The sequence below is a fragment of the Thamnophis sirtalis genome, unplaced genomic scaffold (genome assembly GCF_051295495.1).
Source record: "Thamnophis sirtalis isolate CommonGarterSnake01/CBP01778 unplaced genomic scaffold, rThaSir2_p1.2 scaffold_7, whole genome shotgun sequence".
Taxonomy (NCBI): Eukaryota; Metazoa; Chordata; class Lepidosauria; order Squamata; family Natricidae; genus Thamnophis; species Thamnophis sirtalis.
Window position 1 is genome coordinate 63,428,210 of NW_028261387.1, and position 103,242 is coordinate 63,531,451.

The window sequence follows — 103,242 nt, forward strand, 5'->3', positions numbered from 1 at the left end:
ACATTGCACATTAGATTTATAGAAAATTCAGAAACAACATGATTGTTTTACTTTAAAAACTATCAAAAGCAATTCCTAAGACATTGTCCCAAAGGTGCTTTTTCAAAAGGCAACAGGACTTCGTTTTTTCTCGAAGACATTTCACTTCTCAAATGTCTTCAAGGAAAAGCAAGGTCCAGTTGCCTTTTGACAAAGCACCTTTGGGGACAACCATGACCTGGATGACTGAAAATCTCCATAGACATCCTAAAGAATTATTTCTGAGAATGTTTTCCCTCATGTTTCATTAATACAGGGAAGAGAAGTATAAAGAAACACTATACATTTGCATTTTTTTCTTATGTGTTTCTGACATTTAGAAATAAGCAATAGCCACAGGCATTATCTTCTTATGACATGTTTGATTCATTTCTTCTCTTTCTTTATCTCTTATTATTGTGAATTATATTAATATGTACACTGGTAAATTTTGGACAGTGAAATATTTTTGCTTAAATCATTCTTTAGCTTAACAGCTGGATGATAGTGGCGTTTGAAAGGTACCCACGTACTGCTTGCATTCATGCACAAACAGTGACAGCAAGAAATTGCACCATTAACACATGTACGTTTGATGAACATCATCAAACATCTCTTGCAGTTCCGGCATCATTTTTTTAAAAATTCAATGGAATTCTTGCCAATGACTTGAGGAGGAGATGTTAGTTCTCTATATCAGTGGTCTCCAAGCTTGGCAACTTTAAGACTTGTGGACTTCAACTCCAAGAATTCCTCAGCCAGCTCTGGGAGTTGAAGTCCACAGGTCTTAAAGTTGCCAAGGTTGGAGACCACTGCTCTATATGACATTTCAATACCAATGATTTTAACTCCAGTAAGTGTTTCTTTACAACTATTGATTGTGCTTTGAGAGGGCAGGAGGCCCTATTACAGTAGAGTGAATTGTACTTTGAATGAATTAGATGTATTCTTATTCAGGTAGTATATAAACAAATGACACTGGGAAGACACCTTTTCTGTGAGGGCATCCTTCGATCGTGCCATGCTGAAAAAATAAAACAAAAGGAAAGACTTTTAACAGAGAGGATGAACAGTGCACAATAATTAGAAACTCCTTAAGAAGATGTACATGCTTATCAGTATTTCTGATCCCATCATTTCCCATATATTGGAAGATGGGTGCATTAGGTGGGATGAGTCTGTACATAACCTTTAAGAACACTTTTAATGCTTATCTTGAACTCCATTGTATCTTTTCTTTTGTAGCAGGCCAAGAATTCTGAATAATGACAGGCAACTAAATCTATTTACCATTTTTATTTTCCCACAATGGTCCCAATATATCATTATTCTAAGGCATAACTGAGAAGTAATACAAAGCTTGGGAGACTTTTTGAAAAGTTAGATGCCATCTAAAAATAGATGCTAAATACTCAGAATATTTCAGTGCCTGCTGGTGCCTGATATACACCTGCCATGCTATCCATTGCCAAAAACAGACCCAATGACTTAGTAGGAAAACTCTTATAGGTTCCTTCATAGAATCTTTGCCACAAACCTGAAGTTGGTCTTATGGGCTGTGTTCTGTGCCCAGTAAGGAATTCCCGGTAATAATCATAGAGAATCAAATGACAACTTACCCACCAGTTGGAGTCCTCTTTTCCTTCTACTATAATGATTTCTCCAGCTGTGAAAGTGAGTTCATCTTCATGATCAGCCTCACAATCATAGAGGGCTCTGACACGATGAAGACAGGATGTATTCTGCCATAAGCAAACAGTATTAAGCTTAAGGGTAGGGATACAGAACTGCAAATCATACAAATCTAAGGCAAATAAAAAGAAGAAATGTTCAGAACAGGAGGTATCTCTGGAGTTTTAAAGATAATTTATATATTTGTGCACGTCTCCCGTGCATCCATATAGCCAAGCTGACTGGAGTCAGTTTATGAAATGAAATCTCAATCATATTGTGAAGAAGACCTAAATATGTAAGATGAGACTGTCACACAATGAATTTCCTAATTGCTAAATGTTTCAGTGCGCATAATAATCTTACACTGTGGCATTTCTATTTTTTTATTGAAATATTGAATAACCAGCAGTTATTTGCCCCCAAAATCTGAATATGGATTCACATATATTTAGACAGTATCTAGGAGGTTTTATTTCAAAAGAAGAAAGTTACCTTAGCCCATAAATGGGTACTCTACACAAAAATAACCTCAGGATATTAAGTTTAAGAACCTACCACGTATCCCCTTTTGGGTAGTGGTGGAGGGATGTCATCTGATGATTCAGAAGACCGAGAAGAAGCCCAGTGATTCTCTCTTGAGTTTTGGTTTAGCTCAGAAGGAATATTCATTCCTTCTGAGGCAGCTGCAATGTAAAAATATATGTTATTTTCATATCATTTTTGGATGATCTGAGTGATTATGCAGGAATGCATGTTGGTGTGTTTAATGGTGTGTAACTATTTGTATCCTATATGCTTCCAATATAAGACACATAGTGAATCACTTCTGAAATAGTGGATTTTTCTGAAAGGAGAAATGAAAACATTATCCACTTCTGAGTTATAGAACCAGTATTGCTGATTGAACACCTTGATGCTCTTAACAGTTACCATATCATTGCTGAGTATAAAGAAGTATAAAGATATTTTTTCCTAACCACAAAAATAATAACTTTCATTCTTCATTGGTCAGATTCCTGCTTGTGTTCAGTTCTAGGCATATTTAAATAAAGATTGAGAGAAACTGGAGCAAGTTCAAAGAAAGGGAGAGGGGGGAGAAGAGAGGGGGGGAGAGTGAGTGAGTGAGTGAATAAGTGTGTGTGTGTGTGAGAGAGAGAATGAATGTCAGGATGAGTTTGAATGAGGCCCAGAAATGGACACTTGAAGCCTGACAGAGTGCAAGATTGATTTTTTAGTTATCTAAAATCTACCATTTTATGGTAGGCTTATTTGTCACAATGTGATGAACCTAATGCCAGTATCTTCAGGATAATGTATACTGTAATATAAAGCTATAATTTTACATTTTCTGGAAGGGTCAGATCCCAAAGTCTCCAAAGTTTACTATTTGTACCCCCACCCCTAAAAAAACCTTGATATGTTTTATGAAGAGATGACATTATTCTAGAAAAGTTTGAGACCATAAATCAATCCTAGTTGAAAATCAGTTTTGATGGCCTAAAATTGGGGAACTGGCAGGAGAACTAATCCTGAAGAAGATGGGATGGAAACCAGTCTCACGAACCTCAAATAACTACAAGCTATTTAGGATCCTGGCACAGATGGAATGTAACAAAATTCGACTGGAGAAAGCAAGGACCTCAAGAGATATTAGTGATAGTTTTGATTTTATTGTTTCTAAAATTATTAGTTTTAAAGGTGAGAATGACATCACACAAGAAAGCAAAAGTGTTGATTATGACTAAAGAGAAGTCAGATTTGAAGTGCAAAATGTGTTTTGGAAGGAATATGTAGCATCTGTCAAAATACTTAAAAGTTGGGAATAACTTAATATGGCAGTAACCACTTTATCCCATGAAAAAAAAGTTCTTTGATCTGTTCCACCTGTAACTACCAGTACTCAATTTCCAAATCAGAGATTTTGATCATAATTAGCTATCAAAAATACTTTATAACATTATTATTATTTTAGGATACACTGTGAAGTAGATGACTTTCTGGGTTTAAATAATGTGATGAATATTTCTGAAGTTGGGTGGGCAAACTTTTCCCTATTAATTTCTACATGCTATACATGCAAAGTTTATAGCACTCATATAATTGCACTTTCTGTAGTACTACTTTTCATAATGATAAATTTTGATAAAGTATTTTTTGCAATCTTCTTCCCCCGCCCAACTATTGAAGGCAGTTATGTAGGGTGACTTTCTTCACACCTGAAGAAAGAGATACCAATTCTCAGTTACAAATAAATAGTATATTTAAAATAAATCATCTTACCTTGCTGCCAGGAATCTTCAGAGAGTTCAGATGGCTGAGAACTGAGGGAAATAATGCAGGTGGAGAGGAAAATTATATGCATGCATATATATATGCATACATACACACACACACACATACATATTGTATATGTGTGTGTGTCTGTGTGCATGTAATGTATATGTATATATAGATTACTAATCCTCCACTTGCTACTTGCTATTGAACATGTCTGAATGATAGCCTCTGTGTAGATAATCCCAGTCTAGTGCAAAGTAGTTTAAATTTGCATTCACAAAATACCCTTAAGAGATTTCCACAGTGCCAGCTATTCCCAATTGCTGGCTGATAAGGAAAAGAAAAACAGTGCTAATGATTATTTTGGCCAGAGTAGCTTTTATATTCCCATTACCAATCACCTCACACCAGTGGTGAAATTCAATTTTTTTTACTACTGCTTCTGTAGCTTGGTGGGTGTGGCAGGGGAAGGATAGCGCAGTGGTTAAAAGCAGCACTGCAGGCTACTGCTAGATCAGCAGGTCAGCGGTTCAAATCTCACCGGCTCAGGGTTGACTCAGCCTTCCATCCTTCCGAGGTGGGTAAAATGAGGACCCAGATTGTTGGGGGCAATATGCTGACTCTCTGTAAACCGCTTAGAGAGACCTGAAAGGCCTATGAAGCGGTATATAAGTCTACTGCTATTGCTATTGCTATTACTGCAAAATCTGCATTCCTACCCTACTCCAGGGGAAGATTATTGCAAAATCTCCATTCCCACCCCACTCTGGGGCCAGCTAGAGGTGGTATTTTCCGGTGCTCCGAACTAGTCAAAATTTTCCCTACTGGTTCTCCAGAACCTGTCAGAACCTGTTGAATATCACCCCTGCCTCACACGCAATCAATGTAAGAATCTCTTAGATGCTATTCAAAACCAGGATGTACCCTTAGAGTAAACCCAGCTTCAGACAGGTAGCACTTTTAATTCAGTTCTGCATATTATGTGTACACAATTACCTGAAACTCCTAGGAGAAGCTCCTTCTGGAGAGCAGCGCCTTGGAAGTGAGAAAGATCTAGAATCTGACAAAAAAAACAACAGAATCAAAGCTATTTTTCCTCAGTTATGAAGCGAACCTTGTCTAATGATTTAGAAACATAGTATAACCAGTGTCAAAAGCATAATGGATCAGTTAACTGAATCAGTATAAAGCCACTTCATATACTGTATTTTTTGGAGTATAAGATGCATCTTTTTCCCTCAAAAAAGAGAGTGAAAATCTGGGTGTGTCTTATGCACTGAATACAGCATTTTTGGCCTCCCGAAACCCCGTCCCCTTCACCAAAATGGCTGTGCATAGCCTTTAGGAGACTTCCAGAGTGCTCCTGGGGGCTGGGGAGGGCAGAAATGAGCGAAAAACGGGGCGTTTTTCACTCATTCCCCCCCAGCCCCCAGGAGCACTCTATAAGTCTCCTGAAGGCTATGCATGCTCTTTGGTTTGCTAAAAATGGGCCAATTTTTGCCAAAAACAGGCCATTTTGGGGAGGTCTGCAGAGTGCAAAAACTTTTTTTTTATTTTGCCTCTTCAAAATCTTGGTGCGTCTTATACTCCCAAAAATATGGTATCTCTTTATTTTAGGCTTTCCCTGTTGAACAACAGTAAATTTTCCAGTTGTAAGGTTCAGTAGGCTCGCTTACCATCAGAAGGACTGTGATTCAGTGGTGTTGAGGGGACAGGCTCTGAAGAGGTCCGCTTATGCCTAATGGTCAGAGGTGGAGGCACAGCTCTTTCAGTTGCTGTATTTACAAGATAGGCAGGTTTGCTGGTTGAGGGTAATGGCGGAGGGAAGCTGGGGGCTGAGAAAGACATTCAATTACAGAAATCTTAATAAACTGTAAGAAGCAAATAAGGAAAATAGATTCAACTACTGTATTTATATTAAAGCATAAATATTGTTTTACACAGATTGCATTAAACATTAAAATAGATTAGTAAAGGTAAAGGTTCCCCTTGTACATATGTGCTAGTGGTTTCTGACTCTAGGGGGCAGTGCTCATCCCTGTTTCAAAGCCAAAAAGCCAGCGCTGTCCGATGACGTCTCCGTGGTCATGTGGCCAGCATGACTAAATACTGAAGTGCATGGAACGCTGTTACCTTCCCACCAAAGGTGGTTCCTATTTTTCTACTTGCACTTTTTACGTGCTTTTGAACTGCTAGACTGGTAGAAGCTGGGACAAGTAACGGGAGCTCACTCCATTACGCGGGGCTAGGAATTCGAACCGCTGAGTTGCCAACCTTTTTGATCAACAAGCTCACCGTGTTAGCCACTGAGCCACCGTGTCCCTAAAATAGATTAGCATACTTTTACTAAAATTAAGATGAAAAAAATTGATAACAATTCTAAGACTAATATACAAAGGTATACCAAAAGTACCGTCATACCTCTGGGTGCATTGCGTGGTGGCAGTGGAGGGCCTGAACAGGCATAAGTGGGAGGAGATGCTATTTCAGCAGATCTAGAGGCATGTGGTGTAGCATATAAATCATGGCATTTGTCCTGGGATGCTGGATTGGTCCCTCTGAAAAAGTCGGCTGGATTCTTCCATGACTGAGAGGCTGTCCCAAGAACATTGTAGCAGCTTTGTGGGCGATGAAAGCGATCTTTTTTCACCAGACAGAGCTGAAAGATACAAGTAAACCTACATTACTGGAAAAATGAAGTTAAAGATTTCAAGATATAAAGTTTTATTTATATTCATATATTTGTATCAGCCAAGGTGGCACAGTGGTTGGAATGCAGTACTACAGGCTACGTCTGCTGACTGCTGCCTGCCAGCAGTTTGGCAGTTCGAATCTCACCAGGCTCCAGGTTGACTCAGCCTTCCATACTTCCGAGGTGGGTATAAGGAGCACCCAGGTTTCTGGGGGCAATGTAAACTTTGTAAACCACTTAGAGAGGACTGTAAAGCACTGTGAAATGGTATGTAAGTTTAAGTGCTATTGCTATCCTATTTGGGAACATTATATTAGGAAAAACATCCTCTTTAAATTGGTGATCTTAAATATATAGTAACAGGTAGTCTATCTGGAGCACAACTTTTGGATGAAAATCTGTGAAAATCTGTGAGTAGCCACTTAACCACCAAATGAAATATGCTCAAATGAAATATTCTCTCTCTCTCTCTCTCTACATGTATACATACATACATACACGGCTTTTACACGAAGCCGAGCAAACAAGCCTGAAGATGACAAATGAGACTTCGTCGAAACGTCGCCAAGACACTTCCAATTTTACACGGGAGAAAACCTGAATAATCAAAGACCTACATACTAAAACCCGCGAAAATCTCAGAAAACAAATACACACACACACACACACACAGATATCTAATAAAAACCCATTAATAGAGTGCCAAATCTGTACCATTACCAATAAAATAATAAAATAATAAAATAATAATTAATACTTACACATTTCAGCCAGAACCAGAAGTGATGAGATCTTACCTTTTCATCCAATTCATCATCACTTTCAAACATCTCCTCTTGGCCTGGCTGCCATTCATATTCAACATGGGCCCGCATATTGAACTGATTATTTTCAGCCTGCAATAGCTGGAAGATACAGAACATTCCACCTCTGCTCACGATCATTTTGTGTGGGGAAAGTTCCTAGCATTTCTAACCCCATTGGACTAATAGCTGTTTTCTTTGGTTTTTGGGATTTTCAATGGAAATTAGGCAGTCGCAGAGAAAATAAAGGAAGGAATCAGGGATGAAATGCTACCAGTTCGGACCAGTAGCAGACTTCAGAGCATGTCACACTAGTATGTAATCACACTACTATAAAATACTGTGCTATGAACTCAGAGTAATCTTACGTAGAACAATTGCTCTGCTTTTAATTCAGTTCTAATTTTTGTTTGCAAGTGAGTAGAATCTGTTACTCTATCCTCTTTAGGCAATGATCATGCACATAAATCATATAAAAATAGAAACACTTTAATATATTGAGTCACAACCACAGTTGTGATTATGATTCAATATATTTCAGTGTTTCTTTTTACTTAACATGGTTCTGCTCTTACAATTTATGATTAAGTGCTATGCTAAATAAAACTAAATACCTATTAGAGAAGAGATTATGATGAAAGCTGAAAAAAAAGGCACATATACAGCAGAGCTATAATAGTTTCAACATACTTTGTATTTTGAAAACATGCTGCCTATTGCTACAGCAGTGGTTCTCAACCTGTTGGTCGCGACCCCTTTGGAGGTTGAACGACCCTTTCACAGGGGTCGCCTAAGACCATTGAAAAACACATATTTTCAAAAAAATATGGAAAACATAAAATAATTTTATGGTTGAGGGTTACCACAACATGAGGAACTGTATTAAAGGGTCGCGGCATTAGGAAGTTTGAGACCCACTGTGCTACAGTATGTCTGGAGCACATTATCCAGACACCTATCAAGGCCTTAGGACAATGTTAGATATTTGTGTTGAACCTGTTGTTGCTTACCAGATCTTCACATGTAGTGTGATTCAGTAGCTTAGCAATATCAAGGGCTGTCTCTCCAGCTTCATTAGCTGTGGAAAAATATCAGATGTCATTTGAAGATTGTGGCTATATGGATGTATTAATATTTCCAGTTTGAAACTTTTTTTTTTCCTAACAAAGGGTTTTTTCTAACAAAGGGTTTTTTTCTAACAAAGGGTTGTTAGAAACTATGATTGCTCAAATACTACTTTTTTACCATCATCTATAAAGCAAGAACAGCAGCCTAACTCTGCAGGTAGGTCAATATGGCAGCCATAACCATGCAATCAAAGCCCTGCCAATTTTTCCATACATTCTGCTCACAAAAAGGGTGGGGCTTCAATCACATGGATGTGGCTGCCATATTAACTTTTTGACACCCCCCCCCCCCTTCCTGGAGAGATCCCTGAGAGAGATTGCAAAAGACAGGAAAACAATATATAAAACATTGATGCAATGCTCTGACAATTGCCTCATCTGGAGCCTCTGTGAAAAGTATTTTGAAAAAGATTTTCTACTGGATTAAGCAGGTAATGTGGAGGAAATCAGGAAGTATGAGCAAAGTTCTCCTAACAGGAAAATATGTGGTGTAGGAAAATTCCTGTTTGAGCATCCCTCATCTTGGAGGCTAAGCCACACTGAAACACTACACTACAGTATGGTTTTGATGATTCAGGTGAAATGAAGAACAGTATACAAAATGTCAATATTAGGCATTATGTTAACTCAGAGTATTGTGATGGAAATAATTTTTACTTTTTTTGTTTTTAATTAACCTTTGCTATGTTAGAATAAGACCTCTGGTGCCTAAAGGTTGTTGGAAATAAACCAATCAGACTGCAATATATAAAGTTGCTCTGTTTTAAACACAAATTTTAAAACATTAATTCTTAAGTGATTCTCCAAGTTACATATTGAAACAATTAACATAAGAGCTAATGCTATGTAAATTTAAATATTGTGTACAATAAGATACAAAATATGCAATGAAAGTTGCTCTATTGTATTCACAACTACAAGCATTAAATTAGAGAAGGATCTGTGTCATTTGAGAAAAAAATATCTCCAAAATGACTGGCTGGGGTTGATACTACGATGTTAAAAATGTCCTAATATTTTTCTTAAGTAGAAGAACAACCAAAATCTAATTGCTACATCTACAGTTACATGATTCCTTGCCAGCTCATGGAAGCCATAATTAGAAGGTCAGCTGGACTTTAGCTTATGAAGATACTGCTAAACTATGGTTAATCAATATTAGACATGAAACCTTCTAATTTCTTTTTACAGTTGCATCGAAAAAGGAAAGGGGAACGTGAATTGCTCATGACTGTAGAGAAGATAGATTTGTTTTATCACAATAAATTGCAAAATGTAATGAAACTGTAAGCTTCTGATAAATGAATGTATTAAGAGCAAAATATTAAAGTGCTATTCTCCAGCAATAAAGTATGCCAAGCCAGCATAAAATTTGCTGCACTCATTGCCAATTTCTATTTTGCCACAGAAGGATGCTGCAACTGGTCCTGTCACTACTGATTTAATGTGGCCTGTTAAGGCATGTGATTGGTGAATTTCCCTGGCTTTGTTTACCATCTCACTAACCATTGCCTCTGGAGAGAGAGAAGAAAAAACACCAGTTAAATCTGCCTGCAAGGACTGTAGTTGTCAGGGCTGTAAACAAAAGGGCCTGAAGCCAGAAAGGAGTATCATCAAACTCCTACGCAGGTGCCTTCTACATCTGAGGTCATAAAATGAATGGCACATTGTCTAAAACCAGTAAAGGCAGGATAAAAAGATGCAGGACTTCAACCCCCATATCTGATGTGTATTAGCTACTACATATAAATATCTAGTAGCTGATTTTCTTTGTTAATCAGGACTATTTTCTTATCAATTATATAAGCAATTTGCCTATTCAAGCTTTGTCCTTGGCTCTTGTCCTTATGCTCCTGGTATATGTAGGTTTTTTATTACTAGAGTGAGATTTGTTGCTTTGCCCTGGGTAAATAGCTGGCACCTATTGGCTTAGACGAGTGTAGGCAGATGCCTGGAATGGCATGTTTAGCCACCAATCAAATTACTAACTGTTGGGTTTGACAGATATGAACTTAAACCTAAAAAAACAGGCCCAGTCACTGCAGAATGTTGTTCTCTTCCATGGTTCTATGGAATTTAGTAATTATCTTAATTTAGAGCACTTGCCTATAATGTTGCCAAGAGTTGGACACAACTGAATGGGTAAAACAAACTATTCTTAAATGGCTTGAGATTAAATAGTGTCAGAGGTCGGTTCCTACCAGTTCGCACCTATTCGGTAGAACCGGTTCATCAAATCTACCGGACCGGTTAGAAGAGGTTCCACCAGTGGACCCGGAAAGCAGGCCACACCTACAGAAGAGGTTCCAAAAATTTTTGAAACCCACCACTGCTAAAGGGTTAGGGGTGCAAGGATCTTGTAACTTGACAGCTTTAAGACTTGCATGCTTCAATGCCAGAGTTCCTGAGCCAACGTGACTGGAGGAGGAATTCTGGGAGTTGAAGTCCACAAGTCTTAAAGCTGTCAGGTTTGAAGACCCCTAGTTTTTTTTCTAAAGGCTTAGGGGTGCAAGGGTCTTGTAACTTGACAGCTTTAAGACTTGCATGCTTCAATGCCAGAGTTTCTGAATAGCTACTTGGATCGACCTAAATACTAATTCATAATTTCATATCCGGTCACATGGGCGGCAAGCCACTCCCATCCGGTCACATGGGTGGCAAGCCACTCCCACAAAGGAAGCCACACCCACAGAGTAGGTTCAAATGATTTTTGAAACCCACCACTGAATAGTGTCCTGAAAAAGGCTGCCAGTGCAGTAACATTAATGGGAATGGGTTAAATAATCAGGTATGCAGTATTAAAATAAAATTTACAGTGATAAAATATTCATGTATGTTTTCTTAAACTGAACTTTCATCCATTATTTCTAGGTAAACCTAAAATAAAAAAAATACAGAAGATATAGAGAAAGGAAAAAGAAAAGAAAGGTCAACATTTGTGACCGTCTGACAAGCAAAGTCAATAGGGAATCCAGATTCACTTAACAACCATGTTACCAACTTAACAAATGCAATGATTCACTTAATAACCATTGACAGAAAGGTCATAAAATGGGACAAACTCACTTAACAAATGTTGCACTTAGCAAAATAAATTTGGGGCTCAGTTGTGGTTGTAACTCAAGGATTACCTGTGTTCACTATACATATTGCAGCACTATAGTGAAACAGACTAATATTGTGCACCCTAATTTTATTTCATGATCACTTACTGATTTTGATGTTGGCTTTTGCTCGCAGAAGGAGTTTTAGGCATTCAGGTTTATTATGAAGGCTACAATAATGAAGGGGAGTATTTCCCTTGGATGTCTGTTTCAGCAGGCTCCCACTAGAAGAGAAATATTATTCATCAAACAAAAATTCTCCACTTATGGAACCATGATTATTTATTAATTAATTGACCAAATTTATTTGGGATCTCACTGATCGAGGTGACTCTGAGTGGCTTATAACAAGGTAAAACACACAAACACTCAACGATTATAAATATGAAAATGGATTAAAGTTAGAAAAATTAAAAAAAACAAAAACAAGGATTTGGCGGAGAGAGAGGTAAGGGTCTCTATTAGTGCACCAGCCACCTCCAGCCAACAGATTCTCCTTCAGGTTCTCATGCCACTGGCAGAGGAATGTTTTAAAGCTTTTCCTGAAAGCTAAAAGAGAGGGGTAGATCTTACCTCCTGTGGCAAGATGTTCTAAAGGGCAGGAGCAGGGGCAGAAAAGACTCTTCTCCTGGATCCCACCAGCCAAAATTCCTTGATTGATGGGATCTGCCCCTTCTGCTAGCACGAGTGGAGTGGCCCATTCCCATTGGGGAAAGATGGTTCTGCAGTTATCTTAGACCCATGCAATAAAGAGTTTTAAAGGTAGCAACCACCTTGAATTGTGCCCAGAAGCATACTGGCAGACAATGCAACTAGCATAACAGTGGTGTTATCTATGCCAATGCCACCATAGGGGCCTCCAAAACTGTCTGCGCTGGTCCATTCTGGACCAATTGTGGTTTCTCTTCAAGCATAGTCCAATGTAGAGTGTGTTGCAATAATCCAAACAGGAGATGACTGATTGCAGGTCCTCACAGTCCAGAAAAGGGTGCAATTGATGTACCACACAATGTTGTGTGAAGACTCTCCTAGTCATGACTACCACCTGTTTTTTGAGTCTAGGAGCCGTGAGTCTTAGAAATACCCCAAGTTGTGCATCGAGTCTATCTGTGATAGTAACCATCCTATCCAGAACTAAAGATGATAAGTGTCTGGATACTAAGGCTCCATATACCCAGAGCCATTAAATCTTATAAGGGTTCAGTTGAAACGTCTCCCATCCTGGCCCCCACAGCCTCAAGGCACCCCAAAAGGGTAGCCACAGCATCATTTGGGTCACCAGAGGTGCAGATGTAAAGCTGCGTATCATCAGTATGTTGATGATATCTCACTCCATGGTGTCTGATGATCTCTCCTAGATGCGGTATATAAACTTTTTGTTCTGCCAGAATGAAGAAACCTCGGAGCTAATAGCTCAGAATCTATTAGTACTCTCACTTTATTTGGTATGCGTGTGAAAAAACACGAGAACATTTGTTACTTGCTAAATCTGTTAGGCCTATCAAATCAACTCACCTGTTCTGCACCAGAAAATCTACAATATGTAAAGAAGTTCGGTCACTACCTAGGACTGCCAGATGAAGAAGTGTCTCTCTAGGTTCCTTTGAAACAAGAAAGAAAAACAAGCTGATTATTTAGAAAAATAGATTGCCATATTTCATGGGGAACTAGCATCATAGGAATGATTTTTTCAATTTCTGCTAATTTACAATAGAAAAAAACATCAGAAGAAACTTTATGGAATTACTTGCCTAAATTTAGATTACAAATTGGTTTCTGATCCTAATGCAACTGAACAACTACGGATGGCTAATAGTTTACTGGAGAATCGGGAAGGGCTGCTTAATCCTATCTATGAAATTAATTCCTCCCAATTGTTCTCACTGTCAGTATCTATTTTAAAAAATGACTTTTTGGTGTTACTATTAAAAAGTCTCCTCAGGTGAAAACAGAATCACAGAACTTCCTGCAGCAGTTGTGAAAACTTATTATTTAGGCTAGAGTGCCGGGATGGCGAACCTACGACATGTGTGCCCAAAGTGGCATGCAAAGCTATGCCGCCCTGCACATGTGGCCTTGCCTGTTTGCCTTCTGGGTTTCTGGTGTGCATGCCCATGTGATGATCAGCTGTCTTTTGTGTGTGTAGCAGTGCCAAAAACCATCCTGTACATGAATGCCGGCCAGTTGATTGTCGGGCATGCGTCCGCGCTAGAGCCCGGAAGTTTGGCTTTTCCAGAGCGAGGCCCTGATGAACATGTGTGTGCACATGCAATGTTTCCGCACAATCACTGCTATAGCGGAAGAGTGTTCAAACGTTGACATAATATTATTAGTAAAAAAAGAGTTATTTGTTTATTTTATTAATTACATTTAAGAGAAAATGTAGGACAAAATGAGCGGACAACAGAGGGAATGGTGGAAAGAAATATGTCAGCATCATCCTTCATGGTGGCCTCTGAATGAGTGGGAAAACAGACTCTATCAGCACTACTGACAACAGAAATAACAATCCATTAAGTTTTTTCCATTCAGTGGGTTTTGACTCAGAAGAAGGAAAGGGAAGTTAATGAGTTTTTTATTGAGCAAGCTACAGCTCTGAAGAAAAAGACCAGAATATGAATGCTGAGTCACTTTAAGCCAATTATCTTTTCTAACGTAGTTCAAAAACCAATGTTTTCTTTTAAGTGTGAATAAAAAGAGTGTATTTGCATGTTCCACATTTTGGTATTAATGTATCATTTCTCATAAAGTGTCCTTATCCTTCAGCTTTTAACAGGAGGAAGTCTCACCTGGCTAAATTCCAAAACAGGCTCACTTAACTCCATTTTTTCTGCATATGCTTGAAGCAAAATAAAAATATCCTTCTCTTTGACAGCATTCTCCAAATTCTTGAGCTTGGCAACTGGACTCCTCATGATCCTTGGAACAACATACTTCCTATCAACATACTTCGAAATTATGAACAGTTTCCGATGAGCCCTATAATGGTACACGGGAAGACAAAAATTACAGATTTAAAAGGTGCACGATAATGATCCTCTAGCAGAAACAATGAACTCCTTCCAACAAGCAGAGAAGTGCAAATCATAAGGCTCCAAAAGAAGGAAAAACAGGAAAAACAGGAAGAAAGACAGCGAAAGATTTTACAGCGAAAGATTAATGCCTACAAGCCCTCTTGTATTCCCAGCAGCAAATAAAAGTCACTAGAAGATACCGGATTTCATGGCCTTTTAATCTGATCCAACTTCTTATAACAAGAAAAGTAACCACACTTGCTGCAATCTCAGTTGCTTTTATTTTTATTTTCAATTTTACTTTTAAATTGCCAAAATTTACACTGACTGTAGCCATTTGCTCAACTGATATTCTGAGTGTTTTAAACTTTGTTTTATGGAATTGTGATAATTCTGTCCCTTCTCTCCCAATCCCCTACTCATGATAATAAAATAATGAATGTTCCTTACATTGCACTTTCCTTAGTTGGCTTTGAAGATGAATTGGGAAGGTTGGCTTCCACTATGTCATTAAATCGTAAGTTTCCAATATTTTTAGCCAACTGCAAAAAGAAATAAGAATATAACACAGATTTTATAACATAGTGAAACATCAAATCTTTTCCGAAGCTAAACTTGTAAAAGAATGGTGATGGTGCAGAATGAAATTGGTTCTTACCAGAAGCTCTGAGGTGGCCAATTTGTCCAAGGCTAATGATTGGATGCGGGAGTGATGAACACCCAACTCTCGATGAATCCCAGAACATTCAATGCAAATTAAGATCCCCAAATTAATGGAGAGCCATGCTGGATCTATGCAGGGAGGGAGCACAGGGATATAGTGTTATCTTGCTGGAAATAATGAATGATACTGGAAATGTTCCCAATTTTTGACGTTGTGAAGGTACAGTATTTCCTAAAATATTAATAGCTTACTACTGTTTACTACAGAATAAAAAATAAAACAAAATAAGGGGAAACAAAGACAATAGTCACATTTAACAGTCTGTGTGTAAGGAAGTGGGCAGATGTTTTATTTAACAAAGGGGGAAGGCAATTGTTTTGCAACATCAAAGCCTCTTTAGAGAATTACAATTTAAATGTGTTTGTGTTTCCTTTGAACTCTTGTGAAACAAGTGGTCCAACCTCCTTTCTTCAGGGGAAATCTCATTCTCACTTGTTTCTATGTTTTGGCAACAGTGAGATCTACTGCCAAAACATAGTTGTTTTTCATGGGCTGTGTCAGAACCAACTCTCATGTTGGAAAATGATGCAATCCCATTTTTAAATTTTTCAAATTGGTCTGCTGGATGCAGGGGTGGATTCCGGCTGCCATTATTATCAGTTTCTTAGTAAAAAAGTTTGCACGCACGCTCTCGCTTTGCTCGTGCGCACTCCAGAAGCATTTTCATTTAAAACGATCTGCGCATACACACATTAAAAAATGAATAAAAATTACATTTTTAAAATGAAGATTGTTCTGCACATGTGCAGAACAGAAAATCAAGATCCCCCCCCCCCGATCATAGAACCAGTACAGTCATGTGTACATCAGAGTTACTACCTATTCGGCCAAACCGGACCGAACATAGACCTCCTAGGAAGCCCTAGGCATCCACAGCTAGTGCAATGAAAGAAAATGATGGAATGTGTTCAGTGAAGCTTTGATGCAATTTTTTTTCATATTCTGCCTCCATGCCAGCATCTTTTGTTATTCTGCCCATGTTGCTGAGCTTATAAATATATCTAGCCTGTTGCAAAGTACCTCAAAAAGCCCACTTTATATTTAGAATTTGAAATCAAATAGAAACAATGAACAAACTAGGAAAAACTATTAACCAGATGAGTGAGAAGACTGCTTTCAAATCACCCATCACTCAAGCCTTCCCCAGTTTGGCGCCCTTCAGGTATGTTGGATTCCTTCTCTGAAATTCCCTGCTGGCACAACCAGCAGCTATGTGATTGGAAATAGTAAGAATTGTTGATTAGATTGATATGGGCTGGTTAAAAAGACAGCCTTTTCCATTCCTGGAGAAGAAATAAGACTCCAACACACTCCACACATCCTATCTATTGTATAACAAGGTCTATATCACTCCTTTCTACAATTTAACATAATCATTTGCTGAGATCCTAAATTGTTTCTCAGAGATATGGTGAAAAGTAGCAACAATCTCTTTTTGCACCTGGTGTTGAGCAATCACAGCAAATGTTGTTTCCTGGCATGTGCTTTATTTCCTCAATGATTGCTCCAGTTAGATTCTCCGTGTTGTATTCGTCCTTGTTGTGGGCCTGTTTGAAGGCAACGTTCAAAGCTTCTTCTTTACTGTTACTCAAAACAGAGATCCATCTGTAATATAGAAAATGTCATTAGATAAATGGATGCCTTCATCCTGTTAGATAGAGCGCCACAGATTAAGGGAATGTATAAAATCTCACTGTGTACATCACTTCCTTCACATTAAAAATGGAGAAAGATAAAAATGGATCTGTCTGCACGATGACTGAAATTGATGGGCGAAACACTTCCCTGACCTGGGAAAAAGATATATATATATAGTCTTATGCCCCCCACTTATTAATTTCATGCATCTGTGAAGGGCAGTTTTCAAAAGCTAAATTAAATATGTTGCCATAAAATAACTAAAAGGTACATTTCAAAAACTCACCATCTTTTAAAGATTTTGTCCTTGTAAATGATATTGATCTTGAAACAGTTTATCACATTTTATGGTATTGTGAATTTTATAGGAGTCTTTGGCAGGAAGTTATCTGGCTTATTTTAAAATCAAAAACAGGAAAAAATATTTCTGAATATGTTAAAATTTTACTTGCAGATGAAAATATTACAGAGGCCGCTGCCAAATTTTTAACTATGATTATAAAACCAGGATTTTTAGTAACACCTCAGTGAGTTGGGTTTTTTAGTGTATTATGTAATATTTTAAAAATATTATAAATGTTAAACTGTTTTATCAAATGAAAAAAATTAGATTATATTTGAAACCTGCTATTGGGACCTTTTGTAGCTATTTGGTGGCTGGACACCACCAAAGCCAACACCAACTACAGCATAAAATCACTGGAAGAAGCTGTTTAGATGAGAAAACATGGAGAGAGCCAATCCATAGAACAGAGGTGGGTTCCTACCAGTTCGCACCTATTCGGTAGAACCGGTTTGTCAAATCTACCAAACCAGTTAGAAGAGGTTCCACCAGTGGCCCCAGAAAGCAGGCCACACCTACAGAAGAGGTTCCAAATTTTTTTGAAACCCACCACTTGGATATGATTATTCTACACTATCATGCTCATATTTATAAAATTCAGTGCCTTTGTGAAAGGTAAGGATGACTACTGCATTTGTGGTGCAATTAGAACATTGCGTGTGTTGAAGTTGTTTTAACGTAAACCAAAGATGCCTTTTAAAAAACAAGTTTACATCATATTCTTATGCATGCCAGTGCTGCGTGTGAGGTAATTTAAGGTGGTTCTGACAAGTGTCATCGGCATCTTCATATCCGGTCAAATGGGCGGCAAGCCACTCCCACAAAGGAGGCCACACCCATAGAGTAGGTTCGAACAATTTTTGAAACCCACCACTGCCATAGAATAACTGATAATTGGACACAATTGAACAGAGAGTATCATTTGGGCCTTATTGCCATAAATAAATTAAAATTGAAAGAACAAAAATAAGATTTCAATTAGTAGGAAAAGAATAATAACATCTTAGACTTAAAAGGGACCAGCCAGGCCCTTGACATAAACATTTTCTCAGCACAGAAGTCAAAAATCTATTCAGACTCTCTTTGGAGAAATCCAGTGAAAAAGCCCTCATTTTTCCTCCCTGGTACTTACATATTACATTCTTGTTCATCCTCTGCCAGGAAATGATAGGTCCGATTATCTGAAAAAAAAAAAAAAAACCCCACACAAACAGAATAGGGTTGTATTTACAAACCAGAAAATAACAGTGATAAAGCTACCTTTTATATGCAAACATGGAAAGGACTGAATATTAGTAAAGAAATGTAATAAAAAAAACAAGTGGAGTTATTAACAAAAATTATTATAGGATGACAGCCATATTAGCCATGGTAGCCAAAAATCAGGAAGGATCTGGTAGCACTTTTTCACAATTAAAATATACTGTATATATTAAAAGACACAAGCTTTCATGAACTTTGGCTCATTTTGTCAGATGCATGGCACAGCTAAAAATATGTATGATTTCGGTTGGAATGGGGAGAGGGAAGAGAAGACAGGGTGAGTTACCCAGATACAGAATACTTGTGAGATAAATTACAAGTACCTAACATTTCATCATTTCATCAGCAATAAGCAACCAAGTAAATTTTAGATACTTTGAGCAGCAATTCCCACAATCCCTTGTCATTGGCATGTTTACAGAGACTGGTGAGAAATAAAGTCAAATATCTGGATGACACTTAGTTAACGACTCCAGTCTGAGATGAACTTAACAGAACTCACGTGCAATAAGATCAAAACATTTCTTGTCATCCGCATTTGGTTTAACTTGACAAGTGAGCAAATTCAGCTTCACCGGAAGACGATTTAACTAAATAATCATAGAAAAAGGAAATGTGCATCAGTTTCAATAGCATTTAACTAGTATCCTCAGCAGCATTATTTGACAGAGTTTTATTATATATTTCATAAAGAGGGTCAGATGAAATGTGTTGGAATATAACAAGAAGAGGAGAGAAAATATCTGTGCATGAAGAGAACAAAGTGTCTGGAAAGAAACATTGGGGAGAGAAGTTGAGTACTCAGAGCAATTGTCACTTCCTAGTTGAAAAAGGAGAAGAAAGGCCCACAGGTGGCAGCCCTGAAAGGGGGAAATAAAGACCCAAAGGATGAGAAATCTCAAGATCTAAGAATGGGAAGGAGAGATCCAACTGGCAGCAATTCATGCAAGATTCAAGAGGGAATGGAAGGGTTTCTGAGGAAAGACTGGGCAGAAGACCAATGGAGAAGCAATAGATGTTAGGTTGAGCATTTCCAGGAGGAAGTCAACACTGTAATCAGGTCTCAGGTAAGGCTGCAAATGACATATTAGCTAAAACCGGGCAAAGCCCTGACTGGCCACATCCTCGATCTGCTGATCCACGAATCCAGGCAGACCCGTTGTGGACCTGCTCTTTCAGGGCCTCCAGAAAAGAAAAAAAGACATAGAGGAACTCCAATGTATAAACAGTAGCTCCATTTTGTTGAGAGTTTTGTTTTAAGAGAAACACCCCAATACTGGAAGTAAAATGCATACTGTACTGTGTGAAATGGTAAGATAGCCATTCCTGACTGTGCACTTTCTCTTCTGCCAGACTTTCCTTAAGCTGAAATACAAAAATAGTGTATTTTTATTTAAGAGTTAACAGATAACATTTTAAGTTATTGGAGGACTAACCAGTTACATAAACAATATTAATTCCAACAACCATGGCATAAGATTACCGTCATATGGTCAGATCAAACAAAAGGCATTCATGCTTGGAACATAACTATAATTTAAATGAACTTAAAAGTATTCATGGAAATAATGTTTCCTATTATTTCCTTTCTTCCTAATGAAGCCACCTGCATCCCTACAGGAGCTGTCTGGAAAGATGCCTTTTCCAAATCTGCAGAGCATGGAATCGCTTGTGGAGAAGGGTGAATCTTCTACAATTGGGCTGAGATAAGTGGTGAAATTCATTTTTTTTTTACTACCGGTTCTGTGAGTATTGCTTGGTGGGCATGGCAGGGGAAGGATACTGCAAAATCTCCATTCTCACCCCACTCCAGGGGAAGGATACCGCAAAATCTCCATTCCCATTCTATTCTGGGACCAGCCAGAGGTGGCATTTGCCAGTTCTCTGAACTACTCAAAATTTCTGCTACCGGTTCTCCAGAACCTGTCAGAAACTGCTGGATTTCACCCCTGGCTGACATAGTATAATAAATAGATTTATTTATTTTCTATTCAGGCAAAGTAGAAAAGGCAGCCAGTCCATTTTAAAAACCAAACAATATATAATTTACGGTCAATAAATATATTCTGGGTGCTGAAAAAGCCCAACTAAGCTTCCAAAATCTGTGAGAAAAAAGGAGGCCCTCCCTCCTATGCCAGAAAGATGGCAGCTACAAAAAAGACCCATCTTACAAATCTATGAGTCAGACAGGTTCATTGTAGAAGAGGCAGATTTAAGTTAAGTTTTAAGATAGTTAGGCCTTGAAATGTACTGTGGGCCATCAGATATCTGAACAGGCAAGGGAGGACATGGAGAATTAGAAAGGAGAGCACACTAACTATTTAATTTTCTTGGCATCTACACTCAAAATTACAATGAAAAAGTGCAAAAAAAAATTCTTAGGTCTAGTTCAGGGATGTCAACCTTGCTGCTCATGGGCCGGATGTGTCATATGACCCCCACCCCTAGTTTAACAAAAGGGAGGGGAGTCATGATATGTCACATGATGACGTGATGTTGTGAGTTTGACACTCGTAGTCCTAGATGTATATGAAATCATATTTTCATTGCATTTTTACAAAAAATGTAATTTCAAGAACACATGCTAACAATACATAGAATCTGCTGTGATGTGACGTCCCATTCAAATTTCACACAGAAATATATGATGAGTCGTGGGATCTACAGTCTATAATGATCATATATTTGAAAGGGCTCGATTGAAGTCAATTGCTAAAATCGGGAAATAAATATTGTAAATCTAGACTCTTGGATCTATCAATAAACGAGGTAAAGAAAGAAGCAAACAATTTACAAAGTGGCAATGTATGACAATTTGAATGACTATGGCTGTGAAACACTACAAAATAATAATAAAAAATCAACAGACTCAAAAAAGGTGGACAATGTTTGATTTTAAGGCTATGCTTGCTAGAAGAAAAACATGAGGCCAAAAAGAACATCCTCTTTTTTGCCAGACATCTGGTAACCCCAAATATACCCTGGAAACAACTTTAATAAGATTAATATGAATAAAATTGTTTTATTTAAGGATATATCTGTAAGGAAGCTTTGGCATACATAACATATTGATCTGCATTTTATTAGACGAAAATCAAATTATAATTATTCTTTGTAATTAAATGTTATGATGTACTCCAAGACTTAAGTGGGCCTGAAGGTATGTAAAATTCACATGGACCTCTTCTTTAAATTCCAACAGTTGAAATTTAGCAAAAAGCATATTTTTCAAGCATAGAATTACATGACAAAAACAGTTTTAGACACCAACATTTTGCCTAGAAAACAACTGATGGTTACCTTTTAGTAATTCATACTCTGCTTTCAAAATGCAATATTTCCAAGGCAACGTACAAGAGAAATAGTCACAACCCAGGGATTTAGTAGAGAAAGTCAGGCAACAATTAAATAGTTATATTGCTTTAAGTTTTATTGTTTTAAACATATATTTGCAGTTGTGAAGGATGAAATCATTGCATTACTTACCCATCACTTTTCTTAAAGAGGTTCCCAGATCTCTCTGTGCCATACTGCTTATTTCCCTGGAGCTGATGCATGCTATACCTCACTGGCTTGCTTACAGAATTCTGCTAGAAAACAAATATACATATTTAAAATGTAATTATATACAGCAATAAGCAAGAATGCAGAAACAAAAATCCAAGTTCGTTGGACTACGATCTCAAAATTAGAAATGTTGAGTTGGAAATAGTTAGATGCACATTGATTCCACCTTTCTGCTCAGTCCAATATGGAGCCATAGAAATTCCTGGCAATCATCCAGCCATTGAGTGAAGAGACTCCACCATATTGCAAAATCCTCTTACCATCAGATCCTCTTAAAATATGGCCATTGCTTCCTTGCCATTTTCACCCATTGATTCTTGGTCTGCTCTCTACATTAACAGATAATGTAATCCATTTGCTGCACAAAACCTTTCAACTATTTAATCATATGATATATTTTCTCTTTTCCCACTGATTCATATTTATTAAAAAATTGCTTTGGGCACAAGTTCAGCACATTTACCCAGAAAATACTAAGCCTGCAATAGCAATGAATTATCTGCAGCAATACTTGTTGAAGCATAGAAAGATCAATCTAGTATAGTGTTTCTCAACCTTAGCAACTTTAAGATCGGTAGAATTGGATTTCTGGAAGCTGAAATCCATTCATCTTAAAGTTACCAAGGTTAAGAAACACTGATGTAATATAATGGCCTGATTTTGCTGGCCCCATCTTTTCTTTTAATCAGAACTCCTCCAAAGTTAGCAGATGAAATTGAAAGCTGAGCGTTTATTATCCTTAGCCAAATATTTTTTGTCCCTGTGATAGGCTAACTTGGTACCTTTTCTTACTATGAACTTTTCTCTTAAAACAATGTGATCGGCAGTCTATTTCACATCAAAGCACAAAATACCATTGGGCACAGAGGACTTTGTGAAATTCTGCACTAAATTTTGGGACAGACATAGTGGGCTTTTTTGAATTTCCCCATGGAAAGAAAAACATTTTCTCCAACATTTTCTCATGAGCACAACTTTCCCTTAGGTGGGACAGCACTACTGCTGCTACTACTATTTTAAAAAAGGCTTCTGGGAGTAAGTCCTTCATTCTGTTTTCCTTTGAGATTTAATTGAAGGGAGGATATACGGAACATGGGACAGAAAAATGTACAATGAATGCAAGAGACATGAGCACATCCACCCATCTATATCTATGCAACTCTCTTGTAATTAAATAAATACAGGAACACTTCACCTGTGAGTATTTTCTGAAGCTCTCTTTTCCTTTGAAGGAATTTTGAAACCAAATTACCTTCCATAAAATTGAAGAATTGACAGAAGCAAAGGCAGATTGGCAGAAACTGTGCTCATACACATGGTAAATTGTCTGTCCCCCAATTAATTCTTCCTTTTAAGTCCTCAAAAACCAATTTCTAAGAATGTTTCATCAGGTACCTACTGGTCTTTCTCTATAGCAAAACTGGATGTACCATCCTCAGTTTTACCTCTCTGGGTTCCAACTGCAATGCTGATTTGAGCTGATCCCGAAGGGAACATAACTGTTTCTTCTCCTCGTCTTGCTTTGACTTCATCTAAAATGCATCACAAAAACATTCCACCAAACACGTAAGTTGTTTTTGTGTTTGCTGCAAAATACCTTTAGTTGGCATTTTTTTCTGTGCAGCCCAAGTCTCCAGGAAGTCTCCAGCCCACATTATTAACAGCAATTTTAACCCCAGTTAAGCTAACAAAATTAATGCTAACACCATTTGTTCCAAGTCTGACTGATGTGTGTTCAGATGCTTGCAATTTCAAATTATGCCTATTCAATCCTTCTTCACTGTTTCACATACTTGAAAGGGATTAAGTTAAGATTAAAATGAAATGTTCAGACTACATAAAACAGCATATAAAATCTGTCCAGAAGGAAAAGGAAGTTTATTTATTATTTATTAAATCTATATGCCACCCACCTCCCCGATAAATTGACTGTGGGCAGCTTACAGATTATAAAAAGATGACTAGAAAAACAATTAAAATGTTAAAATAACTCAAAAAACTAAAACCAAGACAATGGACACCATAGAGATGACGTCTTCTTACCCCATCAACTAACCCCTGCAGTGAGCGCTCCCCTCAGGGACCCAAGCCAATTGGCAAAACCAAGCTTTAATACCCTTCTGGAAAGTCAAAAGGCCAAGTTATATTTCTTTCCATGGAACCAGTTTACCTTTTATTTTGAACTTAATTATTAAGTTGAAAGTATTTGTTATGGATGTGACCTGCAAACAATTAGTACTTGAGCACATCTGCACTTCCTTAAAGATATATTCAAGAAACTGGTTGAATGTGATTTTAGGGTGGAGGACTTTTTGGAACTTTCAACCTGTTGCTGAAAGTTTGCCTCATCAGTTGTCGGGCCCAAACAATCATGTCCACACATATAGTGTTTCAAGCTAACTATTCCACTTATACTATAGGAGTCTTCCAGTCTGTTTGCCTTCTCTTGGGAACAAATTGATATGGTCCTGAAATTTAGAGTGGAGGTTAGGGATAGGTATCTTGCAGCTGACCAATTTCATTGTATTTAAGTACAATGACAATAAAGATTATACTTATACTTATGTCCACTCCAGTTGAGAGACATACTAGAGGCTGCACAAAATCGATGCATTAGGACGGAAGTTAAATTTTATTCCATTTTATATTAAAAATAAACATAATATTCTCAAATTGTAATTGTTCAATAATTCCTTTCTTCTCAGTGGCTTCTGCAAGTTCTTGAAACTTTTAAGTTACAACCTCCAATCCCTTTACACATGTGAACTTCCAAGTTTTTAATGGGAGACTGCATGCCCAAGACTTCAGGTTTTGTGAAACTGTTGCAATGCAGCATGCATGAAAATGAAAAGCCAGAATGAGAATGAAATTCCACATTACGCTAAGTTGATAGGCTCTTTCCTACATTATTTACAAGAGTAAAAGGATTTTGGAAATGTAAGCTTTTGTTCAGTGTTTCTCAACCTCCGCAGCTTTAAGATGTGTGGACTTCAGCTGCCAAAATTCTCCATCCAGAGAAACTGCTATTAATATTAGTTGTATTACGTTCAAACAAACTAGCTTCAAAATGTGTTTTCTGGAGATAGCTTGCTAATAATACAATACAATAGCAGAGTTGGAAGGGACCTTGGAGGTCTTCTAGTCCAACCCCCTGCCTAGGCAGGAAACCCTATACCGTTCCAGACAAATGGCTATCCAATTTGTTTGGATATAATACAAACCTTAGTCATGCTAAATACAATTAAGAATCTGATTAACTAAAAGTAAAGTGAAAACTTTGAACTTCTCTTTGGAAAGCATTTGTTTCTGTGAGTGTAAGCTTAAGACTTGCCAGAACTTGTGTCTGTTTATGCATTTCACACTGTGTTTTAACCTGATATGAAATTTTGGCCTATCAATTTCATATTATATACTCACACTCTGAATCTCAGGAGTTAATTTCTCTATAAATTGCTTGTGCTTCTCTGTTGCCTTTAAACATTTCTGGAAGAAACTGATAGAAAAATACCATGAAACCAAAGTAAAAAATTGCATGTTCAGTTCATACCATTGGACTCTTTCTCATCAACACTACTATTTTCAGTGAAGTCTTTCCGCAATTACCATCACAACTGCTGACCTCAATATGTTGGAAATGATGCTTGATCAGCAGAAAGAAGATGGGAAGTGGGAAGAGATGACTTCCCATCAGTGGGCAAGTCATTAGCGGGACAGTAAAGCAAGAGCGGATAACTGATTGTCCAGAAGATCTCTAATGCTCAAGTGAAACTATTTAATGTGTTGTGATATTGCATGCATTATAGAGCTAGTAAGAAATAAATTCAGTGCTAGATGCAAATGTGAGAACGATGAGATCCAGGATTTGAACTGCTGTAAGTTCAAATTTACATTTGGAAGAGCCCTTTTGCAAGGATAAGATTGCTTACTCATAACTGAGTAAAATGTACAATATAGAATAAAATATATTTATGCCATAGATTCACATTTTCAAAAGCTTTTGCAACAAGAAATTTGGATTTAAACTGCCCTAATATCTTTGGTACCAAGAGAATTGTGAAGTATGAAAATGGATGGCACTTACTTGAACTGGGAGTTGCAGTGCTTGATGTTATTCTGCAGCAAGTCAACTCCTTTCTTGGTTTTAAGCTCGTTCACTTTAATTAGGTACTGGAGAGAAAGGTTACATAGCTGACTTTTTGAGCTACATTCTCATTTGTTTGCTTAGTCCTCCTCTGTTCCTTGAGTGCTAAGTTGCACTTTGCAGTTATCTCATGCACAAAGTATATGATAATCTTCGGTTTACATAAACTCAAAAACAATTGTACTTGTGTTGAAGTAATTTAAATTTATTTTTATGGTTTATTTTTTAAATTCTATGAAAGGCAGCGCTTACATAAGTGTTTACACTAACTAAACCAAATGCTACATTTATAATTCCCAAGCAGTAGGATACACTCATTTCCACTAGCTATCAGGAAAAAAAACCTAATTGCTATATAGTGGTGTTTATGGTACTATAATAGAATTAAGATCTGAAGAACTATAATTGAATTTTACCAAATAATGAAAGTATTATATATTCTCAGAGATGGAATGATGCTTTAAAAATGAAGGTACCAAAATTAAAGGAATTATCTTGAAGGATATGTATTGACAAAATAAAAACAAACTTAATTTATTGGAAAAAAAATTAAAAGAGTTGGATCCAGATTCTCCTATATCAACTGAAGAGGTTTCTTCAATTTGAAGAGGAAATTGGGCACAAAACAGGAAGTGATTTTTGCCACTTTACCTCTTCATTGCAGCTGTATATTACATCTCCTGGTTTTTTTTTTGAAACCCACTACAGATAGTCCTCAACTTATGACTACAATTGAGCCCAGAAATATGGTTGTACGTTGCGGAGGTAATTCAGTGAGGTGCCCACATGATTGACTTCCTTAACGACCACAACCCTGGCTCTCCCCATGGTGGTCATTAAGTGACTATGCAGTTCATTAAGTGGATACCAGGTGCCTCAGGCAGTGAGGAAAGCCTGGCACAGGCCAAGACCCACAGTATATACTTCCCCAGCTTATCTGCCTGCCCCTGACTGCCAGTCTCCTGAGGCTCCCCTTGCAAGCTTCCCACATCCTTGGACCTCTTTCCCCCAATCAGGCCACTTAACTTTTCTAAGAACATCTTTTGGAAAAAGAACCATCCAAATTGCTATGCGGCCTTCCTATAATATACAGAGGCCAAATGGTGCTGTCCTAGAAGTGGGCACCAGTTTGGAAGCAGGCACAATTCTCACAATCCAAGAATTGTTCTGCTCCCAAATGATGCCCCCTACTGAAACAGCACCATGAGGACTCTGTATAGTAAGGCAAGGCCACATGGCAGATCGGCCATTTCTCTTTCCTACGGGGAATCTTCAGAAAATATAAATGAAGTAAGTTATGACAGGGAGCAAGAAAATCCAAGGATGTGGGGCTTAGTGAAGCGGGAATCAGTCCGAGGCCTGTGGAAACCAAGCCAGGAGGGAGATATAAGCCCATCCCCTTCTAGCACTGAAGATATTACCCAATTGTGTATTGAACGTCCAAAACAACCAAGCTCAGAGAGCACTAAGGATTCCACAAGATGCAGTTAATGGATTCTCAATCATTTCAGAGGCATCATGTTAGGGTCCTGCCTAAGCTCAAAGAAAGACAGGCTCAGGATCTCCTTCTTGAGAAGAAACTTCACCATCTGTCTGCCTCACCTCACACATATGTAACTGGAACATCCTTCGCTCTTTTTCCATCTCCTCCGCAATCTCTCCTCCAGCAACCTCTGTCCTCACCATTCCATATTGTTTTGCCAGCTCGCGCTTTTCTTTCTCTATCTTTGCACTCAAGTAGATAAAAGGCAAAGTTAGGTATTTTAATAAAATCAGCTCAAAATAAAGTAGTGTTACTTTGGTAAAGAAGATAATATCAAACCAACTTACAGTTTGCTTTCATAGTCCTTCCAAGCCTTTTCAACAGGTTTTTTAAAATCCTATTGAGAGATGAAGCAACATGCTGCATTTGATCTTTTGTTCTATTTTTCTACTCCCAAATAATTTTACATTGCTAAGTTTTTCTGTTAACATGTATGAGTTTGTGTGTCAAGCATTCCAATTGCTCTGATTCCCTTTATCTTCAGTTATTATCAGATCAATTGGATTCTATTTTTCTGAATATTGCTAAAACCGTTGAAATCATGTAATTTTTTCCTATCACTTCCTCACAAATGAAATCAATAAAACCATGGCTTTGGAACAAATTGTATTGCTCAGAAAATAAGGATATTATCCACAACTGCCCACAATAATGATCAGAAAAATAGTCTGTGTAAAAGGGGGCTTTGCAAGAAAATAACTTCAGGATCAGGAATTTGAGCATGCATGATTGACAGTGCCATATTGTCATGAGTGAGTTAGAAGGAAGAGAGCTGCCCCCAATAAAGAGTGTGAGCTGGATCCTGCAACATAGGAAAGCAATTATTGAAACTACATGGAATCACATTTTGAAAATCCACAAGCAGATGACTTGCTTTAAGACACATTCTACCATCTGTTTCCAGCATCAACTCACCCCTTTGAAATCTCCCTTGATCAGTGAATCCAGAGAAAACCGAATATTGTGATAGAGGCTCAGCAACTGAAAAACAAAGTTTATTATGTAGTTGGCCCGTAATGTGCTCTATCCTAATTAAAGAAGAGGATATGGAAAACAGTTGTAATAATTTACATTAAAGTATGCAGTATAACATGGGCTATTCTGTGGAATGCTTTCAGGCAGCCGATGTTTATAGACATTAAGAAGAGACAAGATTAGCAAGCAGCTGTTCTCTTCTAATGGCTGGTCCCCATAATTGTATTTATGAGGCAGGGCAGGTGATATAAGAACCTCCCCTAAAAGCAATCAGATTCAGCAGTACTGCAGAGATTCAAAAACAAGGATAGAAGCAGGCAATGCCAGTCCCAGAGCAGCGTACAGGTAGTTCTTGACTTACAACAATTCATTTAGTGACTGTTCAAAGTTACAATGACACTGAAAAAAATGAGTTAGGACAATTATTCATACATATGATATTTGTAGCACACACACCGCCATGATCATGTGATCAAAATTCAGATGCTTGGCAACTTATGATTGTTGCTGTGTCCCAAGGTCATGACAATCTTTTGATAGCAAAATCAATGGGGAAGCCAGATTCACTTAACAACCATATTACTGACTTATCAGCTGCAGTGATTCACTTAACAACTGTGGCAAGGAAGGTCATAAAATGGGGCAAAACTCACTTAACAACATAAATTTTGGACTCAATTGTGATCGTAAGTCAAGGACTACCTGTAATGGATAATATTCAGAAATCTCATCTATAGCAGGCCTAAACTTGCTGTTTTGCAAAAGAAGAAGAAGAAGAAGAAGAAGAAGAAGAAGAAGAAGAAGAAGAAGAAGAAGAAGAAGAAGAAGAAGAAGAAGAAGAAGAAGAAGAAGTAGTCCTACTACTCTTCCAAGAGAGCAGGAATTCTGAATCCAAAAGTAGCCAGCTGACTTTTTCACAGGTATGGAGAAAGGAACATGGTATGAAATGGGAAGGAGCAACTGATAATAATTGAACTCCATCCTTGCTTAGTGCTGCAAAGGGAGGACTCATGACAAGCAGCATCTAGAAGAACTCTGTGGAATGGGATGTGCCTGCTATCCCCAGTATTAAAATCAATGGCTACATGAAACCCCTACTCAGCAGAAACACCAGAAAACTTTTAAAGCCCTCTTTAGGCACAGAACTAGCAGTGCACAGCTGGCAAACTCCATTATCTTTCCTGATTCAAATGTTCTATGCAGTGTAAATTAGTTTTCTTTAAGGACAGATCCATGCTCTTTCAAAAGTGTGCTAAATCAGTGCATATAAAGAGCCTGTGTAGGATGAACCAGGCATTTGAAGGCAAATGTCTCTGCAGTAGCCAAGTGTCTTGTCTCTTCTGTCAGATTTAAAGGACCAATAGGAAGTCTGCTGATCCTCAACCCAGATCACATCAGCAGCCAAATGATTGGTGTAGTATGCCACATTTTGTTTTTCTTCCATTCAATCATGGCCAATTCTTGGAGACTGCCTGGACAAGACCCTGCAGTTCTCTTGGCAAAGTTTTCAGAAGTAATTTGTCACTGCTTCCTTCCTAGGACTGAGAAAAAAATGACTGGCCCAAAGTCACCCAGTTGGAACAAGAACCCAAGGTGGCACTAGAACCTACAGTCTCCTGGTTCTAGAGTAACTGCTACACCAAATTATACTCATGGCAAAAATTGTATCATGAAAACATTAATTCAAAACTGGAACAGCTAAAGATGACTTCATGCAGTGTATCCTTTGGGCTGGAATTAAGGTGAAGGGAAAGTCTCGACGACATACCTTTAAAACCAGGACTGAGTGGGACTCCTAATGGTAATTTTGGCATAATTTAAAAATATGCACATTGCAGTTAAACTTCTCAAACATTTGTCCCCAACCTTATTCCTGTCCCAGGTTCCCCAAATGCTGAGCATTGGCTTTGGTCCACAAAAAATTGACTGCCCACATGTGGAAAGCATAAACATGTTCTGCTGTCCCCTATGATTAATAAATGGATTAAGCACATTTTCCATTTTTATATCTAGGATATTATTTAACCATGTAAATTTCTTGATACCTGTGGTCAGATTTTGCACAGGTCGGGGAGATATTTGATCCTCTGAATGGATTTCCTAAAATGCAATTAATGCCAACTATCATGACAAAGAACAGGAAAGACCTGTCCATGGCCCTCCAGATGCTGTTGGAAAACAATGCCCAGTAAACCCAACAGTAGAACATAGGAACACTTTCCCCAGAAAATGGGAGGTCAGATGGATGGGGCAGTACCAGGCTCTTGATGGCTTCTAGCAGCTCTTGTGAAAATGAAGCAAAGGTGGTAAATGCTTCAGACAGCTTTTCATCTCCACTGTGGTGATAGTTTCCTGAAAATTTCTCCAGGGCAGCAATATGAGCTTCTAAATGGCTAATGAGATCTGCAGAAATTAAAAAAAAAATGGTATTTGAATGTTCTTGCACATCTTTTTCTGAGGCAAACAATGCTGTATTACAAAAGGAAATCTGGAAACATTGGCAGGAACCCATTTCATTTATTTTAATGGCCCTAAAACCCACATGAATATAGTATAGCAATAGTCTGGAATTTAGCAAATGAAAATGTACTTTGGGAAGGACGTGGAATGCAGCATGAAGATAAGGATGTACTACTGATCTGAAGTTTGTTAAGAAGCACAGCAGGAGAGAATATATGGTCTCCCAGTTCTTGAACTGCTGCTCAGTTCCATTAATGGTCCTCCTGACCATGCTGGTAAGGGCAGATAAGAGCTGGAATTCCCTGCCAAATGTGGAATTATAGATTGCCAAATGGTAATCCTTTACAATGAAGATTGCGTTCTAATAAAAAATAATTTTCTTATCTGGAACTAATGACTTGCAAGTGTAACCTGAATGGGAAATTTATCTACAAGAGGAATCCAAAGACACCTCTAGGAGGTGTAATGTCAAAGGGGTCACAGAGAGATAGCTGGTCAGGAGTGAAGGAAGCACTTTTGGAATATAGTTTCCCTTTAGAAATGGATGATACCATGGTAATGTCCATGATTGTGTTGTTTGTTTTTGGAATCAATTTGTTTACAAAAGCACTGGTCTGATCTAATTTCTTTGAAAGAATATTACAGACAGTTTGGCTGGATTCACACTGTGGGAATGTGTCTACAGGGGAGCAGGACGGCAAGTGATACCACAATGCAAATTGTATGATTTGTGTCAATGTGGACATGTGATGCCTATGATTGTATAAGTTTGATTCTGACTTATTGTAGTGTATGAATCTAGCCATTCTGACTCCTGTCATGGTTTATGGTTAATGTGCAAAGCAGGCTATAGGGCTTATTCAACAATCCATAGTTAAAACAAACTGTGGCACATTTTATTTTGTGAATCCAGCCTTTTTCTTGCATGCACAGATGTGTTTGTAAGCAGAGTGTATATATTTAGTCTGCAGCACCCAAAAGAGTTTATTCACATGTAACAAAGATGTACACAGTATCAGTGAAGAGCCAATTTCCATGGAGTTCAGCAAGATTGTCTGCAGTGGGTAGCATTTGCATCTACAGCTTGACACAGAATTCTAGAATGTCTCCTTTTCAGGGAAACCAGCTTTTCATGGACTAAATGAAAAGGGTTTAATATAAGGGAGCTGCTTAGTGTTAAGTATGTACTGAGTTGGAATTTCTTTGTCGAGCCTCAACAAGTATATTTGTCAGGTAGCAGTCCTATGCATCCTACCTGAAATGGCAGTTTGTGCAATACATTTACCCAGTGGCAACATAAAATCAACTTTTCTTTCTTTGCATGACATGGACTGGGTTTATGTTGTCTACAAAATATTTGCCCAATTTATAGTTCAGTATCAGCTGCCTCCCACTTCCCCTTTGGTTCCTTTGAGGACATATTTACTCCTGGCAACAGCCTGGGCAAGTCCCTGTAGTTTTCTTGGCAAAGTCTTTCAGAAATGATTTGCCATTGCCTGCTTCTTAGAGCTGAGAGGGAGTGACCGGCCCAAGGTCACCCAGCTGGTTTCGTCCCTAAGCTGGGACTAGAACTCAGAGTCTCCCAGTTTCTAGCCTGATGCCTTTACCACTACACCAAACTAGCTCTCTAAACAGCCTTACTAAATCCAACATTCCTATTAAAGCTTAGTAGGATCTATTGCTGGATACCTGTATTTATAAGAATTGAGAGAAAGAACTAAAGGAATTAGACTTAAAAAAAACTCATTAGGCATACAGAAATATCATTCTGGCCTGCCAGATTTGTCTGCCTTGGCTACATCCCATTCTTGTTGCATTCTAACCTTGTCCAGTCGTGTGCTCTGCTTTGACTGCTTTCCTCATTTTTTGCAGGACATTTCGATCTGAATCCAAGTCCTAAAGACATTAGAAAAAGAAAGACTAAGCATATATTCTCTTCTGACCACAACCATAGTCACCGCAATTGGGAAAAGTGTATAATTGCAGAGTTATCAACATGCTAATGCTTTAATTTTGCAGTTCATTAGGAGTAGCTTTTATAGCAAACCATAAGGACGCTAAAACGGTAACAGGCTTGGAGCGACCTCATTATACAAAGGTTGTGGTTATATCCTACATCAGACAGAACTTTATAAGTGGTGGCATTTGCATGATGACATCATAATGCATATATTGTCATTTCCTGCCCCCCAAAACCTATGTTCACAGAAGCTTTTAAGACAACAATGTTGCCAACACAACTGAGAAGTTACTGAAAGATTTCAGTGGTTTTGTTCAGATTTATTAAAATCAATTATATAAACTTACCTTTGTAACTAAACAACCTGTTTGGATTACTGCAATACAGAGTACATGAGTTTGCCCTTGAAGACTACCCAGAAGTTACAACTGGTCCAGAATGCAGCGACATGAACTGTGTTGGGCGTCCTGCATTAGCTCCGAGTTTTCTTCCAGGTGCCATTCAAGGTGCTAATATCTTTAAAGCCCTATATAGCACGGGACAAAGTTATCTGCAGGACTGCCTTGCTTGCAGCAGATAAAGTAGGCATGTTGCAAATCCTTTCCCTTAAACGTTGCCATCTTGTGGGTCCTTGGAAACTTGCCTTTTCTGTTGCAGGCCTTGCCCTATGATACTCCCTCCTCTAATTTCAAGGTGCACCTACCCTTTTTCTGGAGAGAATGCAAGCTCTGACTCCAAAACCCCAAGCAGTGGGATAGGTGAGGTGAGGTGAGAATGTGGGTTGCACCTGAGATATAGGGTTATAGTGCCAGGTTTCTCTGTTTTATTGTTTTCAGTTTTAGGACTGTATATGTTTATGGGATGAAAGCTACCCAGATTTGGTTTTAAAATGGGCAGCTATACAAATGCTATAAATAAATAAATTCTGCAATTTTCTCCCCTGCACCTCAAGATAAGAATAACCTCATCAGTTCTCAGCTTCTGAAGGTCCTTCAAGATCTGGTTTTACCAGCAGGCCTGGGATGCCAGGGGACAAATGAACTATTGAGGTGGCTCCATTGCCATGGATGTCCCTTCGTCTAAAAAAACTATACAAACTACTAAAACAAGTATAATGTTTTAAACCGTCATGGGATTAAAAAAAATTACTACTGGTTCTGTGGGTGTGGCTTGGTGGGCGTGGCTTGGTGAGCTTGCAGGGGAAGGTTACTGCAAAATCCCCATTCCCTCCCTACCCTACTAACCTGCTTTCCAGCTCCGTTCTCCTGTTCAGGGCAACAAAAGAAGATCAGCTGGGAGGCAGCGAGGGTGCGGCCAGCCTATTTGCCAGTTCTCCTAACTACTCAAAATTTCCACTACCGGTTCTCCAGAACCTGTCAGAACTGGCTGAATGCCACCTCTGGTTTTAAATACTTGTTAATGAAAATGATTTTGGATATTTATTATTTTAGTTTGTTGTATACTTCCAAGAATCACTTGTTTGTGAGATGGCTGATAATATATAAATATATATAATTATATAAATAAATACACTTATACATATACTGGAAAGCATGGGTGAGAATTGCTAGCAATTTATTATGCTTTTTGTGTGGAATGAAGATAATTAGGTTTGTCACTGTATAGTTGGTGGAAATTCAAGGTGTGAACTAACTAGACAAGATTTTCTTATTTTATTTTTCTGTTGATCAGATGGGCAGCACTGAAATCATTAATCATATGATCTACAGGCAGATAAATGCTATTCAATAAGCACAAATAGGACCTACTACTTCTTGTGGCTTAGATTGCACATAATTTACCAAATTAAACCTTAAACTAAAGAAAATAAATAAAATAGTCAGACCAAAATAAAACCTCAGCAATGTTCCATATGTGACAAATGTGAAAAATACCTTTAATGTAATAGTTATTGTAAACAGAGTGGCTCTCAGAACTCAACACTGAAAATGGAGACATAAATAAAAATGAAGGAAACAAAACATTTAGAAATGAAAAAAAGTAAAAGAAAAATGGCAGTCAGTTGACATGCCGAATGGCAACAGAGACAGGAAAATTTGTGCAGCTAAACTCTGAATTCTAGATAAAAATACAGAGAGACAAAGAGTTATGTCTGAATAACCAATTCAAAGAAATTAAGGACAACAGAAAAATAGGATAAAAAATAGGTTGTTGTTTTTTTTAAAGTAAGAAAATTGCAGAATTCAAAGGAGGCAAGCACATACTATAGAAAGGGAAATATAAAGTGGTGGCACAACTCTTGAGAAAAACAGAACAAAAGATTGTGAAAGCATAAATGCATGAAAAGATTTTATCACAGAACTACAATCAGACATTCTGGAAAATAAAGCTAACCTAGGCCCTACAAAATATTGCTAATAACAAACCAACAGGAGTTGATTAAATTCTAGAAGAAATATTTAAAATCTGACAACATAATGAAATTGAAGTTCTACATGCAGGTATGGAATGCAGTGTCTAAAGGATTGGGAATATTAATTTATTTCCCAGTAACAAAAATTAACAGTGCTAAAGCATACTCAGTCACGCATTCTTACACACCACAGTAGTAAAATAATGTCTGAGGAAATAATGTCAGAGTGCTAATTATGAGAACTAATAATGAAGATAAAGCTTTGGATATATAATGTGAACTCCACCAACGTTTCCTTTTCCTGATGCTACAAGTTTTTCCCCTCCAAACTATTAATATTATTTTCTGGTTTCCTGATATCAATTTTAAATTAAATGTTACATCCTGTCCTAACTTTTAACAAACTTTTGATAGCTTTTGGGATCTGCTCAGCTCTTTACAAACCTTAACTAGCTGTCCCTTTCTAGAACCTTCTTCACAATAAGTGTGGCTATTGGGAAACTAAAATGAAAGATGTGCAACACATTTTAAAAGAGGAAATGAAAAAGTAAGAGAGGCAGAAATGGTTTTAAAAATCATAAGCAACAAATATTTACTGCATCTCTTCCATAGCTGTATAAAAGATACCCTACCTCTTATCCTTTTAAATATGTCAATTATACATGTCATATGGTGCTTTCTCAGAATGAAGTCTCATTTATTTTCATGTGATTCATTCTCAAGTAATATTGTGAGAAGAGGAGCATAATCAGCCCTGAGAAATTGTATAACAACTCATGAAACATGCTGAAGTCACTATGCCAAAGCGGTGTATCAACCTCTCTCAGGTTGTGCCCATGGGAATTCTGCAGTCATTAAATAAGACTCCAATTCATGGTATCTTCACTAATGCGATGAAACCTGTTAAGGCTCAGAGAAACTCTGTGCAGCTGTCCTGTGATGGTCTGGCTCTAAAGAGGGTAGCTGTACTGGACTGCATTTTAGAGAGTGACCATTTATTATGGTCAAACTCTTGTACATCATAACCCTTTTGTCAGCTTGGTTGGAAAGTTTTAAATGGACTGTCAATCTCTGTGAACATCTGGAGATACCGATAGACATTCATACTTTTAAAATAGAAATTTAATATTAGATTTGTTTCAGTTTTCAGGAACGTAATTTTTAATTGCATTTTTATTACGTAAACTGCTTTTAGCCTCTGTTTTTGAAAGGGTAATGTGCATATTATTTCACAAATAATAATTGGTTACATGTTGATAGGATGCAATGAAATTTCCTGTTTACCCCACATACACCCAAAAAGCAACCCAATAAATCATCAGCAACTGATTCAATCTAGTTGTGTTGTTAGCAATAGCAATAGCAGTTAGACTTATATACCGCTTCATAGGGCTTTCAGCCCTCTCTAAGCGGTTTACAGAGTCAGCATATCGCCCCCAACAATCTGGATCCTCATTTGGTGCCTTAAAGCCTCTTTCCCTGCTCCTCCCTTACCTCCTCTAAGCTGCAAACTGTGTTCCTGCATTTGCCCATGTGGCTAGTGAAGGAAGAGGTTGTTGGAGAGCTCAGATCCTCCTGGGTTTGAGAAATGAAGTCTTGGACAGAAATCAGATCCGTCATTCTTGCGTCTGAGGTGGGTGGACGTAGCAAAGGAGCGCACAGCCTTGGGCTATCCAGCAAAGTCACAGAGGTGGAATATCAGGCCACAGAAAAAAAGGGGAACAGGATTGAGAGGAAGCAGCTAAGGGTAGCTGAGAAGACCACAAACCTCTGAAAAGCAGAGCAGCCGCTTGCTCACTCTCCCTCTGTAATTCTGCTTTCCTGTCCACACAGAGAGAACAGCACTTAAAGAAGTCTTCAGACTCATGCATTTTTTTACCACCCGATAATTGCCTGTCTTGTGACTTTCCAAGGCCATAGAGTGACTTGGAGAGGAGTGTTTGGCTACCAATTCTCTTTAGGAAAATAGCAACAACACCTTTCTTCTGCCAAGCTTTTAAATTTTATTTTTTAATATATATTTAAAATATTCAACAGTCTCAAGTATTTTCATAACAGAAAGGCAGAGTATACATTCCATAATAAATAAAAAATAAATAAAGTTAGGCTAAAATGTTTTTTGTGTGTGTTTAAAGTTAACTTTTTAAAAAATTCCTGGATGCTGATTACTATTTGTACAGAGATATACATATGGCAGACACCAAAGGTACCAAGGATCATGTAATTTCGGTTCAGCACTGGACTTTCCAAATATTCAAAACCAAATCAAAGATATGTCCCACTGAACTCCAAATAGATATCTAGTACTGTTTGCAGTGTGATCATTGAAATGAGGTTGGTGTTCATATCTGTTCAAATCACTTCATTTAGTGCAGTACTACCGGTAGATGCATACATATTGCTTACAACACACTTTACAATAGCTGAAAGTATTTTGACACATATTTAGGGGCCAGTTGGTCCTTTGGAAATTAAAGATTAATCAATAACATGATTTGCAGAGCAAGCTGAGTTCCTAAAAGTTTGATGTTGACGGCTATAAACTGATTTTTGATACCTTTTTTTGTGCAGTCTTGCATTGTAGATTTCCCATCCCCGCTATTTCACTATTTCAAATAGTATTTCACAACACTATTTGTTGTCTCATGCAACAAAAATCTGCGGCAGAATACAGTGCACTCATTTCATCTCATTGTTTATCAAACTGCACTGATTCCCTATAAGATTTTGGGTACAATTCAGGCTGCCAACTATCTCCCATAAGACCCTTCATGGCACAGCTCCTGAGACAGCCTGATTTCTTCAATTATCTCTGCTCAGCCCAGAGGCTCCAGCTGAATGGACACATTTGGAGTCTAGGCTAGTTGTTTGGTAGTAGATGGATTATCCAAAAAAAGAACCAGAGAGACCTAGGCTTCCTGATACAGTAAAAAACACACAGTCCCCAAAACCCTCTTTTTATTTCAAAGCCTGTGAATTATGTTCATTCACAGCCCATAATGAGTCCCAACTAGTTGTAAAGAGTCCTACAGTAGGCTGCCAAAGTCTTTCGATAAGGCTGATAAGGACCCCCCTTTATCTTCCTTGAAACACTGCCAAAGAAACCTTTGCTCCTCCTTTATGTCCTATGGGAGGGGCCAATCACCTCCAAGCCTTACTCCCGAGTCATCCCTTCTGTCTTAACAGTTCTTGCCTTCTGGCAGTTCTGCACATGCGCGCACTGGGAACAGGGGGAGCCTGTTTTTCTGCCTTGCTGATGTCCGACTTTGGAAGCTCTGGAAGCAGCACATAATTCCCAGATGGCCCTGGCCCCCTCTCTGCCTCCGATGCAGAGCCCTCATCTGAGCCTTCCCCAGACTCCAGGACTGGCCCATGTTCTTCCCCAACCTCCTTGCTGTCCGACTCTGCTGCCAGCGGACCACAACACAAAGTAAGAGTAGAGAACTTCCTGGAGCCTAGAACAAATGATGGGGGTCAATTTCTCAAGTCTTTTGGTTATAAAATGAATGTTTATGTTTGGTCATGTCCACCAGAGAAGCCATTTCATCAATAGACGACCCACAGACTCCATATTATGAAAGCACTTACAATATGCTCTCATAATTGCCCAAATATCCAAAGCTCATAAAAGTTTGCATGCTCTTTTGATTAATAGAACATAAGGTACTGAATAACTACATAACCCTACTAACCCTACTATCTTTCCGTTTGTGAGTATTTCTTATGTAGACGAATGTGGTTTGGTATTCTAGCAGTCCAAGTGCTCTGATCCACAAACAGAAGCACATCTCTACCTCTCTCAAATTGGATATTGTGTTATTAGCTATTTGGTAGGCATGGTTGGAGAGAGAAAATAACTGTGCTTGGTTATCTACAAAGGTTGGTATAGACCGGACCTGCACAACTTTTATGCACTTCCATGGCAAAACTCACAAAGGATTTGATACACTTAATACATCTAAAGATTCAACTAGAGCTTCATAGCTTTTTGTGTCCTCAGTGTATCACTATAGCATTCTATTCACCGTGGTACAACATAACCCATTATATAGCAAGTATATGAGAAAACAGAAGTATAAATATAATCATTGATCAAATCATTTTCTAAAGCCCCCCCAATTAAAAGTGGTTTACTTGCATGGTACAGTACATAGTCTGTTTTCCTATGTATTGTTATATAAACACAAAATACTAACAGTGAGAAGTGATAATTTTTCCATAAATAAAGTGCATCCTACTACTGCCTTATCACCTTGTGCTGTATAACATTGTGAATTTTTTTTTTCATAGCATGTGCTTTGACTAATTGAAATTCATTTTCCCACAGACATTTGATCTGGGAACACAAACAACACCAGCATAAAACTGTTAGCCTTCTTTGTATGACTAATTTTTAGTGCTTCTATACCACCTCTGCTTTATTTTACTTTGTCCATAAATCCACAGAGTCTATTTTTCAGTGAAATGTTATCTTCAGAACTATTGACAGGTAAAAATGTATTTCAGAGACTGTTATGAATCCTATATGTGAGCAGCTTGTCTGGTCAGATAGAGGCAGTATTTCTTTCCAGTGGCAGATTCCTTTTCAAAATGCTGTACACACAATTAGGCAGCTATATTCTATGTTCTTTAAGATCTTTGATAGAAAGTCATTGTTGTCTTCCTTCTGTTCCTTTTATTAAATCCCAATACAGTATGCTGGGGAGGAAAGGTAATTCTTTAGCCATTTATTATCTTCTCACTGATGTATCCAGGCATTGTGTAAAGAATAAGAACCAAGAATATGGTCAGAATTGCAATGAGCAGCAATGCAATGATGTACTTCTTGTACCGTTTCCAAATGAAGAAGACAAATGTTTTCATGGGGTTCACAAACCAGTTGAAGGATGTTTTGGGACGACTGGAGGAGACAAAAAAGGGGCAGGAACAAAAAGTATGTTTTAGATTGGGGGGAGATAAGGAAGGAATCAAATGCTAAAATTTAAAATATACAAACCATATGCTCTGTTTTTGTTGTATGATGGGTGGCTACATACATGTTTCAAAGAAATAAATTTGACTCCCACTGACTATACAGATTCTTGGGTTCATAAAAGGGCCCTTCTCAAGCAGAGAATTGTCTGGATTCATCATCCTACATTCTTTAATGTAGGGAATTCTAGGAGTTGAAGTCCACAAAGTCTTAAAGTTCCCAAGTTTGGACACCCCTCCTTTAAAGAATGTAGGATGATAAACACAAGGACAACCACTGTATCATTCTGTTGGCCAACAGCAAGTGATATTTAGAGAAAAATTGCTTCTCATTCTAGAGACAAGATATAGTCATCACAAGTATACAATATTCTTTGCTTCAGTCCCACAATCTGAAAAGCTAATGATCTTCCAAACCTTGTAGCCAGTTTTTAAGCTGAATATGTTCCAATCCAATTACTGTATTCTATTTAATTAGCAACATAAAGAGGCAATTTCAGCGTATGATAATTTGGGATATAAATTTATTCTTGGTAGATTTATGTTCTCTCTCTCTTACTACTTTCCCGCTATCTGGATCTGGAAATGATACTATTAAAATATTAAAAAATAAAGTAGAAAGGAGAGTTTCCGGACATCTGATTGGAAGTGGGCCACATTCATATAAAATTATCTTAACATTACATTCAGCCAACTCCTCACACACCTTAGCAGGAGGATTCTAGAGAAGCCTCCACTATGTATTAATGGTACATTTTAAGTGGGAGAGCAAAATTGGGACATTTGTATGATCATCTGCAAACATTTATCAGCACTTACTTGGGTTTTTCCAAGGGTTCTGGTTCCTTTCTCCCCAGACCAACTGGGTTTTTTTCAGCTTCCTCTATAGTCAACAACTGAAATTCAGCTTCTACTTTTCCCTGGGGAAAAAGCGTACTGTGAAATAGCAGCTGACATTTTCAAGTGTTTGCTTATTAAAAGAAATACAATGCAATGAACTAAAATGTTTCTCCAAGAAGCAAAATTTCCATCACAGTTGAAAGCCAATTAAACCTAAAATTAATCCATCAAATTTACTGCGAAGAGTAAAAATCCATGTCTCCATCAATCATCAGAGAAATGGGAGAAGTCAGTTGAGAGTCTTTAAGAAACAACTGCTCTGATACCTACTGTGTTTCCCCAAAAATAAGACAGGGTCTTATTTTGTTTTTACACACAAAATATGGCTTGGGCCTTATTATGAGGGGATAGTTTATTGTTTTGGGGTTGCCAGGTGGCTGCTCTCTTGCGAGTGGGCTCCCAAAGAGCCGGGCACAGCCTCATGGGTGAATGGCTGTGTTGCGCTGTCGCAGCAGTGCAACACAGCAGCCAAGAAGTGACCACACTCATGAGCAGCCACGTGGCAAACCCCCTTTCCAGCCGGGCGCAGCGCCATTCACTGACCTAGGGGTATCGCCAAGCCGCATGAGCGCCTGTTCGCCGCATGGCTTTTTCTGCGGCTTCCAAACCGAGTCTTGCGGCAGTGGCCGCTTTGGGCATACATTCTATGGTTGTGGGCCAGCTGCCGGCAGAGTATACAACCATAGAGCATACACCCAGAGCCGCACTGCTGGAAGACTCGAAGGCACAAGGAACACTGTTACTTTCCCACCAAAGGTATCCCTATTTTTCTACTTGCATTTTTACAGGCTTTCAAACTGCTAGGTTGGCAGAAGCTGGGACAAGTAACGGGCGCTCAGTCCATTACGCGGTGCTAGGGATTTGAATCACTAAGCTGCCAACCTTTTTGATTGACAAGCTCAGCGTCTTAGCCACTCAGCCACCGCATTCCTCATTTTTAAGGAATGGGAACCCTAAAATAAAAGCTGGGTTTGAGCCCATGTAATTTACTCCTTAATCTTTCAGGCACCACTTCAATATTGCTGCATGTTTTCTTACAGTTAAGATGAAGATATTCCCACTAGGATCTGAAAACTCCACATCTTCTGGCTTAACGGATCTCCTCCATTTCTTCTTCTTCTTTTTCTTCTGCTTAGCCTCCCTCTCTTCCCTTTCAATATCTTCCTGACTTTTCAATTTAATGAAGGGCCACCATCCTTTCATTCGTTTGTTTCGGAAGATAGAAAACCGTGGCATGGCCTTTTCCTTGGCCATCTTGATAGTGCACTGCTCTGAACTCTTGGCAGCTCTCACCATATCATTCAGCTTTAACTCAATGGACCCTAGAAAGGTTCAAACAACAGAGAATCTCAGGCACTCGCCCACTTACATAATATAAAATATACTGTATATATAATATGTGCAATAATTTCCAAACCAGTAAGAATTTACTGGGAATTATATTAATTTTGGTCATAGTTAGCATGGCATCAAATCTTGATAGCCAACATAATTGAAAAAATCACAACTAGATTTTAATGTCATCTTGTTGAATCCTGGTCAAATTGTGTTCATAAACCCAGGAGCACCTGCAAATAAGAGCCGAGGTGGTGCAGTGGTTAGAGTGCAGCACTGCAGGCTACTTCAGCTGACTGTTAGCTGCAGTTCGGTGGTTCAAATCTCACCGGCCCAGGGTTGACTTAGCCTTCCATCCTTCCGAGGTGTGTAAAATGAGGACCCAGATTGTTGGGGGTGATATGCTGACCCTGTAAACCGCTTAGAGAGGGCTGAAAGCCCTATGAAGCGGTATATAAGTCTAACTGCTATTGCTATTGCTATAAATGTAACTGATAGCCAAATAGGCTCGATCAAAGCTTCTGAACGCATAAGATCACCCTGGCGTTCTAGACCTCATATTGTAATATCTTGGTAACCACTGGGTGGTGCTGTATATTTATTTTTCTCCTTTACTGCTTCACCAAGGATACAGATTTTGTATCTATAAATAGGTAAGGTGACTTTCGCTGCATATAGCTACATAAAACATCCAAAACTGAACAAGGAGAAGAGGCGCTTGCCAAATTGTCCCTGGCATTCTGGGACCTGTCCTGTGAATAATAGCCTGGGAATTCAAGTATTTCTTTTTCCTGTTTCTGGCTCCCTCTTTATTTCATATTAACTACCTTCATAGAAGAACAGAACACCTTTATGTAGCAAATCAAGGTCAGATAATTGGTATCAAAATTATAGATGATCTTTTTCTCCTAAATTTTCTCCTATTTCTGCCATGCATTCACGCACTAAAACAAGCTAACATTCCGATTCTGTGCATTGAAAAGAATACCTAGGAAATCATTTGCCGAAATCCTGTCGTAATCCCAGACTTGAAAGACTAAGACGGCTGGTTCACGGAATTCCGACTCCTCCAGAGAAAAAATAGAATCCTTCTTTTTGTACGTTATCTCTTTCTCGGTTGGAAGGTAATCGAAGCGGAAGACAAACCGCCAGTTGAAGTTGCCTTCCCCAGTCAAAGAATTAAAATGAACGTCTGTTTCTTGCTTGTCTTTCTCCAGTCCTTTGATCCAGCTGCAGGAGAATTTTTCATTAGCCTCTGGCAACATTTTAACATAAGGACGTTTCAGAATACAGATAGTCCTCGACTTACAACAGTTCATTTAGTGACTCTTCAAAGTTACAATGGCATGGGAAAAAATGACTTGTGACCATTTTTCATGCATGACCTTTGTAGCATCCACACGATCATGGGATCAAAATTCAGATGCTTGGCAACTGGTTCATACCTGTGACTGTTGCTGTGTCCAAAGGTCATGTGATCATCTTTTGCAATCTTTTGATAGCAAAATCAATGGGGAAGCCAGATTCACTTAACAACGGTGGCAAGAAAGGACGTAAAAGGGGGCCAAATTCACTTAAGAAATGTTTCACTTTAAAATGTGATTTCTAAACTTCCCAGCTGGATCCCAACAAGCAGAGTCATGGAGGAAGCTGGATTTACTGAATAAATGCATGATTTATTTAACAACTGCGGTAATCGTCTTAACAACTGTGGCAAAAATTGTCAGAAAATCGGGCACAATTCACGTAACAACTGTCTTGCTTAACAATGGAAATGTGGGGCTCCATTGTGATTGTGAGGACTACCTACATAGGATAGACAGTGTATTTTTATATGCAAGCTTGAAAAAATAAGCAGCATTATTTAGGTGCCCCAAGCCAAAGTTTGTATCAGTAGAGTAATATTTGCTATAAAAATGAAAAAAATGTTTTATTTACTTATTTATCTACTTACTTACTTATTTTATATATATTCGCACATGGCAACTCAAGGCAGCTTATACAAATATAAAAATAACATATATAAAAAATAAAACTAATAGAAGAAAATAATCAAATAATAGCTCCCCACTCCCCCATCCTGGTGACAACATACATATCTCACAAGCCTTTTAATGGGCTCCATCCCTCTCTGGGTTCCCCAGGCCCACTGGCAGAACCAGGTCTTCAGTGCCTTCCTGACGAGTGTTAGAGTGGGAGCCATTCTAATCACTGGGGGAATGATGTTCCAGAGATAGGGAGCTACCACGAAGAAGACCCTTCTTCTGGGTCCCACCAGATGTATCTCCCTAGGGGATGAGACCCATAACATTCCTTGTCTCCCTGCTCTAGTGGGTCAGGTAAATGTGACTGGCAAGAGACGGTCCCTCAGATAAACTGTTAAGTTGATTAAGTCCCAAATAGCAAGGAAAAATCCACAAATTGAGAGTGGGCTAAAATTCACATCATACAAAGTGCTGTTTCTTTAAAAACCCAACAAAAGAAACCATGTGGCAAGAGGAATTTGTTTCAAGATAATTAGGAATTAACCTTCCACATACAAATGCAATCTATTAAAGTCCAATTTGCACATTTAATAAAACAGAAAGGATGGCCCAGGGACAGATTCCTGGTTGTTTTAACCTATCCCAGCAAATGCACCTTTTGACATATATGTCACTGGAAATTTCTCCTGTTATTGGATTGACGTCATCAAGAATCACGTCATCTGTATTCCAGATAATGACACGTAGTTCATAACTGGGAAAGAAGAAGAAAAACCAAAGACAATAATGATTTTCTTGCAAATCCTGAGTAATTTGTTGGTTGATCTGTTAATTAATTGCAAAGATACATACAAGATGGGGGGCAGTGAAGCACCTTGTCAAGGTTCTTGGCCCAAAAAGGCCTCTTTGACAAACAAATCCTTACAGTAATTGCAGATTCTCTGCATTTGGTTTAATGCTAAAATAACATACATTCAATGTGATTTCCATGGTTTCCATATTAGAATTACAGATTCTTTTCATATATTGAGTGAATCTAAATTTGGCTCTAGCCTGTTAGTCACTCCATTAATTTTGAGGCAAGATACAGCTGCATATTTCTCTTGCTTTATTATACATATATTACCTTCTATTCTTAACAGCATATTACCCACAAGCGTGCATTTTTCCACTTGAAAAGGCATCCAGATGAAATTACTGTTTTCCAGAATATTAAATGCACTTTTTACTCATATACAACCAGATGCAATTTGCAGTTGGAAAGTAGATAAAAGGTTAGATGTTTGCAGCATCAGAGAATTTCAAGTCACAAATCTTTACCCAGTGCACAATATACAAAACAAATTCTATAATGGTAAAATAAATATTGATTCAGATTCCTGTTCACAGAGATTCCTCTCTACCTGATTGGAAGTCGTGGTTTGATGTTGACAGGTGGTGGTGCAGGGACATCATTTGGAAACATGTCAATCCACATGTGGAGAGAACCCTGGAGAAACAAGAACAACAAAAAGTCACTTGGCAATGTTCTCTTCTTTGTTGGTCAATAGACTAAGTTGCTTGGTATTACTCCATGCATCTGTTTTTTTTACACTGCAACTTGGGAATTTTGGTGTGAAGAGAGATTAAGACAATGAGCTGTCCGATAGATAGCAAAATTGGGGGTGGGGTGGGGGAACCACCCAGGAAGAAGATAATGGCAAACCATATTTATAATTATGCGTATACTGCCATATCTATAAAGACACCAGGAACTGAGCTTGACTTGGCCAGAGCAACCGTATCAACCCATATTGCTATGATTGTACTAGAGCAGCCTTCGGTCCTCAGAGGGTTATTATGGAAGTTGAAATCTCATAACACAAGGCATATGTTAGAGAGGACCTCATTCAACAGCAGCAGACCATGCATGTGTTCCTACAAATATTTGCAGGGAGCAGCTGCTATGTTACAGATACAAATGTTGAACACAAAATATAACAGTATGTATAAATCAACTTTCTGCTTTACCTGGAGAATACCGGGGTTATCTGGATTGTAAATAGATCGAACTTCCACATGTTCTGGTACTAATTTGCACCCATACTCAGGCATTTCATCCCAGTGTTGAAGAACATGCAAAGCCTTGTGCTCATCATAGGCAGACGAGGTATCGTCATTATTTTCTTTATCGTCTTTTGCCAAGGCTTCTGAAATATAACAAAACACAGATTCTAACAGGCACTTCTTCAAGTCTGGATTCAATTCAGTAATTAAATTACTGAGATTTAGAATAGAATAGAATAGAATAGAATAGAATAGAGGAGTTGGAAGGGATCTTGGAGATCTTCTAGTCCAACCCCCTGCTTAGGCAGGAAACCCTACACCACTTCAGACAAATCTTCTTAAAAACTTCCCTGAGTGGAACCTATTAATCAAGACTTGCTGAGAGTCCCAGTATTGAGAGAATCCATGTTCAGAGACTCTGGGCTCAGTGAATTTTCTTTGAAGCAGGTTTTTTTGCATTGCAATTGTTTCAGAAGCACTGAGGTGCTTCTGGGTTGAAAGGATTAGCCAGTGGGGGACAAACAATTGGGGACTCCTTTCATGTCCCTGGCAGGAGCTGGTGTGAAGGAGGGGAGCTCAGTTCCACCGCATGACAGCTTTCGGGTCTCAAACATGGACTTCCTAACTTCCAACCCAGCATCCTAACCATGCAAGCCCCCATTGTCCCTTTGGAGCAGTTGACTCTCAGATGTACAGGCTGCCCCTTCTTACATTTTCAAACATTCTTTAAAAACATGTTCCCTTTAGAAAAAACAAACATTTGCAAATGAATAAGATCATGCTATCCCTGAGTAATGTTACACTGGATTGATGTTTTATAATTGATTGTATTATACCTCACATCAATACTGTTTTAGGGTAAAAGTAGCGTTTATGTTAAAGGAATATATGAATTATCCTTCTGAAAGATACCAAGCATGACATTTTCTTTTTAAAAAATCCAAGCATCTAGGTAGTAAGTTAACATTTTCACTAATAAGGCACTATGGCTCTATGATTAAGACTGGTTCCATCATATCCAACAAAATGTGTTCCACTACCAGATTGTGAAGATTAGGATGAACGGGTGGGATTGAAACTTGAGATTAACAGAAATATGGTTAAGAGAAACACATTTACTTTCAATAATTTCCAAGACTTAATGAATTGTTCCTTAGAGTAATGAAGAAGTAGCTGAATCATATATTATCTTTAAGAAATCCTACAGAACGTATTACCTAGTAGATGACTGAGGAATGGTAATTGTTGTCCCTATCTTCAAAAAGGAAAAAAAAAGGAGGATCCAGGGACCAGAGATTCAGCTCTCACATCAATAATGGAGAAGATTCTAGAGCAGATCAATAAAGATTCAAAAAAAATCTTTGAAAACTATTTGAATTACCAAATGGCAACAAAAATTTGTCAAGAACAAATTCTTGCCAGATGACACAATTGTTTAACTATTTTAGTGAAAGTAAACTGTGAATAACTAGGTAGCAACTTGGTAAAGATGGGCAAAGCATTTCATGCACAGACAGAACAAATTGTTCTGGACAGTCTGTGCACAAACTGAAACATGTCTGTTCTATCTTTATGTTAATCATACAATACAGTTTGGAACATGTGTATTGTTCATTCATAGACCCAGAACATGCAGGCTCCAGGGTGAAAAGAGTGGTGGAAAAAGGACTGTCAGTGGAGGAAACAATGCACAATAGTGACTGCAGACAGGGAAAGAACATATGGAGCGATCAGAGGAGGGCAAATGCATAGGACATATGGGAAGAAAGCAGAAGAGAGGGATAAGGTTCTCGTTCAGATGATTTTTTTTTTTTTTTTGGTCAAAATCCAAAACAAGATGTTCAGGGTTTGGTTTAATTGGACTGGCAAGACACAAAGTGTTTATTCCTTGCACCCAAAGTATACCTTTCACATCATGCATGCTCCCATAAACTAGTTAACAGTGGACCTGGTCACATGATGAATCTGTATGTATATGACTCATACTCAAGGAGTGCTCATCAATTATTCATCAAATTGAGGACAGATTTTCAACCACAAAGGATCCTCTGCTTTTTAGTATTATTATTCATGAATTAGAATGTGGATGCCCATCAAATTTCCCCATACTGGTTGGAATAACTAGTACTGTAGTAGTCTGGAGCACGGAAATAAAATTCATTGAATTTCTTGCTAAATTTGAGGGATTGAAAATAATAGAATGTAACGTAACAGAAACAAGCACAAAGTTCTTTATTCAGAAAAGAAAAATTAAATGCACATGTGTAGGATAGGGGATACATGGATTGGCAATGATACTTGTGAAAAAGATTGCGATATACCAGTTGACCACAAACTGGATATGAACAAGCAGTGTTTTGTAGCTTTTAAAAAAGCATTCACAATTTTAAACTGCAATAACAGAAGTGTAATTTCCAAATCACAGAAAAGAATTTATTTTGTTTTGTTTTGGTTAGACCTCCCCTAGAAAATAGTTTTCAATTTTGGGAATCCTGTTTTAGGAAGAGTTTATAAACTAAAAAAATAATTTGGAGATTAGAAATTAAGATCTATTTAGAAAGATTAAAGGAACAGAATATGTTTAGTCTTGAGAAAAAACAACTGAAGGAAAATCGATCAAGACCTATTCCCGTTAACAGAAGTTACCTAAAAGTAAAAACAGTTCAACCAATTAACGAGAAAAGTAATATCTGCTTCACTGGATATGGATTCAAAAGGAAGATTAAAGATCATCTTTCAAGGATGCATTAATATGGATTTCTGCAGATTGAACTTGATGCTATAAATGACCCTTTTCAGATCTATTTAGCAAAAACAAATTAAAAACTTCAAGCAGCTTCTAAACAAAGAGATGAACACATTTTTAAAGATTTGCTTGAATACAAATACAAGTGAACTAATTCAAAGAACATAATTTAATTATTTTAATTCACTGTCCCGTAACATTCAGATATGTATTTTAAATCTGCAGATATGATTCTGATATGCAGTATTAAACAATTTAAAAGATGATGATACAATCTATCGTATAATTGCATTCATATTTGTACATATTATGAACATATTTGTTCATAAATTTATATCGAATCCATAAACAAACAAATTTCTTTTCTCGCAGGAAAAATTATCAACTTCTAAAGCTCTACTTTTAAAAGGAATAGGGAACAATTGTTAGAGAAAGAAAGCTAGATGCACTACAACGGCTTACCACGTTTCTGCAAGTGAGATTTTAAAATATTATGAGCTTGTCTTTTTTCCGTATTCTTTCCCTGTGATTTCCTGAACTCCTATATCTTAAAAGTATAAATAGAATAACAGAGTTGGAAGGGACCTTGGCGGTCTTCTAGTCTAACCCCCTGCTTAAGCAGGAAACCCTACACCACTTCAGACAAATGGTTATCCAACATCTTCTTAAAAACATCTTGTTGGAGCATTTACAACTTCTGGAGGCAAGTTGTTCCACTGATTAATTGTTCTAACTGTCAGGAAATTTCTCCTTAGTTCCAAGTTTTCTAATTATTTCTAATCATGCACTCATTTTCAATTTCTAATTATGTATCCATAGTAGTGCCACTGAATATCCCACTTAGCGGGAGTTGATATTTTAACATTTTCCTGCTGAAAGAGTTAGAATGTGTGATACACATTGTCTGCTTCTCTGTCTGTCTGCTCTCTCTCTCTCTCTCTTTACCCCCCCTCCTCACACACACACACAGAAATATATTTACATATATTTGGATAAATAAACATATCCAAATATATACATATACATGTAGGTGGATGGGTGACTTTTCAAATAAAAAGAGGTTCAACTGACTTAGAGATAGTTTGAAATAAATTTAGGATAGTACACTAATGCTCTTTAGGAAAAAATAGGTGAATGACTGTGTTTGCTTAAAACAACTTAACAAATACAGGTAATGTAATACTCAACTTTTGGCCACAACTGGGACTAGAACATATGTCCCTAAGCTTTTATGCTGTGGTCACTAAGCAAATCCTCCTTCCCCAATTGATTTTTTTGTCAGAAACCCTCTGAGAATGTTGCAAATGACAATCACATGATCCTGGGGCATTGCAATCATCAAAAATACATGCCTGAATTTTGATCACATGACTACGGGGGCCCTACAATAGTCATACGTGCAAGGCCTGGTCATGGATCTTTTTTTTCACTGCCATCATATTTTCAAATGGCCATTAAACAAATGATTCTAAGTCAAGGACTACCTGTAAAACTCTCTGAATTTACACAGTAATGCAGAGAAGAAACTAAACCAAATCCTCAGACAAACATCTTTGTGGCTTTGGGTGATGTCTGAAGCAGATATAATCTCTCGGTTGAAATTTAGCTTCACTTAATTATGATAAAATGAAGGAAGATCACTGACTTAAATTCCCCAAAGAAAGTGAGAAAATGTGACAAAATTAAAGATAGAGTTTGATATATAGATATGCCTTCTGCAGCAGAATAAGTTGGGCGCAAGTAGAAATAGAGCATGGTCCCAATTAGAAAAGAGTTGAAGAGTACCAGTTGAAGTTGAATACTTCTGAGGTCACTAAGTAATGGAAATCTGTTCTAGCAATTACAAAGACTACAAATTAAGGCTCTGCATAAATAATTAGGACTACATGGAAATGAATGTTCAGCTTTAGAAATAAGTATACAGCACTCTGGTGGGATTCAGCCAGTTCGCACCTATTCAGGAGAATAAGTTGTTAACTTTCTAAGCAGTTCGGAGAACCGGTTGTTGGAAGAAATCTCATTTTGTTTTTTTCCACTTTACAGGGATAATCCTGTAAGGAAGGCAGGAAGGAAACATTCTGGTGTTGTTTCTAGCCTAATTTTTATTGCCCTGCTTACAAAAACTGCCTCTCCGGTTAACCCTTATTACAATATAACAGCTAAGGCGAAGCAGCCATCAATGTGAGTGACGTTGAGTTGTCCATGCCCACCCAGTCACATGACCACTGAGCTCCGCCTACCCACCTAGTCATTAGGGCAGAGAACCAGTTGTAAAATTATTTGAATCCCACCACTGCTGTTGAAATTTAAAAAAAAAATATAGCAAAGGTAAGTACCATTACCTTCAGGAAAAGCTTCAGGGGGGATTTTAAAAATCTTGTTATTTACTTTGACTTCCTCTGCCCTGTACTCAGCTGAGGGGAGGGCATTCTTCTTGCATAAACTTTCCAAGATATGCGTGGGTTTGAAAGCATCTCGCCATATATTGTAGCCTTCTCTGTAACAAATGATTACATATGGGTAAGTTGCATTTTATCGTTTAGATTAGATATGAAACTGGTTTATTAATGCTGGCATTCCTATAGGGCAGAAACATTGGGCCTTAAGCTCTATTGACAAAGCTATAGGATACTAGTAGAACGAGAGAGGGATTCAGTCACCTTGACTGCTCCTATAATACATACGTGTCATATTGTGAGGCCACTCCACAATTGGCTCTGTGATTGCTGTAGAATCGGTTCTCCAAGTCAATTTTGGTCTCCCCAATTAAATCATCAGATCCAACTAAATCATGGTCAAATATTGATATAGTGAGTTCTGATTCTATAGGAAAGGATATTGAAAGCTCCAGTACTCTAAATATGGGATAGAAAGAAAACAATAACATTGGGAGATAGCAAGTAAAGACAGAACATAACAAAATAGCTTCTGTACAATAATCATTTTATTGCTTGCTATAGCAGCATTTCCTTTTACTTGTATTTAATCAACATAAATGTTGAAATAAAAGAAGTGCCGGCTGGATGGATCCATTGGCAGAATGATAAAGTCTATTCTTTCATTTTAAAGTCCCTGGTCCACCTTCTTTCTTTATTTTATATAGCCAGATAAGTATCAGACTCTTGCAATTATTTTACTTTTTATTAGCAATTTGCTTTATTTTACTCCTATTTTCATGAGCATATTAGGCAGATATAACCTCAGATTCTCTCTTTCTGTGCTGAAAGGTTGTTTCCTTCTAATTGAAGTTTTCCTTCATTGCTCATGTCAGTATCCTTCCTTGGAATATTTATCTGCATCATAGGTGGTATTCAGCAGGTTCTGATCAATTTCGGAGAACCAGTAGTGGTGGAAATTTTGAGTAGTTCAGAGAACCGGTAAATACCACCTCTGAATGGCCCCGCCCCCATCTATTCTTTTCCTCTCGAGTCCCGGCTGATCAGGAGGAAATTGAGATTGTACAGTATCCTTCTCCTGCCACGCCCACCAAGCCACGCCCAAGAAACCAGTAGTAATTTTTTTGAATCTCACCACTGCTCTACATCACCATTCCCACAGGAAGATCCACTATCAGCCCTTAAGAATCCACACATATAAACCTAGCTGATGCTATGAAGACATATTCTTATATTTTTATGCCTATAACTAACGGGTACATTCTTCTGAAATAGAGAAAATCTTCTGGTAAGACAAGAATCAGTTTAGAAAAGATGTAACAGATATAAGATAAAAACATATTCTTACTCTCCAAAAACTGGATTGAGCTGTTTTGGGATATATCGATCCTTGGTGTTTTTTTGTTGTTGGCCAATCTTAACCACAAGATAGGGATCTGCTTTGCCATTGGGATCTGCTGGTGTCAAATTAGTTGCCTAAAGAAACAGCCACGTGTGATATGGTGACAGAATACAAAAGGATGGGACAAAAAGAATTCTACAAATTGATGTGGAATCAATATAATGGAATTTCATGCAATTTGTGGTAAACCTATATCTTCCCATCTGGAAAAAAAAGGCTTAGATAGCATACAAGTGAATTTTTCCTAATGCAATTGCCTTGGAGAGTTCATGGTTTATAAACAGCACCTTCCATATTTAACTCTCCTATATTTTCCCAATCCTGGGTCTATTTTCCTAACAGGAAAACAAATCTGTTTTCTTCAACAAAAAAACCCCACAATCTGTTACATCCTCAAACCCCCATAACGTTAACCTTAAACTGTCTATCGTGGACTTCACCCCTTTTCTAAGAAATTATGGTCTGCATAAGCGCACCAGCATGCCTACCGTCCCTTGTCTTATTGTCCCCATTTATTTGTACCCATTTCCTGTGTTCATGTCCATATTTACCTGTTATCTACATGGTTGACAAACAAAACAAAACAGAACAAATAAATCTGCAAGGTAGGGGCAAGAACATAATTAGGAATTCTTCATTTGAAAATACCCAACCTTAGAAAGCCAGAAGAATGTTCTGTAATAGTATTTTACTTTTCAATTCATGAAAGAATGTAAGTAAGAGCACAATAAATAAGGAGTGACCAAGGTTGAAATAATGACAGAATCTCTGTTATTTCAGTAACAGAGATTGTGCTTTGGAAATCAACCTGTCTGCAGTGTATCTGAAGTCCTAAATCTGTATTTCTGTATATGAAGTCAAAATACTTACTTTGACAATATAAATTCTGACAAGAACCTTGATGGGTCTATTTCTGGGGATGCCTTGGGAGATCTTATGTTCTGGACCTGCCTCTTCAGATCGATAAACATAGAATGAACCCTGTAGCAGAGGGAGTTGAGAAGAACGTGCTGTTTATGTAGGTTTTTTTTTTCTAATAATTTATATTTTGGAAAATCCTATTGCTGAGAAGCTATTCACTTCTCCTAGCAGAATATATCTGACTTTTAATGAATTAATATTTATTTATTCAATAGGGATGTCACTTGACTCCAACCCAGTTTCAACAGTTCACAGTGGAATAACATAAGCAATAAAAAACAAAGTATTAACCTGAACAAATATAAAAGTGCAAAATTATTACATATAGCAATCCAAACAACAATGCCAATACAAACATCTATCCTACCCCAAGGCCAGGATAAATAGCCAGTTTTCAAGAACGACATCATCCACCTAGGAACCATACAGACCTCAAGAGGAACCTCATTTCAGAGACCAGAGAACACACATTTCCTGAGTCCTGAAATATGGCACATTTAATCAAGGGTGACCTGAAAAATGCCCACTCTGCCAGTTCATATCAGATTGGTAGAAACTGTGTAAGGCAGGCAGTACCTTTATAGCAGGGGTGTCAAACTCAGATCTGGAAACAGCAAAAGCCTATCCCGCAGTGGCTCTGCCAGAAAAAATGGAGCTTGGGAGGGCTGGAGTTGGCCCTCTCGAGCTCCATTTTTTCTGGCAGAGGGTTGCAGGAGGCTGTTGCAGTCAAATATGGAGCTCGGGAGCCCGTTTTTGCTGGCATAACTTTTGGGCCACCACAGGCGCCCTCAACACAAGTGACGTCAAGCTGGCCACACCCACCTTGGCCCACCCACCATGGCCCCCCAGAGTCAAACACAACCAGGGGTGGGATTCTACTAGTTCAGACTGGTTTGGGCAAACCTGTAGCTCTGAAGATGAGCTGGAAGCAAACTGGTTCGCTCCCACAAACAAGTGGGCCCGCCTGCCCGGCGCTGTGCTTTACCTACTTTTATCTTCTCAGCTGAGTCGTGCAGCAGAGTGGATTACTGCGGCTCAGCTGTTTTCCTTCCAAGCAACAATCCAAAATATAAGTATGTGCGTGTGCACCCAAAGCATCCAAGTAAACCGCTTTTAAACCGGTAGGAGCCGACCCCTGAACACAACCCTGATGTGCCACTCAATGAAATTGAGTTTGATACCCCTGCTTTATAGGTAATAACCCAAGGCCTTGAATCACACCCAAAAGCACACTGGCAACCATTGCAGCTCATGGAGCAAAGATCCTATGGCAAGCCCATCATATTCTGAACCTGTTGAAGCTTTGGAGTGAATACCGTGCAATAACAGATTGTATTAAAATAGACTTTTTTTCAGATTAGCAGCCATATTTCCAAATTAGGATTTGTATCCAATTTTTACCTACTGCAAAAAAAAAAGTTCAACATTTGTTAAAAAAAAAAACCCACCTATCTCCAGACTGCAGCAACAGGAATCTGGTTTAAGAACTATGGAAAGCACAGATCAAAAATACTGGGTGATCATTCCATTAAAGTCAATGAGGCTTGTATTTTATAAAGGAATGGGTAAGACTGAATTTTGACTCATCGAAGAGCCCCTATGCCAAATAAATTAATATTAATAGGAATAAATTCACTGCCATTACTACTTTGGGAAGAAAATCAAATGGTATTAATAAATAAAGATTCCGACCTTGTATTTCCCAACAAATTTTTCTTCGTCATTCCCATCTTCATCTTCACTAGCTTTCCCACGATGAAGTGGAAAAATACATAACCAGTCCTCAAAATTGTCAAACTCATTCTCTAGTTCTGAACTATAAATCTGAAATAAAAATGTGCACTATGGTAATTGAACATAACACGAATTAGAACAGAACAAAAAACTTAATGCAATCAAAGAAATTTTTTGTAATGACAGATTCAGTGTTTGATGTTTTTGCTGATGCTTATCCTGTTCCTTTTTATGTTATATCCTGTTCCTATTGTATTCAAAATTCATGTTATCAGTCAGCAATATAGGTAGTAATTTTATTTCAACAGATACAGGTGATATAGATAATACTATGAAAGATGGCTAGGCACCGTTCTGTCCCAAAAGTACAAACAACTCCCTCTAAATCATTTTCTGCAGTTCTTGGAACTCTTTTTGATCACTATTGACTGAACACGGGTAGTAGGTTTGCCCACATTTTGAGAGAGAAAACATTAAAATATAGCAGAAACTCTTTTCATGTGAAAAACTAAAATTGCTTCAGTAAATATACTAAATTTAACTTTTTTTTTTGTACAAAGGCTTACTTTTAATGTTGCTATAAGTTTCCTTTTTGGACGGACTGGCTCTGCTTCAACAACTATTTCATCTTCTACATCCTCATCAAGAAAAGCAGCATTCAAGTTCCCTCCATCTAAAGAAGATACAGAGAAATTAAAGAGGTGTTTTTCTCAGCTTACAGTGTTAGATGCTGGCTGCAATGATTCTGAGTAGTCGGGTAAAGTTAATGACTTAATTTACTTTTGTAAAGAGTCTGGCAGAAGTATGCCACAGTCTTTCAGGATAAAGCTGATAAACACCTACCTTTATCTCCCTTGAAACACTGCCAAAGACCTAATTGGTAATTAACTTGGCAAGGCCACATGCAGCATAGAGTCAAAACGGAGCTATAGAGTTTAAACCGACCAGAATGAACAAAGTTGCTTCCTGCAAAGGCTCACATGCCTTTGCTCCTCCTTTATGTCTTATGGGAGGGGCCAATCATCTCCAAGTCTTACTCCTGAATTGCCCCTTTTGTCTTAACTGTTCTTGCCTTCTGGCAGCTCTGCGCATGCACGCACTGGGAACAGGCTCCACCTGTTCCTCTGCCTTGCTGATATCTGACTCTGGAGGCTCCAGAGGCAGCACATAATTCCCAGATGGCACTGGGATCCTCTCTGCCTCTGATGCAGAGCCCTCGTCTGAGCCTTCTCCAGACTCCAGGACTGGCCCATGTTCCTCCCCAACCTCCTCATTGTCCGACTCTGCTGTCAGCTCTGCAGGCTGCCAACGTATCACAACAAAAGGAAACTGAAACCTCAAAGGGGTAATAATCTGGAGAAATGTTGTCACTAGTATTCTTCTGCCCTGGTGTCTGCTGGGCTAATACAATTCCTTTTGGGTATGCTAGGAAGGTGGAAAGTATAATTTAACACATTGGGAAGATACAGAGTTAAGGAATGCCGTTCTATAGCATGATTAACTCACCTGCATCATTTGCGTCATCCTCGTCTTCATCACTAAGAGACTGCAAAAGAGAATGGCCTTTAACTGAGTTATAATAACAAATGTCAATCAGACTTACCATTCTATGCTCTTAATAAATTTCTTACAGTTTCTAATATTGAAGATTCCTTATAGTTTTCTAATGTGAGTTTTACAGTAAAATGCTAGAAATTAATAAATGCTGCGCTCGAAACACTGATTATTTAATACTGATATTCAGCACTCTTTTTTTCTCTTCCTCTAATTTTAAATTATTTTGTGTGTCAGCCTTTTCTTCTTACCTGTTCTATAGAGTTCTTATTATGAGTAACAGGACAAAGTTTTCATAGAGCTTGGGAAAATGCTGGCAGTCCTCTACAATGATTAAGTCACACTTAGAACTAATCCTAGGTTTATTGGTAAGAGGGTGCCTCTATTTGGAAAATCAATTAATGCATTGAAGAGCAAAGACAGAAGCATAGGAATGGTAAAAAAAAAAAAAGAAATTCATAATCTAGATTAAATCAATATGAACACTGCCCCCTAGTTTACCTGACAAAATCAGACATATTTTAGCAGATTTTACTATTTAAACAGCCCCATTACCTTCTAGTATCCCAACTTTAAACTTTATAATCAATAAGTTAAAAGTGACAGGTTATCCAACTCCGTCTCATATCTCATTATAATTCAATATAAATTATACAGTAAGGTTCATGATTACCTGTTTATTTAATTCCTTTAATGATTCATAGTACTTGGACCACCAATCCAGTTCTTCCTTCTCAGGCTTTTCCTCCTCAAATTCTTCCTCTTTTGGTACCAATTTATCAATAGGGATTTTTTTCAGTGGTGCCTGAAAATAAATGACATAAAATTCCATCCATTATATGGAAATGTAGAAGAATCTGGTTGAACCTCTCCAACAACCACTAGAAGATTACTTCAAACAACCACTAGAAGATTACTTCAAACAACTGCTAGAAGATTATGTCATAAAATTGATATATCAATATCTGAATCCTGGCATTATTTCATCATTACTGTCAAGGTAAGAAGGTTATTAAGAAAGTGGTTAACCTTCAGCTCCTAAGGATCCTGAATGGAAGTAGTAGATTATCTGGACCTCTTTCAAACTAGGATTATACAATACTAAGAGATTTTGATTATGCTTGCTAATGATTTCTGGTGGGCTCAGAATAGGGATAGTGCATCCATCCTAGTCCTCCTTGATCAGCATTGAGGGGTTGGAAGGTGGGAGAGGGAGAAAGTGGTCTAGCCCCAAACCCCTGCTTTGTATGTATCTCAGGGCTCTACTCTCTACCCTCTCCAGTTTAATATGTATATTAGATAGATTAGATTTTAGATAGGGGAGTGATCGTTTGGCATAGGGTGCAGTATCTTAGCATGCTGATAACATTTAATTGTAGATCATGGCCCCAATCATCCAAGTGAAGCAGTTTGGAGGTCTTGAGGATTTGATAGGAAAGAACAGATTTCAGCTCCATCATTCCAAGAACAATTAGCTATGAATTTGGGGCCCTAAGGAGATAAATCCATCCTTGAATCTAGATGGGGTTGCATTGCCTCACTTGGATTCACCCTACAATCTGGAGGTCCTTTGCACAACTTTGCTTGGTGTGCTACTTGCACTTGTTCCTGGATCTGGCATGGTGGAGGTTCCTGATCACTGTCACTCAGAAGTGTTTTGCAAGTCACCTAGCTGAATTCATGCCTAAGGCAGAATTAGAACACATAGTTTCCTGATTTCTAGACTGATGTATTAAACATTGCCCCAAAGTGGTTCTTAAAATATTTTAGATTCCTTTTTATTTGTTTGCTTTCATGCATTTCTCATTTATATTTCCTTCTTTGCCATTTAATTGGTGCCATCATATCTATATTTTTCCCAAAACATCCATTATGTATTTATACAGCCAATATTACAGAATCTCTTGCTAAAGTAAACCTGAAACGTTGCTGCATTCACCTTGACAAGCTTGAGGGGGTTAGCTTTGCTTCCTAGGTCTCCAGCAGCTGCACCAATATTTATTACTGTCTGCCCAGCAGCTGCACCAATATTTATTACGGTCTTTCCAGCAGTTGCACCAAGGTTCATCACCTTTTGGGAGATATTTGGTTTATCTGATGCTTTCCTTTCTGAAATAAAATATATTAACCACATGTTTAATACAAATACATTATAGGTGTGATCCGTCAGGACATTCCTTTATATGACAAAGATAATTCACAAAGCAGATGCTGTACTCTTATAAACCAATGCATTATTCCAGGAGTGTCAAACTCACATTGTCACATCATCCCATGATATATTGCAACTTTCCCCCTCTTTGCTAAAATGGGCATGGGGTGGCCAGCGCATGACACATCCAGCCCGTGGGCTGCGAGTTTGACACCCCTGCATGATACTCTATTTCATTTCATTGGATAATGTCCTAAAAACTCTAAAAACTCACTCTTGGGAGGGTTATCTGTTTCCTCTTCCATCTCATCTATTTCTTTAGGAGCAAATTTCATAATATGAGAAACTATGTGAGTTCCCACGAGGACAGAGCGTCCAAAGGCTCTCTTCTCCACCACGAAGATACTGAGAGGTGGGTGTAAGTACACCTGTTCTGGAAGTTCCTATTTTTAAAAAAGTCAACCAAATGAATTTCAGAACAATCCATACTATTTCTAAGATAAGTAAATTATTATGACGTTTCACTGAATTTCCAGTGTTACAATAGCAGAAGTACATGTTTTTTTTCCTTAATCAGATAACCAATAATTCAATATGTAGATTGCCATCAGCCATTTCCACTGAAACTCAGCTGTATAGGATTCTTGTTGTTTATAAAAGGAAGAAAACAACATTCAACAAAAAGATATGCATGTGACTGCTATAAAAAGATAATTGTCCTTCCTGTAATGGCAATGTGAAAGACCATTGTTATTTTAAAGAGTTTAGTGATATATTTTATCTTTTCCTTTTTATTTAGAAAAGCCTAGAGATTTAGAGCTCATTCTGAGGTAACCTGCTTGCTTTTTTACTCATGTTTACTGAAGAGGAGGGGTAATTTTGTAGCTTCAAAGCTTTTCTCACTGTGAAAGTTTTATACTTTCGATTCCCATTCCAGAGTCACGTGTCACCCCGTCAAGAATCAAGTCTTGGAGTCTATGACCATAGCAGCTTGCAAGAGATTTGGGTATCATTAGTATGTATGCTTTTAAAATCTTGAGACTTAAAATCCCTTTGTTTGTTTGCATGTTCATTGTTTCTGGAACCAGGAGAATCAATTGCCTGGGCACCTGATCACTGCCCTGACACTCGGCAAAACATTCCCTAGATTATATTTGTACAAGACTAGCTTGATTAGTTGTATTACAATTATCTTAACTTTTGGGCTCTACCTCCCAGTTATCACTTACCACATTAACAAATTTAACAAGTTCATTGAAATTGGGGTTCCCTTTGTAAGTTGTGAGCACTTCTGATTCCACTTTCTTTCCAGCACATTCAATTATCACCTGAGGCTGGTCAACCTCAAATAGGTTGACACGTTTCAGATCTCTCAGGCCCCAAAACAAGATCTAAGAGAGAGGCAAATAAATATCTTAGGTCAGAACAAGGCCGGGCATTCTCCTTCTCTAAAGGATCTTAGTCTCAAATCCCACTGAATTGTGTCACATTCAATTGTGTGACAGATTAGCAAACTGTCCTCTGCTGATAGTATACTTGGTTTAAATTAATGTGGGTTAATCTACATATTGATTTTGATTTAGAATAATGTAAAGTTCATAAATCTATACATTACTAAAACTCTTGGGTCTGTCTGATACTTTGTAACTTCAATTCAACAAAACTGTGCATCGTGGAGCAACCATTTTTAAATCAAACTACTTCAAATAAGCTAATTTACAGAATGCACCCAAAGTCTGGGATCCATGACTCCTTGAGGGATTGAAATTTGGCATGTCATGCCACTACCTTCAAGGACACTTCCCAGAAACTCATATGTTGTATGGTCCAAGGAACGATGGGAAGGGTCTTGCCACCACCCTCTTTCCTGCCTCCCTCTGGGCCCCATACCCAATTGGCCAGAGGTACGGCCCAAAACAGCCATTGGCTACTTTGGAATCAAGGCTGAAATTTGAAATATCGTGATGGTGGTAGTTAATGAAGGAAGAATGAGGGAGTGACTCCAATGCCTGCTGGCAAAGTAGGACTGGCTGAGGGACCTAGCAGTTGATGGGTGAGCCCTCTTCCTCCCTGGAGAAAGGGCTCAAGGGAATATGCTAGAATGTTTTACTCACTCCCTTTGCTCCCATTCTCCCCAGCAAACTGGCAGACAGTTTTGGGAGAGGAGGGAAGGGGTAATGGCACAAACCTATATTATATTTGGAAAGAGGGAATGACCCAAAGTGTTTTGGGTTGTATATTAATTCTACAATTTCAGCAAAATACCTCAGTCTAGGCCACTTCTCTCCAGAGAATCACTTTATAATTCTCAAAACTCCATGAAAAACTTTTTAAAAAAGTAAAAATTGTTGAACAGGTATATTAATTTATAGCGTCATAGTTTCTTAACCTAATTTTCGTATGCATAGATTTAGCTGCAGCATAAGGCTTGCTATTATCCATACAATTTGTTTGCCATTATTTCAGTACAGGGATAAAGGTATTTATTTATTTAACGCATGGCATAGAGCACTTGGATAACTGAAAAATGTATTTGTTAATACTTACAAATAATTTCATTTTTCATTCCCCTATCTGGATAGTCAATTTAAATTACATTCAATAATTATTTTCATGGAATATCATTTAGAAAATATTTTTACCTCTATGCGGAATTCTTTAAGGATTGGGCGAATTCCTTCAGGAATAATGAATCGTCCAGAACGGGGATCCCCCAAATACTCTGGCTCTTTGGGGTCTACATCATGAGGCACTGATGGCTAGAAAATAAATAAAGTTCAAAGCAATTAAAAAACAAATCTCTGTGCGCATGTATAAATAAGGATATTGCCAAAAGATTTAAGCAAGCCCAATCCTACGGCCTCCTTACTTTGTATGAGCTATCAAATAAATGAGAGGGTTTTTTAAATTATTAATAACCATTTTTCAAGTTAATAAGCTATAGCATTTTTGGAAATAATAATCAAAGTTTCATAGTTGTTATGAATGATGAAACTGTATTAGTATAAAAAAAAATCTCCTATATATTTTATTAGTAAGAAATGCAGTCATTGAAGCATGATATTTATATAACTGCTATCAAAATCAGTTGTTATCTTTCAAAAATGAAACTATCCCATGGTATTTCTGGAAGTAATCCTTTCTTACCCAGAAATATTTCCTAATTGCATACTGGTTGTGCCTAAGAAATGAAAAGGCACTTACTGCATCCTAACTTGCATTCATTCACTATTTTGTTATTGTACAGATTGTAGATTATAATCTATTTTTTAAATCAGACTCCCATAAAAGACCTTGATCACACCACTACAATATCCTGCTACAAAATGAAAAGCTACCCTATTAAAAACATGATAGATGTAAGTCTACTTGTTATGCTCAATGTTATGCTAGAAATATACTGTACATTACTGAATATGCATCGAGTCTCTAGCAGGAATATTTTCAACCCATTCATGTGTCTACGTTTAGCAAACTCTAGATTGGACTAATGATAGGAATGATGTCCACTAAACCAAAATGTACATAAAATGGTTAAACAAATGAATGGATTTTGTTCATTACATCCAAAGTTTGCTAATTGAGGTTAAGGAAATCAATATCTACAAATCAGATGATGGCAATGTAAACGCTTACCTCTAAGTAACCACTATAATCCAGTTCAATCAGCTCAAATACAGCAATTAACTCCCCAGCTGATTTATGGCCTTTATAAATATCAAAAAATTGAAGAGAAGGTTTGCTGTAAGGCTCATCCACCAGCTTCACTTGTGGGGTAACAAAGGCTCGACCAAGGAACTCTGGTGGACCCTATAGAAAAAAGCAAACATCAAATCGGAATTAAACATGCACATTATTTTGGGATCACTAAAGTTTACTACCAAAACATACAAGGGCATTTTACTCAGACAACAGTATTCTATCCCTAACAGTATGAGATTCCTTACTTCTAAATGCCTTTGCTTAGACATTTCATGAAGAACTGTGTTTTTCAATTTCAACAATTTTAAGACCTGTAGATTTCAATTTCCAGAATTCCCTAGCCAGCCTGGGAATTGACGTTTGCATATCTTATACTTGTTGAAATTGTAGAATAGAATTGTAGAATAGAACAGATGTAGATTATTCTTGTAGCTGAACACCATCCTAGCAAAAGTTGCTGTTGCTTTAAGGAGTCCATTCTAAAAGCAACTCTTACAGCACTTGCAACTTCTTTTCAGGCTTTTATAGAAACCCAGCAAGAAGGTTGGCTCATTTAAACAATCCCAGAGAGGTGTGGTGCTTATATGAAGTCCAAATCATTTTTGAAACATAATTTTGAGAAGTGACTAGATAGCAGTCCAGGGGCTGTGCAATAGCTCAGCAGTTAAGACACTAGGCTTGTCATCTGGAAAGCCAGCAGCCCAGGTTCGAGACCCAAGTGCCACACAATGGGGTGAGCTCCCGTCTTTGCCCCAGCTCCTGCCAACCTAGTAGTTTGAAAGCATGCATATGCAAATAAATAATAGGTACTACTTTGGTGGGAAGGTAACTGCACTCCATAAAGTCAGCTGGCCACATGATTGCAGAAATGTCTTCAGACAGCACTGGCTCAATGGTCTTGAAATGGAGATGAGCGCTGCCCTCTACAGTTGGCCAACAACTAGTGGAGTAAAATCCACAGAGAGTTCTTTACCTTTTACTTTACTTACATAGTAGTCCATTATTGTTCTTATTGTTGCCCATAATGGTGGGTTCCTACTGGCGTTGGTACCAGCTTGCTTTGTGTACACTTTGTGCGTGTGTGCAGTTCACTGTAAATTATTCTGTGCATGCGCCAAGATCATGAAAAACTAGTAAAAAACATGCAGGCAATGGCAGCAGAAATCAGGAAAACGATTCTGGGGCATGCCCAGCTTGGGTCGCTGCCAGTTCTGTGACCCAGGCCAAATTGCCACTACCGGTTCGCCCGAACTGGTGCGAACCAGTAGAAACCCACCTCTGGTTGCCCTATTTAGTTTGGCAGTGTGGACAGGGTAAAAGGTAATGCTTTCTAAAAAGCTTGGAGCATTGATTTCAACAGGGATCAGAGAGATGCTCAGTTTTAAAAGTGAGTAAAGGAAGTGAAGCTTTAAGGTATCTTCTCTTCCATGGAGAGGGAGGGAAAACCAAAAATATGGGAATGAGAATAATGGGAGAGTTCCTGTATTGAGAAACTGCACTGAGAAATTGAGACTGAATTGTCATCTGTCATATGATGTAGGGTCTGCTTGGGTGGGTAGTTGGACTAGATGACCTAGGTCCATTCCAACTCTGTTAATCTGTTTAAAAAACCCTTCCAGTTCCAGTTAATATTGCAAAACATTTATAGCCTTTCCTACTACATCAGAGTTGAGCCAGAAATTATTTCACTTATCTGCCAAAAAGATCTAAAGTACACATCCTGAGTATGCAGGATGAAGGACCAGCCCTAGATTGATGCAAATGCCATGTGTCTGGATTCCTTTAGTCATGTAGTCTTCTTCAATCAATGTAAGTCATCTGGAAATGACAGTCTTCAAAATCAAAGTTTCTTAAGGATACCACACCTACCAGTGGGTCACTAGGTGATGGCTCAATAAAAGGTATTCCCAACCTCTCTTCACAATCTCTAACATTATGAAGTTTTCAGATATGATTGCCAATGAATCTTCTAAACTCTTGGCATGAATTTAAGACAAGTCTCTTCATCCATTCCAGGTGTTCATTAAATTGGTGATGTTAGGCTTGCTGATTCAGTTCAATATTATTGTCTAATGTTCTTTAATCATGTTTTTCAATTGAAACATTGCTTTAATTAATTGTAAACTTTTAAAAAAATGTTCCTTGCTTTGGAATCTCCTTTGAGCAATAAAAAGCATATTTAAAGGTTTAGAAAGAAAAAGTATTCTTACAAATTTATTGTAGTCAAAAATATTGACAATAGCTATTGGAGTCTCTGTCTTCAAGTCCTCTTTCTTTCCATCAATTACTAGCTGATCATACAGAAGTAGTTCATTCCACATTGGGCTGAGTGTTTCTTCCAATACCTGAATTAACAAAAATTGAAGTTATTGACAGTGACAGAATAGAGCCGATTAATGTGTTTTTCACCCTATGGCACAATTGCCCAGACATACACTCTATTCTGATACTCTGATAAGTTCAGACAGGAACAATAACAAATAAATCGCTTTTCATACAGTTTCTGTTTGTATGAAAAGCATCATGGTATCTTATCTGAAAAGCAGAGATAATTTGTTGATGGATCATATTCCAGAGGAAAATAAAGGAAAACAACAGCCTGCCAACTTTAGACATTGCCATTCAATGCCACTGACACCCCCATAACTATTTAAAACTAATCTAGATATAATAAAATATAAAATGACATACAGTATGACATCTCCAGCATTTTTTTAGAATTTGGAAGCAATCTGAAGCATCTATGAGAGAACATTTACATTACAGTAGTGATATTTCTGCTCTCAAGGTTGAAGGTCATCAGTGATTGTCTTCATAACTGTCAACCTTGAACCACTAAGAACATCTTATATTACTCCCTCAGATCTAAGCCAATAGGAGAGTGCAAAAAATGCATTGATTCAATCCCCTGCCTTCCACCTTTAATTTATTCAATGTAAAGAAAGAAGGAAACAAAGAAATAATAGACTATTTCAACATCGGAAATTGCAAAACCTAAGGCCTCTGACCTATATTTAAAAGACCTGCAGAGCCTAGTAGCTGAAATTCTATGAGAATGGAGTAGATGGCAACTTATATACTAGATCTGGGGGCAGAAAGAGGCAAATATTGCCCCTAATGTGAAAACATCTTGCCCACAAACTCAGCAGAATTTCAGTGTTTTTAAGAGGAATCATTTGCAGTGCAATCCAGATATAATACAGTTGATCTGAAAATAAGTTGGCTCAGCTGCTGATTTTGAAGTGATGCAAACATCACATATGGAAATGTCCTAGGTTTAAGCAGTGACAAAGAAGAGAATAGCCTTTTCTTCACTCTCTATTCCCCCCCACTAATTTTCATTCCAAATTGATTTACTTCTGCCTGAAGGGGAAAAAATAACATCTGCCTTTCCCCCTTTTCCTTAATAAAAAAAACTCTGAAGTGAGCAAGGAATAATAGAAAGTGAAATTTGAAATAGTTTGAAGAGGAATATTAAGTAGGGTTAAGTCCTGCAATATCAAACTAAACAAGCAAGAATCACATTGGTTTCAAAAACATGTAAGATACTAGTAAAGAGCAAAGAGTAAAAAGATAATCTTGAAAACTGAAACTACCGTAAATTTCCAGTCAGATTTACAATGAATTATTTAAGGTAAGTCTCTCTGGAACATTTTCTTCCCATACTTCTCTTATCTAGGCTGTGTTGCCTCTTCTCGTGTAAAATGCTCTTCTCCCCAATTCCTTCCCAGTCTTTCCCTAAATTCTTCTGATTTAAACTCTATTCAAGTTATTATCACATTTTAAGAAGGTAAAAGAAAAATACATGCAACTGGAAAGATATATTATGGATAATTTTATCCAGTGGAACTCATTCTATCAGTTGAGACTCTTCTAACCGAGGTATGGTATGACATGAACCATGGAAATATAATACAAATATATTAATGAATTATATGAGATGTAGTAGTGAAAGTGTGGGACTAGGATTGAAAACCCCAGGTTTCTACTCTCAGTCTTACTCAGCCCAACTTATCTCACAGTGCTGTTCTTAGGAGAAAAATAAAAGGGAGCATTGTGTACACCCTCTTGAGCACCTGAAAAAAGGGCAAGGTATAACAAAGAAATAAATATGATGTAAAGTTTCAGGTGTCAACCAAGACCAGGGCAGTAGTGGGATTCAGACAGTTCGTACCACTTCGGGAGAACTGGTTATTAACTTTCTGAGCAGTGTGGTGGTCTGGTTGTTGGAAGAAATCATTAGGGCAGAGAACTGATTGTTAAATCATTTGAATCCCGCCAATGGACCAGGGAGGCTCTGTTCAAAATCGTTCATGGCCATAGGATTCATTAGTTCTCAGCCCACTTCCAGAAGGGAAAAAAATGGGAGGAGGAACATGACAGCAGTTTGATAAACTAAAGACTAAGGATGATGTATTAATAAGTAGAAAGCGCAGAAATTCATTTAGCTTTGGAATAGGGATACCTATAGAGCAGTGGTTCCCAAACTTGGCAACTTTAAGACTTGTGGACTTCAACTTGGTTCCCAAACTTGGCAACTTGGTTCCCAAACTTGGCAACTTTAAGACTTGTGGACTTCAACTCCCAGAATTCTCCAGCTGGCTGGAGAATTCAGAGAGTTGAAGTCCACAACTCTTAAAGTTGCCAAGTTTGGGAACCACTGCTATAGAGGGATTTTTTTAAAAATCAAGAGAGTACGCAAAAAAGAAGTGCGGCTTTAATCACATGGTCATAGCTGTCATCTTGACATTTTGGGCAACTCTGCCTCATCCCGATTTGCAAGTAATGGCAAAAGTAAAAGAATATCAGAAACCAGGGAGTTACTGTGGATGTTTTTAATATCTTTAGGTTTAAATATTTGGCCAGTAGACAGATATTCTTGGGGAGGGACAGTGGTGGGATTCAACCCACTTAACAACTGGTTCACTGAAAATGCGAGCGTATGCACGTGGTGATCAATTTTACCAGTTCTCCAAACTGTGTAAAATTGGAACAACCGGTTTGCCCGAACTGGTCCGAACCGGCTGAATCCCATCCTTGGGGGGAGAGGAAGAGGAGAAATGTGGCCACTTCAGTATTTACTGTACCTGTAGCATTACTTGCTATGTCTGTAAATATTCTTACCATTGTAGATTGGCACTGTGTTGAAAACACCACTCTTGCAAATGGATCTGAAAGGCCATTTTCATCAGCAGAAAGAAGTCCCCTTGCCTGATACAAATGAGCTCGAAGCTGAAAGTAGCTGAAGTCTAAGAGGGGGGGGGAAGGGGAGGGAGGGAGAGAGAGAGAGAGAGAAAGAAATTTTCCACAGTAATGGGTTATATGTGATATCCACAGATTTTTATTGTGGCTGTCTTGAGAAATACAGGTACTTCTCTAACTGGTTTATACCAAGATGGAAATCAAATGATGTCTTGCCATGTTAAATGGGAATAATTATAATAGCTACAATACAAAAATTGTCCCCAGATGCTCATTCATTTAAAATGCAGCTAGACTTTATAGATTGTGAGTCAGTAGCTGTCAGTGAACTAACAAACCGCCCCATTTGATTCTGTGCTTGCTTTCATTGCAATAAAAAATGGGATCATACTTTGCAACATAATAGACGTCTTATGACATATATTCAGTGCAACATAAATTAGCTACTCACATCTTTCATGTGAGGGAAAAATATCTCTTATCTTATTTTTTAAAATGTTTTTATTTTGTTTATGTTCTCTTTTTTCATATCTTATAGCTGCAAGTGAAATACTAACTTCATATTGCGCGTTATTCATGCCAGTACGTTGAAGAGGAAGTGCTGAATTATCTTGATAAATAAGTAGATTTTAAAAATGAAATCTCTTGTAAGCCTCATAGGATCCATTGAGAAATCCCAGCCATATATCTGCATAATATACTACTCTTTTTTTTTACCTGCTTCACTTCTATTTCTAACTTGTAAGAAATTCAAACCTGTCTTTGAACAGAATTTAAGTAGGGCAATCATTACCAATCCTAATACTAGTCCTTAGTTAGCAACTGCCTCATTTAGTGACTGTTTGCAGCTATGATGGTGATGAAAAAGTTACTTTATGATTTTATTTAAGCCTCACATTTAGGACCTTTGCAGATCTGTAAAGCAAATGAAAACTTAAATAAAATCATACACAGAGTTGTTTTTTTTACTTAACAACTGCTTCATTTTACAACTCAGTTGCTGGTCTCAATTGTGAACAGTAAACCGGGATTATATCTATATAATTGGACACGTTAAGTTTCAGAGGATATCTCTAAATGGCCCTTTCCAATCAATTATTTGCTTAAAGCTCTTTCAAGTTTGACCTCTAGTGATTTCATGGACATGTCCATATAGTTGGAAACTAAACAGGTAGTCACTGCTTTATTTGGTGACTATTTGCAGTTATAACATTGATGAAAAATAATTTATGACCAATCCTCATATTTGTGACCTTTGCAAGTCTGTAAAGCAAGGGGAAGCTGAAAAAAGATAAGCACAGTTCTGGTTTTACTTAGCAACCACTTCACTTAGTGAACAAGTCAGCTGTCTCAATTATGGTCACTAAATGAGAACTACCTGTATGCACTTATTCACTATATATAAATAATCTCTGTATTCTCCCAGAATGTATTTTAGATTTTCTATTCTAGTTTACAGCTATTCCTTGGAATTCTTCTATCCAAATACTAACCACATTGAATCCTGCTTAGGTTTCTTAGATTAACTCAAGCAATGCCATATGCTAATTAGGATATGATTCTGTATTGTGTATAATTGAATCATTCAACAGCTTCCAGAGCAACAGAATGAACTTTCTGTTGAGAAAGCTTTCAGAGAAACAATTCTTACAAAAGCAACTATGCAGAATCACAGCAGAGAAAAATTTGGGGAATACTTCTCTAAGAGCCAAAATTATATATTAAGTGGAGACATCCACAAGCAGCTGTAAAACTTAAGATTAACCCTGGATTCCTTAGACCATGTTTGAACAGCAAGTTATAGTAGCTTAATTCACCTGTACATAATACTAGCACACAATAGACCAAGTCAAAACCAAATATTGCCATTATGGCTAAAACGATGAACAAATCAATAATGTCTCTGATTATTTGTACTAGAAAAAAGTCATCTAAACTCTATTTCCATTCTATTTCCAGGGTTCCCCAAGCAATAAACTCACCATCTCTGTTCAGTTGGATGGGTGGGAAATATTTTGGAATGCTTGTAAGTGTCTGTGTCTTGTCATAGATAAGTTTGAATTCTTCTGGAAGTTCTGCAGTACTGTTCTTCACATACTTTGTTACTCCAAGCCACATATAGATTTCCAGTTTTGCAAATATCTCTTCAGTGCGTGACCCTGGAACCTTTAAGCCCAAACAATATTACTACCTTGATGTTGCTCAATTAAGATTCACTATTTTTCCTGCTCTTTCTTTAATTTACATTCACCACTCTAACCTTTAATTACTCATGTTTCATAAGATGCCCTTTTTACGATGGGACAAGCTGTGCTCTGATCGCCCAATTATCTCTAACTTTGAAAGTTATAATGATAAATGTTACATTCATTACTTTTTAAGGGATGCTAACCCTACACTAACAAATCAGGTGGTCAAATATCTTCATCAAGTCATACTATTATACAAAGGTAGTCCAGATATTGTTTTATTTTATTGTCTTCTTGTTTCCCCCAATAATGAATTCTTGAATTAAATCATTTTTAAACTATTTCCGAATTAAACTATTTCTACTGGAAAGGCTGTTTAAAGGCTGTAATAAAGATATTTGATTTAATTTGATTAGTAATCCTGCTTTTTTAAAACTAACTAGCTTTAATGATGAATAATGATTAGTTCATCAACTAATAATGAAATGAATAAGTCTACCTTTAGAAAGACAGTTTGGATCTTTGCACAGTTCTTGCCTTTTTCTTCTTCTACCACAGCATAAAGGATATTCTGTGCAGGGATCCTTGAATAGGCAACACGCTTGTTGTTACTAAACATCCAGATCAGGACATCAGGGATATTACACTGAGGCTGAAGAAGATGACAAAATACAGTACAAAAAAAAAATCATTTGTTGAAATTACCAAGAAAATTTATTGTGCAAGCTATTCTTTGTATATTCACAGAAACAGTAAAAACTTCTAAACCAGTGGTGGGATTGTATTTTTTTTACTACCAGTTCTGTGGGCGTGGCTTGGTGGGTGTGGCTTGGTGGGCATGGCAGGGGAAGGATACTGTAAAATCTCCATTCCCTCCCTACTCCAGGGGAAGTTTACTGCAAAATCCCCATTCACTCCCCATCAGCTGGGACTCAGGAGGCAGAGAATAGATGGGGGCAGGGCCAGTCAGCGATGGTATTTAGCTGTAGGATTCATTGAATTGCAATAGGTACTAATGTGAGAACAAAAGATTTCTAGAAAGTACTGGGAACTATGCTTGCAATAATTTGAAACCCTGATCAGGCCCCCAGATGCCTAGTGATGTATAAAACCGTACCAGGATTCTTCAGAATGTTTTCAGGACTCCCATAAGGAGGATTTGAATTCCCTCTTTCTAAATATAAATGTGAAAATCCTAGCACATTCTAGGAAATTACCCCTCTCCTTTATAGCAACAGAACTTCATCTCTTTCCTGTTTCTTGAATGCTAAAGCTAAAACTCAGCTAAAAATGCTAAAGCTAAAACTGACTGCTCAGCTGTGTTTATACCCTTAATTCTGTAGTTATATACCTCTTTAGCCAGGAAGCGCAACTTTGACAGGATTATCTTTGTCTCATTTAATTTCTCCTTGATGTTGAGCCTAGTCAGTCGTTTCCTTATGCGGAGTCCCTGTTTTGCATAGAGTATCTGAATGCAACACAAAGATGTCGTTTTAAAAATGAATCCACAAAGGAAAGGTCTAAAAATATACACAGCATTAAAGGGCCAGGATAACTTCAACAATGAAAAACATAGGAGTACAAAATTTTTAAAAGGCTTGGAAATTATTTTATTAACAGAACTTCAAATATTTTGAACATCTTGCTCAAAGATTTTCCTTGCCCCTTTGTTAAAAAAAAAAGACTACAATTCCAATATTAACCCACAAAACAAGCAATCAAGCAATCCCTGACTGCAAATTGGGTGTAGATTTTATCTTCCACAGATATAGCATATTTTTCAGGAAGCCGCCATGCCAGGGAAAAAACATAATTCTTCATAACTGGATAGGTTTCACCATGGAATATTGCCAAGAAAAATATATTTTCACATACAGGAACCCATCCAGAGCCAAATTAATAATTGGGGCATAAATTATTTGTTTTATGCATACCGGCTGCTCAGTGAGAAGTCAGGAAGAGTTCATTGTAATCACATGTGGTGATAAAATAAGTCAGGAATTAGAATATTAACTTTTAACTAAACTGTTTTGTTAACATCCGGAAAGTAATGTTTTCAGATATATTTATCAACAGAGGGAATCAGACTTTCTCATCGTTCTTTTTGAAACAAATATCAGGCATGTAAAAAAGGGTAGGGCTTCATTAGCATAGTTGAGGCCACCATTTTGCCTCTCTGAGTCCCTTTCCAGATACACAGATAAAGATAATTCTCTTTTTCATTCCCATTCCATGCCAGACTTTATTACAGAGGAGTTCCAGTTCCTGGTAGAGTTCATTAATATAAATTCTGATTGGTGCTAGAGAAGTTATGTGTATGACTGACTACTACTCAGATCTCCTTTGTCAATGCAGTTTTTCTCCCTTGCAATAAATAAGATATTTTCACACATAAAGCCTAAATGAACTGGATTTAATTGATCTAGAAAGTTCACCTTGTAGGCCTTTGTATTGTCTTTGAGAAATTCTGAAAAGCAATATTCTAACAGACCCCTGGGGTTTGATGTATAATGTCACACTCAGCATTCAAAGTTTGTTCCTGAAATGTAGAGCAAGCATTCCATCTCTTTAGAGCAGCCATTCTTAACCTGGTACCAACCTAATATGTCATGTCTCCTTACAACTGTAGGGCACTAAATCAGACTGATCTACAACACTAACATAGCCTAACTTACAATGTTTTGTGGAAGAGATTTCATCCGACATCGATCAAGGTTATTTGGACGAGTCATTGGTTTTTTGTCCACATTAAGAGAATACTGTCTGAAATTAGAGATACTGTTAAGTTTTAATTTATGAAAAAATACATTGCATAAATTTACAAATAATTTAAAAACCCATAGTTTATGACTCTCTACAAAGTTAGAAGAAACCAGTATACATTGCAATTACATTTTAATGAGTTGATTGAGACTAGAGGATATCTACTATATGCTAAAGTATATTAAATGAAATACAAATAAATGACATTTTTATGCAAATGAGAAATTTAGAGTCACTTTGGTGTAGTGGTTAAGATCTGGACTAGAACTCAGAAGATTATGAGTTCTAGTTCTCTCTTGGATATGGGAATTGTCTGGGTTACTTTAGCCTAGTCACTTTCTCACAGTCCAAATTACCTTTTAGAGCAGTGATAAAATGAGAGGAAGAAGAAAACTAAACAAGTCCAGGAAGATGTATCATATTATTTAAACAAAATAAAGGCAGTAAATCTATTATAAATCTGCTAGGTTTTGTATAGTATGTAATGTGTAATAAGCCAAAGAGCAGATAGTGCACATTACATCATTTGTCACTTGCAAATTGGCATTATTATGCAAATGCTGTAAATTGCAGCAGAATTAGAACTCATATGTATGAAGTCCATGTATCAAGTAAACTGGAGCTTCATTGTGCATTCAGTATTATAAAATTGTACCCAGAACTACCTAGAAGCTTTTTAAAATGCATGTTAATGTCTTAAAAGCCCAAAATCCAGCTCTGAATAATTTTACCTTGAAGTATCCCACAAAAGTTCTGAAACAATATCATTTTTCTCCCTTCTGAATTAATATGTGGACTTAAAAAGTATCAGGACCCTATAAAGTTATATTTCAGAAGACAAACATGAATATGCTTCGAAATACCACTATGGCTAATGGTGTAGAAAATATCGTACCTCCTCCCTGGGCACACTTTGCTTCCTCTCTCTCCATTTTAGTTTTAGTTTTTAAACTGAATTTTTAAATTTAAAATCTTTATTTATTGTTGTAGTGTTCTATACTGCATTTTACTCAATGTCTGTAAGCCTCCTAGAATTACCTTTGGTGAGATGGGAGTCATACAAGTTTGATAAATAAAAATAAAATATGTCAGAGGTGCCATTTTTGCAATAAAGTGTTTTGTAGCAAACTTGTATTTCTAGAGTGGATCTAGATAAAACATATAAACCTCCATCCAGTAAAAAGGCAATAGAAGTTTACTGACCTACATCCAGCAACAAATTCCTCCAAAACCTGACGAAGCCTCTCATCTGCTTTTGATCTTGGTCTCCTCAAGAGTTTTTCTACATCTTCTAGTCCATGCTCCTATGGCAGCAAAGAAGCTAGACTTACCAAACATGCTTGATCATAAAACCAAGTTAACAAAACTCAACAGCTATTTTGAATAAAAAGACACAGCCAAATTATATCTCAGCTTAATGTGATGGGTTCTTTAAACAGATCACATTAACACAATGGATGAATTCCTAAATGTTCTGAAGCATGAACTTTAATCATAAACTGTATAGTCCTATTTCTCTGTGATGTAAGGATTGAAAAAAACTATGAAATTGTTCTATAAAATTATTTAAAATAATCATTACTAAGCAAGTTTTGATGAAATGTACAGTTATAAACATCTATTTTACTAAACCACTTATTTCAATATGTAAAACCAGGAAGATAATTATTTTATGCTCTACATGTTCTATATCATAAAATTCATACAGAATTTTCAAAAATCACATTTCTAAAATATATTTATAATTAAAAAGTATTGCTAGACTAACTAACCCAGAACCAAATATTTTACAACTGCAGTTAATATACTGAACCAACGTAAATCAATGCATTCATTAAAACAGCAAGTGACCATATCAATTCACTACATAAATGCAAAATAAGATAGAAAAAAAGATACCTAAAGATGGAAAAGGGTATATCTAATTTTCACAGGAGAGAGTTGCAAGAATGAAGGCATAATATATACCCTGCACCGAAAGTATTATGTCACCCAGAAGCAACAGGAATGATCATTCTGCAAAAAATCAAGAAGATTTTCTTAATATGATTCATGATTTAGCTCTACCCAAACAATTACGTATGTTCCCAGGAAATCAATTATGCGGGGAAAAGCAACAGGCTTGGACAGAGTTTCCAGGCAACGTGATACTTTACCAAACGCTCTGCTATTTTGACAATCCAGTTAGAATTATAGAGTCTCCAGGTGTAGTCTTCCCAGTAGCTCCATACATAAACACAGGGTTTCTCATGCAGCATTGGAAGGCAGCTGTAAGAGCTAAAAGCAGTATGCAGAAAATGCTTAAGCTTGTACAAACAACTAATATTTGCCTGCCTGCTAGAGTTCTCTTGATTAGGGTTACCAGATCTGAGCTGCCAAATTTTTGTCTTACTCAGCAAAGCTGCTGCTCACACGTGGTAACCCTAATCAATTATTGGTAAGAATGTACCGGTAGTAGGGAAACTACCGGTACATAGAACAAAGAATTGCTATTTCTTTGGGGAATGGAACATAAACATAAAACCTATTGGGCAGAGAAAGAGTTGTTTCCCCTACATGAACCTGATACAGGTTCATAGGTGGGCAATCTTTTCAGCACTAAGAGGTGCACAGAATGCTACATAGATTCGCCTTATTCACATAGCAATAGCACTTAGACTTATATACCATTTAATGGTGCTTTACAGCTCTCTCTAAGCAGTTTACAGAGTGAGCATATTGCCCCCAACAAACTGGGTTCTCATTTTACCCACCTCGGAAAGATGGAAGGCTGAATCCACCTTGAGCCTGGTGAGATTCGAACTTTCAAATTGCAGGCAGCCAGCAGGCAGCAGAAGTAGCCTGTAGAACTGCATTCTAACCACTGTGCCACCGTGGCTCATACATGTAGTTACATACTTGTAACTTCTCTTATACACATTTACATACATTTATGTATCTTTCTCAATCCATAGTCCTCTTTCTCCCAGTGATCCACTACAGACTGCTTATTTCCCGCTGCAAATAGATGTAAGAAATAAACAACTTGATTCCTGCCATTTTATTGCCAGGTGGAAACCTGGTTGCTTAATTTTTCCACAATTATGGCAATAGGAAAACAGTGGCAGTTTCTTGCATGCTGCTGAACATTTTTAAGACTATGGCTTTTGCTGTTGAAGGCCTTGTACAGCTTCTGAGCTATAGACCAGTGTTTCTCAACCTTGGCGACTTTAAGTCCTGTGGACTTCAACTCCCAGAATCCCCCAGCCAGCGCAGCTGCATTTGACAATCCAGTTAGACAATCCAGCGCAGCTGGCTGGGGGATTCTGGGAGTTGAAGTCCACAGGACTTAAAGTCGCCAAGGTTGAGAAACACTGCTATAGACTGTTCACTCATGATAAATGAATGAAAATGAATTCCTCTATCATGAACTAAAATTGGAGGATGGTCCTAAAATTCCAAACATTAACTTACTGCTGGATGGTTCCTGGCGGATTAGGAGTATAAATATAATGAGCTTTCTATAAGCATAAAAGAAATACTGTTATCAAGAAGCGAGATTCAAACTGGCTCCTATAAACCAGGTAAATGTTGTGAATATTGCAGATGCAATATAAGTTACTCAGTACAGAGAGAGCAAATTTTAGTTTTGAAAATAGTTTTTCTGGCCCTGAATGAGCACTAAGGTTGGTACCTTTGGTTTCTTTGCAAATGGAATTAATGGTATGTTGATTAAAATATGGAAATCCAAATGACATAAAACTATTGAGAAATTACCTGTCATATTCAGTGGGTTCTGGTCTTTGGTTCACAATCATAGACTTGTCAAGCAAAGTTGTTGTTGGAGGCACAACTTCAACCTCCAGCTCTTCATCTGAAAGGGTATCTAGCAAAGCCTGTTTTTCTTCACTCTTTTCTCCCTTCTCACCCTTCACAGACTTCTTGGTAGTAACTTCTTCAGTTTTCCCATAGTTCCCTTGAAGTTAAACATGTTTATTCTTTGTTATCGTAGCACATTTAATATGTTTAATTATCTCACAATTTTTGTTTCATTTGAACATAAAGATAACATTTATAATCTACAAATCATAATATCTACTATGTCTATCTGTCTGTCTCTGGCTATCTAGCTATCTAGCTATCCTATCTCTATGAATTTAAGTTATGTAAAAGCCTCCAATTCCATAAACTGGTTTAGGCCACTTATGAAAATATAAAACTAAAACCATATAGTCAAGATTGTCTTTAAAAAATATAACTATCGAGATTATATTATCTACCAGTAGTTGTTTTGTAAAAAAACAAAACAAAAAAAAACAACAACCTGAGAGCACAGATAGACTATTAAGAAATTAAAGTTCTGCAGACAGTTTAGGCCTAAGTCCTACAAGCTGGTGTCAGATTTCCTCACTCAGACTTGGCAGAAGATAGCTGGACCCTTGATATGGCATGGCTAGAAAAGCATCTTTATTCTATTAGCATGAAGCTACGTACTTCCTCTTTGTTCAAGCACTCCAAAAGAATACCATGATCCATGGTATCATAATTCTAAGGGCACCAACTCATATGCTCCATCTCTTTCTCCTGGCATACATCAAGTTGATGAAGACCATCTCTAAGCCAAATCTGATCTGAATTTAGAGCAGTAATGTGTTTTTTCTTACTCAGACAGGGAAAACTAACATATTTCCATTTTTTTCAGCTGTTTAAAGAGCAATAGTGAGACACTATTATTTATTGTTAGTACCTCAATGAGGAAATCCTTAGCTATTTTATAGTTATTAATTCTTATACAAACCCACAGCTCAGTTGCAAACTAAACAAGAATAAAAATCTTAAAGTCAAATAAAGTGATGGAGTCATAAAGAGAACTGGAAGCTTTCTCAATGAACTCATTCTAAATAGAAAAATAATATCATATGACATTCTTCCCAGCAGGTGCCACCTTAGAAATGCTGAAATCTGAACTTCCTGAAGTCATGGATTTTGACCATGTTCACTGAACATAAAAGTACTGTAGTTATGGGCCTATACATCTGAAGGGCACCAGTTCATAAAAGAACTGTTTAAAAAAAACAATAAACAACAACAACAACAACAACAACAAGCTTATATTCTCTGATGTTACCTTAATAGTTCCTAGGTCCTTGGTTAGGACTCTAGCTGTTGAGCTACCGACCAGCCCCAAAGGCTGTGAATCTCACCAAAGATTAAACAACAACAACAACAACAACAACAATAACAACAACAATAATAGGACTTGACTCTGACCTGGGGCGCTCACATTGCATCACTGGTCAAAGGGCCCAGCAAAGATTATATTACCTGAGACTTCTCAGGAAACAACAACCAAATGAAATATTGCTGGTGACTTTCTACCACTGCATTATAGAAAGTATCTTAACTTATTGCACGTGGGTATCAGAGGTATGTTGCTCCTGGATTGGGTGAACCGGTAGTTGCAAGGCTCCACCCACCCACCCAGATGCTTCTGTGCACGAGAAAACCAGTAGTAAAAATAATGGAAAACCACCATTGCTGTGTATGGTTTGTTAATTGCACAGTGTATGATAGGACCACACTCCAGAGGGTTAACATCATTGCCCAGAGGATCATTGGTTGCCCTCTCCCCTCCTTGGAAGAGCTTTATAGCTCCCACTAACTTAAGAAAGTTCAAAATGTTCTTAAAGATCCATCTCATCCTGGGCACCCTTTTTTTTTGAACTATTGCCATCTGGCAGACGGTACAGGACAATAAAAACAAGGACAAATAGGCTTGAAAACAGCTTCTATCCCAGAGCAGTAACTATGTTGAATTCAATATTAATGCAGTATCAGGGCTTTTCTATTCATTTGTGTAGCATGTGAAGGATATGTGGTTTTGTTTTATTTTTTATAGTTTTTTATGTATGATATTCACTGAAGATGGCGTTTAATTTCATTGTACAAGGTGCAATGACAATAAAGTAAACTTAGAGGTGGCTGTAACAAAATTGCAGAGTTGTAGTAAAGGACGGAAGAGAAAAATGCATGGCAGAGGGATGAAAAAGAGAATCTGTTTTAAAATTTAAAAGAACTGAAGCTTCTGTCACTTACCTATAGAGATTTCAAACTTCATAGGCTTAGTACCGACTGAGGAATCCATCATAGTCACTTCAAAAAACGATGCAAACAGAAGGAATTCTTCTTTCACTCCTAGGGCATTCTGAAGAAAAAGTTTTCAGTTTTCACTTTCCTTCTTTATGATAATATAAAATACTGATTCACAGATTAATCCAAACTATATTTTTAACTTAATGTGTCCCCACCACCACACACATAATGGTATTTAGACTTGGCACTTGGTACTTTAGCATAACACAACATTAATATTTGTCTAAAGGGTGGGAGCTAAAAGCTGAATTCTGCTTTAAGGAGTAAATACACAAGGTGTTGCATCTAAATATATTGGGATTGGTAGAGCACAGATAATAATCCAGATTTTAAAATAAAATATCTTTGAGGATATTTAAAACGTATGGGGTGTTTTCATTTTTTCATTCATAATGTGCCTTCCTTTTTATGTAGCTGGATGCTTTGATCAGGAAAAGCAATGATAATTATTTTAATCCCTTTCATCCCAAAGTTTCTCTATACTGAAATTCAGCTACTTAAAATCATTTTTAATTTCTTCCTTTTATTTAAAAAAAATTAGGATGTTGATCTTAGTAACGTATAGAGACCTTAGCGGAAGGCAGAAGCATTCTGTCCTCAGAAAAATATCACCTCTATACATGGAAAGGAAATAATAGTAGATCGACAAGAGTTTCTTTATGGGCGATAGCTGTGCAAACTAAGTTTCAAATAAGCATAACTTTTATTTTTAAAAGGTTTCGCTGGACCTTTAAACAGAGATTTACAACTTATTAACTTCTGACCTATTTTATAACCCCTTGTTGGAGTTTTACAACTTTTTTTTTGCAACAACCTTTTATTGTTGTAATAGATTGGATATTCAACTGGGAGATAAAAAGGGGGGCTGTTTTTTGTCCTTTTTAAGGACAAAACAGTTGTCTTTGTCTGGTTTGTCTATGTTAACTTTTTTTCTTTTTGATTTTGTACTTTAATCTTTTGAGTAAAATAAAAAATGAAGTAAAAAAATCAATGGCACAAGTCATTGAACAAACAACTACACCTTCTTTAAAAATACGCATAACTCTCAGGAGGACGGGAGAATAAGAAATAGAAAAAACTCCAAAGATTCAGTGACAGATTGCAAGTTGCCTAATGTTTTACTCAAAAGAAGGATTTTATCTTGTTAATTTAGATTACATTGTTTTATAATATTTAACATTTAGTACAGTTATTTGTATTCACTTCTTTACTGTTTAAAGTTTAATATTGAAAATGTTAAATGGGGGAAATAATGTTTTAACCCTCATTTATTAAACACAAAATATAGAGAAGTTCTCATATAAAATAATTTCACTTTCCTATGATTTCTGTGATCTAATCACCAAGACTCACCTCTGGGAGAGGATGGAGGTCTTCTACCTCCACAATCACTTCGCTTGGTTGTTCTGCCTCCTCAATGGTACTAATATCAGGCTGGCTTTTATGCTGCTCCTTGACAGAAGTTCTGGACTTCTCTTTGGCCTTTTTACTCTTCTTCTTCAACTTGAATTTGCTTAAGGCCCCTTTAAGAATTTCTGCTGGCTTCTTTTCCGCTGCCTGGATAGTAGTGAAAATCTCTACTGTAATGGCCATAAGAAGGCGTCCACGATAGAAGATGCCTTCACCCAGACCTTCATTGAGATCTTTGTGTATATCTCGCAAGGTTGAATTCTGGGATGAACCATATAAATTTACCCAAGTTGGTCCAAAAGTGGGATTAAATCCTGGTGGGAAGAAAATATGGTTTTGAATATACCAGCATTTGGTTCAGATTTGCACTTTTACAAGACCATTTTAACAGTGAAGTAGGCTATGCTTCTTGGTGATCTATCTTAAGCAGGCAGTTCTTGACTTATAACCATTCACTTAATGATCTTCAACATTATGGCTGCACTAAAAAGTGATTTATTACCGGTCTGTGCACTTATGACCATCACAACATTCCTGCACTCAAAATAATTAAAATCCAAGTGCTTGGCAATTGACATGTATTTGCAATGATTACAGGGTGCTGGGGTCAAGTGATTGTCATTTCCAATCTTCCCGTGGAGCTTCCGGCAAGCAAAGTCAATAGATGAAGTCAGATTCTCTTAATAACCATGGGATTCATAGCAATTCACTTAACTGCAGTTTAAAAGGTCATAAAATTGAGCACAACTCACTTAACTACAATGGCTCTTAGCAATGGAAATTCTAGTTCCAATTATGGTCATAGGTTGAGGACTATCTGTAAATAGATATGTGGCATGTGGTTATCACTCAAAAATTCAGAGCAGTAATTGTGATTGTATCCCTCAGCATGGTGTGAATCAGTACAGATATTTCCTAGCTATGTCTCACCACATACAGAAGTAGACTGTATATAATAATTTCTCAGCAAAATTTGTAATTGGTGCATACGCTCTCAGTGTACATATCTTTTGTTTTATATACACTGAGAGCATATGCACCAAAGACAAATTCCTTCTGTGTCCAATCACACCTGGCCAATAAATAATTCTATTCTATTCTCAGTTGAATTATAGTTGAGAAAAAGATGTCCCATTGTTCCAATACATTTGCAATCTGTATTACTATACTTAATCAAGACAAGAAGAAAATACAATGCAAAACTTTTACAAAACCTCCATTGGCCATTTATCGCTGTATTAGGCATCTTTCTCAAATGTTCACCAGAAAGGTATGTTAAGCTATTGTGCAAAGTAATAAAGCTTGCTTGGTAATTGACCCTGTGGAATTTTTATTGACAAAAAAGACTCTCTTTTGTGAACCATTTATGATAAGTAAAACCTTTTGCTTAAAGTTTTCTTCTATTTCTATAAGATTAGCCTATACAATATAGTCAAAACAGTCCTACAGAGTATTTTATACATGCTGCCATGACTATAACGCAATTTGACCCAATTCATTGTTTTTCCGTAGCTGTATAAAGGATACTATTAATTAATTTTTAATTCAATCAAATAGAGAAATGGGGTAATAGACAAAAGGTAAAGACCATTGTATTTCAGCTATGATGTTCTAAGGAGCTGCAGCTCAATAGCAAAATCACTGCTTTCCAATCTAATTTTGCTGCTTCTATCCTTGACGTCTCTTGCGTTAAAGCTGGAAAGAATATTGCCTGATACCTTGGAGCGACTTGCAGTCAGCTAAAACAGAAGTTCTGATAACAGTGCTGGACAGAACTACGGTCTGATATAAGACAATGTCTATGACAAACTCACCATTTCTTCCAGGGTCAGATATTTGTTGCAGATCAATGAAATGTGTAGTAATGGCAACATCTCCAATGTTTGCATCATCCAGTAGCTGGACTTTTATTTTTCGAACAAGAGGTGGAAACATCTCGATGAATGTTATTTGTTCGTTCCAAACTGGTTCTATAGTGCTGTTTTCAACTGATGTTTCTCCCTAAATAAGACAATATTACAAGAACTCAGTTGGTGATAAAGCAGAAATAGGAGAGTGAGGAAGCACAGAATTATTCAGACCAGCTTTCTCATTCCCTGACCTCATTCAGATGTCTTGAAATTGCAACTCCCTGAATTCCCATCTAGGATAAATGTCCCATTTACCCATCTTTTAAACAAACAATTCGCTCCAAACTTTGTCACCTTTCCTTAAAGGGGAATTGTTCTATGGTCATTTCTACATTCTTATAAGCTTAACTTTAGTGTGCTCATGCACTTAATCAGAACTATATAAATGAAGTAATTCACATTTGAAAAAAAGTTTCCTTAAAGAGTCTTGCACTGTGTTCATGTCCCTATTTGTATCTAATTCCTATACGAGATTAAGACTAAGATTAAGATTTAGTTACTTCTCCGTGAGGGACTCAGGGCGGCGAACAACTCAAAAGGGGAAAAGGGGATACAAACACAATACACGTAATAAAAATACACAAGAGTCATACAGCCATACAAGTCGAGAGGGGAGGGGAACTCATCAACCCCAGGCCTGCCGGCACAGCCAGGTTTTGACGGCTTTCCGGAAGGCCTGGAGAGAGGTGAGGGTCCGAATCTCCACGGGGAGTTCATTCCAAAGGGCCGGAGCTGCTACAGAGAAGGCCCTCCCCCGGGTGGTAGCCAGATGGCATTGGCTGGTAGACGGAACCCGGAGGAGGCCGACCCTGTGCGATCTAACAGGTCTATGGGAGGTAATTGGCAGCAGGCAGTCTCTCAAGTACAAGTACAGCACAATCAACTACAATCACGCTTATTATTCTTCTTGTTCTCATGAAGTTGCCTTGCTTTGAAATCCATTATCATTGACTGGCTGTGGTTGGAATACAGGCAACATAGGAATTGACAATAGGAACAATATGTCTGCCTAACTCAGATGAGGTAAAGTAAAGGTAAAGGAGTCCCTGGATATTTTACTTTGCTACTTGTTGCCGACTATAGGGGGTGTTGCTCATCTCCGTTTCAAGGCCATTGAGCCAGTGCTGACTTAAGACATTTCTGCAGTCATGTGACCAGCATGACATCACTGGGCACTGTTACCTATCTACCAAAGTGGTACCTATTTATCTATTAGCATTTGCATCTTTTCAAACTTCTAGGTTGGCAGGGGCTGGGGCAAGGGCGGGAACTTACCTAGTTGTGTAATACTCGGGTCTTGAAAATGGGCTGCCAGTTTTCTAGCCAACAAGCCCAACATCTTAACCACTGAGCCACCACACCACTTCAGATGGGGGCAAATAATATTTTAACTCAGTAGTAGGAAAAGTCTTATGTCGCCTGTTACATTGTCAGCAAATCCTACATTGGGCTTCTATTAATTGCATATTGCAAGACTAAGAGACAGGAACAAAATGAAGTTGTAGGCATTAGGGAAAGTTGCCTGAGCAATTAGGGAAGCTTTGGAATTTATTCCACAACCAGCAATTAGAGGACTGGGTCATACTGTTTCCTAAGTTCTTAATGCTTAGTCTTCTTCTATATGACCTATTCAAAAAGTTCATTACTAAAATTGAACGTATCAGTTTATTTCATGAATCTTTCAATAAGAAAATATGCAGACAAAATAGAATTACCTGTTGTCCAGAGAAAGAAATCTGCACGTAAGGATCAATGAACACTTTCTTCTCACTCACAATTTTTGAAAAGCCACCCATGATTCCTGCACTCATATTGGGCAAACCATCTGCCTTGTATATTTTGATGCAGAATTTGGCCCAGGGTCTCTCAGCTGGAACTTTTTTAGGAAGCAATAAGTTCCTGAAAAGAAGATATTTGATCAGTTAAGAGGGATGATCCTTTGAAGTCCACATTGCAGCCAGCCACACAACTGTCTTTCTTATGCTTCCAACTATTGCTGAAGCTGAGTTTAAAAATTCAAGTTGAGACTGCAATGAGTTGGTGCCCAGTCCAGAATATGGCTACTGCAGAACCCGATTGGTTATTTGCCCTGCTTCTTTTCCTTCCCATCCATGCAGAGAAGAGAACTTTACTTTCTAGCCTTGTGTAGGCAAATGTCTCAATGTCTCCTTCCTGCTTTTTTTAAAGAATTGTTTTATTCTTAATCAAAGCAAAGTAGCAAAACAGAGTTCATAGTATTTTGGATTCTTTGCATGGTTCAGAAAGGCTTAAAATTGTTTCAGGCATAAAACCAGTTTTCACATGGAGTTTCAAAATAAATATAGATGTGAGTGGAAGATGACATTATCCATTCTTGTACTCAGGAAATGATGGGTGGCCTGTACTAATAGTGGGACAAGGAGAAGATCCCACATGTAAAAGAGGACAGACAACCATTTTAGACTGAGAAAGAAAGAACGAAAGAACGAAAGAACGAAAGAAAGAAAGAAAGAAACAAAGAGGAGACCTGAAATTCACTCTATTAGAATGCTCATCTCCTTTCCTGTGTTAAATGATACAATTTATAAATAAAGCAAACTTTCTAAGTTTGATTAAGCGCTGTACTTCTGGATCTTTTACTCCATAGGAGTAAGAAAACAGTTCTCTTATTACTAATTCCATAATACAACATTCCACACACCTTTCACCACTACAGACTTACTTTTCAATGTCTTCATTCTGACTGCTGGATGAGGCAGGAAAGGAACCCATTACGTCCCCCCGAGCCAGGACAGAAATGTTGCACTTTACAAAGCCTTTAATTCCTGCTCTGGTGTCCTTTGGGTCATTAATCACAGCCCACTTCTGGTAGAACCTATGGTCTATGTGCATAAAGAGAAAACAGTTGAATCACAATTTCTCTGGATCTAATTTAGATTATTAGGAGTTTGGGTCAGAAGGTGAGGGTCGCTCTGCTTTTGTTGATGTACTTTTTTTGTGAGTGGGGTTATTGTTTATCCTTGGCTACCTGATGGGTTGTATGTTATAAGGTTTTGTGTTTTTAATCAATATATACCACCCAAGAACACTAGTGTAGGATGGGTGGTCATGTAATTGATATAAACAAATAAACAAACAATAATGCCTACAAATTGTAAATCTAGACTACCAGTGTTTTGAACAAAAGGCCCAGAAGAAAACTAAAACTGAATGGATTGACATTATACTTAGCAAGCATAGATTAGTTATTGCTTCCCAGAAATTAGTAGAGGTCTTCAGATTGATTATAAAGAAAGATATAACACAGAGCACATAAACTTTTACTAAAAGATCTCCATGAGAATCAAATGGCACCAATCCCAACCTGGCACCCATCTCATATATTTAGAAACTCTGGGAGTATTAATCCCAAATGACACCAGATTTTAGAAGGTAGATAATTAGGCAATGTGAGATACCAAATGCTCCAGGAGATGGGCAGAGTGTGAAAGTGAAACAAATTCACTGCAAATATATTTTATTTCATTTGGCAAACATCTACAAAATAACGGGTATAAGTATAAACATGGATATGAACAAAGGAAATTAGTACAAAAAAAATGGGGACAGCAGGACAGGGACGGTAGACATGCTGGTGCGCTTATGCACGTGAGTGAGCATGTGAGCTGGGTAAATTTCACAAACATGATGCGATCAACCTCTTATAGCAAAAAATCTTCAACCAGCCCTGAAAATATTGGCCAATTTAATGAACCAACTCAGTTTTTCTCAGCTGAGAATCTTGATCATGGACCTTCCTGAAGGGATCAAGTACCGGGAGAGCTCATTTTTAATTCTCATTTGGATGTGAATGATACTTATCATGAAAATATTGATTAGCTTTTGATCAAATCACAATGATATGCTAGAATGTTATGGACTCAAAGCAGGTAATTCAAAGCAATGGCAAAAGAGTACTAAAAAGCAACTTTTAGTATGGTAACAGCCTCAGGATACAATACCTGGCTGGTTGTATACAGTCTCAAGATCTATCTTGAAAGTGCCTATGAGAGTGCCTAGGAAAGGAATCTTCTTTGAATGGAAGACCTGCACATGAACACAATGGTATTTCTCAAGAGACATATTGCAGACAAGAGACCTACAGAAGGCAACTATTGCCAAGAAGAGCCTAGCATTTGAGTTGAGAGTAGGGATGTCACTGAAGCTGATAACTGGGTTGAAAACAAGATGGCAAGTAGCAATCATAGCCAAGTTAAATGGTATTAATGAAATTGAAAGAAGTTTCACAAATTAGTTTCTACAAGACTATAAATCAGACTTATTTTTCTCAGTAGCATCACTTACCAAGTATTTCTTTTCATAATTGTATGCTTAATTGAGTTATTTGATAAACTAGAATGTCAAATATCTGAATAATAATACATTTTTATAAGAGAAATGCACAAAGTAAAGATTATACATTTCTAATGGCTGCCTACATGATAAGATATGATATGATTAGCTCTTATTGATCTGTGACAAAGAATAGCTGCAACTTTAGAAGAAAAAATGAGAAACTAGTTTTAATTCATTGCTCAGTTCTTGATATAATGTAAGGCCATCTACCCTCATTTCACTTCCACCCCATACATAGTAGCTAGTATACTTACAGAAATTTCTATCAATCTGTGGAATAGAATATCTCTTGGTTCATGAAAATCAAAAGTAAAATACTGGAAGAAAAAGGAAAAAATATAAACATTACATTTCATGTAAAAATTAAGTTCTACCATGTGCCAAGCAGCATCATATAATACTATGCAGAATATTTTCAACAAGAAGCTATGTAAGAAAAGTGCTTCCTTTCATGTCCCAATGTTTCTAAATGGAAGGTCCCTTTCTTTAGGGCTTTAAGGTTAATTTACATGTTTAAAAAGGCAAAAACATACTCCATATTATCCCAGAGTACAGAATGTGCTTTTAGATGAGAACAAATTATGACTAATTGTTAGGAAACCTGCCTAAAAGTTAGAGACCTTGGAGACTGGAATCTATTTCTGAAACAGATCTTGTTTAGCAGATGTGTCTAAACAGATCTTCCTTCGCTGTCTCTCAAGAATATTCTAAATAAAGTTCCTGAATTAAGCAAGGAGTTGAGTTGCATTTAATGGTTTAAATCAGCAGTTTTTGTAGTTGCCTCAATAACTGTTCTCACATACATTAGATTGACAAGTCTGAGAATAGAATTAGGTACACTTTCTTCAAGTTTAGCCTACCTCATTGTAAAAAGGACAATTGGTGGATTTCTGTGTTGCTGTATGTCTTTTCTCACTTCCAATTTTCAGTACCACAAAAGGATCAATATTAACTCCAACCAACTTCTGAGCTTCAATTATGTTGATGCCAATCTAAGGAGACAATATATTTCCTATAATCAGTATGGATATATCAGTATAAAGTGAGAGGAATTAAGTCAACTAGTTACTTGAATGGTTCCAGAGTCAAATCTCCAGCATTCATTGTTTGTTTTTACAATTTGTTGATGAGTAAAAAAAAAAGTAATCAGTGTTTCCTTTTACATTCAAGTTTGCTGGAATGATTGCTCAATCATTACTGAGCATTATAAACAAATATATAATTTTCAAAATCCGGTAAGAAATATGAATTACAGAGCATTCTTTTGAATGATTTATTGGCAGAGACTCTAAGCGGTCAAGTATGCATATATGTCTGCCAAGCTTTCTGTCCACCTGATTTGAATTCTTCAGTAAAAATGCTATATTCAATAAATAAAACAAAAATACTACTAAATTCTAGTGTCGTTTTTATTGACAAGCATGGCTCTGGATTGCACAAACTTATGTCCCTGTACATTCTTTGGATGTCTGTTTACTTGGCAGGAAAAAAAAAGACAAGATAAACTGGGCTAACAAGGGACATCAATGGGGAGTACAGGAAAAGCAAGAAGCAACTTCACAAATTTGCCTTCTGGTACTGTAACTGGGTTATTTATAACCTGCTACACCCATCAGAGCACTATTGTGTAGTAGGGCCATCTCCATCCAGGATGGGTATTTTATGTGAATACCAGAGCATCCTCTCATAATTTCAAATGCACCCCACTGGTTCAAAAGGGCTATAAATTCAAAGTTCATGGTAAAAGTGGCAGATACGTCACCTGGAAGTTCTGTGGTCTAGGAGATGCATTGAGATCCCACTTGGAGAAAACCCTAGAACGGCTAAAATGGAACATCGAACATTAATTACATGTCTGATTTGTCATTTTATTTGAATTGTTATTTTAGTTTTTGAATGCAGAGAACATTGGAATATAAAGATAATAAATAAATAGCCACATGCTTACTCAAATCTACCAGTATGAATGCAGACAATTCCCCAAGATTACAGCTTATGGAAATGGAAAGTCTACTGAAGAACTAAATTAATTTCATTAATAATGCTCAATACACTTTTTACTTGGGATGTATTCTTGGTTAATATTGTTTCAGCAGAAGGATGACAGTAAATCAACATTTAATTTTAAGGAAAGAAAGAATGTAAATTTAATTTTACATTTCCATTAAGATATGTAATTGTGCTATTACACTCAAACTACAAAATATAGCAAAACAGTGCACTGTGGTAAGTAAAATCATGGGTTTAGTTTAAGTCAAATACAAACTCATTGAGTAATCTGCCCACAGCAGATTAATTGTATAGGATTATTGTGGTGGTAAACATGAGAATAATGTGTATTGGTGTAATCTACTAAATAAAACTTCCTCTAGGTGTTACTGATGTATTAGTTTCATTTGTACTGTGCTTCAATATAAGCACATACTAAATTTAAAAAATCCTTATGCTGGAAAAAATGTTGTAAACTGCTTTGAATCTTCAGGGATTAGAGCAACATGCAAGCCTAAGTAAGTAAGTAAATATATCTACTACCACTTCTGTTTGTGATAATGGCATGGTTACTGTGACCCTTTTTCTAAAAATTGAAAGGAGATATCTATACCTAATCTGCAAAAAGAGATAGTTGCTACATGTCGTTGGTTAACAATTTCCCAAACTTATCTTATTTATGTTGAAGTTACTGATACCATTATATAATTATTCTGATAATTCATTTAATATCTTGAAATAAAACATTTTAAAAATAAGTTCTGTAAGGGATTGCTAGTTAATGCCAATGCTAATTTACAAATAGTAAACATTTGTAGTAAATGTTTGAACAATCATAATTTTGGCCAAACTGCTTGCCATTTTGCTAAATGGGGAGGAACAAGGAGAACCATGGATGGCAAAGAAAACTGCACCTCACTCCTCATCCCAGTATGTCCACAAGGGTCCCCTCTCTCTAGGGAGGAAGAAGCCTCATCTGTTCACTGCCATTATCCCCCAGCCAGGCCTACCTTACAAGGAGGCATTCAAGTGGCTCCCTTATCCTTCCCTTGCTGCCCGCTACCATTAAGAGATTTCAGTCGGTTTGCAAAGCAGCCAATTGCCATTTGCCTGCCAAGCTAGTTGACTGGGAGCAGAGGCCAGAGGGAGGCAGGAAAGAGGGTAGGTTTCTGGGTAGTGCAATCAGAAGGTGTGATGGCACTGAAGCAGCCACAGCTTCTCCAAATTTAATTTACTTGGACGTCATTGGTCCCAGCATTTTGTAAAGCAATCCATTTGGGTTACTTGGGTTCAATAACTTCCAATATACCTTCCAATTTTGCCCAAATGAAGGTTACAAACAGACACATGAGTTTCAGTATTACATAAATATAAATGCTAACAATAAACTCAAATAAGGCACACACAATATTTTGGAAAGGAATGTTTGGCTAAATACTTAGTCTTCCCCTTTCTGATACACTCTAGCCACTTTCTGGAGGAAGCAGAATTGTCTAACCACATACTTGCATTGATGTCATTGCTGACTTGTCTTCTTCCCCAGTAATCAGATCAAGGAGAAGCTAAGAAAACTAAGTGTTGGTTTCTCCTGTTTTTGCTTCCCCGCCACCCCGCCCACCAACATTCACTGATAGGAGAACAGCTATCAACTACATTCCTTAATGTACAATGTGTGGAGCGAAGCAAGTTTTAACAGATGGCTACACCAGCAGATTTACATCAAAATCATCAAAACTTGCAAATTACCCTGCTGTGGGGTAGCGATGTGCATCAAATCAGGGAAAAGACAGCTAATTCTTTACTTGCCATGTTTTTGATCGCATCCTATCCCAAAAATGTGGCTACAGGAGTTCTATTTTCTTTCTCTTTTCTTTCTTCCCTGCAGGAGCTAGTGTGGAAATATTCAAGTGAAAACCTACTCAATTTGAAATGGCAGCTACCCTTCTGAAGTCTGAAAAAGTGTTTGCCCTTAACTCCCTAAGAAATAAAGAACTCTTCGCACCATAGTTAAAGCAGCTTTAAGATACTGGATATTGCAGTTTAATGTATCTGGAATGTATCAGGTTGAAGTATGTTTTCTTCTGAGAAGAAACTGAAGCATTACTCGGGTTGGAAAGTACCTCTTTACAGAGCTGAAGATAATCCCAGAGAACTCCATGTCAGATACATCGTAGTAATCGTCTTCCTCATCATCCAACTCCAGACCTTTGACAAGCTTCCTGCCCAGCATTGCAGCCTTTCTGTCCAGGTCAACAGCTCGTTTTGCATCAGCCATCCTGAAGGCCACACCAGAAGTTAAGAATCATAAGAATGTCATGCTCATCATAATTCTTTTATCTCCAGAGATAATGGGTACAATTTGAAATTTAAAAAAACATTACATACTGTACATTAGTCCCCTGTTATTGTATTTTTAATTGCTGCTATTGCCACTACCACTACTGCCTTAAACTTTAGAAGGTGGATCACTTTACTAACTAAGAATGATGCATAGAATTGTCTCTGAAACTTTGTTTTTAGGGAATTAGATTTAAATATAAGGACATTGTAATTTAATTTAATTAATTTAATTTAATTTATTAGATTTATAGGCCGCCCAATCCCGGAGGACTCCGGGCGGCTTACACAGAACAAAAGAAAACAAACAAAATAAAAAATAAAAAAATAAAAAAATAAAAAATTATCCAACACGCATATGTTCTGATTGGGGCTGGACCCTACATAATAAGGTCAACAGCCCCAGGCCTGCCGGAACAGCCAGGTCTTAACAGCTTTTCTGAAGGCCATGAGGGTGGGTAAGGTCCGGACCTCTGGGGGTAGCTGATTCCACAGGGTTGGAGCAGCCACAGAGAAGGCTCTCCTCCGAGGCCCCGCCAGCTGACACTGTCCGGCTGATGGCGTCCTAAGGAGGCCCACCCTGTGGGATCTTATCGGCCGTTGGGAGGTATGTGGCAGTAGGCGGTCTCGCAATTGTAGGAAGTGAACAAGGCATGAGTGTCATCCCAGTTCAGGAAAAGGTGCAAAAACATAAAGTCATGAAAAGGCCATCCCAGCCATGGCTGCCACAAGAACTGTAAGTGCAGGAAGACTCCCAAATTGCTCCCTAGTTCTGTTTGAGGTTGTACAAGCTCACAAAGAACTAAAGATGGACAACCCCCAGAAGCAAAGGGTCTTCGTACCCAAAGCCACTCAATCTTGCTAAGATTGAGTTGAAACCTGTTGTTCAACCTATTGGGCAACCAGGGGTGGAGATATAATGCTGGGTATCACACTGTACCATTAGATGACCTCACCCAGTTGCTTTATGTAGAAAGCCTTTATTATTACCATCCCATACAATCCTGTATCTTGTACATCACAAGCACTCCTGAGTTGATCACTGATATTTACTGATCCACTGAGCCATAGTGGCGCAGTGGTTAGAGTGCAGTACTGCAGGCTACTTCTGCTGATCACCGTCTGCCAGCTGTTTGGCAGATCGAATCTCACCAGGCTTAAGGTTGACTCAGCCTTCCATCCTTCCGAGGTTGGGAAAATGAGGATCCAGATTGTTGGGGGCAATATGCTGACTCTGTAAACTGCTTAGAGAGGGCTGAAAAGCACTATGAAGCGGTATATAAGTCTAAGTACTATTGCTATTTGCTTGAAATATGAGTTCAAAACAGACTAATATTACATGTGGAATTCTACAATTTGAAAAGCAGTTTGGTGTAGTATTAAGGCATTAGGCTACAAACAGGAGACCATGAATTCTAGTCCCAGTTTAATCACAAAGCCAGCTGCATGACCTTGGGCAAGTTATTCCCACTCAACAAATCATTTCCAAAAATCTTACTAAGGAGGCAACAGTGATTCAAAATCACATTAAAAAGTGGGTGGGAGAGAGCACAACTTGGAATATTGCACCATCACATGAGCTGTAAACATTTTCATATACTTGTTACAGCAATAATATACTGTATCAGGCTAGTAGCATGTATGTAGAATATGCTACTTACTCTAATTCTTCAAATCCTGCATTGCGAATTATAACCTCAGAACTGTAACAAAGAAAAATAAAATATGAGTAATGCAAAGCAAATAAATGTTGGTTGTTGAAATTCATTATTGATATAACTTTTTTTTTAAAAACCACCTTTTCCCTACAAATCATCCAGTTTGGGAATTAAAGTTTTATATAGTAGACAACTGCAGGTTTCCATCTCCCATTTCATTCAGTCCACGTTCAAGATTGATTTGTGTTTTTGGCTATTTGCAAATACACCTGGTTCCACCTTGAAAACTGTGTGGCAATTGTCATCATCGGTTTGGACTTGTAACAAGTCTTACAAACTATCTTATTTTTTATTTATCACACCTCCTTTATCAGACTGTGCGACTATATCTTAATTTCAGCAGCGTTCTATGACTTTCTGATTAGAAAGCTATTTAAGTGTGGGATAGATATTTTAAGTTAAAAAAGCAATACTACCTATTATCATTTAGAATATTAAAAATGAATACATTGGCTCTTAGTACAGATTCCAGTACCTGTCTTTCATCTGGTAGATAAAATCTTCCTCAACCCATGTCCCTGCAGCACCATCCGGAGGTTGATATCTCAAATCCAATTCAATATATATCTACAGAAGAAAAATAAAACTTAAGACTAAACTATTACAATTCCCAAATAGTTGGAGGATTTTTTGTTCAAAAAGTGTAGGCTCCTTTTTGTACAAAAAGCTTAGGTCACTCCTTCCTCCTTTGCTGGCTACCTCCTGTCAGGCCCTTTATGATTTAAGGTCCTTTTTTTACCTTCTAGTCCAGATAGATTCTGCCTGGCCAGACTCCAACATGGAGAGAGGAATGACCACAAGACAGGAGAAATATATTGAAAAATGTATTTCATACAACAGGAAGCCTGGGGAGCGGGTGGAGGAGGTTTTCCAAGGGTGGCCAGGAACTGGAGTTGGTGATGAATTATTGTGTGATGACTGTGGATATGTTCAACAACAGAAAGACAGTAAATGTTTCTGTGGTAGTGTCCTACATCTCAAAAGGCCAATTTGAGATGCTTGGGTCATATCACTTGCATTTGAAATGTTACCAATCAAATGACTTACCCTAGTAATGCTGTGGTTTTTGTCAACAAGAGCCTCTCTGATATTCAGTCGTCCAGACATTACCAACTGCTGAAGGCTGATAACTAAGGTGCCAAGTAATCTACAAAAAGAAAACCAAGATAAAAGGCAAATTAAGCCTTCTGCTTCTGCCCCACCCTTCCTCCAAATTCTTTGCTTTCTCCCATCTTTCCCTTTTGGTCTGGGTTTCAACCAAGGTAATCTTTTCATGGTATAGCAAGAAATGTAAATAGTTGTTGAATAACACTATAGCTCTTTTCCTTCTCTTCTATACATAAGGTAAAGGTAAAGTTTCCTCTCGCACATATATGCTACTCATTCCTGACTCTAGGGGGCGGTACTCATCTCCGTTTCAAAGCCGAAGAGCCAGCACTGTCCGAAGACATCTCCGTCGTCATGTGGCCAGCACGACTAAAAGCATTACATACTTTCAAACTGCTAGGTTGGCAGAAGCTGGGACAAGTAATGGGAGCTCACTCTGTTACAAGGCGCTAGGGATTCAAATCGCTAAACTGCCGACCTTTCTGATTGACAAGCTCAGCTTTTTAGCAACTGAGCCACCACGTCCTTCTTCTATACATAACAAATCCTTAAAAACACAACTTTTTATATTGTGCACTGGAAAATGTCATCAAGAAGAAGAAAAGTTAAGCATAAAATATTAAATGGGAGAAACTTGAGCTGTTGGCTATTTTACAATTACTTGACTGTTCTCTGGGTGATACAAAAGGAAAGGTGTATCTACTAAAAATGGGATGTTTATTTTTGGTATAGCATGAATGAATGATTCAGGTTCAAGTGACTGCGAAGTGAAATGTAGCAGAAAGATTTTCCCAGTGAGTTAGGAACCTACCTGTTACTGAACACCTTACTGCAGTTGTAAACTTTAATTATCAACATTTCTTCCATAATGAACTTTCCATAATGTGGCCAGCGAAAGAGCTAAAAAATGAAATAATGCCAAAATAAATACCCAAAGCTTCTGAAAAGTCCCTTTTCCATCTGTTCATATCCAGTCTCAACAGATGATAGGAAATGTGGGACTTTATGTCATAATGCTATTGATTTATCTTTCTAATTACTGAATTTTATAGCAATTTAGGTTTTCCAGATGCTGATGCAACTCCCATCAACCCCCATCATTGTCATGCTGCCAAGGGTTCTTGAGATTTATAATTTAACAGCAAGCTGCCGGATCATAACCTGGATTCACCCACAATGAATGTTGAATGTTGAATGTTTATTTTATTTATATGCCGCCTTTTTCCCCGAGGGGGACTCAGGGCGGCTCACAACTCAAACCAGGGAAGGGAGATACCAAACAAAAATTAAAAACGACACAAAACAATACATAATTTAAAACACACAACAGTCATACCATTCGAGACGGGGGTGACAGTTCTTTAGCCCAGGCCTGTCGGAACAGCCAGGTTTTAAGGGCTTTGCGGAAGGGCTGGAGGGTGGTGAGACATAGTTTCATAGACATAGGGCCATGGTGGCGCAGTGGTTAGAGTACTACATGCTACTTTTTATGATCATCGGTTGCCTGCAATTTGCCAGTTTGAATGTCACCAGGCTCAAGGTTGGCTCAGCCTTCCATTCTTCCGAGGTCGGTAAACTGAGGACCCAGATTGTTGGGGGTAATATGCTGACTATGTAAACTGCTTAGAGAGGGCTCTAAAGCACTGTGAAGCAGTATATAAGTCTAAGTGCTATTGCTAGTCTGTAGTAGTTATCGGTATTCAGTCATCACTACTTTCCCAATCTGGTGTATTTCAGATTCACTGAAGCTACAGCATGGTCTTTGAACTATAATGGCTTACAATAGTTGAGAAATTATGGAATTATATGATTAACAAACTCTTTTCAATTGTGTTTGATTTTTCAGTTAATAATACAACCCTGCGTTCACAAAATTGTAGTACTTCCTGCTCGGGAGAAACCTGGGCCAGTGTAATGCAGAGATACTGCTCCCATACACACCAACGAACTTACTATGAAATTAAGTCTTCCTGCTGAGTGTGATACTTCCTTACCTCTCCAAAAATTGCTTCCTGGCCACAGCGTATTTTCTTTGTTTTCTGGGTAAATCCTTGGGGAGGGGGGGGGAATACAAAGTTTGTCAAACATTTGAAACACCGGGTATGAATTTTCTTGATTGTTGTCTTGAAGATATTTCATTACCCAAATTAGAATAGAATAACAGAGTTGGAAGGGACCTTGGAGATCTTCTAGCCCAACCCCCTGCTTAGGCAGGAAACCCTATACCAGGGGTCGGCAAACCTAAACACTCAAAGAGCCATTTGGACCCGTTTCCCACAGAAAAGAAAACACCAGGAGCCTTTTAATAAAATAACCAAAATGACAGAAATGGGTGTGAAGTTTTCAGGTTCTCCCAGAAAGTTTATCCAGGAACTGATTTTAGGTTCTTTTTTCTTAATTATCTGTGATTCCTCTTAATTTTAATTTAATTTTTCTTTGTCATTTCCTTTTACTAATGCTTCCTCCCTACAATCATATTGAATATATAGTAGGCCTTTCATAGGATGGCATTCTGACAAAGTGAATTATAGTCTGAAAAACTTTAAATTATAATAAGCGTTCCTCTTTAAACAACTGTAAGACTTCTTTGTTGATTTGATTAAAACAGCTACTCCTGAATATGTTCTGCTTGTGGCAGTACACATATAATTGTGTGCATACTCCTAAAAGCACAGACAAGTGTTCACAGAAAGAATAACTGGCAGGTTTATGTACTTTTCTAGGAAACAATTACATTACAGAGCTATATTGTATCTTACCCTAGGATAGAATATTAAGCCATTGGATTATGTCTTCCCCCTTCCCAAAACCCTGTGTGCATCTCCTTCCACCCTTCCCAGACTTCCCCCATGCCCTGTCCTCCGCACCTCGAAAGCTGATGTGCACCTGCCTCTCCCCAGTCCCTGGCAGCTGGGAGACCCTCTTGATGCTGACACTCAAAGCCATGGTGCTGCGAGGGCTTGGCTCTGTGCAGGACTGATGGCCCGTGTGTGAGGGCCGCTGCTAGAGCAGGGCTCCACCTGTCTCTTCGGTGAGTCAGGCCTGGGGACTTGCCAAGCAGGTTTGGCTGATCAGACCCCACCCGCAAGTCACACATTGTCCAATAATAGTAGCTCTGGGCCACACTAGCAGGTAACTCAATGTCTGCACCCCCCAAATCAGGAAGATGCCTTTAAGATAAATCCAGTTCTTAAGAAATGCAATTGATTACCAAAAAAGCAGGTACAGATTCCAGTGTTAAAATAAAAAAGCAATAATATGGCTCGGTCCTTGTTTTTTTTTTGTAAGGCACCTTGTAATATAAGTGTTAGTTGTAGTGACTTTTTACCCAGTTATCCTCAAATGTTTTTTTTAATAATTCAGTTTCATTGGTTGCTGGACTGGAACTTAGAACTAGATCATCCTTTCTCATCCTAGCATCCTCCAGCTGTGTTAGGACAGGTCCCAGAACAATCATCCCGCACGCAGCCTGGGAATTCTGGGAATTGTAGTCCCAAAATATTTAGAAGGTATTATAAGGGGAAAGGGGATTTTGCAGTATCCTTCCCCTGCCACAGCCACAAAGCCACACCACGTCCACAAAGCCACGACCACAGAACCGGTAGTAAAAAAAAAAGAATCCTACCACTGCTCTTATGTTGAGAATAGTTGTGAGTAATCTGGCTGCCTGGTTGGACAAATTACAAACGTTTCTCTCTCCATCTCTAGTTTCTCAGACAATACCTTGCCATTTTTCTGAGCAGGAGGAGACACTTTCCAAAATAGCAGCACACATTTCTCATAGTTTTTCTATTTTCTAAGAATTCCTTTTATCTATGGAAGGTCCTTTGCGCTCTCTGAGCTTGATTGTTGTCTTGAAGATATTTCATTACCCAAATTAGAATAGAATAACAGAGTTGGAAGGGACCTTGGAGATCTTCTAGCCCAACCCGCTGCTTAGGCAGGAAACCTTATACCAGGGGTTGGCAAACTTAAATACTCAAAGAGCCATTTGGACCATTTCCCAAAGAAAAGAAAACACCAGGAGCCACAAAGGTCCTAACCGGAAGCCTCTTGTTCAATTCTGGAGCTGACCGGAAGTTCAGTTCCCCAACCATAGAGTCTCCTCCTAGCACGGCGTACTTTTTCCTCTACCTGTCATAAACGAAAGCCCTATCAATTGTGGAGACAACTGGAAAACCCTCCCCTTGCCATAGAGTCTTCTCCTGGTGCACTGTGCTTCTCCCCCCACCCCCAGAACCTCCTCTCAAAATTGTGGCGCTGACTGGTGATGGAGCCACAGCAGAGGGAGGAAAGAACCACATGTGGCTCCAGAGCTGCAGTTTGCTGACCCCTGCCCTATACCATTTCAGACAAATGGCTATCCAATCTCTTCAAAACGCCAGTGTTGCAGTATTCATAACTTCTGGAGGCAAGTTGCTCCTCTGATTAATTGTTCTATCAGGAAATTTTTCCTTACAGTAATTCTAGGTTGCTTCTGTCCTTGATTAGTTTCCACCAATTGCTTCTTGTCCTGCCCTCAGGTGCTTTGGAGAATAGCTCTTCTTTCTGGCAGCCCCTGAAATATTGGAACACTGCTATCATGTCACCCCCCTAGTCCTTCTTTTCATTAAAATTAGGATACATCCTTTTGTCTCCACTTGGAATCTAGAAGCATTCTTACAAAAACTATTAATTTTAAGACAGCCAAGTCCCCACCAAAACTTACAATGAAACTCACAGACTCCCAAGTTAAGCTAAACAAATCTACAGGATCAAATTCTTGTGAGAATGAGGAAATTTAGCTTGACTCCTTCCAATCTCATGAGATTTTGGCTATTCAGAGGAAGATACCTGGATAGCTGCCAAAGGGTTCAATTTTTTAAAAAAGGTGTAGAACTGGGTAAAAAATGCATGTAACCAGTGGAATATCACATGGAATACAATACTTCCTTCACATTCCAGGAATACAGGCTGTTTTTAAGTGATGGAATGTATAATACATATTCTTTAAAAGCTGTACACATATACAAAACATACTTAATTTTTATTGCAGCCAATCGTGTTATTTATATGTGACATGAAATCTAACCATTTTAACCTAATTTTTGCACTTACCCTCTCTTTGGAAGAAAATTAAAAACAAAGTGTGTGGGTTTATGATTTACAATAGGCAAAGCCACGGGTTTTCCCCCCTCTTACACAGAGTTGGGTATGCAGCAGGTTCTGACCAGTTCCGGAGAACCGGTAGTAGAAATTTTGAGCAGTCCAGAGAACCAGTAAATGCCACCTCTGAGTGGCCTCACCCCCATCTATTCTCTGCCTCCAGAGTCCCAGCTGATCAGGAGGAAATGGGGATTTTGCAGTAACCTTCCCCTGGAGTGGGGAATGAATGGAGATTTTACAGTATCCTTCCCCTGCCATGCCCATCAAGCCACGCCACAGAACCAGTAGAAAAAGTTTTTGAATCTTACCATTGCCCTTACATACATTGAGCAGAGAATAATAAAGACAATTGAGAGAGAAGCCTTGGTTCTTTCTTAACGTTTTCTTGGTAAGGTTTTTCAAAAGTGGCTTGCCATTGCCTCCTTCTTAGGTTGAAAAAAAGTGGCTGGCTCCAGGTCATCCAGATGTCTTTGTGCTTAAGTCAGGACTAGAATTCACCATCTCCTGGTTTCTAGCCTGGTATCTTAAGTATGTATTAGATCAAACTGTGAATTGTGAACATTTTCCATTTTAATATTCTTTGTTTGAAAAAAGAACTTAAAACATTTGAAGGGGTGGAAAAAAAAGCCACCTGGACACTTCTGAATATATTTGGAAAATCATTTGAAGCAACCACTTGATATATATGGAAGCATTTTGAGCATATATTTTTTTTGCTCAAAAAATCAAGGTAGTGATTGGAACGGCACAATTGAAACCCCACTTCTTGTATGTATGTATGTATGTATGTATGTATGTATGTATGTATGTATGTATGTAAGTGTGTGTATACAAAAGGAGAGGGACCTTGACTACCATCTTGACATCTTGTCTCCTCCCGCCCTCAATCTCTGCAACCAACAGCCCAATATTATGCCAAAATCATCACACTTCATTGGAAAATATCACGAGTTTAACATCTACTATGCTTACCAGAAATGAATAAAACAGCTAATGGACTTTATAGTCAGAAATATGCTGTTGAACTACATTCCAGCCACTCCTCAAATCAGCAGTCATATGCCAAAAGGAAAGTTACATGCGTCATATCAAAGCACACAACAATAATCAACATCTGATTGACTAATTTGAATGTAATGCTACAGGCTTGTCACCTTTTGGAGCAGCCCTTAGCAAACTGTATTACATAGGGCATTAACCTTTCAATTGAGAACCACCAGAGGGCCGTGAAAATGCTTATACAGTACTTACGGTAATTGATAGAGAGTTCATTTGTAGGATTAAGATAGAAGTCAGATCCTTCTTGATAGAATGTGTTGTAGGTGTTGCAATTCTTATTAGATATATACTATTTCTATTTCAGCCAGCAAGTTCTGCTGTGCTGTCTTATTGTTGTAAGGATAACAATGTTCCTGGGAGGAATAAGCAAAGAATTCCTGGAGCGCATTCTAAGAAAATATTATCCAAGGCATTAAGGCTACCCAACTGCTCAGTTAACGCAAGCAGACGCTTATAATGTGCAGCAGTAACATAGGGAATTGTTGGGAGTGGAAGAATTGTTGAGTGGAATTGTTGTGAGTGACACAAGTAAAGGCATCATTTCATACTGGGCAGTAAAAAGGCAATAGTAAATCACTACAGTATTTAGAAGAAAACCACATGGACATAAGGCTGTATGCCTTTCCTTTATTTATTTAACTTATATGCTAAATAAATATTTAGGGATGGGTTAAAAAAAGTGTACATCAATAACCTGCATTGTGTTTATGATACTATTCTGATAGCCAAAATGCAAATAATCTGCAAGCTCTAGCAATTAAAGTAGTGTCAAGAAATGGGACTAAAATATAAAGGAGGCCAAACTCATGAAAACAGATGCAGCAACTAAACTGAAGAATGAAGATACTGTGCAGTTCTTCTGTGAAATGGTATGCTGGGGGGGGGGGGGGTTTCTTCCTGTGACAAACAGCTGATTTTGCTCCCAAAACTGGTTCAATGGCATCCCAGATTTGAACAGGAACAACTAGGAATGAGCTAAAATGACCTTTGGATGACTGTGTATCTTACCTGGAAAGAGAATCTCAATGGTTGATAGAAGCAGACAAAGGGCTGTTTTCATCTTTTCCTTTCAGCTTTGCTTTTTTTAAAGCACACCTCGGTTTTAACTGCATGATTTTGAACTTTACTTTTTCTTTTTGACTTTCATTTTCAACTGTTAATTGACTGGTTGAATGCTGATTTTTTCTAAGCCCTTGCTGAATTTTAATGTGTATTTTTACACTTTTTTACTGCTTTATTTTGGAGTTGTGAATCACCTTTGCTTTCACTGTATGGAAGTCGATGGCGAAAGAACTCTCCTCTGGGTAGTAAAAGTGATCTAGTTTGATTTACATTGATATTGGATTTTTACTTCAAGGATTTTGTACTCTTATTAGTTTTTTAAAGCTCTGGTCTTATTTCTTTTCACCTCTAATGGGAACTTCCCCTTTTTTCCTATTTACTTTTTACTGAGGGAAATATTTCAATTTTTTTCTGAAGTTATTGTTATCATTCATCAATTTCTCCTGTCTTTGAAGAACTATTTACCTTTTGTTGTGAAAGCTCTTAAGAACTTTAGAAGATTGATTGAGATTGGGGAATGGGCTTGTATCAAAAAAACAATTGTCAAGAGATGCTGAGTTTCAATTTATAGGAAGATTCTTTGAACAAATGCTGCAGATATATTTACAAGAGATTTATGACTTTAGGGAATGAGATGCAATTGTTGAGAAAAAATAGATTGAACATTTAAAGAAAAAGTTTTATCATGAAGAATCAATCATTTGATTCTGAACAGATCAGAGGTAAATGGTTGAAGCAATTTATGGCAGATCAGAAGCCATACTTGGGTTTCTGCAGATAAATACAAGTAGCAGATTGTTAATGGTGAGCTTTGAAGTTTAATTTTGCTGTTGGTTTTATCTGTTAACTATTTTTTCTTGTATAGTACATAGATGCCAGGTCAAATTGTTTGGGTAAACAGTTATAGAAGTTCATAAACTGTGGTCTTGCACAAGGGAGCGGGACACTATTCTTAAAATATATTTATCAGTATTCAACTAGGTGAGAGGAATCTATGTGTATGTTTTTTTAATGGAATTTTTAATGTCTTGTTTAGCTTTACTTTTTTGTATTTTTCTCTTTTTTGGAATTTGTATTTTAACAGTGAATAAAATATTTTTTAAAAAGATACTGAAGTGTTAGATAGCTCTCTGCCTTTTAGGATCAATGTTAAAAGAATCAGCAGCCAAAAAATAAGTTGTAGATAGGTTATCAATACCTTAGAAAAGATATTTAGATGCTAAGATGTGTCTATATCTACAAATTATGCAGGCAATGGGTTTTTTTTGTACTCTATGGAAGTTGAATAAATAAGGCAGAAATAT

General features: G+C 37.7%; 2 protein-coding genes across 2 annotated transcripts; both read right to left on the reverse strand.

The window, feature by feature from the left end:
* Positions 1–915: 915 nt before the first annotated feature.
* LOC106549064 (arf-GAP with SH3 domain, ANK repeat and PH domain-containing protein 1) lies at positions 916–37,317 on the reverse strand. Its single transcript, XM_087720272.1, has 28 exons — positions 37,192–37,317; positions 33,187–33,259; positions 31,161–31,306; positions 28,844–28,909; positions 28,216–28,265; positions 27,988–28,117; positions 26,326–26,411; positions 25,662–25,737; positions 23,690–23,776; positions 22,164–22,264; positions 19,973–20,042; positions 19,180–19,267; positions 18,547–18,595; positions 16,875–17,038; positions 15,368–15,501; positions 15,160–15,251; positions 14,485–14,674; positions 13,211–13,296; positions 11,804–11,919; positions 8,475–8,542; positions 7,459–7,566; positions 6,391–6,628; positions 5,646–5,804; positions 4,966–5,029; positions 3,973–4,013; positions 2,248–2,375; positions 1,638–1,760; positions 916–1,042 (listed from the first exon to the last, which is right to left on the reverse strand). Exons 1-28 carry the CDS (start codon positions 37,315–37,317, stop codon positions 968–970), a joined length of 2,934 nt encoding a protein of 977 aa, XP_087576398.1. The 3' UTR covers positions 916–967.
* Positions 37,318–37,676: 359 nt separating this feature from the next.
* LOC106549072 (fer-1-like protein 4) lies at positions 37,677–97,649 on the reverse strand. Its single transcript, XM_087720273.1, has 45 exons — positions 97,540–97,649; positions 96,667–96,722; positions 95,484–95,572; positions 94,613–94,712; positions 94,041–94,132; positions 93,509–93,550; positions 91,631–91,786; positions 89,284–89,344; positions 88,382–88,513; positions 87,776–87,838; positions 87,128–87,212; positions 85,849–86,008; positions 84,863–85,046; positions 83,052–83,238; positions 81,181–81,551; positions 79,771–79,879; positions 77,452–77,650; positions 75,852–75,972; positions 74,899–74,999; positions 73,608–73,695; positions 72,284–72,400; positions 71,432–71,584; positions 70,726–70,909; positions 68,666–68,790; positions 65,752–65,886; positions 63,476–63,649; positions 62,482–62,598; positions 61,069–61,230; positions 60,114–60,282; positions 59,627–59,796; positions 58,361–58,492; positions 57,640–57,679; positions 56,700–56,806; positions 56,092–56,223; positions 54,349–54,459; positions 53,425–53,552; positions 52,365–52,535; positions 52,023–52,177; positions 46,899–47,077; positions 46,292–46,377; positions 45,544–45,642; positions 43,892–44,133; positions 42,607–42,890; positions 41,488–41,588; positions 37,677–40,597 (listed from the first exon to the last, which is right to left on the reverse strand). The coding sequence occupies exons 1-45, from the start codon at positions 97,616–97,618 to the stop codon at positions 40,417–40,419; spliced, it is 6,129 nt and encodes a 2,042-aa protein (XP_087576399.1). The 5' UTR covers positions 97,619–97,649; the 3' UTR covers positions 37,677–40,416.
* Positions 97,650–103,242: the final 5,593 nt, after the last annotated feature.

Excerpts from the sequence above, each read along its gene's own strand:
- LOC106549064 (XM_087720272.1), bottom strand. The coding sequence starts at position 37,317 with ATGACGGATCTGATTTCTGTCCAAGACTTCATTTCTCAAACCCAGGAG. Across the intron at positions 25,738-26,325 it reads CACTGCAACTCCCAGTTCAA|TTTCTTCCAGAAATGTTTAA; the intron begins GTAAGTGCCATC and ends TTTTTCTATCAG. Across the intron at positions 22,265-23,689 it reads TGCAGTTGGAACCCAGAGAG|AATTCTGTAAGCAAGCCAGT; the intron begins GTAAAACTGAGG and ends GTTTTCTAGCAG.
- LOC106549072 (XM_087720273.1), bottom strand. The coding sequence starts at position 97,618 with ATGGCTTTGAGTGTCAGCATCAAGAGGGTCTCCCAGCTGCCAGGGACT. Across the intron at positions 87,213-87,775 it reads ACAGATTGATAGAAATTTCT|GTCTTCCATTCAAAGAAGAT; the intron begins GTAAGTATACTA and ends GTTCATGTGCAG. Across the intron at positions 44,134-45,543 it reads AGTGACATATATGTCAAAAG|CTGGATCAAAGGACTGGAGA; the intron begins GTGCATTTGCTG and ends ATTCTCCTGCAG.